This window comes from Nycticebus coucang, chromosome 10 (genome assembly GCF_027406575.1).
Source record: "Nycticebus coucang isolate mNycCou1 chromosome 10, mNycCou1.pri, whole genome shotgun sequence".
Lineage (NCBI taxonomy): Eukaryota > Metazoa > Chordata > Mammalia > Primates > Lorisidae > Nycticebus > Nycticebus coucang.
In genome coordinates, this window is record NC_069789.1 from 29,184,644 (window position 1) to 29,328,822 (window position 144,179).

General features: G+C 44.7%; 1 protein-coding gene, 1 long non-coding RNA gene and 3 pseudogenes across 2 annotated transcripts; 2 read left to right on the forward strand and 3 right to left on the reverse strand.

Moving 5' to 3' along the window:
* Positions 1-591: 591 nt before the first annotated feature.
* Positions 592-55,185, reverse strand: LOC128595450 (uncharacterized). The gene is made up of 4 exons (XR_008382936.1): positions 55,112-55,185; positions 30,769-30,929; positions 24,128-24,328; positions 592-1,291 (listed from the first exon to the last, which is right to left on the reverse strand). It is a non-coding gene; the product is annotated as an uncharacterized LOC128595450 (long non-coding RNA).
* Positions 55,186-75,626: 20,441 nt separating this feature from the next.
* Positions 75,627-89,338, forward strand: SRP9 (signal recognition particle 9). Its single transcript, XM_053604065.1, has 3 exons — positions 75,627-75,987; positions 78,929-78,997; positions 88,140-89,338. Exons 1-3 carry the CDS (start codon positions 75,916-75,918, stop codon positions 88,257-88,259), a joined length of 261 nt encoding a protein of 86 aa, XP_053460040.1. The 5' UTR covers positions 75,627-75,915; the 3' UTR covers positions 88,260-89,338.
* Positions 89,339-89,369: 31 nt separating this feature from the next.
* Positions 89,370-90,039, reverse strand: LOC128595438 (securin-like; annotated as a pseudogene).
* A 37,970-nt stretch (positions 90,040-128,009) lies between these two features.
* Positions 128,010-128,488, forward strand: LOC128596369 (coiled-coil-helix-coiled-coil-helix domain-containing protein 2-like; annotated as a pseudogene).
* Positions 128,489-137,360: 8,872 nt separating this feature from the next.
* LOC128595441 (40S ribosomal protein S17-like) lies at positions 137,361-138,174 on the reverse strand (annotated as a pseudogene).
* Positions 138,175-144,179: the final 6,005 nt, after the last annotated feature.

Sequence of the window (144,179 nt, forward strand, 5' to 3'; positions counted from 1 at the left end):
CCCACCACCACACCTGGCTGATTTTTATATTTGTTTGTAGAGTCAGGGATCTCACTATGTTGCTCAAGCTGGTCTCAAACTCCCAGCCTCAAGTGATCCTCACACCTTGGCCTCCCAGAGTGCTAGGATTACAGGTGTGAGCCACCACACATTTTTTCCAAAAAGCACGCCTGGTGGTGATTTTGATCCGCCAGAAGTAAATGACCTTTGAGACAGGTAGAGGCCCACTGGGACCGGGAAGACCCCATGGAGGAGGAGGAGTGGGAAGGAGGGGCAAAGGCCCAGATAAGAGAGAACAAGAGCCACCTAGGAGGGCTGTTTGAAGGAGCTCAGGCCCTTTCAGAACACTCAGCATAGCTGACAGCTTAGAAAGCTACTGGCTAATTCATCTCTGAAAGCCATTTAGCAACCTGTTAGAGGGCACAGGGCCAGCTATGTCATATGCACTGTGGAGCAGGGGGAAGAAGACTCAGACTTCCCTGGGACCCTACAAGGACTTCCATTCCCCTGAAAGTTTGCACTAGTCCAAACTCCAGTGATCTGGTTCAAGAGACCCCCTTGCATCGTTTACCTTTTCTTTTTTTAGTAACGGCTTTATTTAGATCAATTTCACATATCATAAAATTCACCCTTTTGAAGTGTACAATACAATGGCTTTTAGTACATTCAAGTGACATAGTGCCACCATCACCACATTTCATTGCTCCAGAAAGAAATCCACACCCATCCGGACTGACTTCCCATTTTCCTCACCTCTACCCCTGTCCCATAACAAACACCAATCTACTTTCTATTCCTATACATTTGTTTATTCTGGGCATCTTATGTATAATTACAAAGTAATACAAAATGTAGCCTTTGTGTCTGTCTTCTTTCCCTCAGCATGCTTTCCACATCACCCACATTGTCGTCTATATTAATACTTCATTCCTTTTGCTGGCTTAATAATATTCCATTGTGTGGATTGTATTTATACATTTTGTTTATCTAGTCATCAGTTGATGGAAATTTGGATTATTCCACCTTTTGGCTATTAGAAATAATGTTGTTATGGGCGACGCCTGTGGCTCAGTGAGTAGGGCACGGGCCCCATATGCCGGGGGTGGTGGGTTCAAACCCAGCCCCGGCCAAACTGCAACAAAAAAATGGCTGGGCGTTGTGGCGGGTGCCTATAGTCCCAGCTGCTTGGGAGGCTGAGGCAAGAGAATTGCGTAAGCCCAAGAGTTGGAGGTTGCTGTGATCTGTGACGCCATGGCACTCTACTGGAGGGTGGTACAGTAAGACTCTGTCTCTATGAAAAAAAAAAAAGAAGAAGAGAAATAATGTTGTTATAAAACATTGTTTAAAAATAAAGCATTATTTTTTAAAAAACGTTTTTGTGTAGGGCCTCGAGCAGTGGCTTATGCCTGTAATCCTAACACTCTGAGAGGCTGAGGTGGGTGGATTGCCTGAGCTCATGAGTTCAAGACCAGCCCATGCAAAAGTGAGACACCATCTCTAAAAATGATAGCTGGGTATTGTGGCAGGTGCCTGTAGTCCCAGCTACTTGAGGGGGGCTGAAGCTAGAGAATTGCTTCAGCTCAAGAGGCTAAGGTTGCTGTGAGCTATGATGCCATAGCACTCTACTGAGGGTGACAAAATGAAACTCTGTCTCAAAAAAAAAAAATGTTTTTGTGTTAACACAGGTTTTCAGTTCTCTTGGCTACATGTGTGTGTTTATGTGTGAAATTTCTGGGTCAAATGGCCACGTGTTTAACTTTTTGAAGAATTGCCAAATTATTTCTCCAAAGCAGTTGCTCTATTTTATGTTCCCACCAACAATGTAGGAGGGTTCTAATTTCTCCACATCCTCAACAGCACTTGCTTTTTTTTTTTTTGTCGAGACAGAGTTCTACCCTATGCCCTGAGCAGAAGGCAATGGCATCGTAGCTCACTGCAACCTCAGACTCGGGCTGAGGGCATCCTGCTGCCTCAGCCTCCGAAGCCGCTGGGGTTACAGGCGCTCGCAGCGGCGCCCAGCTGGGTTTTTCCATTTTTTTCCATGAGTTGGGGTCTCACTCTCGCTCAGACAAGCCTCGAACTCCTGAGTTCAAGCAATCCTCCCTCCTCAGCCTCCCACAGTGCTGGGATTACAGGCGTGAGCCACCACGCCCGGCTCAGCACTTGATTTTGTTCATTGTTTTTATCGTAGCTGCCTTAGTGGGTATATGGAGTACCTCATTGCAGTTCTGATTTGCATTTCCCTTATGACTAGTGATATTGCCCATCTTGTCATGTGTTATTGGCCATTTATGTATCTTCTTTGGAGAAATACTTATTCAGATCCTTTGCCCTTTTTAAAGCTAGGTTGTTGTCCTTATTGTTGAGCATAAATCCCTAATCAAATATATGATTTACAAATATTTTCTCACAGTCAGTGGGTTGTCTTTTCTCTTTCTTGATGGTGTCCTTTGAAGCACAAACGTTTTAAAAAAAACTTTTTTTAATAGATTTTATTTTATTTATTTATTTATTTATTTTTGCGGTTTTTGGCCAGGGCTGGGTTTGAACCCGCCACCTCCGGCATATGGGACCGGTGCCCTTCCCCTTTGAGCCACAGGCGCCACCTAAAATTTTTTTTTTAAACAGTTCTTGCTCTGTTGCTCAGGCTAGAGTGCAGTGGCATGATCATAATTCATCACAGTCTCAAACTCCTGAGCTCAAGTGATCCTCCTGCCTCAGCCTCCAAATTAGCTGGGAGCACAGGCATGCCCCACTGCATCCAGCCAAAATCTTTTAATTGTAATGAAGCCCAGTTTATCTGTTTTTCCATTTGTCACTTGTGTTTATGAAATCATATTTAAGAAAGTATTGCCTAATCCAAGATCATGAAGATTTATTCCTATGTTTCCTTCTAGGGGTTTGTAGTTTTGCTCTACACTTAGATCTATATCCATTTCTAATTAGTTTGTATATGGCAGGATGTAAGGGGCCCAACTTCATTCTTTTGCATGAGGATGTCCAGCTGTCCCCATCTCATATGTTTTTTGTTTTGTTTTGTTTTTTTGAGATAGAGTCTTACACAGTTGCCCTAGGTAGAGTGCCGTGGCATCATAACTCAAGCAACCTCATACTTCTGGGCTCAAGCAATCCTCTTGCTTCAGCCTCCCCAGTAGCTGGGACTACAGGCATCCACCCCAACACCTGGCTAATTTTTTTTTTTTTTTTTTCGTAGAGACAGAGTCTCACTGTACCGCCCTCGGGTAGAGTGCCATGGCGTCACACGGTTCACAGCAACCTCTAACTCTTGGGCTGACGCGATTCTCTTGCCTCAGTCTCCCGAGCAGCTGGGACTACAGGCGCCCGCCACAACGCCCGGCTATTTTTTGGTTGCAGTTTGGCCGGGGCTGGGTTTGAACCCGCCACTCTCGGCATATGGGGCCGGCGCCCTACTCACTGAGCCACAGGCGCCGCCCAACACCTGGCTAATTTTTAGAGACGGGGTCTCACTCTTGCTTAGGCTGATCTCCAACTCCTGAGCTCAGGCAATCCATCTGCCTCAGCCTCCCAGAGTGCTAGGATTACAGGCTGAGCTACCATACCTAGCCTCCATCTCATATCTTCAAAAGACTATTTTTTCCCATTAAATTGTCTTAGCACCCTTATTGAAAATCAGTTAACCCTAGATGAGGGTGTATTTCTGGACTCTCAATTCTATTCCATTAACCACTATGTCTGTTCTTATTCCAGTACCACACTGTCTGAACCACTGTAGATTTGTAGTAAGTTTTGAAATTAGAAAATATAAATTATCTAACTTTATTCTTCTTTTTCAAGATTATTTTGGCTATTATGGGTCCCTTGTATAGTCACATAAATGTTAGAATCAGTTTGTCAATTTCTGCAAAAAAAGACAGCTGAGATTTTTAAAGGGATTTATTCTTGAAGTAGTTCCAAGAGGTCACTAACAGTTCAGAGTAGGGAATAGCTATTTATTATCTGTTTGACAGCTAGGAAAATTGAGTCCCAAATAGTGCATTTTAAAAATCCCTCAGTCTGGGGCGGCGCCTGTGGCTCAGTGAGTAGGGCGCCAGCCCCATATGCCGAGGGTGGCGGGTTCAAACCCAGCCCCGGCCAAACTGCAACAAAAAAATAGCCGGGCGTTGTGGCGGGCGCCTGTAGTCCCAGCTGCTCGGGAGACTGAGGCAAGAGAATCACCTAAGCCCAAGAGTTAGAGGTTGCTGTGAGCCGTGTGACGCCACGGCACTCTACTGAGGGCGGTACAGTGAGACTCTGTCTCTACAAAAAAAAAAAAAAAAAAAAAAAAAAGAAAAAAAAAAATCCCTCAGTCTAACATTGCTGTTTTCAACAGTAGAACAGATAGATACGATCCAGTCATCTTCTCTGTCTTTTGTTTCAAACAAATATTTACCAAGTGCTTGCTCTGTGCCAGGTGTAGTTCTAGGTGCTCAACCACGTAGAGGTCAAGCTTGAGAAAGGACCATATGAAACTTGCTGTCAAATCAGTTGCTCTCTCTTGTAGAGAGGTGAGGTCCATCAGAAAAAAAATTTTTTTTTTGTAGAGACAGAGTCTCACTTTACCGCCCTCGGTAGAGTGCAGTGGCGTCACACAGCTCACAGTAACCTCCAGCTCTTGGGCTTATGTGATTCTCCTGCCTCAGCCTCCCGAGCAGCTGGGACTACAGGCGCCCGCCACAACGCCCGGCTATTTTTTGTTGCAGTTTGGCCGGGGCTGGGTTTGAACCCACCACCCTCAGCATATGGGCCGGCACCCTACTCGCTGAGCCACAGGCGCCACCCCTCCATCAGAAATTTTTATTCTCTCTACTATCCAACAAATCTCAACCAAATTTTCTTTAAATTTAATAATTTATCGTTTTTCTTTTCCTGATTACAAAGTTAAATGTGCTCCTCACAGAAAATTTAGAAATACAAAAATTTCAAAAGTTTAAAATACGAAAAGTTCAAAAAAGAAAATAAAAATTACCTATAATTCTACAAGTCAAGGACAATCATTATTGATATGTTGGTCTAAGACTCTAAACTCTATAATAATAATAGACAACATGGTGGTGGTTGTGTACCTGGCCTGTTGAAACACTTCATATTTGGGGCGGTGCCTGTGGCTCAAGGAGTAGGGCGCCAGTCCCATATGCCAGGGGTGGCGGGTTCAAACCCAGCCCCTGCCAAAAAAATATATATATAGTAAAATACAAAAAAAAGGAAACACTTCATATTTATGTGCTCAATCTCATCCTCATACTAATCCAATGAGTTGGATACTTATTTCTTCATTTATTCAACAAATTATTTTTTTCAGCCCCTATTGTATGCCAGGTCCTTATCTAGGTTAGGATACATTAGTAAAAGAAAAAAACAAAAATTTCTGTCTTCTCTGATTTTACATTCCAGCAGGGGAAATTGATATTAAATAATAAATGTGAGAAGTAGGTTAATTATATACCATGCTAGAAGATGTTAAGTGCTATGGATAGGAACGGGGGTGGAGAAGAGGTGGCATGTGCTGCCTTATCGAGTGGGCGCAGTACAGTCAGGTCTGTGTTCTGTTATTATCATGGTTGGAGCAGGTGCTCTGATTCTATCTAGGTGCCCCCAGCTGCTGAGAGGGCTGACATCCCTCAGCTGTCAGTCCTCTTTGAGAATTGCCTTGAATAAGGAAAGTCATCTCCCTTAAGATCACACCAGCTCCTGGGGAAGCCCCCATCCGATGATTGCCAACATAGGGGTTAAAGGCCCTGCCCCCTGCCCCAACTGGAGACTATCCTAAAGGGCTACTCAGCTTCAGAGCCTGCCATGGAGTTGGTGGAGGTCTCACTGAGACTGCACTGTGGTCCAAATAACTTCTTCTTGTACACAGTCCTGACTCCTTCCTTTCCCTCCCACAAGGGTTGATATTGAGAGCACTTCCTAAAAGACTTCTGTGTTAGTATCTACCTCACTGTCTGCTTCCCTGAGAACTCAGCCCAAGACCGTTGGTACCAGTAGCGATCCCAGAAAGAAGCTAAGATAGAATTTTGGAATTAGATCACCTACCATGAGACTGGCAGTAAGGACTCAATAGTGGTAGTGGAATACAGGTAGGCCAAGGTAGCGGGAACTTGTTAAAACTTTCTCTGGTGGGTGGTGCCTGTGGCTCAGTGGGTAGGGCACCGGCCCCAGATACTGAGGGTGACAGGTTTGAATCCGGCCCCAGCCAAACTGCAATAAAAAATAGCTGGGCATTGTGGCAGGTGCCTGTAGTCCCACGTACTCGGGAGGCTGAGGCAAGAGAACCACCTAAGCCCAAGAGCTGGAGGTTGCTGTGAGCTGTGTGACGCCACAGCACTCTACCAAGGGCAACAAAGTAAGACTCTGTCTCTAAAAAAAAAAAAAAGAAAAGAAAGTATAAAGGAAATAACCACAAGGACAATGCTATTGTGCTCTTGCTGAGGATAATTAACACTTTGAAAAAAAATATTAAAAAGGATTAATCAGCAATTTAAAACTGACTGTAAAGCCAGAAGACGTCCTTATGAGCTTATAAGGAGAGTGTCATCTCCTGCACCTGAGCGCCAGGTATAGGGCCTAATCATGAGTAGGCATGACCAAAGAAGGTTAAATTTACAAACTTGACAGGTCTTTGATGCCAAAGACAGGACTCTGGCTGGGAAAGAATGAGACCCTGACACCTGGAATGTGAATATCTGAGTGTATGTCCTCCAAGATCTTGAATTCCCAGCTTGCTCTGAGCCTGCAGGAGTGATCTGTCTTCCCCTAAGCACTCCTGTCTGGCTTAAAGATGATGCAGAGGACTCTCCCCTGTGGAACAACATGTACCTTCTGTGGAATCTGCCACCATCTGTCCCCCTGGCCACTAGACAAATAACTAGGGTAAGGTCACAGCATAACCCAGTCAGAGACAAGCTGGGCCTCATGAGGGAAGAATGTGCTTCTAGAGCAGCAGTTCTCAACCTGTGGGTCGCGACCCCTTTGTAACAGTGAAAATACAACCTGCATATCAGATATTTACATTATGATTCATAACAGTAGCAAAATTACAGTTATGAAGTAGCAACAAAAATAATTTTATGGTTGGGGGTTGCCGCAACATGAGGAACTGTATTAAAGGGTCGCAGCATTAAGAAGGTTGAGAACCACTGCTCTAGAGCAAGGGAGCCATGGAACCACCGCCAGATACCAGGGGCAGCGGTGAGGGTATGCCTGGCACCACATTCTGAAGATGTAGGATCACCAAGGACAAAATGTAAAGTGGGAAAAGGGACAAATTATCACTGTGGGAGCAGTTTCTCAGGATATAACGCTCTGGCAAGTTCCAATGACAACATAGGAACATACTGCCAGGATGTTTCTTAGAACGCTGAAGAAAATCACGGCCCACAGCAGGTGAGGTAGAAATGCCAGAATTACCATGGTAGAGGATGGAAGAAAAGAATAGAAGATTCAGAGAAATGGCTGTGCTAGAGTTGATACACTGGGTGCATCAGGAAAGCCTACCAGATGACTACCTTCCATGGAAGACCTGGAGAATATCCCAAAGCAGTAAGAAATATGCTGTTGTGGGTGGCACCTGTGGCTCAGTGGGTAGGGAGCCAGCCCCATATACCCAGGGTGGCAGGTTCAAACCCGGCCCCTACCAAAATAGCTGGGTGTTGTGGAGGGCACCTGTAGTCCCAGCTACTCGGGAGGCTGAGGCAAAAGAATCGCCTAAGCCAGGGGTCCTCAAACTACGGCCCATGGGCCGCATGAGGCGGTGTGATTGTATTTGTTCCCGTTTTGTGTTTTTACTTCAAAAAAAGATATGTGCAGTTTGCATAGGAATTTGTTCATAGTTTTTTTTTTTAACTATAGTCCGACCCCCCAGTAGTCTGAGGGACAGTGAATTGGCCCCCTGTTTAAAAAGTTTGAGGACGCCTGGCCTAAGCCCAGGAGTTGGAGGTTGCTGTGAGCTGTAATGCCAAGGCACTCTACTGAGGGCGACAAAGTGAGACTCTGTCTCTAAAAAAAAAAAAGAAATATGCTGTTGAGAGTGAGATGAGAGGACATCAGTGTCACTAAGAGTCTCTAGGCTGAGCTAATCGTTGGACTTGCAATTATCACAAGCAGAGCACCTGCAGCCAGAGGACTCTGACCCTCAGAGAACTGTGGAGATAGTTACTAGAACATGGCAAAAACAATTGGCCCAAAGGGTTGTACAACAAAAAGAAATCACAAACAGTTGACTAGGAAGCCAAGGACAGCTGCCCAACAAAAAGTCTCATCATTCTCAGCTCAGTTTCCAGAGAGGAACTTGTTTACACACCAAGAGCTACAGACAGAAAGAGAACCAAGAGCCAGTAGCAAGTACCTGGTAATACCATGACGATGTACATGGTGGACATTTCCCGAGTCCTTCCCTAAAAGGAACTATGGCCTTTTACTTGGGTAGCTATACACTGGGAAAAGGGGGTAATCTTTCAAGAGTTTTGGGGCATGAGGTCCTGAGTCCTGAAACATCATTATGAGGCCCCTGTCAAAGCAGATGTGCTGGGGGCCATTTTTTAAACAGAGGCTGGCTCAGAGGTGGCCCGCAGTGTGCTTGCAGGGTCATGGACACACCAGGTCATCATTTCCCCCATCTTGGGTAATAATTAGAATGGATATACCTGGGCTTCTTGGCCTGCCAAATAAGAGCTATCATAGTAGAGAGGCCGAGCAGAAGCCTGTGAAACTGCTCTTCTACCACCACTCCTCTCCCCTGAGCCAAGAGAATAAATCAAAAACAACAGCACATCCCAGGGGAGACAACAGCAATTCATAAAAAATTATGAAGTAAAAAGTAATTGGGAAAGACCTAAGGGATTCAGGTTGGTGGACCCCATCACTTGGCTACTTAATCGCAATCGGAACCCTGCAAGTCATACAGACCCTGGAGCAGGATAGCAGATTACAGCAGTCAAACAAGCAATAGCCCATCTGCAGCTGCTGTACCAGATGTGATATCTTTACAAGAGCGAATTGACATATTCTTAGCCACATAATACACTTTATGGACACCCTGTGTGTGGCTGCTGAGCCAGTGAGTGCTTTCTTTTCCATCTTATCAAAAAAGATCAGAGCAATTGATCCACTTGGAACTGAGGACATATACATTTAGAGACTTGCCCCAGGGCTATGTTAATGCTTCTGCTTTTAGCATAATAGAGTCCTGAGAGACTTGGACTGGCTGGATATTGGTAATGTCATGCTAATTGGGCCAGCTGACCAAGAAGGACAAGTGCATTGGATGCCTCTGGAACACCTGCATTCTGCAGAGGGGGAGCAAAACCCATCTCAGGGAAGGAAACCCAACGCCTGCTAGACTTTAGTTCCAGAGCCAATATGTTCCACATCTAGGAATATCCCTTCAACTATATTCCATGTGACATGAAAGCCTGTCAATGTGAAGTGGGGCCAAGAGAAGGAAAGGGCTTTACAACATGTCCAGGCGACAGTGCAAGCAGCCAGATGATCTGATAGACCCTATGTTACTAGAATGAACATAGGGATGGACACACAGTGTAAGACTGTGGATTGGCGTGTTAATGTCTGTGAGAGGGTACCCAGCACAGAAGAAGTACCAAACAACCACATGGACAAAACTGACTGGGCCAGTGGAGGGTAGCCTAGATAAAGGGCACATGAGTGCAGCAGCCATGGTGGGAAGAATGGAAACTATGCAGGGGCCCAGCAGCACGGGCTCCTGACCACTAGGCTGATCCCAACCTGCCAGCAATAGAGACCAGCACTGAGTCCTTTCTTTGGTCTCATCTCTTGAGACTGACCATCTTACAAGGAGTAGCAATTAATTTAGACCGTCTGGAAATGATGTTGCCTTTCCTCCCTGCAGTGCCTCAACAAGCACCATCATCCAAACACTTAAGAGTTTCAACCCACCAGGATAGGCTCTTCCATAACGTTGCATTAGACCGAGAACAAACCCATGTTACAACCAAGGAGGTGCAAAAGGAGGCCCATGACCATGATGTCATGTATCCTACCACCTAGTCTGAGACAGTGATGAAATAGCTTATTGAAGCATCAACTGGGAGCCATTGCAAGGAAGGCAACAAACATTTTCAACCTGGGAACCAAGAGGTGGAAGCAAAAACAACCCCACATACTATCACTCTCAATCACCAACTGGGGGAATTTGTGTTTCCTATCTCTACAACTCTGGGCCCTGTAGGGTTAGAGGTCCTGGTTCTAAAAGGAGAAACGCTTCCACCAGGGGAGCCAGAATATGTCTCACTCAACTATAAGCTATGGCTACCACTTGGGCACTTGAAGCTATTTGTGCCAAACAGGACCACAAGACAGGAAGAGGAGTCATCCTCTTGGCAGGAGAAATTGACTCTGATCAATAAGAGAAGGTAGCTCTACTGTTACGCTCTGGGAACAGGGAGCAATACATCTGGCACCCAGGGTGAACCACTGGGAGACTCTTGGTACTTTCTTACTCACTTTTAACAGCTGATGGACAAGTATAGCAGCTATGGCCTGAGAAGAGCATGGCGACCAGGGAATGGACCTCTCAGGGGTGAGGGTCTCAGTCCACACCAGGTAAGCCACCAGGTCTAGCAGAGGTGTTAGTTATGGGTGAAGGGAACCTAGAATTGATAATAGGGGAGGGGGAAATGCACATTAATTATAGTCCTGAGACAAGCTGCAGTACCAGGGGTTATCGTCCGCCCCCTTACCTTTCCTCTTTTGAGTTTCTCCTAGGAGAGAAGCTCTCTGGCTTTCTGGAGGACCTTCTACCTGAACTTAGATGGAGGAGTAGACCTGAGCAGCTTGAGTGGTGGATTACAGCTCTGTTGAGACTACCTCATCATCCAATCCTGCTTCCTTCTCATCCATTCTAGAGGAGTTGACCCCTAGAGCACACTCTAATAAAATTCTGCTAATCTCCATCTCAGAGACCGCCTCCTGGGAATGCACGGTGATGTTTGAGCACAGACTTGAAAGATCATTCTAGGCAAAAGGGTAGCTATTCCAAAAGCCCTAAGGTATGTCTATGTGGTCAAGAAATAACAAAAAAAGGTGGAAGGGGGGGGTGGCACCTGTGGCTCAAAGGGGTAAGGCGCCAGCCCCATATGCTGGAGGTTCAAACCCAGCCCCAGCCAAAAACTGCAAAAACAAAAAAAACCCCTGCAAATGGCTATAGTAGAAGGAGGGAATTGGGACAATGGAGGAAGGCGAGATCAGAGTGATAATAAGAAACCAGAACTTTGAGAGCCTGAAGGCCACTGTTGGGATTTGGTTTTTCACTATGTATGGGCATCATTGTGAGGAGTTTTCTTTTGTTATTGTTTGTTTGTTTTTCTGAGACAGAGTCTCACTTTGTCACCCTTGGTAGAGTGTCATGGTGTCACAGCTCACAGCAACCTCAAACTCTTGGGCTTAAGTGATTCTCTTGCCTCAGCCTCCCGAGTAGCTGGGACTATAGGCACCCCCCACAACGCCTGGCTATTTTTCGTTGTAGTTGTCATTGCTGTTTGGCAGGCCCAGGCTGGGTTCGAACCTGCCAGCTCCGGTGTGTGTGGCTGGCACCCTAGCTGCTGAGCTATAGGCGCCGAGCCCATTGTAGGGTTTTGATAGGAAAAATGGCATAATCTAACCTAAAATGTAAAAGAATCATTCTGGGTGTGTCTTGAGAAAAGAGTAGGAGGGCAAGGATAGTCACAGGGATTCCAGTTAGGACTCTCAGAGATTGGGTGTAGGGTGTGATGGAGAAAAAGCAGCCGAGGATGACCTTGAGGTTTTTGTTCTGAATGACCTGAAGAATGGTGTTGAGATGGGAATGTTGTAGATGGAGCAAAGGGTGGAGGGAATAAGGAGTTTAATTTCATTTTGGATGTTAATTTTTAAGATGTCCATTAGACATCCAAATAAAGATGTGTGTCGAGGGTGGCGCCTGTGGCTCAAAGGAGTACAGTGCCGGCCCCATATGCCAGAGGTGGTGGGTTCAAACCCAGCCCTGGCCAAAAACTGCAAAAAAAAAAAAAAATATGTGTGTCGAGTAGTCAGATATACCAGTATGGACTTCAGGGTAGAGGTCTGGAGTGTAGATATAAATTAGGATCATCAGGCTGGGCGCAGTGGCTCACACCTGTAATCCTAGCACTCTGGGAGGCTGAGGCAGGTGGATCACTTGAGCTCAGGAGTTCAAGACTAGCCTGAGCAAGAGTGAGATCCCCCAATCTCTACTAAAAATGAAAAACTGAGGCAAGAGGATCACTTGAGCCCAAGAGTTGGAAGTTGCTGTGAGCTATGACCCCATGGCACCCTACCAAGGGTGACAAAGTGAGACTCTTGTCTCAAAAACAAACAAAAAATAGAATCATCTGCATATAGACATGATCGAAAGTTTTGAGACTGGATGAGACCACCAAGTGAGGGTACATAGTGGGAGAAGAAAAACCCAAGGACTGAGCCCCAGGTGCTTCATCTTTAGGAGAGCAGGGAGAAGGGAAGATCAAGTAAAGGAAATAGAGGAGTGACCAATGCGAGGCAGGAGAAGAATCAAGAGAAGGCAGGGTCCTAGAAGCCAATTTAATGAACAAAGTGTTTTAAAGAGGAAGAATGACCTAGCTGTGTTGAATTATCCCACAGGCCAAGTATGCTGAGAGCTAAGGATTGTTTCTTGAATTTAGTCAACATTGGCAAGATTGACAACATGAGTTTCACTGGAGCAGTGATGACAATCTGGCTGGAGCAGATTTTTTTTCTTTTTTTTTGTAGAGACAGTCTCACTTTATGGCCCTCGGTAGAGTGCCAAGGCATCACACAGCTCACAGCAACCTCCAACTCCCGGGCTTAAGCGATTCTCTTGCCTCAGCCTCCCAAGTAGCTGGGACTACAGGCACCCGCCATAACGCCCAGCTAGTTTTTGGTTGCAGTTCAGCCGGGGCTGGGTTTGAACCCGCCACCCTCGGCATATGGGGCTGGCGCCTTACCGACTGAGCCACAGGCGCCGCCCGGCTGAAGCAGATTTTAAGGGCGTACAAATAGCCTACTCTTTCGAGAAGTTTTATTGCAAAGAGAAGCAGAGAAATGGTTGGTAATGCCAGGGGAGTGGTCAGAAAAAAGTACTGTTATTGCAATACCGATGGGAAAAATGAGACTTGAAGAAACTGAGGAACTGAGGGCAGCATTTGTGGCTCAAGGAGTAGGGTGCCGACCCCATATACCGGGGGTGCTAGTTCAAACCTGGCCAAAACTGCAAAAAAAAAAAAGAAGTTGAGGAATTTGCCAGTGTTCATTCAGCTGGTAAGAGTTTGAGAGCAAATCTGCCCACAGCTAAAAGCTGAGCTCTTACTTAAAAAAAAAATTTTTCCTACTGATGGAAACTTACTTTTCCTTAAAATTTTCTATTACAAAGATGATGAACATTTTCATAGGTAAACACATAGGACCATGTTTCTGATTATTTCCTAAAGATAGATTTTCTGGATGTAATCCTGGGTCAAAAGATATACACGCACACATAGCTTTGTATCCACACTGCCAACAGCCTCAGAAAAGGTACAGCTGTTTACACTTACACATGAGCGGGTCCATTCCCCTACATCCCTGCCAACGGTGGGTCTTATCTTTCTTCTCCTTCAATTGCATAGGTGAGAATAAAACCATTTTATTGGGTAAATGTAGAGTTGCCAGTTATTATCTGGCCATGTCTGTTTCCCAGCAATGCCTTTGCTTCTGCCGATGGTTATCACACTCAGCTCTGATTGCACTCACCTGACCCCTCTCATTATGACTACTTATCTCTTGCTGCAAGAGGTCTAGTTTAGAGGGCAAACTGCACAGAGCTAGACAGAATTTTAAAATAATAATTTCAGCGTAAGAAATGAGATCTTGGGGGCGGCACCTGTGGCTTAGTCGGTAAGGTGCCAGCCCCATATACCGAGCGTGGCGGGTTCAAACCCAGCCCTGGCCAAACTGCAACCAAAAAATAGCCGGGCGTTGTGGCGGGCGCCTGTAGTCCCAGCTGCTCGGGAGGCTGAGGCAAGAGAATCGCTTAAGCCCAGGAGTTGGAGGTTGCTGTGAGCTGTGTGAGGCCACGGCACTCTACAGAGGGCCATAAAGTGAGACTCTGTTTCTACAAAAAAAAAAAAAAAAAAGAAATGAGATCTTGGGTGATTATTCTTTCTGAGAGATGGTGAAAGAGGTAAGATTTTAGGAAAGCTGGGGCTGAGGTAGAAAGGTGTAAAAAAAAGGACCCTCTGGCTCAGCGGCTGGGGTGTCAGCCACACACACCAGGGCTAGTGGGTTCGAATCCAGCCTGGGCTGCCAGACAACAATGGCAACTAAAAAAAAAAAAAAAAAAAATAGCTGGGCGTTGTGGTGGGCGCTTGTAGTCCCAGCTACTTGGGAGACTGAGGCAAGAGAATCTCTTAAGCCCAAGACCCTCTATGTGAGTACATGGGGCTATGACCTGAGAGCATCTAGTTTCAAAATTCCTCCAGAAGGTGTGTGTAAAGAGAAGGAGATCTCTTTGTAAAATACATTTCATGCACCATAATTTCTAATTTAGCCTCTTTGGAGGGCTTTCCTATATATATATATATTTTTTTGAGATAAAGACTCACTTTGTCACTCTTGGTAGAGTGCTGTGGTGTCATAGCTCACAGCAACCTCAAACTACTGGACTTAAGCAATTCTCTTGCCTCAGCCTCCCAAGTAGCTGGACTACAGTCACCCACCACAATGTCCAGCTATTTTTAGCGATGAGGTCTCGCTCTGGCAAAAGCTGGTCTCGAACCTGTGAGCTCAGGCAATCCACCTGCCTCAGCCTCCGAAGTGGTAGGGTTATAGGTGTGAGCCAACACACCTGGCTCGGCTTTCCTGTTCTTTAGCTTCTCAATCTAGTCCTGTCTGGGAGGACAGTTTGCCCTCTAAACTAAACCTGTTGCAGCAACTGATAAACTGGCCCTGGCACATTTGAAAGAATAGATTGTTTTCATTAATACCATTGATACATGATTGTTGTAGAAAGATTAGGAAATAAACACAGTGTAAAGAAAAATAATTAAACTAATAAAAATTCCTTCTACTGTCTTCTCAGATAACTATTATTTATATTTTGCTAATTTTGGTTTCCAGACTTTTCACTAAAAATTTTATGTAATAGAGTTTGCCACAGTGGCTTACATTTTGAGAGACTGAGGTGGGAGGATTGCTTGAGCTCAAGAGTTCCATGACCCACCTGGGAATAGTAAGATCCCATCTCTACAAAAGAAAAAAAAAATTGTGGGGTGTGGTGGTGTTTGCCAGTAATCCCAGTTACTTGGTAAGGTGGGGTAGAAGAATCACTTGAGTCCAGGCGTTGGAGGCTGCAATAAGCTATGATGATGCCACTGCATTCTAGCCTGAGCAACAGAGCAAGACCTCATCTCAAAAATAAATAAAATAAAATACCAGCTGAGAGTATTGGTGCGCACATGTAGTCCTAGCTACTTGGAAGGCTGAGGCAAGAGGATCACTTGAACCCAGGAGTTGAGGTTGTAGTGAGGTCTGATTGTGCTCCTACACTCCAGCCCAGGTGACAGAGTGAGACCCTGTCTCACAAATAAATATTTTATAAAATAAGCCATTACAGTTACCAAGTTCAGTTTGATGATAGAGGATTTCTCAGCTGTTTTAGTGAATGACACAATCATTTATTCATTTATCCTACAAATATTTGAAATTGACAACTATAAATTCACTGTTAAGGGTAATAAAAAAGTAGAAGGCAAAAAATTTTTCACATAATAAATTTACATAGGGCGGCGCCTGTAGCTCAAGGAGTAGGGCGCCAGTCCCATATGCCGGAGGTGGCAGGTTCAAACCCAGCTCCAGCCAAAAAACCCCACAAAAAATAAATAAATAAATAAATAAATTTACATAATCTATTCTTTTTCATTAGTAAATCTAGCTTCCCGTTGTCAATAAGTGTTCATCTACATTGTCTTTTTTTTGAGACAGCCTTAAGCTGTTGCCCTGGGCAGAGTGCTGTGGCATCACAACTCACAGCAACCTCCAACTCCTGGGCTTAAGCAATTCTCCCGCCCCCGCCTCCCAAGTAGCTGGGACTACAGGCACCTGCCACAATGCCCGGCTATTTTTTGATTTCAGCTGTCATTGTTGTTTGGCAGCCTGGGCTGAATTTGAACCCATCAGCTCAGGTGTATGTGGCTGGAGCGTTAGCCGCTTAAGCCACAGGCGCTGAGCCTACATTGTCATTTTTAATACATTTTTATTAAATTCCCTGTATATTTTAAGTGATCTAGTTAATACCTCATTTGTGGACTTTTAATTTATTTCTTAGTTTTTTATTATAATAAGCAAGAGTGACAATATTGTACATATTTGTGTACTTTTCCACTATTTCTTTAGGATAAATTCTAAGATGAGGTGTAATGAGGTCAAAGAACATTTTTAGGGTTTATGAGATGAATTCCTAATGGTCCAAACATTTCTTAAACTACTTTCTCTCCACAACAGAGTTCTAGTTGGTTGGTTTTCACTCAACCAATAAACAATGGGTTTTTTACTCAGTAATCTTCACTTTGAAATGAGTAAAAGGGAGTCACAAGTTCTCTTTGGAAGAATAGTCAATTTCCCCAGCAAGGATATTATTTGAGAAAGACAAACTGAAAACAAGGGATAAATGAGTGAGTGAGTAGCTTAACATCTCAAAAGTGAAGAAGCAGGTCTGCATGCAAGGAGGGGCCTGAGCTTCCAGAAGTTTCCACCTGGCTTGGCATCTGCTTGATGGCAGGAGCAGTCCTAGGCTCTTGTTTACACTCTGTCCATATTTGCACCCTCCTGTATGATAGAAGGGCAAGATTAGAGATAGACATATGCCTAGCACAGACAAATACTTAGTGTGCACTTAAGAAGACCAAACCCGGGCGGCGCCTGTGGCTCAGTGAGTAGGGCGCAGGCCCCATATACCGAGGGTGGCGGGTTCAAACCCGGCCCCGGCCAAACTGCAACAAAAAAACAGCCGGGCGTTGTGGCGGGCGCCTGTAGTCCCAGTTGCTCGGGAGGCTGAGGCCAGAGAATTACTTAAGCCCAGGAGCCGGAGGTTGCTGTGAGCTGTGTGACGCCACGGCACTCTACCGAGGGCGACAAAGTGAAACTCTGTCTCTACAAAAAAAAAAAAAAAAAAAAGAAGACCAAACCCAGGTTTGGTCCCTGTAGCTCAAATGGCTAAGGGGCCAACCACATACACCAGAGCCGGCAGGTGTGAATCCAGCCCAGGCCTGCCAAACAGTAATGACAACCACAACCCCCCCCCCAAAAAAAAATAGCCGGGCATTGTGGCCAGCACCTGTAGTCCCAGCTACTTGCTGAGACAAGAGAATGGCTTGAGCCCAGGAGTTGGAGGTTGCTGTGAGCTGTGATGCCATGGCACTCTACCGAGGGTGACAGCTTGAGGCTCTATCTCAACAACAACAACAAAGGTGAATCCTCTGTGGGAACACCAACAGCCACATTGACTCCACGCCCTGGTCTCTGAAGCCAACAGGCCCCAAACCAAGCTCATTATTCTCTCCCATGGTCCCTAGCTTCTGTAATCCCTATTTTCAATTAATAGGACCACTATTACTTAGCAGCCTACACAAGAAACCACATTTGTCACTTAAAACTTCTTTACTTCCAACGTCAAAGCAGCCAATTATCTGCATCTATCCTACCCTCAAAATATCCTTCCTTTTCATCCCCTTATAGTCTTAGGTGGAACCTCCATTGTCTTTGGCTTGAGAGAAGGCTGCTACCTCTGGAATGCATCTCTCTGTGGAGGTTTGAAAGGCTTCTGACGGCTCCATCTGCAAGGTTATACATCCAATCCCCATTAAGGCATTGGGGGGGGGCTTCCAAAAGCTGGCCTGGCCTTGCTGCTCATTTTCTTTTTTTTTTTTTGTAGAGACAGAGTCTAACTGTACCGCCCTCCGTAGAGTGCTGTGGCGTCGTACGGCTCACAGCAACCTCCAACTCCTGGGCTTAAGCGATTCTCTAGCCTCAGCCTCCAAAGTAGCTGGGACTACAGGCGCCCGCCACAACACCCGGCTATTTTTTGTTGTAGTTGTCATTGTTGTTTGGCAGGTCCAGGCTGGATTCAAACCCACCAGCTCTGGTGTATGTGGCTGGCGCCTTAGCCGTTTGAGCTACAGGGTCCGAACCCGCCACCCTCGGCATATGGGGCCAGCGCCCTACTCACTGAGCCACAGGCGGTAGAGTGCTGTGTCATCATAGTTCACAGCAAGCTCAAACTCTTGAGCCTAAGCAATTCACTTGCCTCACTCAGCCTCCTGATCGCTGGGACTATGCCCACCACAACACCTGGCGTTTTTTTTTTTTACTCTTGCTCAGGCTGGTCTTGTACTCATGAGCTCAAGCACTCCACCTGCCTTGGCCTCCCAGAGTGCTAGGATTACAGGCGTGAACCACTGCTCGCAGCAGCCTTCTCATCCTTAAAGGCCAATGCAAATATTAGCTCTCTGTAGCTTTCTCCAGGCACGGACGATCATCTCTTCTGTGTTCCCACAGCATTTTGCCTCTTGATAGACTGGGAGTTTACTGAGCACATGGAGCATGTCTCAGTCATCCTTAGAGTCGCAGGGCCTGCCTAGTCAAATGCCAGTCATATATTGGTTGAATTGGATTTGGTCAGAAATAGATTCAGATCACCTCTCATCTATTGTTTTTTATATCTCAAAGTGAAGACTTGCATAGCTGAGCGGTCTTTACCATAAGGCAGATTTTACCAGTCTCCCATGGTCCCTGTTCATTTCTGTTACCCATTGAAATTCCATTGGAAATTAATTCTTTTGTGTATGATATTAACTCTATTTAAATTACAAATATTCCAGGCTCAGCGCCTGTAGCTCAGCTGCTAGGGTGCCAGCCACATACACGGGAGCTGGTGGGTTCGAACCCAGCCCCGGGGCCTGCCAAACAACATTGACAACTACAACCCAACCAAAAAGTAGCCAGGCATTGTGGTGTGTGCCTATAGTCTCAGCTACTTGGGAGGCTGAGGCAAAAGAATCACTTAAGCCGAAGAGTTTGAGGTTGCTGTAAGATGTGACGCCACGGCACTCTACCCAGGGTGACATAGTGAGACTCTGTCTCAAAAAAAAAAAAAAAGAAGAAGAGTTTAAGGCAATGGTTCTCAACCTTTCTAATGCCACAACACTTTAATACAGTTCCTGTGGATCTCGACCCACAGGTTGAGAACGGCTGCTTTAAGGTATAATCATCACAATTAACACTACTAAAATTTTTGTGCTGGAAAGAAACTAAGACGTTGTCAGCGCCTTTCTAAAAAAACAACTAATCTATAAGAGCCACCTGCAGAAGGAATTGGCATCATGTAATTATTGAGGGGAAACAGTTCTGGAGAAGGGGCTGAGGAGCTTGATAAGGGCCAGTTCTGTATTAGGTACCAGGAGGGAAGTCCGGGGTAGCATGAAGGCCCTGATGCCCAAGGAGGGGACGAGCTTGGTAGGAGGGAACTGGATGGTGGGGGGCAGAGTGGGGGGAGGGAAAGCAGCAAAAACAAACTCTTCCTACTTCACAATTTGGCCAAATGTCTTCTCTGTGTGGAGTGATCATCCTCAGCTCTGATTTCTAAACACTTCTGATAGATCTCCTTTTTTGCTACAGTGCCAGAAAATTCTCAGGTAATTTTCCAATTTTAATTCACTTTAATCTTAAGAATAAATATCATGCTTCATGGCATTTTTAAGAGGGGTGGGTGTTTGATGAAATCAGATGAGTGACAACAGGGTGTCACAACTCCAGAAAGGTTTCATATCGCTGGTTTAGAGTTTCCCAGTGAGTAGGAGTTTGATGAACTGAAAAATGAAATGGCTTCCAAATCACTCTGCCTTACTATGCTGATTTGAAACACATAACCTGCCTACACTGCTGAAAATATCTCACCCTGGGTGAATGAACACTGCAAAGCTACTACTTGGCATTCTCCCAGCTGTTTGGAAAAAGCAGTGAAGGGAAATGTTACCAGTCAGCTGACAGCAGCAGGACCCTGAGGGAGGTGGAGCCGAGTGGCAGGACCAGCCAAGGCAATTCAGGCACCCCGGTTATAACACCAAAGCCTTCCTGGGAACTCTCAGGACAACGAGAGTGTGGAGCCTGGCTTCACATTTCACTTTAAAAGAGGCCACCACCTAAATGGGGTGAGATGCCCTTTCCTGGCTCTCTGATAGTCAAAGGTTCACACTGTCCCCCAAGAAGAGTGACAGGGGCAAATCAGCCTTATTAGCCTCGGTTTATTTTGGGACTTGGCTCTGAGACAGTTTTGGTGTCCAGCCTGGAAGAGGCAAGAAGACTTCCTATATTTGAAGGTAATTCATGACTTAATTTCACATTTTTTAAAGCTCTGGATTATGTCGGATCCTTGTATGTAATTATTACCTTGGATTAATATTTTGAATTGTGATCTTTCTAAATCCCACAGAAGAAAGCTTGAGGAGACAATTAGCCCAGGTACTTCTTCCTTTCGCAGACCACCAAGGAGATGGTGTTGGAAACGTGCAGACACCTGCACAGGGGCTCAAACAACTTTTGTACCTTTCGTTCATACCTTTCCTTCTCTGATTTTTCCTCTTTTATAACTCTATAGAACCACTAATGGAGAGACTAAGGATAATACAGGTCAGGGCTTTAAAACACTTTAAAAGTAATGGAACCCTCTTTCAAATGAAATCTGTATCCAACCTCAAAACATACAGTAAAAAGGAGTCGAGGTCCTTTGGTCATACCTTGACAGGGGCCTGGAGCCTGACCTCCCACTCCTGGCCCCTATAAAGCAGACCTGTTACAAGTTCCAGAACTCCACCATCATCCCATTCGTTTCTCAATCTTTGAGGGAAGTCTTGTCATCTTGTCTTCAATGGCTCTTTTAAAATGTTACAAAAGATCTGGCCATGTCCCAACAGGAGGGGCCGGCACGTATGTGTAAGCTTGGAAGCCAACGGTGTGATATTAAGGAGCCTAAGTGTAGGCTCGGCGCTTGTAGCTCAGCAACTAGGGCACCAGCCACATACACCAGAGCTGGCAGGTTTGAATCCAGCCCGGGCCTGCCAAACAATGATAACTACAACCAAAACACGGCCGGGCATTGTGGTGGGCACCTGTAGTCCCAGCTGCATGGGAGGCTGAAGCAAGAGAATCACTTAATCCCAGGAGTTGGAGGTTGCTGTGAGCTGTGATGCCACAGCACTCTACCCAGGGTGACGGCTTGAGACACTGTCTCAAAAAAAAAAGGATGTGTTACTTAGTTCAATGTAAGCATTTCACATTACATATTGAAGCAGTACCCTGAACCCCATAAATGCATCAATGTACAAAGTTATGATTTAATAAAAAACAATTAAAATAAAATAAAAAGAGCCTAAGTGGCCTCCACTAGGTCTTCTCTGGGGGCTGCCAGCCTCCCATCCTGCTGGCTGTCTATAGCACTTTCAAGTGCCTGGTTGAGAAAAAGCCTTAGGAAGAACTAGAGAATGCCAGGGAACAGAAAGAGGATGACATATACTTCGCTTAGGTCAGCTGGCCCATCAGCTTTACTTTCCTAGCTAACTAAGGATGCCTCCCAGCAAGATGCCTGCGTGCTGAGGCCTGTCTTGAAAACTGACAGTCTATGGCTGTGGCTACCCAGCAGGGAACAAACACGCAGCAGGTGCAAACACATAACCTCTCAGAATCATCCCAAAGGCTCCAGGTCAGTTTTCCTTGCTGAGTGCCCCTCTGTAGCTGGGCCACACAAGCAGTTTCCATGCTGGGTCAACTAAGTAATCCAAAACAGTTGTTCCTTGGGATTTTTATGGGGAAGGGAGAGAATGGGGCTCTGCCTCATTGAGTAGAGGGGAGCTGCTTCAGTATGAGAAACAAAGAGAACTAGAATCTGGTAAACTCTCTTCCCAGGACAAGGAAGATGTTCAGGCAGGACTGAGCTTTGGGGCTTATTTCAGGTGCCTGCTGGCTCTGGCAACTGAGGAAAAGCCATCAGCCCTGTCTTCTTAATTTTCCTCAGTAATCAAGCTTAGAAGGTTCACCATGTTCTCTGCACAGTGTGAGACAAACTCACTAAATGTTCCATTCTCTTGGCTCGGCGCCTATGACTCAAGCGGCTAAGGGGCCAGCCACATACACCTGAGCTAGCGGGTTCGAATCCAGCCCGGGCCCACCAAACAACAATGACAGCTGCAACCAAAAAATAGCCAGGCATTGTGGCAGGCCCCTGTAGTCCCAGCTACTTGGGAGGCGGAGGCAAGAGAATCGCTTGAGCCCAGGAGCTGGAGATTGCTGTGAGCTGTGATGCCACAGCACTCTACCCAGGTGACAACTTGAGGCTCTGTCTCAAAAACAAAAACAAAAACAAAATAAATGTCCCATTCTCTGAAAACTGACCTATCCAGAAGGAAACACGCCAATAGCATTTCTCCTTCTGCAAGCAGGGACAGGTTGCAATGCTGCCATGATCAAAGGCATGAGTTCCCCAGGTGAGAGGGCAGCCTGCCTGGCCCTGGCCCCAGCAAGGAGCGCTGCAGCTGATCTAGGAGCCAGCCAGGTCTTCTCCATGAGGGCCCCACACTGATCTTGGGGGCCTCAACATGCTCTATACCAGTGGTTCTCAACCTTCCTAATGCCATGGCCCTTTAATACAGTTCCTGTGGGTCACAACCCACAGGTTGAGAACCGTTGCTTTATATTGTCCTAAGAGGTAGCACTAAGGAGAATGGTGGAGATTCTGAAGCTGGGAGCCAGATTGTCTCTGCTCAAATTCCAGCCCCTGTATAAAGGGGAACATACCCACCTCCTGGAGTTACTGCAAAGAAGGAATGAGCTAATACATGTGAAGTCTCAGAGCAGTAGCTGCCTGCACAGAGAAGGTGCGATGTAAGCATTAGCTGACTTTATCTTGACCTTGGATTTGCCTCTGGTCTGTGCCTCAACCTCCCTTTCAGCCCTGTCGCAGGCACCTTCCTCCATAATTTCTTTCAGATGCTGAAAATAGGGCATTTGGCTATCACTGCCCATCCTCCAATCTCCACTGCTTCTAGGTGTCCAGAGCTCTACATTGTGACATATACCCTGGAAGAGTTTCAACATCCCTGCTCTAGGACTTGCGGGCAGCAGACTCACTTTGGATTTGGTTGGAAAGTCACTTTTCACCTCGTGTCCTAAGCCTCTAGGCAAAACAGTCATGTTGCCTAGATTTTTGTGTCTGCATTTTTCTGGGGGTCATGAGTGACTGATCTGAGCAGTAAGTACATGACCTGAGAGGCTCCCACCAGGCTTTCATGGAGCGGATGGCTGCAACTCGCTTAGTTAAGTAATATGCTAGAAATTTGGGGATCATGAACTCTAACTTTTGCTACTTGGCCACATAGGTATGTCTGAGATTGTGTTAAGAAGAAACACTAATGGTAATGCTTGCTAAAATACCTCTCTAAGGAGAACGTACAGTAGGCATAAATGCTGTATGTGATGAAATTCAGTCTTCCTTCCTCCCTCTGCAACCTGAGCCACCAAGTGAATTGAAACCATCAATAATGCTTTTTCAAGTACAGTGTCCCCAGGACAAAATGTGAATCAGTTCCCTGAGTCTGCAGCCCTGGGATGGGGAGTAGCCCCTGCCCCCTGGGGCCTAGTGTCTCTGTCCAGCTGGGCTGGCTTTGCTGCCGTAAGTGCCCATCCCTCCTGGGATCCCAGCCAAGACGCCAGGGTTGCAGATTTCTCTGATTTCAGAGGAAGCTTTGTTTAGAGGATGAGCCTTCATAATGGCCTTTGCCATCTATCTCCAGTCTGTTTTCTCTGGTGTGAACTTAACTACCTTTTATCAGTACCTATTGTTCTCTGGGCACTACGCTAAATGCATTCACCTACATGATCTTGTTTAATCCTCAGTGATGGAGGTGTCATCATCAGTCCTATTTTACCTGAGAAAGTAGACATTTGGGGGAGTTAAACAAGTTTGCCTCTGGTCTGTGCCTCAACAAGGCGCATGCCCAGGCTTCCCACCCAGCGCTCACTAGAATTACCTTAGAATTAGCGCCCCCCACATTACCTTTCGTGTCGTTGTCCTGCATTCAGATGCTTCCAATTTCTCAGTAAATCAAGCTAACGTTTGAGGAAGTGCTAACTAGAGAGTCCAAGGTAGTGAGATCTTCTGCCCTCCTCCCCTCCACGGGGAAGATGCTGTCAACATGGCTGTAGGGGTCCTTCCTCCCTCACTTGGTCCTGGAGACCAGTGCACAGGCCTGCCCACCTGAAAGACAGAGGACGGAGGCTGTCAATTCTATAGCAAGCCCCCTAAGGCACTGTATTATATTCAACACGACTGTCAACACACATTTCAGCTAAGTCCCCCAGCCTTGTCAGAGATGGCACTTGCAGAAGAGCCTTTCTACAGCCTGTTGATGTTGAACTTCTCCTGTGGCGCCCTCATGTAATGAGTGAAGTCACGTGTGCAGACCAACAACAGAGTAAAGAAGAGGACCCTTTTCCTGCTTCTTTTTTTTTTTTTCCTTTCTCTGCTTCTTACCGGTCTCGATATAGAGAACAAAGTATTGACTTCTAGTCCCTGTATCAGTGAGAGCTGAGATGTAGTTCCAAAGAGAGCTGCCTATAGATTTATCAATTTTTTAACTTACTAAATAAGGGGAGGGGGACTTTTAGACAGCTTTGCTTGGGGACTAGGGCAGAGACTGCGGGTTCCTGAATAATATCTGCTTCCCTCTTCTTCCTTAATTATAAAACTCCAAATTTATTTGAAGCAATGTACTCCAAGCTTTCCTAGCCACTGAGATATAACAGGCTATTATATGTATTTTTTTCTTTTTTTTTCAGACAGAGTCTCACTGTCACTCTGGGTAGGAGTGCTCCATAGCTCCTACCCAGTAGGTTGCTCCATAGCTCACAGCAACCTCAAACTCCTGGACTCAAGTGATCTTTCTTGCCTCAGTCTCCCAAGTAGCTAGGGCTATATGAGTGCCCACCACAATGCCTGGCTATTTTTCTATTTTTAGTAGAGACAGGGTCTCCCCTCTTGCTCAGTCTGGTCTTGAACTCCTGAGCTCAGGCAATCCGCCTGCATCAGCCTCCCAGAGTGCTAGGATTATAGGTGCGAGCCACCACACTCAGCCATTTATAAATAAAATTTTCAAGAAGTCTGGGGAGAGGGACATGTGCCAGGTGAACAGGCTGCCCTTTAGTTGCTTGCTTGCCCCTCTCCCTTCATCCTGCCGCTGTGATGGCTGACGTGTTACTGTCTTCTTGGACCATGGGGTAACCTCAGGAAGGGAAGTCAGTGCTAAGGATGGTGCTAGAAAACGCCAGAAGTAGCTTGGGGTTCCTAATAACTTCATGGAGCCCCATTCATGCCTGAGATAGAATTCCTCTGGAATTGTTTTTTTGTTTTTTTTTTTTTGAGACAGAGTCTCACTATGTCGCCCTCAGTAGAGTGCTGTGGCGTCACAGCTCACAGCAACCTCCAACTCTTGGGCTTAAGTGATTCTCTTGCCTCAGCCTCCCAAGTAGCTGGGACTACAGGCACCCACCGCAATGCCTGGCTATTTTTTGGTTGTAGTCGTCATTGTTTGGCAGGCCCAGGCTGGATTCAAATCCTCCAGCTATGGTGTAAGTGTCTGGTGCCCTAACCGCTGAGCTATAGGCACCGAGCCGCCTCTGGAATTGTTTTATATGAGAGAATAAATCTTTACTTTTTGTCATATAATGTCTAACTTAATTCTAACTGATAAAATCTGTTTGATAGAGGGATGTGGAATTTCTAGGTAATCAAGTTCACTTGAGTCCTATCTTCTCTGTCCCGTAAATACACATACCTAAGTCTTCCTTACAGTGTGAGGAAGCACATGTTATATGCCCATCTATGGAAGTTCAGGTATAGAGACATTTTAGAGAGTACTAACTAAAGGCCTGAATTCAGTCTTTCATTTCTTTCTTTCTTTCTTTTTTTTTTATAGAGACAGAGTCTCACTTTACGGCCCTCGGTAGAGTGCCATGACGTCACAGGACTCACAGCAACCTCCAGCTCTTGGGCTTACGTGATTCTCTTGCCTCAGCCTCCCAAGCAGCCGGGACTACAGGCGTCCGCCATAATGCCCAGCTATTTTTTTGTTGCAGTTTGGCTGGGGTTGGGTTTGAACCCGCCACCCTCGGCATATGGGGCCGGCGCCCTACTCATTGAACCACAGGCGCCACCCTCCTTTTTTTTGAGACAGGGTCTCACTATGTCAGCCTCGGTAGGATGCAGTGTTGTCACAGCTCACAGCAACCGCAAACTCCTGGGCCCAAGTAATTCTCTTGCCTCAGCCTCCCAAGCAGCAGGGACTCCACGTGCTCACCATGATGCCTGGCCATTATTCTGTTTTAGTTGTCACTGTTGTTTGGCATACCCAGGCTGAGTTCAAACCTGCCAGCCCCAGTGTATGTGGCCAGCGCCATGGCTGGCACCTTAGCCACTGAGCTACAGTTGCTGAGCCCTAAATTCAGTCTTTCATGGACCAAGTGTATATTGAGCATCTACCATATACCAGACACATGGGCTACTGTCAAGACTCCTACAGGCAATTTAAATAGAGCATAGCCTGAGCAACCAAGAGAGACCTCACCTCTACCAAAAAAACAAAACTTAGCCAGAATGCCTATAGTCCTAACTACTTAGGAGGCTGAGGCAGGAGGGTCCCTTAAGCCCAAGAGTTTGAGGCTGCAGTGAGCTATGATAGTGCCATTGCACAACAATCTTGGTACCAGAATCAGATCATGTCTCTAAAAATATATATAGGGCAGCGTCTGTGGTTCAAAGGAGTGCTGGCTCCATATACTTCAGGTGACGGGTTCAAACCCAACCCCGGCCAAAAACTGCAAAAAAAGAAAAAATAAATATAAATAAAATAAAAAATAAATAGAGTGAGATGTATACTGTAAGGCAATGCTCTGACAGAGAGATATTCTCTAACCTAGCCCTGTGGAAGCCTTCCCAGAAAAAACTGGGGCCTATGGGGCAAGTAGGAGCCAGGCAGGTGTAGAGTAGAGGTAGTCAGATACAGAGCTTTGGTAGATGACATACAAGCCCTTCTAATGGACTAAATTTGTCCTTCCAAACAGGATATGACTAGGCAATGGATTCTTGCTAAGCTTGCAGTGATCTCACAATAATCAATACTGAAACCACTTCATTACTGTACCTCAGTTTAGAAGATAGTTTGTATTTTTCCTTCTTTTGTAGAGACAGAGTCTCACTTTATGGCCCTCGGTAGAGTGCCGTGGCTTCACACGGCTCACGGCAACCTCTAACTCTTGAGCTTACGCGATTCTCTTGCCTCAGCCTCCCGAGCAGCTGGGACTACAGGCGTGCGCCACAACGCCCGGCTATTTTTTGTTGCAGTTTGGCCGGGGCCGGGTTTGAACCCACCACGGTCGGCACATGGGGCCGGCGCCCTACTCACTGAGCCACAGGCACCGCCCTCCTTCTTTTTCTTTTACCACAATCTTTACTCCCTTTTAGAAAAAAAAGTGTGTGGATCAGAAAGTCTGACCCTGTATCAAGAGTAAATTTGGGGAAAGATCAGACTGGTTGTATCCAAATGGATTTGCACATTTAGTATGTGCTCCTCGGCCTGGGCAGAGAGGTGGTGCGGGGAGTGTCCCCAGGGATCACTGATCTCTCGGATTCCAATTTGACTTTATCACAGTCAGACCTGATCACAGGCAGCTCTAGGTCTGCTGCTTCTGCCCTGAAAATCTAAGTTTCATTTATATTCAAGATGAGACTGTATTTGGTTTTAAGTAACAGAAACCAACTCAAGCCGGCTTAGCTTGAGCACAAAAGAATAAATCACAGGGGCTGGGTTAAAGGTTTTCTTTCTACACCCAAAGCAGGAAAGCGGCTATTTGTGAGGAAGATACAGGACCAGAAGATACTTGGAGTCCCAAGTTCACATGAAAATAAATAAATATTACAAATTTAAAAGAATTTGAAAGGTCATGCCTTAGCTCCTGGTTTCTAACATGTTCTGGAGATGAGCCCACAGCAAATCTCTTAGTCTCAATCCCAGGTCCTCTGGCAAAGATACTTTGAGAAGCCCATCCTAGGATGAAAAACCAGGCCAAAGCACAGAGACAGAGCTGCTGAGCCCATGCCTGCAACCACGGGACAGGAATGAACACTGTAGATGAGGAAGGGTCAGTGCTTGCCCCCAGCTACCCAACAGCCCAGAGCCGAGAAGTCCCAGAATGTTTATCTCCCTGCAACTCAGTCCTCCCTGCTCTGTGTGCATGGACTAACAAGTTGCAGCCAGAGCTGATCTCTCATACAATGCCTGTATCCTGGCTGAAATGTGATTCTAATCTGTTTTGATCACTCCAGTGTCTAGGACAGTGTTTTTCAACTCTTTTAATCTCATGGTACACTTGAACGAATAGTTAAACTTTGATGACACACTTAAATTATGTCGATCAAAAGAAACAGTAAAAAAAAAAAAAAAATAGACTTACTTTGTTTTTTTTTTTTTTTTGTAGACACAGAGTCTCACTGTACCGCCCTCAGTACAGTGCCATGGTGTCACACGGTTCACAGCAACCTCTAACTCTTGGGCTTATGCAATTCTCTTGCCTCAGCCTCCTGAGTAGCTGGGACTACAGGCGCCCGCCACAACGCCCGGCTATGTTTGTTTGTTTTCATTGAGACAAGAGTTTCACTTTGTTGCCCTCAGTAGAGTACTGTGGAATCATAGCTCACAGCAACCCTCAACTCTTGGGCTCAAGCGATTCTCTTGCCTCATCTTCCCAAGTAGCTGGAACTATAGGTGCCCGCTATTTGTCTGTTTCTTTAGCAGTCCCGGGCCAGGTCGAACCCACCAGCCCCGGTGCATGTCTGGCACCCTAACCATTGAGCTACGGGTACCCCCAATAAACTTACTTTGATTTTCTTTCTTTCTTTCTTTTTTTGAGACAGAGTCTCACTTTGTCACCCTCAGTAGAGTGCTGCGTCATCATAGCTTATAGCAACCTCAAACTCTTGGGCTTAAGCAATTCTCTTGCCTCAGCCTCCCAAGTAGCTGGGACTACAGGGGCTCGCCACCCGGCTATTTTTAGAGACGGGGGTCTCACTCTTGCTCAGGCTGGTCTCAAACCTGTAAGCTCAGAGCAATCCACCCACCTCATACCAGAGTGCTAGGATTACAGGCTTGAGCCACTGTGCCTGGCTGCTTTGAATTTCTTTTGAAAATAATTTAGTTAATGATCTTTAAAAGTTTCTAAGGCTAGGGCGGCGCCTGTGGCTCAAGGAGTAGGGCGCCGGTCCCATATGCCGGAGGTGGTGGGTTCAAACCCAGCCCCGGCCAAAAAGAAAAAAAAAAAGAGAAAAGTTTCTGAGGCTGGCTTGGCACCTGTGACTCAAGTGGCTAAGGCTCCAGCCACATACACCTGAGCTGGCGGGTTTGAATCCAGCCTGGGCCTGCCAAACAACAATGATGGCTGCAACCAAAAAATAGCCAGGCGTACTGACAGGTGCCTATAGTCCCAGCTACTTGGGAGGCGGAGGCAGTAGACTCGCTTGAGCCCAGGAGTTGGAGGTTGCTGTGAGCTGTGATGCCACAGCACTCTACCCAGGGTGACAGCTTGAGGCTCTGTCTCAAAAAAAAAAAAAAATTCTGAGGCACACTGGTTGAAAATCACTGGTCTAGAACAATGCTTGGCACCATGACAGACACTCAAATACTTGGTATATCAAATAACCAAATTAACTGCTCTATTCTGTGCCTTCTTGGAAAGGGAAGGGATGTGGGATGACAGCTGGGGAGGGGAGAGCACAGGACAGAGGATAAAAATAGGATTTTAGAAAACATCCCTGAGGCACTTCGTAGGCCCCGACTTACCCAGTTGTAGGCCCTGGAGTTATGGTGTACGGGGGCAGTAGCCAAGCCCTGATCTTGGAGCCTGGCAGACACGTTCACTCCTTCAGCAAGGATTTATGGAGCTGTACCTACAGGCCAACTCCTGTTGTACTCTCCATCTCCACAGGCCGGGGCTTTGTCCCTTTCTGATCATGCTATCCCTGCCTAGGCCTCTCCAAGTCTCTGCTCATGGGCACATAGATCACAGGGTTATTGAGAAGACCAAATGATAAAATGTATAAATTTTTCCTCCACCGTAGTAACTGTTCTATAAATGTTTTTGACTATTACAAAACACGCTGTTGGGTTTTCTGTTGTTTTGTAAAAGGTCGGGAGGTGGGGTTTAGGGTAGAATTGTAACTATGTAATTTATAACAGGTCTCTGTTCTCAGAGGGGATGGAATTGATTAATTTAATTATCATGCCTCACTGTAAAAATCATCCTGCCTTCACCTGACTCCTTTGGTGTAAAGTGCTCTTCTTTCCCTATGAAGGCAAAGCTTCTGGACCATCAGCAGGAAGCCATGTACATAGCATGGGTTATTTGGGGGCACAGTGGGGTTTCTACTGCACCATACATACCTTCCCACCCACGTGGGCTGCCAGGTTAGGAGTCCCCAGTGGTCAAAGGGCAGGCTGAAGCTAGTAGGCTGCCTCCTTCACTCTGCCCCACCCCTGCTGCTTCTGGTCCCAGGTGTGTCCAGCACAGTTCAGCCTCTGAATGAATCTCCCCTCAGAGCCATCTCATGTGTTCCCGTTGTTCCCTGTTCCCCATTCTCCCGGGGCTCACCCCCTTCCAGGCCACACTGTGATGTGATAGAGACGGTCTCCCAGGCCTCCTGTCCCTCAGGCTCTCCCCTTCCCTCTCTTTCTCCCATTTGTGTTTGAGGGTCACCTCTCTCCTCTGGATGTCCCAATATCCACCTTCAGCGTTAGGAACACAGCAACGATCTAAACCAAATGGAGAAAGCAGGAGAAATTTTGAGAAGAAAAAAAAAAAGAACAGATAATTTCAAAAGGACATTAAGCTCTATTCAGGGACACAATCTCTAATCAGCAAAATGAAAGGCAAGCAAGCATTTGCCCCACAGGGACTGGCTGAAAGGCAGCCCTGCGGTGAGAGTGTTCTGGATCAGTCTTCTCACACAGGGGAGGGGCTCCTCCCCCCTTCCTTCCCCGCCCCCTCCCAGGCAACGACTCCCTCCCCAGCAACAAGCCCCACCCCTGGGGATCAAGTCTGGATCCCACCCTAAGCCACAGGGCTTTGGGCCTCCCAGCCATGGACTTCCTCCCTGAACAACTTACAAAGGCTCATGCAGGGGTAACAGCAGGACCCTGCTTGGCTGACAGAATTCTTTGGCAGAAAAACACTGTCTGAGTCAGCCCTGAGAAATAATTAACCCTCACGATGTTTCCTGGAGAACAGAGTGCTGGAGACGCAGGGAATGCAGGAAGCCTTGGGCTTCTGAAGGAGAGACAGCACCTGGGTGGTCAGGCCTGGCCCCCACCTGAGACGCAGGGGCCCCTGCTAGCTCACACCTGACCACTGGGCCTCAAGAGTGTTCTGGGGGACTGAGAGATGGCCCTTGTATTTTAGACACTCTTCTTGGAGGCCTGTTTGCACTCAGAGCCTTTTCCTAACATGTAAGCCAGGCGGTAAATGGGCAGGAAGACCTGCTCGTTGTGTGCTGACTGAGCATGGTACCAGATTGTGAGACCCATACCAGGCCTCAAGGAATTTGCCAATTGGGTAGAAATAGGAGACATGAAAACACATTAGCTAGCCTCTGTTGGGTCACACAGTCATACATCTCGTGTGAAAGGGGAAGAGACATTTCTTTCTTTTTTTTTTTTTAAGAGAGACAGAGTCTCACTTTAACGCCCTCAGTAAAATGCTGTGGCATCACAGCTCACAGCAACCTCCAACTCCTGAGCTTAGGTGATTCTCTTGCCTCAGCCTCCCAAATAGCTGGAACCACAGGCGACCGCCACAACACCCGGCTATTTTTTTGTTGCAGTTTGGCTGGGGCCAGGTTCAAACCTGCTACCCTCGGCATATGGGGCCAGCGCCCTACCCACTGAGCCACAGGCGCTGCCTGAGAAGAGACATTTCTTTGAGCCTAAACAGTTAACCTTACACATTTAGGCCAAGCACTCAGGGACTTGCTAAGAATAATGTTGCCTGTGATTAATCATTGGCTTTTTCTGCTAGGAAGGCTCCCCAGTTCCTGAGTGTTGTCAGATTCCCCTCTTTCATTTCCTTCGATTCTGAGGCCAAGATTTCTCATTCTCATTCCATAGTCGGGAAAGTCAAGGCACAGGCCACAAGCTGGCCTGCCAGGTTTGTATCTAATCAAACAAAGGTGCAGCCAAAGATTTAAAAATCTCCACTGGCACCTCCAGCTTCATGCACAGAATGAATTCATTGAGCTTTTAATTGTTCAGAACACTCTTGGAAGAGGCAGAGTCCAAAGAGGCCTGGAGAATGGCAGCCGTGGTGCTGGGGCCAACTGTGGAAGAAGGGCAATACTGGTGTGATGTAGAGCATGCTGTGGTGATAGCTCAGCACACTTTTTTTCTATAAGGGGCCAGATAGAAAGTAGTAAATATTTAAAGGCTTTATGGGCCAAATGCGGCCACTGTCACACTTTCTTTTCTGTGTTTTTTTTGAGACAGAGTCTTACTCTGTGTCTTGGGTAGAGTGCGATGGCATCATAGCTCTCAGCAACTCCTAACTCTTGGGCTTAAATGATATTCTTGCCTCAGCCTCCCAAGTAGTTAGGACTATAAGCACCTGCCACAATGCTTGGCTAGGTTTTCTATTTTTAGTAGAGATGGGGGTCTTGCTCTTGCTCAGGCTGGTCTTGAACTCCTGAATTCAAGCAATCCACCTGCCTCAGCCTCCCACACAGTGCTAGGATTACAGGTGTGAGCCACCATGCCCTGCCTGGTTTTTTTTTTTTTTTTTTGCTAGAGACAGAGTCTCACTGTACCTCCCGAGTGCCATGGCGTCACACGGCTCACAGCAACCTCTAACTCTTGGGCTTACGCGATTCTCTTGCCTCAGCCTCCCGAGTAGCTGGGACTACAGGTGCCCGCCACAACGCCCGGCTATTTTTTTGTTCCAGTTTGGCCGGGGCTGGGTTTGAACCTGCCCCCCTCGGCATATGGGGCTGGCGCCCTACTCACTGAGCCACAGGCGCCGCCGCCCTGCCTGGTTTTTAACTGGTAAAAGACATATAACGTAAAATTTACTGTCTACACCATTTTAAAAAGTACAATTCTGGGTGGCTCCTGTGACTCAGTGAGTAGGGCGCCGGTCCCATATACGGAGGGTGGTGGGTTCAAACCCGGCCCTGGCCAAACTGCAATAAAAGCTCCTGGAGTTCCAGCTACTCAGGAGGCTGAGGCAAGAGAATCTTCTAAGCCCAAGAGTTGGAGGTTGCTGTGAGCTGTGATGCCACAACACTCTACCAAGGGCAACAGAGTGAGACTCTCTCTCTTAAAAAAAAAAAAAAAAGTTGAAAAGTACAATTCAGGCCAGGCACAGTGGCTCATGCCTATAATCCTAGCACTCTGGGAGACTGAGGAGGGTGAATTGCCTGAGCTCATGAGTTTAAGACCAGCCAGAGCAAGATCAAGACCCTGGCGCCTATGGCTCAGTGAGTAGGGCGCCAGCCCCATATACCGAGGGTGGCGGGTTCAAACCCAGCCCCGGCTGAAGTGCAACCAAAAAATAGTCGGGCGTTGTGGCAGGTGCCTGTAATCCCAGCTGCTTGGGAGGCTGAGACAGGAGAATCGCGGACGCCCAAGAGCTAGAGGTTGCTGTGAGTCCTGTGACATCATGGCACCCTACTGAAGGCGGTAAGGTGAGACTCTGTCTCTACAAAAAAAAATAAAATAAAAATAGCCAGGTGTTGTGGTGGACGCCTATAGTCCCAGCTACTCAGGAGGCTAAAAGTTTGAAGTTGCTGTGAGCTATGTTACCCTAGCACTCTACGGAGGGTAACAAAGTGATACTCTGTCTCAAAAAAAAGATACATGTGTGTTAGTGTGTGTGTGTGTATGTGTGTGTGTGTATATATATATATAGTACAATTCATTTGGGTTTTTTTTTTTTTTTGTAGAGACAGAGTCTCACTGTACCGCCCTCTGGTAGAGTGCCGTGGCATCACACTGCTCACAGCAACCTCTAACTCTTGGGCTGACGCGATTCTCTTGCCTCAGCCTCCCGAGCAGCTGGGACCACAGGCGCCCGCCACAACACCCGGCTATTTTTTTGTTGCAGTTTGGCCGGGGCTGGGTTTGAACCCGTCACCCTCGGCATATGGGGCCGGCGCCCTACTCACTGAGCCACAGGCGCCGCCCTAGGCTTTTTTTTTTTTTTAAACAACCTTTTAAAATGTAAAGCATTTCTAATGTACAGACCTTACAAAAACAGGCCATGGTGAGATTTAGCCCATGGGCATAGTTTGTGATGATCTCTGCTCTAAATGAATAAACACACGATACGGATTTGGTAAAACATAAATGCTCTAATCCGGGACAAAGCAAAATCATCATGCCCATGTTAGGTTCCCAGCTTTGTCACATCCCAGCTGTATAATCCGAGACAAGTTACTTAACCTCTCTAGTCTTCAGTTAGCTTCTCAGTGAAACTGGGTTGATAACAGAACCTCTCTCGTAGAGTTGTGAGGATTAAAGGAGATAATGCACAGATAGTTCTCTGTATAGTGTCAGGCACACAGGAAGATCACAATAAATGTTTAGCCTCTATACGTGTAAGGAATAAAAGAATTCTGAGGAAGACATCATCAAAGTTGTAGCTGCTGAAACTCCAAGATGAGGTAATGTTCAAACATGTTTCCTCAGCCTGGAAAGCCTCCAGAAGCACATGGGCTACAAGAGCCGATTGCACTGTTGCCTGGTCTCTTTGCCCTGGAGCTCCTAGGTGAGTGGCCAGCAGCTCCTGCTGACAGCTAACTGTCTGAACACTGCCACGTGGCCCACTGCTTCTGCTATCCCTGGGCCTGAAGGTTTGTTGTAGGGGAGTGACTGTTGCCCTCTAGACAGCATTTCTCCTTCCAGAGGGTGACCAAGTCGTCAGAAGGGGGCAGGAGACAATGGAAGCCACAAGAAAGAGCGCCTGTGGCTGTCTGGCTGGGGCTCAAGCTGGGCCCCAAAGCCTCCAGGCACCTGCTGTCCGCACACATCCTTTGACGGAAGCTCTTCTTTTCCCCAATGGGTGCAACAGCTGGCAACATGACTAGGAACACTTTGACCTCTGTGCCTACCCTGGCTCCTTAGCATTGGAGAAATTAAGGATAGAGATGAGTATTCTTTTTTTTTGAGACTGAGTCTCACTTTATTGCCCTCATAGAGTGCTCTGGCATCACAGCTCACAGCAACCTCAATGTCTTGAGCTCAACAGATTCTCTTGCCTCAGCCTCCCGAGTAGCTGGCACTACAGGCACCCACCACAACGCCCAGCTATTTTTAGAGGTGGGGTCTCCCTCTTGCCCAGGCTGGTCCTGAACCTATGAGCTCATGCAGTCCACCCACCTCGGCCTCCCAGAGTACAGGCCCAGATGAGGATTCTGACGCTCCCTTGTCAACACTGGAAATGAAAAGGAGCCTTGTAGGTCCCAACTCATCCCACCCTATGCAAAGCCTGTAAGAGTGAGGGGAGATGTTAAACTAGAACTTGAAGACTGGCTCCACGTGGCCACGAAGGGCTCATGTTGATCCAAACTGCCAGGGCTGGTCCCTACGGGCCTCCTAAGCAGAGGACTGAGCTAGATGTGCTCCCTCTGCTCTACCTCTGGCCGCAACTCCTCACAGGGTCACTAGGCCCTGACTTAAAAGGCACCAGAAGGCTGGTAGTGGGTTGGAATCCATTTGGTTTAGAGAAAAACAACCACAGATCTCATTTCAAGGCTTTGAGTTTCACCACCCCCTCCTTCCAGTCTTGCTTAATAGCTGCATTAACTGGAACCTCAGAGAGGAGAGGTGGGGAACAGACACACAGCAGAGCTCTGCAGGCATTGCCCTGGGCCCCACACCCAGCGCCTGCTGTCTGTGCATGGGGCAGCCATGACTTCCCTCTGTGGCAGAGAGGCAGTGGAGTGTGTAGGAGGCTCCAGGCCCACTGAGGACCAAGCCTGGGTGGTTCTGATACCAGGAACAAAACGCCTTCAAGATCCACACTGGGAACTCAACCAAGAAGGAAAAAAAGAACAAACAAGATCAATTTTTCCCCAACAGAAGCCAGAATTTGCCTAAACCGAAGCTATGAATGTTCAGAGACATCTTTATCCTATGTTAGGACCCTCCCTTCTCTTCTTTTCCCCTTCCTCCTAAAAAAAGGGAGGTGAAGTCCTGCCCATTCTCATCTAACCTCCTCTGAAGTGGAAGCTATAACTGGTGTATGAATTACTTTTCCCAGGGTAGGTTAGTTTCAAAGCTGGGGATAGGTTAGGGAGTTGGGGTGAGAGGAATCTTTAAGAATGACAGGCCCGGGCGGCACCTGTGGCTCAGTTGGTAAGGCGCCGGCCCCATATGCCGAGGGTGGCGGGTTCAAACCCGGCCACGGCCAAACTGCAACCAAAAAATAGCCGGGCGTTGTGGTGGGCGCCTGTAGTCCCAGCTACTCGGGAGGCTGAGGCAAGAGAATCGCTTAAGCCCAGGAGTTGGAGGTTGCTGTGAGCTGTGTGAGGCCACGGCACTCTACCGAGGGCCATAAAGTGAGACTCTGTCTCTACAAAAAAAAAAAAAAGAATGACAGGCCCGGGTGGCGCCTGTGGCTCAAGGAGTAGGGCGCTGGCTCCATATGCCAGAGGTGGCAGGTTCAAACCCAACCCTGGCCAAAAACTGCAAAAAAAAAAAAAAAAAAAGAATGACAGGCCTGGGTAGCGCCTGTAGGTCAAGCGGCTAAAGCGCCAGCAACATATACCAGAGCTGGCAGGTTCGAATCCGGCCCGGGTCTGCCAAACAATGACAATTACAACCAAAAAATAGTGGGTTTTGTGGTGGGTGCCTGTAGTCACAGCTCCTCGGTAGGCTGAAGCAAGAGAATCGCTTAAGCCCAGCAGTTTCAGGTTGCTGTGAGCAGTGAAGCCATGGCACTCTACCCAGGGCAATAGCTTGAGGCTCTGTCTCAAAAAAAAAAAAAAAAAAGGAATGACAGGCCCAAGGTGGGCATAGTAACTCATGCCTATAATCCTGGCACTATGGGAAGCCAAGGTAGTGGACTGCCTGAGCTCATAGGTTCAAGACCAGCCTGAGCCAGAGCAAGACCTTATCTTTAAAAATAGCTGGGCATTGATAGCCCGGCATTGTGGCAGGCACCTCTAGTCCCAGCTACTTGGGAGGCTGAGGCAAGAGAATATGAGCTGTGACACCACAGCAATCTACTGAGGGCAACAAAGTGTGACTCTGTCTCAAAAAAAAAAATAGCTGGGCATTGTGGCAGGTGCCTGTAGTCCTACCTACTTGGGAGTCTGAGGCAAGAGAATCGCTTAAGGGCGGCACCCATAGCTCAGTGGCACCAGCCATGTATGCTGGGTGGGTTCAAACCCAGCCCAGGCCAGCTAAAACAACAACAACTCCAACAAAAAAATAGCCAGGCATTGTGGCGAGCGCCTGTAGTCCCAGCTACTTGGGAGGCTGAGGCAAGAATATTGCTTAAGCCCAAGAGTTGGCGGTTGCTGTGGGCTGTGGGCTGTGACACCACAGCACTCTACTGAGGGCTACAAAGTGAGATTCTGTCTTGAAAATTAAAAAAAAAGAATGACGGGTGGCACCTGTGGCTCAAGGAGTAGGGTGCCAGCCCCATATACCGGAGGTGGTGGATTCAAGCCCAGCCCTGGCCAAAATTGCAAAAAATAAATAAATAAATAAAAGAATGATAGGCCTTTAAAGTCTCAGTGTCACAAACCTCTCAAATGGTGCCCTCTCCAACCCTGAGCACTGGGTCTGATGAGCAGGGCAAGGAGGTGTATTTGAACAGGGGCTGCACTTGAGACCATCTTCTGACACGAAGCCAAAAATGTCACTTGCACTTTTTATTTCAATCTCCCACCACATTTGGGGCTAATTGCTTCCTAAGTAGTGGAGTCACAAGAGTCATTGCAGTTGGCATCTGCGGTCATGCTGACCTAGAAGTACTTTTTCTTTATCAAATTCTCTGTCCAGGCATCAAATCTCTGACAGCCAGACCTACCTCAGGCACCACCAGTTCAGCAGAAAGCAGCCTAAGCTAATAACAGAAGATGTATTTTATTTTATTTATTTATTTATTTTTTTGGCCAGGGCTGGGTTTGAACCTGCCACCTCCAGCATATGGGGCCGGTGCCCTACCCACTTGATCACAGGTGCCGCCCAGAAGATGTATTTTAGAGGTCATGCCCAAAGCCAGCTACTTCCAACTCCAGAGACAGCTCCAACAAAGATGAAGACAAAAATTAACATGATTTTGCATTTTAAACAACTTACTACTAGTCTTTCAAAGGGTACTGATTGGTGAATAGCAAGTTGAAAATTACCAATAATTACTATCATTTCAAGTGTAGGTTTTTTCCTTTCATTTTTTTCCCCTCTGAAAAATATTTATTCACCTTCTTTTAGTCAAGATGTGAGGTGGGAGCCATGGGGGATAATAGGACACACCAGCCAAGTATTTGCATTTGAAATATTCATAGCCTGGCTGAGATAGTAACATGGGACACACAGGAGAAAAAATAACCAAATGTTGGGTGGTGCCTGTGGTTCAGTGGGTAGGGTGCTGGCCCCATATACCAAGGGTGGTGGGTTCAAACCCAACCCTGGCCAAACTGCAACCAAAAAATAGCCGGGCGTTGTGGCGGGCGCCTGTAGTCCCAGCTGCTCGGGACTACAGGCTGAGGCAGGAGAATCGCTTAAGCCCAGGAGTTGGAAGTTGCTGTGAGCTGTGTGAAGCCACGGCACTCTACCCAGGGTGATAAAGTGAGACTCTGTCTCAAAAAATAAATAAATAAATAAATAAAAAATAAATGTCAAAAGACTGATAGGTGATAAATGCTACTCTATAAAGTAGTAGTGAAAGTTTCATAGGCTGTCCGGGGGCTTGATTTTAAGTTGCTTGAGGGTTGTAAACTACTATTTTCAATGAGGTGCTTTCCTCTACATCAGTGATACCCAAACATGGAAGTCTATAAAATACTAATGCTAGTACAACCAGAAAACTGTTCTATGGCCCAAAACGTTTGGAAAATATGCAGATTTTTCATTGCTGAAGATCACTGGGAATTCAAGAGCCAAGGTGCACTGTGAATCAGCACAAGATTGATTGTCTCATATTTAACCATGAAATACTCCCTCATCCATACTCTTTTTCTCACAACCAATACCAATCAACTTCTTTCCAGAACTGTAATCCCAGACAGTCTAAATGTTCTAACTGCCTTGAAAGCAAAAAACAAGGGTATTCAAGCCTCGCTCTTTCCACCAAGTTTTCCCCAAAAGTCTAGTGCATATTTCTGTCTCTTTTCTCAGATTTCCAAAAAGACTTTGTGTTACCAATATACCACCCAACCCTCATCTGTCTCCTGTTTATACAGTTTTTTTTGTTTGTTTTTGTTTTTTGAGACAGAGCCTCAAGCTGTTGCCCTGGTAGAGTGCTGTGGCATCACAGCTCACAGCAACCTCCAACTCCTGGGCTCAAGCGATTCTCCTGCCTCCACCTCCCAAGTAGCTGGGACTACAGGTGCCCACCACAACACCCGGCTATTTTTTTTGGTTGCAGCTGTCATTGTTGTTTGGCGGGCCCAGGCTGGATTCGAACCTGCCAGCTCAGGTGTATGTGGCTGGTGCCTTAGCCGCTTGAGCCACAGGTGCCGAGCCCTGTTCATACAATTTTATATTGCTTACACCACCTGGTGTGGTGAAGAATGTATATAGCAAGTCCTTACTAATGATGAATCATGAGGCTATTAAATATGGTTCAATGTGTGGATAAGAGCAGACCCTGGACTCAGGAGGCCAGAGTTCATATACTGGCTCTGGCTTATTAACTGTGCAATTTTGGGAAAGTTATTTAACTTCTCTGTGTTCTCAATTGTGCCTCATAATGATGCTGAGAGAAAACATTTAATAGATGTTAGCTGTATTTATCACTAATCCTAAAGGTGTTCTATACCTGGTCACCAAGCAAAAGACAGAGCCTGCCCATGCACAGAGCCAGACATGAAGGGCAGACCATAACACTCTCACAAAACATGGGGGTATTGTTTGTTTATCCCTTCCAAGATCTCAAAGTACTTTAAAATCTCAATGTATGGTTTTCACAGAAGTTCTCTGACACAGGTTGGAATTCAATATAATCACCCTAGGGAGGGGTTAATGACCTGCTCAAGGTTACTTGCCAGAGTCAACCACAGGCTAGGAATAGAATTGAGTCCACAATCACCACTTTGTCTCAGTAGCTTCCTCCCTGTGTGGTATTGGCAAATATAAAACACCCAGGAGCTATCCAGCAATGGGAGTGAAGGTCAAAGAGCAGTGTCAGGGTTTAGCACAGCCTTAATAGTGCCTTTTTGAGTGTGCGCCGCGGGTGCTGGGGGCTCGAGAATCCAGCGGAGCTGGTTGAGCCTTCAAAGTCCTAAAACGTGCGGCCGTGGGTTCGGGGTTTATTGATTGAATTCCGCCGGCGCAGGAGCCTCTGCAGAGAGAGAGTGCGAGAGATGGAGATGGACAAACGGATTCATTTAGAGCTGCGGAACAGGACGCCCTCTGATTGATAACTCAGAAAAATCAACTTCCCATGTGCCTTGCCCATGCCTCTCTGTGCCACGGTTTTAAGAATTGCCTCTTTGGCAAGATGGCAGCCGAGTAACAGCTTCCTTGCATCTGGGCACCGTGAGTCTGGGGATATAGGACTCCAGGCATCTCTGGCTGGTGGGATCTGCCTATCATCACCCCTGAGAGGATACAGGGAGTCAGCGAGAGACTTCTGGACCCCAAGAGGAGGACTAAAACAGTGGAAAACCGGCAAGTGGTCACGTGTGTTCAATCCGTCTACACCCGCCCGCAACTTCCACAGGCACGAGAACTTAAAGAGCAAGAGGAAGTGAAAGGAAAATTAGGGCAAGGAAACAGATAAAAGAAATCACCCATAAGGAAGAATCAGCAGAAAACTCCAGGCAACATGAAGAACCAGTCCAGAACAACCCCGCCAAGGGACCATGAGGTAGCTACTGCAGAGGATTCCACCTATACAGAAATGTTAGGAATGACAGAAAGGGAATTTAGAATACACATGTTGAAAACAATGAAAGAAATGATGGAAACAATGAAGGAAACTGCTAATAAAGTGGAAAATAACCAAAAGGAAATCCAAAAACAGAATCAAATCAGAGATGAACGATATGAAGAATATAAAAAGGATATAGCAGAGCTGAAGGAAATGAAACAATCAGGGAACTTAAAGATGCAATAGAAAGTATCAGCAACAGGTTAGACCATGCGGAAGAAAGAATTTCAGAGGTAGAAGACAAAGTTTTTGAGATAACTCAGATAGTAAAAGAGGCAGAAAAGAAGAGAGAGAAAGCAGAACGTTCACTGTCAGAATTATGGGACTTTATGAAGCGTTCCAACATACGAGTTATAGGAATTCCAGAAGGGGAAGAAGAATGCCCCAGAAGAATGGAAGCCATCCTAGAGAATATTATAAAAGAAAATTTCCCAAATATCACCAAAGATTCTGACACACTGCTTTCAGAGGGCTATCGGACCCCAGGTCGCCTCAACTCTAACCGAGCTTCTCCAAGACACATTGTGATGAACCTGTCCAAAGTCAAGACAAAAGAAAAGATTCTGCAAGCTGCCAGGAGTAAGCGCCAGTTGACCTACAGGGGCAAATCCATCAGAGTGACCGCAGACTTCTCTAATGAAACTTTCCAAGCAAGAAGACAATGGTCATCTACCTTTAATCTACTTAAACAGAACAATTTCCAGCCCAGAATTCTGCACCCTGCTAAGCTAAGCTTCAAAATTGATGGAGAAATCAAATCATTTACGGATATACAAACATTGAGGAAATTCGCCACAACAAGACCAGCTCTACAGGAAATACTTCAACCTGTTCTGCACACTGACCACCACAATGGATCAGCAGCAAAGTAAGAACTCAGAAATTAAAGGACAGAACCAAACCTCCACACTCATGCTAAAGATAAAACTAGGGCGGCGCCTGTGGCTCAGAGGGTAGGGCGCCGGTCCCATATGCCGGAGGTGGCAGGTTCAAACCCAGCCCCGGCCAAATTAAAAAAAAAAAAAAAAAGATAAAACTAAACAATGGACTCTCACAAAATAAGACGAATAGAATACTACCACACTTATCAATTATCTCAATAAATGTTAATGGCTTGAATTCCCCACTGAAGAGACATAGATTGGTTGACTGGATTAAAAAACACAAGCCATCCATTTGCTGTCTGCAAGAAACACACTTGGCTTCAAAAGACAAATTAAAGCTCCGAGTCAAGGGTTGGAAGACAATTTTTTAGGCAAATGGAATTCAGAAGAAAAGAGGAGTAGCAATCTTATTTTCAGATACATGTGGATTTAAAGCAACTAAAGTCAAAAAAGACAAAGATGGTCACTTTATATTGGTCAAGGGAAAAATACAACAAGAAGACATTTCAATTCTAAATATTTATGCACCCAATTTAAATGCTCCCAGATTCTTGAAACAGACCTTACTCAGTCTGAGCAAAATGATATCTGATAATACCATCATAACAGGGGACCTTAACACTCCTCTTACAGAGCTGGACAGATCCTCTAAACAGAAATTAAACAAGGATATAAGAGACTTAAATGAGACCCTAGAACAACTGTGCTTGATAGACGCATATAGAACACTCCATCCCAAAGATAAAGAATATACATTCTTCTCATCCCCCCATGGAACATTCTCCAAAATTGATCATATCTTGGGACACAAAACAAATATCAACAGAATCAAAAGAATTGAAATTTTACCTTGTATCTTCTCAGACCATAAGGCACTAAAGGTGGAACTCAACTCTAACAAAAATGCTCGACCCCACCCAAAGGCATGGAAATTAAACAATCTTCTGTTGAATAACAGATGGGTGAAGGAAGAAATAAAACAGGAAATCATGAACTTCCTTGAGCATAACAACAATGAAGACACAAGCTACCAAAACCTGTGGGATACTGCAAAAGCAGTTTTGAGAGGAAAATTCATCGCTTTAGATGCCTATATTCGAAAAACAGAAAGAGAGCACATCAACAATCTCACAAGAGATCTTATGGAATTGGAAAAAGAAGAACAATCTAAGCCTAAACTCAGTAGAAGAAAAGAAATATCCAAAATCAAATCAGAGATCAATGAAATTGAAAACAAAAGAATCATTCAGAAAATTAATGAATCGAGGAGTTGGTTTTTTGAAAAAATAAATAAAATAGATAAACCATTGGCCAGTCTAACGAGGAATAGAAAAGTAAAATCTCTAGTAAGCTCAATCAGAAATGATAAAGGGGGAATAACAACTGATCCCACAGAGATACAAGAGATCATATCTGAATACTACCAGAAACTCTATGCCCAGAAATTTGACAAAGTGAAAGAAATGGATCAATATTTGGAATCACACCCTCTGCCTAGACTCAGCCAGGAAGAAATAGAGCTCCTGAACAGACCAATTTCAAGCACTGAGATCAAAGAAACAATAAAAAATCTTCCAACCAAAAAATGCCCTGGTCCAGATGGCTTCACTCCAGAATTCTATCAAACCTTCAAGGAAGAGCTTATTCCTGTACTGCAGAAATTATTCCAAAAAATTGAGGAAGAAGGAATCTTCCCCAACACATTCTATGAAGCAAACATCACCCTGATACCAAAACCAGGAAAAGACCCAAACAAAAAGGATTATTTCAGACCAATCTCACTCATGAACATAGACGCAAAAATTCTCAACAAAATCCTAGCCAATAGATTACAGCTTATCATCAAAAAAGTCATTCATCATGATCAAGTAGGCTTCATCCCAGGGATGCAAGGCTGGTTTAACATACGCAAGTCTATAAACGTTATCCACCATATTAACAGAGGCAAAAATAAAGATCACATGATCCTCTCAATAGATGCAAAAAAAGCATTTGATAAAATCCAGCATCCTTTTCTAATTAGAACACTGAAGAGTATAGGCATAGGTGGCACATTTCTAAAACTGATTGAAGCTATCTATGACAAACCCACAGCCAATATTTTACTGAATGGAGTAAAACTCAAAGCTTTTCCTCTTAGAACTGGAACCAGACAAGGTTGTCCTCTGTCACCTTTACTATTCAATGTAGTGCTGGAAGTTCTAGCCAATACAATTAGGCAAGACAGGGAAATAAAGGGAATCCAAACGGGAGCAGAGGAGGTCAAACTCTCCCTCTTTGCTGATGACATGATCTTATACTTAGAGAACCCCAAAGACTCAACCACAAGACTCCTAGAAGTCATCAAAAAATACAGTAATGTTTCAGGATATAAAATCAATGTCCACAAGTCAGTAGCCTTTGTGTACACCAATAACAGTCAAGATGAGAAGCTAATTAAGGACACAACTCCCTTCACCATAGTTTCAAAGAAAATGAAATACCTAGGAATATACCTAATGAAGGAGGTGAAGGACCTCTATAAAGAAAACTATGAAATCCTCAGAAAGGAAATAGCAGAGGATATTAACAAATGGAAGAACATACCATGCTCATGGATGGGAAGAATCAACATTGTTAAAATGTCTATACTTCCTAAAGCAATCTACCTATTCAATGCCATTCCTATCAAAATACCAACATCGTACTTTCAAGATTTGGAAAAAATGATTCTGCGTTTTGTATGGAACCGGAAAAAACCCCGTATAGCTAAGGCAGTTCTCTGTAACAAAAATAAAGCTGGGGGCATCAGAATACCAGATTTTAGTCTGTACTACAAAGCCATAGTGCTCAAGACAGCATGGTACTGGCACAAAAACAGAGACATAGACACTTAGAATCGAATTGAAAACCAAGAAATGAAACTAACATTTTACAACCACCTAATCTTTGATAAACCAAACAAGAACATACCTTGGAGGAAAGACTCCCTATTCAATAAATGGTGTTGAGAGAACTGGATGTCTACATGTAAAAGACTGAAACTGGACCCACACCTTTCCCCACTCACAAAAATTGATTCAAGATGGATAAAGGACTTAAATTTAAGGCATGAAACAATAAAAATCCTCCAAGAAAGCATAGGAAAAATACTGGAAGATATTGGCCTGGGGAAAGACTTCATGAAGAAGACTGCCATGGCAATTGCAACAACAACAAAAATAAACAAATGGGACTTCATTAAACTGAAAAGCTTCTGTACAGCTAAGGAGACAATAACCAAAGCAAAGAGACAACCTACACAATGGGAAAGGATATTTGCATATTTTCAATCAGACAAAAGCTTGATAACTAGGATCTATAGAGAACTCAAATTAATCCACATGAAAAAAGCCAACAATCCCTTATATCAATGGGCAAGAGACATGAATAGAACTTTCTCTAAAGACGACAGACGAATGGCTAACAAACACATGAAAAAATGTTCATCATCTCTATATATTAGAGAAATGCAAATCAAAACAACCCTGAGATATCATCTAACCCCAGTGAGAATGGCCCACATCACAAAATCTCAAAACTGCAGATGCTGGCGTGGATGTGGAGAGAAGGGAACACTTTTACACTGCTGGTGCGACTGCAAACTTGTACAACCTTTCTGGAAGGAAGTATGGAGAAACCTCAAAGCACTCAAGCTAGACCTCCCATTTGATCCTGCAATCCCATTACTGGGCATCTACCCAGAAGGAAAGAAATCCTTTTATCATAAGGACACTTGTACTAGACTGTTTATTGCAGCTCAATTTACAATCGCCAAAATGTGGAAACAGCCTAAATGCCCACCAACCAGGAACGGATTAACAAGCTGTGGTATATGTATACCATGGAATACTATTCAGCCATTAAAAAAAATGGAGACTTTACATCCTTCGTATTAACCTGGATGGACGTGGAAGACATTATTCTTAGTAAAGCATCACAAGAATGGAGAAGCATGAATCCTATGTACTCAATTTTGATATGAGGACAATTAATGACAATTATGGTTATGGGGGGGAAACAGAAAGAGGGAAGGAGGGAGGTGGGTGGGGCCTTGGTGTGTGTCACACTTTATGGGGGCAAGACATGATTGCAAGAGGGACTTTACCTAACAATTGCAATCAGTGTAACCTGGCTTATTGTACCCTCAATGAATCCCCAACAATAAAATAAATAAATAAATAAATAGTGCCTTTTTTCCTTCCTCCTCCCACAAACAGGCTGTATATCCAGCAGCCTCCCATGCCTCTCTGAGCACCTCAAAATAGTATGACTTGACCTCCTTCACCCAAGAGAAGCCAAGGAGAAGGAAGGCAGACGCATTTGAGATACCACAGAAAGGTTTTTGCACACAGTGATTCCCTGCCCTTGGGCATTTTTGCACCCTCACATACTTCTCATTGCTGTGTTCCCATCACTGCAGTCATACCAGATCTTTGGCTCAGTCTTGGATGGAACCCACAATGCCCTTTCTGCCTCCATAGCAGGAGAAAGTTCTCTGCAGCCAGCCCTCTGCCCAAGCAACTAGGGACCAAGATGGCAAAAGCCTAATTGATGGCTGCAAAAGCAGTCAAGTACAGAAAAATGCAGAACAGAAAACCATGTAACAAAGTCACCAAGAAAGCCCATCCTGGTTTGTGCATACATGTGTGTTTTCAAAGGCCTCCCCGCCCTCCCTCTCTGGTTACTTTACTCAGAGCACCTTACGTTTACAATTATAACAGTAAATTATTTATAAAGGACCATACTGCATTCAGTGTCTGTCATGATCCTGCAGATTGTTACCACCCTGGGGAGTTTGCTGCCTAAGTCATTCAGACAGAATGGGCAAGCGAGGCATGAAGTTGGCCAGTAAGAGACAGTGACATAGTTGGGGCTTCCAGCTTACCCAGTGGTTACCTTACCTTATGCCAAGGTAACACAGGACAGTGGAAGAGTATGGTCTCCCTAAATCCCCAGTGGTAGTGATAGGGAAGCAGGAGGGAAGAATATAAGGAAAATATAACAGAAACAAGCTGTCAGACAACCTGTGTTGTCACAACACAGCTCTCAAGGTAAGAAGCTTTCAGCTCTCAAGGTAAGAAGCTTGTGTAAGGAGATAAGAGCCTAGCAGTACAGCCTGGGGCTGGGCCCCGAGCAGAGGGAGTTCTGTTTTTGATCATGCACTTAGTATCTGCAGCACCATTGCCCAGTTACTTCTTTATTTGTTTTTTGTTTTTTTTTCCTTTGAGACAGAGTCTTACTACTGCATTACCCTTGGTAGAGTGCCGTCGTGTCTCAGCTCACAGCAACCTCAAACTCTGGGGCTTAAGCAATTTTCTTGCCTCAGCCTCCTGAGTAGCTGAGACTACAGGCACCCCCCACAATGCCCAGCTATTTTTTTGTTGCAGTTTGGCTGGGGCCAGGTTTAAACCCGCCACCCATGGTATATGGTGCTGGCGCCCTATCCACTGAGCCACAGGTGCCGCCCAGGAATCTTATTTTCATCAGATTCTTTCCATAAGTCAGAGGATAACATCCTACATCTCTCCAAGTCTGATGAGAGGCCAGCCTCATTTATAGTTAATACCAACGAAAGATTATGTTAGCTGATTCTTTCCTTCCTTTTTTTTTTTTTTTAGAGACAGAGTCTTACTTTATTGCCCTTGGTAGAGTGCCGTGGCGTCACACGGCTCACAGCAACCTCCAACTCCTGGGCTTAGGCGATTCTCTTGCCTCAGCCTCCCAAGTAGCTGGGACTACAGGTGCCTGCCACAACGCCCGGGTATTTTTTGTGGCAGTTTGGCCAGGGCCAGGTTTGAACCCGCCACCCTCAGTATATGGGGCCCTTGCCCTACTCACTGAGCCACAGGCGCCCCCCAAAACTAACCCTTACTGGGTGTGCTATTGACAGGAACAGAAAATTAAAAGAAAGCTGTTTTGAGACAGCTAGGGAATAGCTAGCTCATAATGGTGGTAGAGACAATTGATCTAGGTGGTGAATTTGACAAAGTAGAAGTAGTCATTAAGTGGGTGGAGATACATCAATGACACTGGAGAGAGGAAGGAAAGAGAATCAGATCTGCCAATGATTTTCTTTTTTTTATTGAGACAGAGTCTCACTTTGTCACCCTTGGTAGAGTGCCGTGGCGTCACAGCTCATAGCAACCTCAAACTCTTGGGCTCAAGAGATTCTCTTGTCTCAGTCTCCCTAGTAGCTGGGACTACAGGGGCTCACCACAACACCTGGCTAATTTTTTTTCTATTTGTTTGTTTAGCAGGCTCGGGCCGGGTTTGAACTCACCAGCCCTAGAGCTTATGGCCGGCATCCTGACCAGTGAGCTACAAGTGCCCAGCCTTCTTTTCTTTTTTCTTAGTGATCCAGTCTTACTCTGCTGCTCAGGCTCAGGCTGGTCTCAAATTTCTGGTCTCTGGTGATCCTTCCACCTTGGCCTCCCAAACTGCTGGGATTTCAGGCATAAGCCACCTTGCCAATGGAAATCATTTTCACAGAAGTAGAGTCAAAGGTGTTCTTGTTGTTTTTTTTTTTTTTGACACAGAGTCTCACTATGTTGTCCTCAGTAGAGTGCTGTGACATCACAGCTCACAGCAACCTCAAATTCTTGGGCTTAAGTGATTCTTTTGCCTCAGCCTCCCAAGTAGCTGGGACTACAGGCGCCCACCACAATGCCTCGCTACTTTTTTGTTGCAGTTGGCATTGTTGTTTAGCTGGCCCGGGCTGGGTTTGAATCCCCCAGCCTTGTTGCATGTGGCCAGCATTGTAACCACTGTGCTACAGGTGCCAAACCAGAGTCAAAAGGTTTTGAAATCATTAGAAAAGATGAAATGTAGGCTTGGCGCCCATAGCACAGTGGTTATGGCGCCGGCCACATGCACTGAGGCTGGTGGGTTCCAGCCTAGCCTGGGTCAGCTAAACAACGACAACTGCAACCAAAAAAATAGCTGGGTGTTGTGGCAGGCCCCTGTAGTCCCAGCTACTTGGGAGGCTGAGGCAAGGGAATCACTTAAGCCCAAGAGTTTGAGATTGCTGTGAGTTGTGATGCCACATCACTCTACCAAAGGCAACATAGTGACTCCTATAGCTATAGCTCAGCGGCTAGGGCATGGGCCACATACACCAGGGCTGGCAGGTTGAATCCGACCTGGGGCTGCCAAACAACGACAACTACAACAAAAAAAATACCCGGGCGTTGTGGTGGGCACCTGTAGTCCCAGCTACTTGGGAGGCTGAGCAAGAGAATCGCTTAAGCCCAGGCATTGGAGGTTGCTGTGAGCTGTGATTTCATCGCACTCTACCAAGGGCGACATAGTAAGACTCTGTGTCAAAAGAAACGAAAAGATTAAATGTAGCCAGGTGCAGAGGCACAGCCTATAGTCTCAGCTATTCAGGAGGCTGAGGCAAGAGGATCATTTGATCCCAGGAGTTTGAGGCTATAGTGCACCATGATTGTTTCTGTGATTAGCCACCACACTCCAGGCTGGCCAACATAGTGAAACTCCTTCTCTCAAACAAAAACAAACAAACAGATGAGATTTAAGAAGTCAATTAAAAAACTTTTTAGGGGCACCCATAATTCAGTGGTTCAGGTGCTGGCCACATGCTCCAGGGCTGGTGGGTTTGAGCCTGGCCGGGGCCTACTAAACAAACAAACGAAAAGAAATAGCTGGGTGTTGTGGTGGGTGCCTACGGTCCCAGCTACTAGGGAGGCTGAACGAAGAGAATTGCTTGAGTCCAAGGGTTTGGGGTTGCTGTGAGCTGTGATGTCACAGCACTCTACTGAGGGTGACAAAATGAGACTCTGTCTCAATATTAAAAAAAAAAGAAAAGAAAGTGTTTTTTTTTTTTTTTTTCTAGAGACAGAGTCTCATTTTGTTGCTACAGCTCACAGCAACCTCCAGCTTTTGGGCTTAGGCAATTCTCTTGCCTCAGCCTCCTGTGTAGCTGGGACTACAGGCACCTGCCACAACGCCTGGCTATTTTTTTGCTTGAGTTGTCATTGTTGTTTAGCAGGCCAGGGCTGGGCTTGAACCCACCACCCTCAGTATATGGGGCCAGCACCCTACTCACTGAGCTACAGGTGCCACCCAAGAAATCTTTTTTTTTTTTTTTTTTTTTAGAGGCAGAGTCTCACTTTATGGCCCTCAGTAGAGTGCCGTGGCCTCACACAGCTCACAGCAACCTCCAACTCCTGGGCTTAAGCGATTCTCCTGCCTCAGCCTCCCGAGTAGCTGGGACTACAGGCGCCCGCCACAACGCCCGGCTATTTTTTGGTTGCAGTTTGGCCGGGGCCGGGTTTGAACCCGCCACCCTCGGTATATGGGGCCGGCGTCCTACCGACTGAGCCACAGGCGCCACCCCACCCAAGAAATCTTTTAAAAATTATAAAATATTTTAAATGTGCAGACTAGTACAGAGAATAATAATATAATAAACACTCTATGACTACCACCCAGATATGCAAATGTTACTTTTGTTGTTGTTGTTGCAGTTTGGCTCAGGCCGGGTTTGAAACCACCCTCAGTATATGGGGCTGGCACCCTACTCACAGGCGCCTCCCAACAAATGTTACTCTTTTGATATATTTGCTTCAAATTATTTTTAGCAATTTTTTCCTAGAGAAAAAAACAAATATTACAGATATAGTTGATGTCATCCCTGTTCTCTTCTCTTCTTCCCTAGAGATAAGTGCTATTCTCCTATTACTCTGTGGCCCTTCTAATTATTTTTAGACTCTTATAGACAGCCAAAAATATTATGTTAGGTATTCTAAATTTACGTAAATAGCACAATAACATACATATCCTTTTGCAGCTTTATTTCATTCAATATTCATATCATGTTCCAGAAACTCATCCATAATCATACATGTGTATATAATTTCTCCATTTTTTCCCAGTTGTAGCTATTATAAACAATGTGGCAATGGATAGCCAAGTGCTTGTTCCAAGTATATTTGTACGCTTGCCCAAAGTTTCTGAGGGGTATGGAATCCTGGGTTTCCAATAGAGATTGCCAAATTGCTTTCTAAGTGTATGTATTAAACTCTACATCTCAACCAATACTTGTATTGCCAGACTTCCAAATATTTACTAATTCAATGGACATAAATTACGGTCTTATCTTTTAATTTGCATTTTCTTGATCATCAGTGAGTGTAGACATTTCCGTGTAGGTTTCTTCTTCTGGGAGTGGAATTGCTTGTTCTCATTTTTGCCCTTAATTTCTGTGGGGTTGGCGGTCTTTTTTCTTTTTCTTTTTTTGTTTTGTAGAGACAGAGTCTCACTTTACCACCCTCGGTAGAGTGCTATGATGTCACAGGACTCACAGCAACCTCCAGTTCCTGGGGTTCCGCGATTCACCAGCCTCAGCCTCCCGAGCAGCCGGTACTACAGGCGCCTGCCACAACGCCAGGCCACTTTTTTTGTTGTTGTTGCAGTTCGACGGGGGCTGGGTTTGAACCTGCCACCCTTGGCATATGGGACCGGCACCCTACTCACTGAACCACAGGTGCCACCCAGGTCTTTTTTCTTATATAGATCTGTAGGAGTTCTCTATATATTTAACATAGGAATCATTATCAGTTACATATATTCCAAATACCTTCTCCTCTGAGGCTTTTTTTTTTTTGCAGTTTTTGGCCGCGGCTGGGTTTGAACCCGCCACCTCAGGCTTTTGGGGCTGGTGCCCTACTCCTTTGAGCCACAGGCGCCTCCCTGAAGCTTGTCTTTTAACACTATAGTGTCTTTAATTATTTTTTTAATTAGGAAAATGTTCAATTGTCCACAAGCATTGAGAGAACAGTATATTGAAACCATGTTGTTCATTACCCAGACTTAACAATTAACAAGGCTTTGCCAAACTTGCCTTGTCTATATCTTTTTTCTTTCTTATATTTATGGTAACGCATATTAAAGCAAATCCCAATTGCATGTTATTTCTCTCCTACATACAAGCATAGATACAACCACAGATATTTTCTTATGTAGTCATCACATCTTGACTCCTATCAAAATTAACAATTATTTTTTCCTGTCAACAAACAGATGGTGATTTTGTTATCACTTTTTTTTTTTTTTGGCCAGGGCTGGGTTTGAACCCACCACCTCCAGTATATGGGGCTGGTACCCTACTCCCTGAGCCACAGGCAACGCCCTCAAATGGTGATTTTGAATACGAGAGGTTTTTAATGGGGGCTCAATTTTTCTACTGCTTTACACCTGCAGTCCTTCTTATGCAAGGATGACTTGAAAGTGAGGATCAGCTTGTCCTTCTTTTTTTTTTTGTAGAGACACATCTCACTTTATCACCCTCTGTAGAGTGCCATGGCATCACACAGCTCACAGCAACTTCCAACTCCTGGGCTTAGGCGATTCTCTTGCCTCAGCCTCTCGAGTAGCTGGGACTACGGGCACCCACCACAACCCCCGGCCATTTTTTTGTTGTTGTTGCAGTTTGTCCGGGGCTGGGTTTGAACCCACCATCCTCAGTATATGGGGCCGGAACCCTACTCACTGAGCCACAGGCACCGCCCTCAGCATGTCCTTCTTAAGGAAAGTCCTTCTAGGCCAAGTGCAGTGGCTTATGCCCGTAATCCTAGCAGTCTGGGAAGCCAAGGCGGGTGGATTGCCTGAACTCATGAGTTCGAACCCAGCCTGAGCCAGAGCGAGACCCCATCTCTATAAATAACCGGGTGTTGTGGCAGGCACCTATAGTCCCAGCTACTAGGGAGATTGAGACACAGGATCACTTGAGCCCAAGAATTTGAGGTTGCTGTGAGCTATGATGCAATGGCACTCTGCCGAAGGCAACAAAGTGAGACTCTGTCTCAAAAAATAAATAAATAAATAGGGCGGCATCTGTAGCTCAGTGGAAAGGGCACAGGCCCCATATACCAAGGGTGGCAGGTTCAAACCCGGCCCCAGCCAAACTGCACCAAAAAAAATAGCCGGGCGTTGTGGTGGGCGCCTGTAGTCCCAGCTACTTGGGAGGCTGAGGCAAGAGAATCGCCTAAGCCTAGGAGTTGGAGGTTGCTGTGAGCTGTGTGACGCCATAGCACTCTACAGAGGGCGACAAAGTGAGACTCTGTCTCTACCAAAAATTAAATAAATAAAATAAATAAATAAATAAATAAAATAAGGAACGTCTTTCTGCACCTGGGACAGACGTGAGATTTCTGCTTCAGTTTGTACCTCTGGCAACTGCTTACAAAGCATATGACCACTTAAGTCATTATCTTCTTGACACTTCTGTTGGAAAATAGCCACTGACCTCAGAGAACGTGGTATGTCTGCTGCTCCTCTTTCCCAGTGACTACACCAGTCTTTCCCGTGAGGCCTGAGAATTCACACATAAAGCTCTTCATAACAGAGAAACCCAGTTAAATCTAGTCAGGATGGGTGGGGGGATGGTGGGCTGGAGTTAATCCCTCTGCTGTGTTCTCAAAATGAAGAAAACATGTTTACTGGGGGGAGGAACAGGCTTGAATACAAATAATAGATGAGCACTTTTCAAATCTGTGTGTTCTGGGACTCCCTAACCGTCTATGGATCTCTCCATGTATTGCTTAACAAAGCAAAAGACCCTGAGCCGCTAGAATTAATGGGAAGACTAGAGCGGCTCTGGATAAGATACCAGTGAGGTAATGTCTGGTTTTTGTTAAATATCCCAAATAGATTACTCACTCGTGCTAGATAAAAGGTAAAGACATTGTCATGTTATAAACACAAATCCTGGTGAAAAGAGGGCCCCACAGCTCCCCAGACTGGTGGGCTTTCATGCTGTTCAGAAGACCAGGAGGCCGTAGAATCACAGAAAACATCGTCCAGAGAAGAAAACCAGTTAGCTCTGTGATCTTTTCAAACTACTTTTTGTTAGGAACCAGAACACCAATGACAGCCTGTGATGCTCATATTAGACAAAGCCAGAAAGAAGGTCCACACAGAACATCCCTGTCTTCAGAAGAGCTCACTTAGCATAGCCAGGCCCAGAACTCCACTCAGCTCCCCTTCCCTCACAGGCCTTCGATTCTGTGCCTGGAGCTATTCTTTCCATTTAAAGCACTTTACAGTTTCCAAAGAATTTCCACATGCCTTGTTTTAACTGATCCTCCCAAGATCCTCAAACTGAAGGCACAATGGTTCATGCTGTAGCCCTAGCACTCTGGGAGGCTAAAGCAAGTGGATTGCTTGAGTTTGGGAGTTCAAGACCAGCCTGAGCAAAAGCGGCACTCTGTCTCTACTAAAAATGAACAACTGAGGCAAGAGGATTGCTTGACCCCAGGAGTTTGAGGTTGCTGTGAGCTATGATGCCACGGCCCTCTACCCAAGGTGACAGATTGAGACTCTAGCTAAAAAAAGAGCCTCAGACTGAGACAATAGAGGCTCAGACTGGTGAAGTCAACAGGCAGGACCTCTGACCTAACTCATAGCCATTTTCCTTTATCCATTGAAAGGGTTGATAAAGGTCTCCCAGGTAGTTCCTTTCTTGACCTTAGAACTCTGGGATAGGCTAAGAAGAGAGCCAGGTCATTAGCAGAGCTCCTGTTTTGCAGAGACAAATGGAGTACCAGAGAAATGGACCTATTGCTTGAGGGTTCTTGCCGCCAGCCCAGTCGTCCCATATACTCTCTGACACTGTGATAGGGTCCTTGAAATTTCACAACTTCCTGGCAGATATCAGGGCAGCGGATGGTAATTCCAATAGCATTGGCCAGTCTCCCACACAGGCCCGAATCCAGCCTGCTCATTCTGCTGCAGACTTCCTACTCCTCCACACTGTTGCCCTGCCAGCCGACCCTGAATCTTAGTAGCAAGCTTTGCAACCTTGCCAAGAAGTCTCCCAGACATGTGAAAGCAGCTTCTGATAATGAGCAAACTTTGAGGCTGGCATCACACCTCCACCCCCCACCCCCGCCTCACCCCCATCCCACCCCTACCCTGCTCACCTCCATTTATAAGTGTGTGCAAGTCCTGCCGTTCAGAAGCCCAGAAATACAAACTCAGAGGAGCTGGGAGCTCAGTACCCCTAGGACCTGGAAGGACCTGAGTCTGCACTGGGGAATATTTGTGCTTATCGCATCTGATGGCGTCATCAATGAAATTTACCACTGAGAAGCTCAGCACATCTCACTGTGATTTTTGCTGCTCCCACTTCTTCCTTCTAAGGAAATTGCCAGCCTCCTTATGGGTCACAGGGCTTTAATAATCAGGAATTAAATAACGTGGAAAGCACCAATAATTACATGGAGGTGAAACAGTATCACAGCAGTACTACCTATTTATTAATATAATTTTTTTAAGTGTACATCATACATTTATTACCAGCAACCCTCTCAACTCCAAAATTGGGCCCAGGGATTAAAAAATAAAAATTCATTGCACTACTTAGTAAAGCATTACTAGTAACTTTCATAAAAAATGTACAAACTTTATTAAAAATTTATCAAGCCTAGGGTGGCGCCTGTGGCTCAGTGAGTAGGGTGCCGGCCCCATATACCGAGGGTGGTGGGTTCAAACCCAGCCCTGGCTGAACTGCAACCAAAAAATAGCCAGGCATTGTGGCGGGCGCCTGTAGTCCCAGCTGCTCGAAAGGCTGAGGCAGGAGAATCGCAAAAGCCCAAGAGCTGGAGGTTGCTGTGAGTCCTGTGATGTTGCAGCACTCTACCGAGGGTGGTAAAGTGAGACTCTGTCTCTACAAAAAAAAAAAAAAAAAAAATTTATCAAGCCTTCAAATTATTTGGTTACTATTAATATAATTATTATTATTTTGGAACAGGGTCTCACTCTGTTGCCCTGGGTAGAGTTCTGTGGTGTCATAGCTCACAGCAACCTTAAATTCTTGGGCTTGAGTGGCCCTCTTGCCTCAGCCTCCCAAATAGCTCAGACTACGGGCATGCACTACCATGCCCAGCTAATTTTTCTATTTTTAGTAAAGATAGGGTCTCACTCTTACTCAGGCTGGTTTTGAACACCTGAGCTCAAGCAATCCACCCACCTTGGCCCCCCAGAGTGCTGGGATTACAGGTGTGAGCCATCACGCCTGGTCTATTTATTAATATTATTAAAGTCAGACCAAAGTGCCTGCCTTTTCCATCATCTCTCAGTTATTCACACGATCAACCCAGTGGATGGGGAAAATAGAAAATCACAATTACCTAGTGTGTTCACAGTTTACAATGCATTTCTTAAATTTGAAAATATTTTATTTCTCTCAATCTTAAGAATAAAACTGTTTCTGGTATGCAGTAGCACAAATGTTGGTTTCTCTTCCTTCTGGAGTTTGGAAGGGAAGAATTACTTATCTCCACTTTACAAAGGAACAAATCAAGATAATAATTATTCAAAAGCAAATGAAATATTGTAGTGTACCTTAGATTCAAATTTGGCTTTTCTGGCCACAAATGTCTAGACTCCCAGCATCCTGGGATATATATATATGGCCCCCTTTTTTCCTCATGCAATTAGTCTTGTGATGCAACAGCTTTTTTTTTTTTTTTTTTAGACAGAATCTCACTATGTCGCCCTGGGTAGAGTGTCATGGCATCACAGCTCACAGCAACCTCAAACTCTTGGGCTTAAGCAACTCTCTTGCCTCAGCCTCCCAAGTAACTGAGTCTACATGAGCCTGCCACAATGCCTGGTTAGTTCCTTGTTGCAATTGTCATTGTTTAGCTGGCCCAGGCTGGTTTGAACCCATCAGCCTTGGTGCATGTGGTTGGTGCCATAACCACTGTGCTATGGGTGCCAAGCCAATGCCATAGCTTTTAAAATTGCCCAACTGTGGGCTGGGTGAGGTGGCTCACGCCTATAATTCCAGCACTCTGGGAAGCCGAGGTGGGTAGATTGCTTGAGCTCACAACTTCAAGACCAGCCTGAGTAAGAGCAAGACCCTGTCTCAAAAAAATAAATAAAATAGGGCTAGACATAGTGTTTCACGCCTGTAATCCCAGCACTCTGGGAGGCTGAGGTGAGTGGATTGCCTGAGCTCACAGGTTCGAGACCAGCCTGAGCAAGAACAAGACTCAGTCACTAAAAATAGCTGGGTGTTGTGGCAGGCGCTTGTGGTCCCAACTACTTGGGAGGCTGAGGCAAGAGGATCGCTTTAGCCCAAGAGTTTGAGGTTGCTGTGAGCTGTGACACCATGGCATTTTACCGAGGGCAACGAAGTGAGACTCTGTCTAAATAAATGAATAAAATAAAACAAAATGTCTCAAATGTGTACCATCCTCACTACTCCCAGGCACAGTTCTAAGTACTTTAAATCTATTAACTAATTTAATCCTCATAAAACACTGAAGTAGGTGTCTGCATTATATTATTCCCTTCATACAAAGAAACTGAGGCATATAGTGGTTAGGTGATTTACCTAAAGGTTCACCGCTTATAAGTGGTAGAGCAGGAGTCTGAACCCAGGCAGCCTGGCTCCTGAGTCTGGGTCCCTGATGCTGGCTGCATCACCAGCTTTCACTTCCTAGGTTGTAAGCGCCTGCCTAGCTCAGACATCAGTCAGTAAGTCACTTGAAGGCAAGAACTGTACTTTCATCTTTATTGCTGATTCCTGGGCATTATGTTTGGCACGTAGTATTATACAGGGTGTCCCAAATGTCACCATACATACATAGAGAAAATGGAAAATTATAGCTAAATGTACCTTTATTTACAAAATATTCATTACGAAATTTTACAAAATATTTACAAAGTATTTCTCTACATGTTGGTATATAAATATAAAATATAATGTAATATAAAGTATAACATGAGGTTGTTATTGATGATTTTCCTATGGATGGCGACCTTTATTGGACACCCTGTATATACTATGCTCAATGACCATCTACTGAATAAATGCACAATTGGTCAGCAGGGAGGCCGGAGGGAAGGTTGTCCTGTTTAAAAGTAAATTCCAGAGCTCAAACTTGTCATCAGTTCTTTCTTCTGCTTTTATCCAAGATAATAAACAGTCACAACCTCCCCCCTACAGATTTTTGATTCCATTCTAGCCCCTCCTTTGATGAATTTTGAGTAACCAGCTCTCCCAAAGGCAGGGCTAGCTCACGAGGACTCAGGGCAGAGCTGTTGGGGACCCCTGCCTGAGGTCCGCTGTCAGGCTCCCAGGGCTGTACTTTTGTATTGGGGTTCAGATCAATAGGCTCCCACAGAAACTAGAAATCAGATCCACAGCTTCTGTGATGAGGTGGAATCAAATGGTGAGGCTTCCCAGAATGTCCGAGTGCATCAGCTGCTCAGGCTGGGAAAAATACAGAACACATGCCCATAAGGGTGGCAAGTTGTAAATTGAGATCTAATAGGAGCCATCTGGTCTGGCAAAGTGGCCAACTGGAGGGATGGGAGCCTGGAAACTGCCCAAGAGCAAACTTATCTTGGGGAAATGATGAGTCAGCACTGTCCAAAAACAAAACCTCTAATGAAGTTCTTTGTAGCAGGCCCCCCAGAATCTTCCTGGTGTAACTAGAGTTGCATAATTCCATCTAAAGGTTACCTTGGGACTGGGTGTGGTGGCTCACACCTTTAATCCTAGCACTGGGGGGAGGAAGAGGGGACCGAGGCGGGTAGATTGCCCTGAACTCAGGAGTTTGAGACCAGATTGAGCCACAGAGAGACCTCGTCTCTACCAAAAAAACAAAAAACAAAAAACCCAGGCATTATGGCAGGTGTCTGTAGTCCCAGCTACTGGGGAGGTCATGTGAGGCAAGAGAATCGCTTGAGCCCAAGAGTTTGAGGTTGCTGTGAGCTATGACGCCACAGTACTCTACCAAAGGCCACAAAGTGAGACTCTATCTCAATAAAAATAAATAAAATTAAAAAAAAAAAAAAAGAAAATTAAAGGTTACCTTTGGATTAAAGTTTTTAAATGCCTGATCTCAGCTTAGGTATAACGTGTGAATATGATAAGGTAAACCTACATTGGGGGCAGCCAGAGAGACCCACCAGGCAAGATGTAACAGGGAGGGATGGGGGCAGCTCTGCCCCCTAGAACTGGGACAGTTTAGCCTTGGTCCTGGAGGACAGCTTTCCTAGCCTTCCTGTATCTTCTTCTCCCAGCCACAGTCACTAAAAAGCAACCAATTACCAAGTCTAATTATCTTCCTTCAGCCTCTTTCCTGACAGACTGCCAAGGCTCTTGCCAAAGCTCTGCTTCACCAACACCCTGATCCAAAAAGCCCCAAGTCAACAAGGAAAAGGCTCTGTGGGCCCAGAGCAGCTGTAAAGCTTCCCAACACCAAAACAGGGCATAAGAGGTCAATGCCAGGGTGCTTCAAAGCAACTCCCCCTCCCACCCCCCCTCAGCATCAGCATTTGGACAGATGGAGGAGAGGTGGTGGCATTGGCCACCTGGAACTGCACCAGAAAATTCACAACAGCAATCAACACAACGGCTCTTAACCACCCCGGAAATCAGGAGGCTTTTTAAAGGCCTTTTTGCACTTATAGTGGAAAGTATAGTGGAAGCTCCAAGGTCAGGGATTGCTTAGAGCTGAGTCTGGCCGCACAGCTGAGTGTAGCTGGAAGATAGGCCAGGGGCTCTCAGGAAACGGTACTGCTGTTGATCCACACTGCTTCACACTGCCAAAATAGTTTTCCTGCTTCTGCCCAGGAGTGAGCCTGAGACCTGATTAGCCTCTTCTTCCCTGGAACAAGACGTAGCTCCCTCCTGAAGGACCGTCCCAAGCTGCAGAAGCTCTCTCCGACTTGTACAAGAGTGAGTCAGTCTCCAAAACCCCAGCAGCCTCAGGGGCCTGGACTTGTAGGAGCAGGGAGTAGGGGAAACCAGGCAGCCATTTCCTCAGCCTCCAACATTGCAGCCCTGGGGAAAGAAGGGCCAGGTGCACAGTGCAGGGCAGTTATGAAACCTGAGAAAACGCTGGAGTGACATTGGCTGGTTCTTTGAGAACAGGCAGGTATTGTTTAATTGGGTGCAGTGGGGGTAATAGAATACCCATCAATTCCTGCACGAACACCATCCTAGGCTTATGTGGGGCGGGGGCCTTTCAGGAGCCTGGGTGGTTTCAAACTGAAATGTGAGAAGAAAGGTTACGCCCCTTTGAGGGTGTTGGTGACCCACACCCAGAAGAAAGGAGGTCCAGAAACCAGGTTGGACATTTCCCAACCCTCACCCCTGCACATAGTTCAACAGATCTCAACACATGCCTAAGACAACATCTCCAAGGATACAGAAACTCCACTGGTCAGTAATTAAAGAAGAATGCTTTCCTTAAAACCTTAGTGGAGGATTGTTTCTCCATATGTCATTATCCTGGTCACCAGCAAATGTTTACCGAGAAGGTTCTGTCTGAAACATTGGGTTACAAAGGTCAGTGCCTGCCCAGCCCTTGCATCCTGAAGACATTCTAAAAGATGTAACAAAGTTTAGAAAATTGAGGCTCATTGCCCATAGTTCAGTGGTTAGGGTGCCGGCCACCTACACCGGGCCTGGCGGGTCCGAACCTGGCCCAGGCCTGCTAAACAACAATGACAACTATACCAAAAAAATAGCCGGGCGTTGTGGCGGGCGCCTGTAGTCCCAGCTACTGGGGAGGCTGAGGCAAGAGAATTGCTTAAGCCCAAGAGTTAAAGGTTCCTGTGAGCTGTGACGCCACAGCACTCTATGGAATGGTGACAAAGTGACTCTGTCTCAAAAAAAAAATAAATTTAGAAAATTGAGCAACCCGACATGCCACACATTAGGCTTGCTGCTGATCAAACACAAGAGATACAGAATACTTCACCTTTGTGCAGAAGACAGAAGCTTTTTGCATGTTTGACTTTTCTCTTTCACATTGGTTAGAAGGCTAGATAAAGTAAGAAGGGAATAAAAGCAAAGGAGAGGATTGTGGAGAAAGTGATAATAGAGAGAGGCTGGGAAGCCAGAGGACAAGGCCCCCAGGTCTGAGTGGGGGGAGAGAGGCCAGGCACCTAAAGGTCATTATTTCACCCTTCTCCATTGCCACCGTCCCCCTCCTCCCCCCCCAGTCCTCCTGTGCTCTGAGCCCTGGTAGGTTCTATAGACCTTTCCTTCCTTTACCTACAGCAGGAGAGCTGGAGTGACCAGTGTGCTGGTTCTCGTAGCCCCATGTGCCATGCTGAGCTCCTAGTCTACTTTTTAACCCTGTGGCCTCTAAAAACTAGAGAGAGTGGGTGGAAGAGTTTAATACCATGTTTAATACCATGTTTTCTGCCCCCTCTAGTACTTTCTTTCCCAACAGGACATTCTATGCATCTCTGTCACCAATGTCCCCCTGGAGAAGGGCTGCACCTGCCCCTAGAAGCTCGTCTTCTGTGCCTTTGCCTACACCCTCCTTTGTATCTGAAAGACTGGCCATTCTGTCCATTATTATTTGACCCTTATTTTAAAAATGCAGCTCCTCTATGTGGCTTTTCCTGATTCCCACCCTTAATTAAACTGTCCCAATTAACCTGAACAGAGGCTCAGCAGAATTACAGGACTTCATTGCAAACACTGCTTATTATACATAGTAGCTAGTAGAACATACAGACTTTGCCTTATTCATTCTATGTCCTCCCCTCATCCCCCAGAAAACCCAAGTGAACCTTGCATCAGGTATTCCTTGCCCAAGAAGTGGTGACTGACTTGTTGGACTGAATGACTATGTGACAGCTGTAATCAATCAAGATTCCACAATTACGGCTCAGCACCTGTAGCTCAAGTGGCTAAGGCGCCAGCCACATACCCCAGAGCTGGAGGGTTCAAAACCAGCCTGGGCCTGCCAAACAACGACAAATGCAACAAAAAAATAGCCGAGCATTGTGGCAGGCACCTGTAGTCCTAGCTACTTGGGAGGCTGAGGCAAGAGAATTGCTTAAGCCCAAGAGTTAAAGGTTGCTGTGAGCTGTAACGCCACAGCACTCTATCCAGGGCGATGGCTTGAGACTCTGTCAAAAAAAAAAAAAAAAAAAGATTCCACAATTACCATTCACCAGGCAATACAGAGTGTTTCCATGCCAGAGCCTTCTGCTGAGTGGAGATGTCACCTAATTTATTAATTAATGCAAACACTGTTCATCCAAATGCTCCAGGGCATGGTTAAAAAAAACCTCAGTACATTTAAAAAATGATAAAAATAGTATTTGGCAGCATAGAAAAAAAAACCCCAAAGTTTTATTCCTAGCCCTTTCATCTCTGTAGCAATCATATCCTCCCCAACCTATCTCCCCACCCCCTACCCAGTTCACAGTCCCCCTTCCCACCTTCCCTACTGTGCTTCTTTGTCAATTAACAGATTCCTGCCAGTGTTTGCTAATTGGGTTAATGCAGTGGTTGTGTGATTGTTCTTCCTGCAGTCCAACCCACTGCACTGGCTGCTTTCTGACTACCTGCCTCTCATCTGTTCCAGGATCACTAATTTGCAACAACAACTTCCATTGTCATCTACCTCTCAGACTTTGGGGTTTTAAGTGAACAGGAGATGCTGCTATTTGGGTTTGTCTGGTCTACAATGGGGCCATTCTGCAGGGTTTCTGGGCAGTTCAGGGCTGCCCGGGTGAAGGGGAAATTGGAGCCATGATGGGACCCAGCTGGAGAGCTGTGTTGAGGACCTGGGAAGGAGGGAGGGGAGCAGGCAGGGGAGGAGATGGTGGGGTAAGATCCTGACCTTTTCTTCCCAGCCACTGGGGTGTGCATTTCATTTTAATCAGTTTCAGATGAAACTGACAAGCTGAGAGCCTCAGGAATCTCAGGGCCCTACCTTTGGCCTCTGGTTTCCAGAACAGAAAGCAACAGAGGTTGGGCAGTGTGTGACCTGGTCTGACCCTGCTTCCAAGAGAAGGCAGTGCTGAGGGCAGCCTTTCTGATCCCCAAAGTTCAGTCACAGCCTGTTCTCTCTCAACATCCTTAGTGGAAAAAAAAAGGCTGTAGCCCCAGGTTGTTTTTTTTTTGTTTGTTTTTGGTTGTTGTTTGTTTTTTGAGACAGAGTCTCAAGCTGCCACCCTGGGTAAAATGCTGTGGTGTCACAGCTCACAGCAACCTCAAACTCTTGGGCTTAAGCAACTCTCTTGCCTCAGCCTCCCAAGTAGCTGGGACTACAGGCACCCACCACAATGCCCGGCTATTTTTGTTGTTGCAGTTGTCATTGTTGTTTTAGCTGGCCCGGACTGGGTTCGAACCTGCCAGCCTCGGTGCATGTGGCTGGTGCCCTACCCACTGAGCTATAGGCACTGCCCTGTGTAGCCCGTTATTTTTTAAGGTGTCCATTCTGCTTGATATGTTGAGATCGTTACCTGCCAAAAGTAAGGAAATGTTAGCATTCTTGGAGTGCAGTGCAACTGGGACAGTGAGAGCCAGCTTCCAGGAATTCTGAGGTGCCCCTGGGGGAATGCCTTTGTTGGTGGGGTTGGTATGAGGTTGCTAGTACAGTCTTTGGTCTGGTATTCCTTCATCCTGGGTCCCCTGAAAGGCTATGCTTCTTTCTTTCTTTTTTTTTTTTTTTTTGCAGTTTTTTGGCTGGGGCTGGGTTTGAACCCACCACCACTTGGCATATGGGGCCGGCACCCTACTCCTTGAGCCACAGTGCCACCCAAGGTTATGCTTCTTACATTGACTTCTATATATATATATTTTTTAATTTTAATTTTTTTTTATTTTTGAGACAGAACCTTGGGCAGCGCCTGTGTCTCAAGGAGTAGGGCTCCAGTCCCATATGCCGGAGGTGGGGGGTTCAAATCTAGCCCCGGCCAAAAACCAAAAAAAAAAAAAAGAATCAGAGACAGAGCCTTAAGCTGTCACCCTGGGTAAAGTGCTGTAGCATCATAGCTCACAGCAACCTCCAACTCCTGGGCCCAAGCGATTCTCTTGCTTCAGCCTCCCAAGTAGCTGGGACTACAGGCACCTGCCACAACGCCTGACTATTTTTTGGATGCAGCTGTCGTTGTTTGGCGGCCCCAGGCTGGATTCAAATCCTCCAGCTCAGGTGTATGTGGCTGGTACCTTAGCCACTTGAGCCACAGGCGCCAAGCCATCTTACATTGACTTCTATCTCTGTCTTTGCCCTTTCTTCCCTGGCCCATCACCTCATAGGCAGTGTAAGGACACCAGGTAGGCAGCTTCAGGGCTTCTAATCAGAACCCAAGGGAGTGCTGAATGGGAGGTGAAGGCAGCTCTGGGCTCCTCTACAGACACACAAGGGAGAACTTTTTTGGCACTTCATATAGTAACACTTTATATTGTTCTATCTTGTAATTAATTTACTTCCTGACAGCCCCAAACACTTGGGGGCGGGGGCAGGAAATACTTAGCTCTCTGAAACCCTAGTGTGTACTGGGCCATGTTATGGTAGGTGCCCCGTCAGTGCTTATTTCTGCCTTCAGTCTTTTTTGTTTGTTTTTTTTGAGAGTCTCACTTTGTTGCCCTCAATACAGTGCCATGGCATCATAGCTCACAGCAACCTCAGACTCTTGGGCTCAATTGATTCTCTTGCTTTAGCCTCCCAAGTAGCTGGGACTATAGGGGCCCACCACAATGCCCAGCTATTTTTTTTTTTTTTTGTAGAGACAGAGTTTCACTGTACCGCCCTCGGTAGAGTGCCGTGGCGTGACACAGCTCACAGCAACCTCTAACTCTTGGGCTTACGCGATTCTCTTGCCTCAGCCTCCCAAGCAGCTGGGACTACAGGCGCCTGCCACAACACCCGGCTATTTTTGGTTGCAGTTTGGCCGGGGCTGGGCTTGAACCCGCCACCCTCGGCATATGGGGCCGGCGCCCTACTCACTGAGCCACAGGCGCTGCCCTGCCCAGCTATTTTTAAAGACAGGGGTCTCGGGCGGCGCCTATGGCTCAAAGGAGTAGGGCACTGGCCCCATATGCTGGAAGTGGAGAGTTCGAACCCAGACCCAGCCAAAAACTGCCAAAAAAAAAAAAAAAAGACGGAAGGGGGTCTTGCTCTAGCTCAGGCTGGTCTCAAACTCCAGCAATCCACCTGCCTCAGCCTCCCAGAGTGCTGGGACTATAGGCGTGAGCTTCCTCCCCTGGCTCTGCCTTCAGTTTTGATTATTTGTAAACTTGTCTGACCTCGGTTCTCTCTGCTTTCATTAGCTTGTAAGCTTCTAAGAAGTCCACATCTTTGTAATCACTGTGGCACCTGCAGTGGAGTGACAGACCTGAAATACATGCTCAATAAGTAATAAATGAATTACACTGGATTGAAAATTCCTGGCAATCAAATAAAAAGCAAGGGTCTCTCATGAAAGGAAGTGTTGAGATTGAGCAAAAGATAAACAAATACACCAACACACCAACACTGCTATGTTTCCTTTGGAAAGGCTGCAGTTCTCCCTTGGGACGCCTATCTCTGTGTGACTGTCTATGCACCACTGCCCTCCGCTGGACGTGGAGTCGAATGAAGCTGCCCCAGCCCCACACGGCGCTTCAGGACTCCCTTAGGTTTCCTTCCCTCCCTATTTGGGACAAGCCTCCTGGGCAAACCGGTTTCGTAGTTGGCTTCTCTTACCAGGTTTTTGTTTTGTTTTGTGTACCCTGATTGCCTTGCATTGAATCCATGAAACCTGGGAAGTACAAGAGGAACAACATCTTCTTTGACTTCTTTGGGTTCAATAAATGTTTAATGATATGAAAATAAACATAATGACACACATTCCTGGCATGCCAGCAATCACTTTGGACTATTATTATGATTATTAATATAAGAATCCATTATAGGAACATACACCTGTTGTTAGTCTAAAACATGTACAGTGGTGTTTTTTGAAAGACAACTGAAGAGGGCAGCGCCTGTGGCTCAAAGGAGCAGGACGCTGGCCCCATATACCACAGGTGGCAGGTTCAAATCTGGCCCTGGCCAAAAACTGCAAAAAAAAACAAAAAGACAGAAAACTAAAGAAAATAAGGACAAAAAGCTTCAAGTAGAAGAAAAGAATTCAAAAGCAATCAATCATTCCTATTTTATCTTTTTTTTTTTTGTAGAGACAGAGTTTCACTTTATTGCCCTCGGTAGAGTGCCATGGCGTCACACAGCTCACAGCAACCTGCAACTCCTGGGCTTAGGCGATTCTCCTGCCTCAGCCTCCCGAGTAGCTGGGACTACAGGCGCCCGCCACAATGCCCAGCTTTTTTTTTGTTGCAGTTTGGCCGGGGCTGGGTTTGAACCCGCCACCCTCGGCATATGGGGCCGGCGCCCTGCTCACTGAGCCATAGGCGCCGCTCTCATTCGTATTTTATCTTAAAAACCACCACCACCAAACCTTCCGTCTCTCATGCCTCTGCAGCCCTTTGAGAAAAGAAATGGAAATGGGAGTCAATAAAGATAAGGGAAGAAGAACACAGGTGCTGCCAGACCTTAAGGCTGAGACGGCTCTATCGCTGTGACATGCTATCTTTAGCCATAAGTGTTTGTGAACTTGCCTTATTTCTGCTCCTGATCTAGCTTGTAAATTACTTTGCCCAGCACAAAATAATTTACTGACCTGTAAAAGGTTTACAATGCACAATTATTACTTTTATTTTTTATTTTATTATTTTTTGTTTTGCAGTTTTTGGCCGGGGCTGGGTTTGAACCCGCCACCTCCGGCATATGGGGCCAGTGCCCTACTCTTTTGAGCCACAGGTGCCACCCGATTATTATTATTATTTTTTTGCGACAGAGCCTTAAGCTGTCCCCCTGGGTAGAGGGCCATGGCATCACAGCAACCTCCAACTCCTGGACTTAAGCGATTCTCTTGCCTCAGCCTCCCAAGTAGCTGAGACTACAGGCACCCACCACAACGCCCAGCTATTTTTTGGTTGTAGTTGTTATTGTTGTTTGGCAGGCCCGGGCTGGATTGGAACCTGCCAGCTTTGGTGTATGTGGCTGGTGCCTTTGCCACTTAAGCTACAGGTGCCAAACCAATTATTAAATTCCAGTGGTCAAATATAGTATGTAAATGGCTAATAAATCGCCAATGATAATAAATACTTTTTTTTTTTGTAGAGACAGAGTCTCACCTGATCGCCCTCGGTAGAGTGCCGTGGCCTCACACAGCTCACAGCAACCTCCAACTCCTGGGCTTAAGCGATTCTCTTGCCTCAGCCTCCCGAGTAGCTGGGACTACAGGCACCCGCCACAACGCCCGGTTATTTTTTGGTTGCAGTTTGGCCGGGGCCGAGTTTGAACCCGTCACCCTCGGTATATGGGGCCGTCGCCTTACAGACTGAGTCACAGGTGCCACCCCCTTTTTTTTTTTTTTAAGAGACAGAGTTCTAGCAGCCCATATAGCCTATGGCTAGGAGGGTTGAGAGTTATAAGAAATACCTGTACAGCTCAATGGAACACCTTGAGAAAAGGACATGGAGAGGGATTTAGCTCTCCTAACAAGCATGAGAGCTCGCGAGATGAGAGCAGTGGTGAATTGGCAGTCTCTACACCTGTGGTGTTGAGAGGCACTAGATCAGTCTTTTATTAAGCTGGAGGAGCAGGCAGTCAGGAGCATGCGCATTCTATCACTTACTCTGACTGTCTCCTCTCTGGCCTGCAGAACGCCAGCACAGCATCTCTCTGCTGAAGATTACCAAGTTCTACTAAAGACTAAGATCTATCTATTCTAAGACTGCCTTACTCTAAGACTCTCTCTCTCCTGCGGAAGTAGATAGCCCTCAGGCACCTAAGAGAAATTGTTCCTGAGTGAGGTAGCTTAGCGGTCCGTGTCTGGAACCTAGTTAAGCCGGCCCGAGACCTGGCCAGTCCCGGGCCCTGACACAGAGTCTCACTTTGTCACCCTTGGTAGAGTGCTGTGGCATCACAGCTCACAGCAACTTCCAACTCCTGGGCTTAGCCGATTCTTGTGCCTCAGCCTCCCGAGTAGCTGGGACTACAAGCACCTGCCACAATGCCCAGCTTTTGTTGCAGTTTACCTGGGGCCAAGTTTGAACCCAACACTCTCAGTACACGGGGCCAGTGCCCTACCCACTGAGCCACAGGCACCACCCCCATAAGATACACTTTTTAAAAAGAGAGGCAGCACACTTCTTACTCAGAAATTGTTTTGATTTGCTGAGAAATTATTTTCATCTTCCAAAATTCAAATCTGGGTTTAGCCCAGCACCTGGCAAGCATTTGGATATACTAATCTGAAGCTCAGGGAAGAAGTCTAGACTAAGTAGAAATCCAGGAGTCACACAGTATGTAGATGATAGTTAAAACCCAAGGATATTGTCCAGGGAGATCCAGAGAGGGTGAAAACCAAAGCCTGGTACCTTGGAATCCCAATGCTGAAGAACCAGTAGAGGAGGTAGAGGAGGCCAGGACAAAGCCAGAGAGATAGGAAGAAGAACAAGAATGAGGTTAAAAAAAAAAAAAAGACTTTGAGAAGTTTTAGGAATGAGAGAGTGGCCTCAATGCAGCTGTATAATCTTATCAAGAATGGATTGGGGGGTGCTGTGGCTCAAGGAGTAGGGCACCAGCCCCATATACTGAGGGTGGCAGGTTCAAACCCAGCCCCGGCCAAAACTGCAACTAAAAAAAAAAAAAAAAAGACTGGATTGAGGGATGTCTGCTGGAACGGGCAATATGAAGGTCAGCTGACGACCCCATGGGAACAGCCTCATGAGGTTAGGAGATATGTACTGTGTGAAACAGACCTTGATGGGATGGGATTGAATTGGGAGGCAAAGACTTGAAAACAATCAGAGGAGGCAATGAACGTAAGGGAAAATACAAGGACTTCTGGTTTTGACACTGCACCCAGGATCTATTCTACCAAGACCAGCTTTCTTACTGGCACTTGTTACATTTCCAAAAATTGAAACTAATCATTCTACTCCCTCACAATTAACATCTGCTTGGCTTGTCATTTGCTGGACAATTAGGAACAAAGTCCAGTGCTAATTTGTTTAGTATAACTTACTTTTAGGCTTGGTTTCTTCATCACCTGTAAAAAAAGAGTTGCCCTCATTGCCGGAGGTGGCAGGTTCAAACCCAGCCCTGGCCAGAAACTGCAAAAAAAAAAACCAAGTTGCCCTCATCCAAAATCCTTGAGGCCATGTGTCTCAGAATTCAGAGCATGTTAGATTCTAGAAAGGTGAATGCAATGTATTCTATATATCTAGAAAGGGTACATGCAATATATTGCATAATACTTCCTGCAAAGTCTGAGCCCCACTCTGAAATCAAACACATCAAGTAGGACAAATAAAGATTGAACAAACTTAGCTGGGCGTTGTGGCGAGCGCCTGTAGTCCCAGCTGCTCGGGAGGCTGAGGCAGGAGAATTGTGGAAGCCCAAGAGCTAGAGGTTGCTGTGAGTCCTGTGATGTTATGGCACTCTACCGAAGGCGGTAAAGGGAGACTCTGTCTCCACAAAAAAAAAAAAAAGATTGAACAAACTTACTTGAGGTCAGGTCAAGTTTTCCACTAAAGGGGTTACCAAGATACACTAGTTTTCCAGAGATTTTCGGATTTTTGGAATTGGGATAAGGCTCATGGACCATTCTGGCAGAGCTGTCTGAAAGATCAAATGAGTTATGTGTGTGAAAATGAAGCAGAAAGGATAACCACAAAGGCTCTTCCTGACTGGGAATGAAAGGAATTTTCTTTTTCTGATATTGTGCATATGTGAGCAATTTATAAAGGACACTCTCAGATAGCCTTTTGGAAGCCATGTCTCCACAGCTGGAAAAGAATAACCTAGTTTAAGGAATTCATCCGAGTGTAGCTGAGGACAGTCAAATGATCTAGGGCAGTGCCCCTACCTTCTTTCTCATCTTGCCTTCTCTCCCTCTGTGGGGGCTGGCAGGGGTAAGTGAGGAGATGCTGGAACTCACAGTCATGGGACCCTCAGAACAGCTTTACTGTCATCCTCCCGGCTCAGCTGTGAGCTCTGAGGCAGAGATTGAGTCTGTCTTGTTCACTGTTGGATCTCCAATGCCTAGCACAGCTCCTGGTATTTGCCCAGAATGGGCACTTGATATATTTTTTCCAGTATTTATTTATTATTTTTATTGAGCCAGAGTCAGTTTGTCACCGCAGTGATAGCTCACAGCAACCTCTAACTCTTGGACTCAAGAGATACTCTTGCCTCAACCTCCCTAGTAGCTGGGACTTCAGGTGCTCACCACAATGCCCGGCTATTTTTTTGTTGTTGTTTAGCAGTCCCGATCCGGGTTTGAACCCACCAGTCCTGGAGCATGTGGCTGGTGCCCTAACCACTGACCTACAAGTGTCCAGCCTTTTTCCTGTATTAAATTGAAACCAATCTCTTTTTTTTTTTTTGGAGAAAGAGTCTCAAGCTGTCTCCCTGGGTAGAGTGCTATAGCATCTCAGCTCATAGCAACCTCAAACTCCTGGGCTCAAGCAATCCTCTTGCCTCAGCCTCCAGAGTAGTTGGGACTACAGGCACCTGCCACAATGCTCAGCTATTTTTTGGTTGTAGTTGTCATTGTTGTTTGGTGGGCCTGGGCTAGATTCAAACCCGCCAGCTCCAGTGTATGTGGCTGGCACCCTAGCTGCTTGAGCTATAGTCGCTGAGCCTAAAACCAATCTCTTGTGCTCTTTCTTGTGACAGAAGGCAAAGTTGGCATTGTCTTAACTTTCTTTTTTTTTTTTTTGTAGAGACAGTGTCTCATTGTACCGCCCTCGGGTAGAGTGCTGTGGCGTCACACGGCTCACAGCAACCTCTAACTCTTGGGCTTCTGCGATTCTCTTGCCTCAGCCTCCCGAGCAGCTGGGACTACAGGCGCCCGCCACAATGCCCGGCTATTTTTTTGTTGCAGTTTGGCCGGGGCTGGGTTTGAACCCGCCACCCTCGGCATATGGGGCCGGCACCCTACTCACTAAGCCACAGGCACCACCCTTAACTTTCATTGTTTTCATCACCAGGCAAAAACCCCCTTCTCCCAAGGGGTCATCCTGCCTAACTTTGCCCTCTCTGTCTCTGCTCAGTTCTTTCTGGATTCCTCCAAAACACAAACACACTACACCCCATTCTTGTTTACTGAGGATCTGAGGCCATGGCTTTAAGCCTTCTTCTTTATCTTATCCTCTTTTTTTTTTTTTTTTGACACAGAGCCTCAAGCTGTTGCCCTAGGTAGAGTGCCGTGGCATCACAGCTCATAGCAACCTCCAACTCCTGGGCTCAAGTCTCCTGCCTCAGCCTCCCAAGTAGCTGGGACTACAGGTGCCCGCCCAACGCCCAGCTATTTTTTAGTTGCAGCCGTCATTGGTGTTTGGCGGGCCCGGGCTGGATTCAAACCTGCCAGCTCAGGTGTATGTGGCTGGAGCCTTAGCCACTTGAGCCACAGGCACTGAGCCTTATCCTCTTTCTCAATCATAAGTGTCTTTAATATTTGCATGGACAACCCAACTATCAATGCAACCTCACCAGGAACTATTCTCTGAAATTTTAAATTCCAATATCCATCCAATTTAGTTTCTCTGTCCAGTCATACTGACTTCAGATTTCCTTGAGATCTCTCTCTTTTGATCTAATTAATTACTATCTAGCATGGATTCCATAATTCATCACTTCAATCACTCTCTTGCCAGTATCTTCAACATTCTTTACTGTTTTTCTTCTTCCTCATGTGCCCTACAAATCCCTAACATCTGTGTTTTCCATTTCAAGACATGGGCTTCTGGGTGGAGCTCAGCAGACCCCAACTGCCACTATTCCCAGAGTATGAGCTCCAGTTTCAGCTCAGCTTTCAACTCTAATATACAGTTTTTGAGTTTCTTGTTGGCTTCGTTATTTCTTACAATGGGTTTTCCAAATCTTCTCCACAACCCTCCAAACCCACTCTTACCCTCCTATTTTAGAAGATGGTCTTGTCTCTCAGGTGACAAAGAAAATTTACCATCTCGCCCTTGTATCTACATTACCTTCACCCAACTTTTCCTCCTTCCCCATCACCTCAAAGGCGATGGTGAACCTTGTTTTTTCTCTCATCTGGGCCTTTGGTCTTCCCCTTCATGTTTTCTCTGAGATCTTGCTTTCCTGTCCTTTCTCTCCCTTCCTCGCTTTTTCCCTCCCTGCTCTGTCCCTTCTTTACTTCCTTCCGTCCCTCCATCTCACTCTGTAGCCCTGGCTAGAGTGCAGTGGCATCATCATGTACTCACTGCAACTTCCAACTCCTAGGCTAACGTGATCCTCTTGCCTCAGCCTCTTCAGTAGCTGGGACTGCAGGCATCAGCCACGATGCCCAGCTAATTTTTCTGTTTTTAGTAGAGATGGTAACTCTTTTTTTTTTTTTTTGTAGAGACAGAGTCTCACTGTACTGCCCTCGGGTAGAGTGCCGTGGCGTCAGAGTTTTACTTTATTGCCCTCGGTAGAGTGCCGTGGCGTCACACAGCTCACAGCAACCTCCAACTCCTGGCCTTAGGTGATTCTCCTGCCTCAGCCTCCCGAGCAGCTGGGACTACAGGCGCCCACCACGACGCCCGGCTATTTTTTTGTTGCAGTTTGGCCGGGGCTGGGTTTGAACCCGCCACCCTCGGTATATAGGGCCGGCGCCCTGCTCACTGAGCCACAGGCGCCACCCGAGATACTAACTCTTTAGTAGAGATTGGTCTCACTCTTGCTGAGGCTGATCTTGAACTCCTGAGCTCAAGAGATCCTTTCACCTCAGCCTCCCAGAGTGCCTGGCCTCTGTTGTATTTTCAGTGTCTACATATTTTTTTTTTTTTTGGCGGGGGCTGGGTTTGAACCTGCCACCTCCGGCATATGGGACCGGCGCCCTACCCACTTGACCACAGGTGCCGCCCTCAGCCTCTACATCTTATATGAGTCTTTCGATAAAAGTTACAAATATGCACAAAATATTTTCATTTTGGTATTCCCTTAGGGCCATCTCTTCTGTTCATGACTGAGCTTTTGTAAAGGACTGTATAAGAGAGGCCCTACTTTTCTACTTCTTCAGCCCCTTGAACTGTAGACAGTTTCTCCCTGAACCCCAGCCCAACTGAGGTACCACTGGCCCAGGTCACCAATGAACTCCCTGTGACTATGGTCAATCAACTCATTTCAGTTCTCACTGTACTTTCACCCTAGCTGCCATCTGACATAACAGACTGTGTCCTCCTGGAAACTGTCTTTTCCCCTCACTTCCCAGATATTCCCAGTCTCCTTTTATCTTCCTGATAATTTCTCCTCTGCCTCCTTTGTGGACTCTAATTCCTCTCTCTAATCCTTTGTTCATGTGGCTGTTGCCCAGTGTTTGTCCTTTGTCTTCTTATGTTATGTCCTCTCCCTGAGAAGGTTCAACTATGACCTATCTGCTGACACCTTGGCTACCAGACATCTCCACCTGGAAGTTCCAAAGGTACTTCATGCTCCTCAAGTCCAGAACTGCATTCTTTTGTCTTCCCCAGTATCTCCCAAACCTGTTCTTCTTCCTTTTCCTCTGTATCAATCACTGGTACCTGCACTTCCACTGTCCTGGGAGTCATCTTCTATTCTTTCCTCTCCTGTATACCCAACATCCAATCATTTATCAAGTAAATCTCAAATCTGTATCTTCGTCATTCCTAAGCTAGTGCCCTAACTCAAATCCATGGCCTCTTCTGACTGTATTACTGCAGTCTCCCTGTCTCCAGATTTGCACCACTTCAACTCAGTCTCAGTTTGCAGATGAAGCCCTATAAAATGCAAATATATGCGGCGGCACCTGTGGCTCAGTGAGCAGGGTGCCGGCTTCATATGCCGAGGGTGGCGGGTTCAAACCCAGCCCCGGCCAAATTGCAACAAAAAAAAATAGCTGGGCATTGTGGCGGGCGCCTGTAGTCCCAGCTGCTTGGGAGGCTGAGGCAAGAGAATTGCGTAAGCCCAAGAGTTAGAGGTTACTGTGAGCCGTGTGATGCCACGGCACTCTACCCAAGGGCGGTACAGTGAGACTCTGTCTCTACAATAAATAAATAAATAAATAAATAAAATGCAAATATACTTAAAGTCCTTCAATCAAAGGCAAAACTAATCTATTGTAGCAAAAGCAAATCAGTGGTTTGGATAAGTGTAGGGGTGAAAGAACTGAACACAAAGAAGGATGGGGGAATTTTCTGGAGATAAAGAAATGTTCTATATGATTGAGGTATTGGGTACATGGGGATGTATATATTTAACAAAATACATCAAGCTGTATGCTTAAATTTGGTGTTTTGCAGACAGTAGCACTATTAGCACTTGCCCATAGTCCTGGCTACTCAGGAGAGTGAGATGGGAGAATTACTTGACCCCAGGAGTTTGGGACCAGCCTGTGCAATATAACAAGACCCTGTCTATTAAAAAAAAAAAAGATTAATAATAATAATAACCAGTGGTTTGGTCAGACATAGTGACTCATGTCCATAATCCCAGCACTTTGGAAGAACAAGGCAGGAGGAGAACTTGAGCCCAGGAGTCCAAGAACAGCCTGAATAACACAGTGAGACCCTGTCTCTACAAAAAAAGAGAAAAAAAGAAAAAAGAAAAGAAAAATTAGCCAGGTGTGGTAGCACCCACCTGTAGTCTCAGCTAGTGGGGAGGCTGAGGCAGAAGGATCACTTCAGCCCAGTAGTTTGACATTGAAGTGAGCTATGACACCACTGTATTCTAGCCCAGGTGACATAGGAGATCTCAAAAAAAAAAAGATAGAAAGAAAGAAAGAAAAAGAAAAAGGTCAGTATTTTATGTACATAAAATACAACTCAATCACCTCAATCAGCTTGAGCTAAGACAGATACTTGATAGTGTCAAATAGAATCGACCTGCCCAGGAAGAAATGAATGCATAAATGTCCCACCCAAGAAAGAGTGACTGCATATATGTCCCACCCAAGAAAGAGTGACTGTGCCAATCCCGACCCCCACTCCGACCTTTTAAATTCCCATCCACCTTAACCCACGTGCTGACTTCCTTCTGGAACTCAGCTCGCCCACACCCCCGTGGAAATAAAGGCCCACTATTGCCCACACAGAACCTGGACCCCGTTTCCTTTCCTTCAGATTTCTGAATAATCTTTTATTCTCGGTCTTTGACCTCTCAATACTCATCTATATTGCCCACTGCCTGGAGAAAAAAAGTTCGAATTTCTTATCCTGGCATAAATGATAACGTGCCTCTTTCCTTTGCTTTTTTCTTTCCACTTTCCCTAAACACCAGTCATAGTAAATATACTGCAGATCTAAAATGGGCTAGGTGCCCAGCCCCTCCTGGCCACCAGTTCGAATGCGTCCTTTCTATGAGCCTCCTCCGGACCCAAAAGTTATCATCCTTCCTTTGTGCTCCACTAACCTGACATAAATGTTCATCACATCAAGTCTTAGGTTGTTCCATCACCAGGCTGCAAGCGTGACAGCCAGACCCTGTCGCCTCCATTCTCCAGCACCTATCACAGAGCCGCTCAATCTTTGTGGAAGAGGGCAGTGGGATAGACGCCACTCCTCTTTTCTTTTTTAATTTCAGATTAATATGAGGGTACAAACGACAGGTTACTTTGTTAGGGAAAGTCCCCGTTGTAGTTGCGCGCTCCTCCACGTCCATAAGCGGCGCTGTGGCGGCCGCCATCCTGTGGGTCGCAGGCTCCTCCCGCGGCCGCTCCCGGATCACAGGCGCGGGGCTCCGCCCCTCCCTGACAACAGCCCTCCCGCCCATTGGGCCGGCGTCGCCACGGCCGTCCAATGGAGTGAGGCGTTGGTTCGAGGCGGCGCCACCATCTTGGGGGGCTGGGACGCCTGTGTCCATCCGCGGGCGCGGGAGGTGGATACCGGGTGGGCCTAGTTTCGAGGTCTTTCCCCTCTCCTGTTGCACCCCGAGCCGAGATGCCGCAGTACCAGACCTGGGAGGAGTTCAGCCGCGCGGCCGAGAAGCTCTATCTCGCCGACCCCATGAAGGTAAATTCCTGGCGGCGCCGCTGCCTCGACCACCAGCCCTAGGTCGGGATTTCTTCCCTGCTGTCCCTGCGGCCTACGGAGCTTCCCTAGCGCTTTCAAGAGGTGCTGGGGGTGAACAGAGACCGACTCTGCCAAGTCTAATTGTTGGTACTATCTCCTCCCCTCCGTCCCGGTCCAGCAGCTCGGGCGGGTCAGCCCTGCGCAGTTCTGCAGTCGGCCTGTCGCCGCCCGCAGCGCCCTGCGCTTCCTTTGTGGTTTGGAGTGGTTAATGGGTCTATAATGCCAGGGTTCCTCCCCCTGTAACTTAAGCTTCTCGTCCCTTAGTTGACGGGTTCTCTTCTGTACCGCCAAGGCGTAAGAGTACCATATATATGTATGTATGTGTGTGTGTATGTATATGTATATATGATAATGTTTTTCTGTCTCCGTGCAGACATTCTAGAAAGATCCGTATTAGGAAGCATCTGCACCCCGCAGAATAGAGGTTCTTAATCTTTTTTTTTTTTTTTTTTGTAGAGACAGTCTCACTTTATTACCCTCGGTAGAGTGCTGTGGCGCCACAGCTCACAGCAACTTCCAACTCCTGGGCTTAAGCGATTCTCCTGCCTCAGCCTCCCAAGTACCTGGGATTACAGGCACCCGCCACAACACCCGGGTATTTTTGTTGCAGTTTGGCTGGGGCCGGGTTTGAACCCGCCACCCTAGGTATATGGGGCCGGCACCCCCCTCACTGAGCCATGGGCGCGGCCCTGAGGTTCTTAAACTTGTGTGAATCATTGGCTTTTTGAGAACCTGACAGTGCTTTCACCCTTTCCTCAGAAAAACTCATCTATACATAAATGTTTGCAAACATTCAGGGGACTTATGGGGTACTGAAATACATTCGTGGCCCTGGGAAAAAAAATCACTGGAAAGGGACGCTGGAAATTAGCTCATTATTAAAAAGCAAAGAAGTCAAATTGATGGGAATTTACCATTTAGGTCTTGATGTTTCTTTCTCTCTTGAGTTTTTGCTTCTTTTATTGTCATGTGTAGAAGTTATTTGAAGTACCTGCTTGTTAATTAAAAGTCTTCTTTTAGGGCGGCACTTGTGGCTCAGTGAGTAGGGCGCCGGTCCCATATGCCGGAGGTGGCAGGTTCAAACCCAGCCCTGGCCAAAAACCACAAAAAAAAAAAAAAAAGTCTTCTTTTAATTAATTAATTTGTTTGTTTTTAAGACAGAGTCTCAAACTGTCACCCAGGGTAGAGTGCCGGCATCGGTCATAGCTCAGAGCAACCTCATAGTCTTGGGTTTAAGCAGTCTTCTTGACTCAGTCTCTCAGTAGCTGGGACTATAGGAACTCCCAAAAATTCTGGGCTAGTTTTTCTTGTGGGTTTTTTTTTTTTTGGCCGGGGCTGGGTTTGAACCCGCCATGTCTGGCATATGGAACCGGCACCCTACTCCTTGAGCCACAGGCGCCGCCCTGGGCTAGTTTTTCTGTTTTTAGTAGGGACTGGGTCTCACTCTTACTCAGCCTGGTGTCGAACTTCTCAGCTCAAGCAATTCACCTGCTTTGGCCTCTCAGAGTGCTAGGATTACCGGCACAAGCCACTGAGCCAGGCCCTAAATGCCCACTTTTTTAGAATTAAGCGTTTCTTGAAGGGATTTTGTAACTAGGCCTGGTAATGTATGATGTCCTCCTCCTGTTTTTCTGTTTGTTGTAACTCAGTTATCTTCTCCTTTGTGCTCCAGTCATTCCCCCACTCCTGTGTGACTGAACCCCAAGTCGAATTAGGTTCTGTGGGAGATACAAAGATGATTATGGAGGGGCGGCACCTGGGCCCTGTGGGTAGGGCACCTGCCTCATATACCGAGGGTGGCACGTTCAAGCCTGGCCCCAGCCAAACTGCAACAAAAAATAGCCGGGTGTTGTGGCGGATGCCTGTTGTTCCAGCTGCTGGGGAGGCTGAGGCAAGAGAATCGCCTAAGCCCAGGAGTTGGAGGTTGCTACGACGCCACGGCACTACTGAGGGCGATGGGATAAGACTCTGTCTCTTAAAAAAAAAACAAAACTCGCTAAACCCCCTTAAACTCTCCCAGGTATTCCCTGAATATGGATGTGTTTAGGGAATTTTCAGTACAACTCTTCAAATTGGCTGTGAATAGAATGCCCAATTTATTTTTAAGTCTTTGAAAAAATAAATTATAGCGATAGGAATAACTAAAATGAATTTTTAAAACTTCATTTCAATTCATAAGTGTATATAGTAAAGGATGCCTTAAGATACTTGGGGTATTTACTCTAAAAGGATCCTTTTTTTTTTTTTTTTTGAGACAGAGCCTCAAGCTGTCACCCTGGGTAGAATGCATGGCATCACAGCTCACAGCAGTCTCCAACTCCTGGGCTCAAGCTATTCTCTTGCCTCTGCCTCCCAAGTAGCTGAGACTACAGGCGCCCACCACAATGCCCGGCTATTTTTTGGTTGCAGCAGTCATTGTTGTTTGGTGGGCCCGGGCTGGATTCGAACTCGCCATCTCAGGTGTATGTGGCTGGCGCCTTAGCCGCTTGAGCCACAGGCGCCGAGCCTCTAAAAGGATCCTTTTCAACCCACTTGGAGACTAAATTATTTATGAGAAATATTATCTGTCTTCATCGTTTTTAAATAATGTATTTTTATGGCTCGGCCCTTGTGGCTCTAGCGGCTAAGGCGCCAGCCACATACACCTGAGCTGGCAGGTTCGAATCTAGCCTGGGCCCACCAAACAACAATGACGGCTGCAACAAAAAATAGCCAGGCGTTGTGGCGGGCACCTATAATCCCAGCTATTTGAGAGGCAGGAGACTTGAGCCCAGAAGTTGGAGGTTGCGAGCTGTGATGCTACGGCACTCTACCCAGGGTGACAGCTTGAGGCTCTGTCTCAAAAAAATAATTATTATTATTATTATTATTTTTATTTCAGGCACGTGTGGTACTCAAATACAGGCATTCGGATGGGAGTTTGTGTATGAAAGTGACAGATGATTTAGTTGTAAGTATACATCTTTATTTGTTGAATACTCTAGAAACTCATTCTAGAAGTTATTTTTATAGACCTTCAGGAAATATTTAGCCTGTTTCATTAATGTAGTATATCAAGTGTAGTTTGCACTTGATCTCAGCCAAAAGGCCGAGAAGCTATTTGAGTATAGTTTAATACAATTCTCTTATCAGAACTTAAGCAAGGGCAATATAGAGACCAAAACTGGATATAGGCAAATGAAGATTTCCTTTTTGGTATATGAGAAGTAAATGTCTCAGCACTGTGGGAGGCTGAGGAGGGAGAATCGCTTGAGCTCAGGAGTTCGAGAGTCGCCTGAGCAACGGTGAGACCCCGATTTATGAAAAAAGAAAAAAAATGGAAAAACCCAGCCGGGCGCCACAGCAAGCGCCTGTAATCCCAGCGGCTTCCAGAGGCTGAGGCAGCGGGGTGCCCGCAGCCTGAGTCTGAGGTTGTGGTGATCTACCACGCTCACTGCACTCTGCTCAGGAGCATAGGGTGGGACCCTGTCTCAACAAAAAAAAAAAAGTAAATGATGGTATTCAAACATCAGGTATTGTTATGTCTCTCTCCTGCCTTTAATCTGCTCACAATTGTTACTTTCTCATGTCCTATTCATTCCCTAATACCACAGGTAGTATTCCACTGAAATTGCTCTTTTTTTTTTTGCAGTTTTTGGCCAGGGCTGGGTTTGAACCCGCCAACCTCCTGTATATGGGCCCAAGGCCAAGGCCACCCTGAAATTGCTCTTTGTGTAACTGTAACTGCATCAGCAGCCCCTTTTTTTGTTTTGTTGTTGAATTCTTTTGAGACAAAGGCTTGCTCTGTCACCCTGTGTAGAGTGCAGTGGTGGCATCATAGCTCATTGGAACCTGAAACTTATGGGCTTAAGCAATCCTGCCTCAACCTCCCATGTAGCTGGGAATATAGGCTCACACCATGAGGCCTGGCTATTTTTTCTGTCTTTACTCCTGAGCTCAAATGGTCCTCCCACTTCTACCTCCCAAAGTGCTAGGATTATAGGCAAGAGCCACTGTGCCTGGCCCATAGCCCCTTTATTTTCTTTCTCTCTCTCTCTCTTTCTCTCTTTCTTTCTTTTTTTGTAGAGACAGAGTCTTACTTTATCACCCTTGGTAGAGTGCTGTGGCATTACACACCTCATAGCAACCTCCAGCTCTTGGGCTTAGGCGATTCTCTTGCCTCAGTCTCCCGAGTAGCTGGGACTACAGGTGCCCGCCACAACGCCCGGCTTTTTTTTGTTGCAGTTTGGCCGGGGCCGGGTTTGAACCTGCCACCCTCGGTATATGGGGCTGGTGCCTTACTCATTGAGCCACAGGCACCACCCTCTTTTTCTTTTTTTTTTGGAGATAGAGTCTCAAGTTGTTGCCCTGGGTAGAGTGCTGTGGTGTCACAGCTCACAGCAACCTCCAGCTCTTGGGCTTAAGTAATTTTCTTGCCTCAGCCTCCCGAGTAGCTGGGACTACAGGTGCCTGCTACAACGCCCGGCTATTTTTTTTTTTGCAGTTTTTGGCTGGGGCTGGGTTTGAACTTGCCACCTCTGGCATATGGGGCTGGCACCTTACTCCGTTGAGCCACAGGTGCCGCCCAACGCCCGGCTATTTTTTGGTTGTAGTTGCTATTGTTATTTGGCAGGCCTGGGCTGGATTTGATCCCCCCAGCCAGCTCTGGTTTGTGTGTGGCTGGCACTTTGAGCTACAGGCGCCGAGCCAAGCCCCTTTATTTTCAAACCCAGTGGTCTCATGGGTTCATATCTTAACTTCTTTAATGCTTTTGATGCCAACTCTGCTTTTTCATGGCGATATATTCTGGCGCTTGTATCTCCATTTTATCTTGGCTTTCTTGCTCTTAAACATTTTTGTTGTTGCTTTCTTCTTTGCTAGTTATTTCTGTGATGTGTCCCTGTAAATGTTTGTTTCCCCAGGGTTGGTTGTCTTTCATGCAGCTTCTTCAGGAGCAAGCTGTTTAGTCAAGTCTAATACTGCCTGTGTCTATGTCTACTTTCAGATTTGTGTGTTTAGCTCATATTTTTCTTGATTTCATGATGAGCTGTACCTTGAGCATCCTTACCTCATATACTCCTCAAAGTTAGCCTGTGCAGAAGTGAAGTTTGCCATCTCTTGACAAACTGGTTCCTTCTGTTCCTACAATTAGTTGTAGGATACAATTTAATTTCACCTGTTTAGAAATGGAATTGTGTTTGGTCCCTTCCTTTCCTTTATTCTCATGTTCACTATTCCTGCATTTGTTTAAAAAACGTGAATTGAGGGCAGCGCCTGTGGCTCGATGGAGTAGGGCGCTGGCCCCATATGCCGGAGGTGGCGGGTTCAAACCCAGCCCCGGCCAAAAACTGCAAAAAAAACCTTGAATTGATCCTCTGTAATACCACATATATGCTTTGCTAGGCATTTGGAATTTTCGATTCAGGCACCTTCATCTTGTTTCATGTTGTGAACACTCCATCTTCACTGTTATTCTCTTAAGTTTAGGATCTTATGATTTGTCTAGACTGTTAAAACCGTCTCCAAGTTTCCACCTGTATCCTTGCTTTGAATTCAGCCTATACTGCTGCCAGAATGATTTTCTTTTATTTTTTGGAGGCATAGTCTCAAAGTCTCAAGCTGTCGCCCTGGGTGGAGTGCAGTGGTGTCATAGCTCACAGCAACCTCTAACTCTTGGGCTCAAGTGATCCTCTCGCCGAAGTTTCTTTTCTTGTTTTTTTTTTTGAGACAGAGTCTTACTATGTTACCCTCAGTAAAATGCCATGGCATAACACCAACCTCAAACTCTTGGGCTTAAGCAGTTCTCTTACCTCAGCCTCCCAAGTAGCTGGGATGACGGGCCCGCCACAACACCCTGCTATTTTTCTGTTGCAGTTGTTTAGCTGGCCCAGGCCCAGCACAAACCTGCCAGCCTCGGTGCATGTGGCTGGCGCTATAACCACTGTGCACGGGTGCTGAGCCACGCCTTAGTTTCCCTATTTTTAGTAGATACAGGGTCTTGCTTTTTGCTGAGGCTGGTCTCGAACCCTTGAGCTTAAGCTATCCTCAGTCTCCCAGAGTGCTAGGATTAGAGGCATGAGCCACTACACCCAGCCCAGAATGATTCACAAAAGTGAGAATTTGATTGTTACTCCCTTTCTTAAAAGACTTTAAACTCGGGTGGTGCCTGTGGCTCAAGGAGTAGGGAGCCGGTCCCATATGCCAGAGGTGGCGGGTTCAAACCCAGCCCTGGCCAAAAAAAAAAAAAAAAAAAAAAAAAAAGACTTTAAACTCCACCTGTCCACACATCCCCTTTAATGTCTGTCTTTTCCTTTAGTATGCTGTGTGATCTTTGGCCTCTGTGCTTTTGAACATTCTGTTTCTTCCTTTGCAATATTGAATACTTCCTTCACCCCCATGTTACAAGATTAGTGTTTATCTTTCAAAATTCAACTCTAGAGGATTGCTTCATTTCTTTTCTTTTTGGTTCTTTTTGTGCTATCTCACAGTTCTTTCATCACATTTATATTTTTAATAGACTCTGAGCTTTAAGACAATACAGATAGATAGTAATATTCTTAACCTGTACTTCCGGTGCCTAGTATGATGTCTTGACCCAGAGGGTACTCAGCAAACATTTGACAAAAAGCTTAGTTCTGTTTTTTTGATTCTTTTGAGACAGAGACTTATTTTGTCACCCTCAGTAGAGCGTGTTGGCATCATAGCTGACAGAACCTCGAACTCTTGGGCTCAAGTGTTCTCTTGTCTCAGCCTGCCAATAGCTGGAACTATAGGCGCCCACCACAATGCCTGGCTATTTTTAGAGATGAGGTCTCACTCTGGCTCAGCCTGGTCTTCAACCCACGAGCTCAGGCAATCCACTTGCCTCAGCTTCCCAGTTGCTAGGATTGTAGGCGTGAGCCACTGTGCCAGGCTCTAATTGATTAGTTCTTTTTTTTTAGACATTCACACCATGTCACCCTCTGTAGAGTGCTGTTTTATCACAGCTCACAGCAACCTCCAACTCTTGGGCTTAGACAATTGTCTTGCCTCAGCCTCCCAAGTAGCCAAGTAGCTGGGACTACTGGCACCCACCACGATGCCTGGCTATTTTTTTGTTGCAGTTATTGTGGTTTAGGTGGCCCAGACCCCTGGTGCATGTGGCCAGCACCAAGCCTAGATTTAGTTCTTTTAAAAATTTTATAGTGTGTTGGACAGCGCCTGTGGCTCAAAAGGGTAGGGCACTGGCCCCATATGCCAGAGGTGGCTGGGTTCAAACCCAGCCCCGGCCAAAAAAAAATTTATAGTGTGGTTTCAAAAATCACTTTGCCTTTGGTCAGATATAATACGATATTTGTGTTCAGAGTTCTCTTATAAAGTAAGACCTTTTAATGTCCTTCTAACCAGTTGAAGCTAGTAAAGTAACTGAGGAAAAGGAAGAGTGAATTGAGATATAGTGTGCTATTCAAGAGACCCAACCTAGCCATTTACTAGCATTTTGGCCTTGAAAATGTTTAGGCTAAAAGTTGGGCCTCTTGGGTCTCGTTTTCCTCATCTGTAAAGTATCAGTGATAGTCGACGTATCTAACAGGGTTGTTGTGGAAAGTCAACAAAATATGTGACAGCTAGCATTAGTGCTTGCCATAGGTAAATTCAATAGATTAATTCTTGGATCTTTTGTTTGTTTATTTATTTTTCGAGACCACACTGGGCCTGTTTTAAAAATAGAGAATAGGGGCTTGGCGCCTATGGCTCAAGCCGCTAAGATGCCGCCACATACACCTAAGCTGGCAGGTTAGAATTCAGCCCTGGCCGCCAAACAAACTACAATGATGGCTGCAACCAAAAAATAGCCAGGTGTTGTGGCGGGTGCCTGTAGTCCCAGCTACTTGGGAGTCTGAGGCAGGAATTGGAGGTTGCTGTGATCTGTGATACCACCGCACCCTACCCAGAGATAACAGCTTGAGGCTCTGTCTCAAAAAAAAAAAAAATAGAGAGGCAGTGCCTGTGGCTCAAAGGGGTAGGGCGCCAGTCCCATATGCCAGAGGTGGCTGGTTTAAACCCAACCCTAGCCAAACACACACACACACACACACACACACACAAAATAGAGAATAGGCTCAGTGCCTGTAGCCCAGTGATTATGGTGTCAGCCACATACACCAAGGCTGGTGGGTTTGAACCTGGCTTGGGCCTGCTAAATAACAATGGTAACTGCAACAAAAAAATGGCTGGGCGTTGTGGCAGGCACCTGTAGTCCCAGCTACTTGGGAGGCTGAGGCAAGAGAATCGCTTAAGTCCAAAAGTCTGAGGTTGCTGTGAGCTGTGACACCATGGCACTCTACTGAGGGCAACATAGACTCTGTCTCAAAAAAAAGAAAAAAAAAAAAAAAGAGAATGCAAGGGCTGGGCGCAGTGGCTCACACCTGTAATCCTAGCACTCTGGTAGGCCAAGACGGATGGATTGCTTGAGCGCAGGAGTTTGAGACCAGCCTGAGCAAGAGCATGACCCTGTCTCAAAATAAGCTGGGCATTGTGGCAGGTGTCTATAATCTCATCTACATGGGAGGCTGAGGTGAGAGGATCCCTTGAGCCCAGGAGTTTGAGGTTGCTGTGAGCTCTGATGCTACGGCACTCTAGCCAGGGTGACAAAGTGAGACACTGTCTCAAAAAGAACAAAAAGAAAATCTATTTTCTAATGGCTTTTTTAAAGGTAAGTGACTTCATTCATTATTATCATCATATAATTTTGACTTTTTTTTTTTTTTTTGTAGAGACAGAGTCTCACTGTACCGCCCTCCGGTAGAGAGCCGTGGCGTCACACGGCTCACAGCAACCTCTAACTCTTGGGCTTATGTGATTCTCTTGCCTCAGCCTCCCAAGCAGCTGGGACTACAGGCGCCCGCCACAACGCCCGACAATTTTTTTTTTTTTGTTGCAGTCTGGCCGGGGCTGGGTTTGAACCCGCCACCCTCGGCATATGGGGCCGGCGCCCTACTCACTGAGCCACAGGCGCCGCCCTAATTTTGACTTTTTATAATCCCTTAATTTTTCTTTTTTTTTTTGGTAGAGACAGAGTCTCACTGTACCGCCCTCGAGTAGAGTGCCGTGGCGTCACAGGGCTCACAGCAACCTCTAACTCTTGGGCTTACGCGATTCTCTTGCCTCAGCCTCCCGAGCAGCTGGGACTACAGGCGCCCACCACAATGCCCGGCTATTTTTTTGTTGCAGTTTGGCCGGGGCTGGGTTTGAACCCGCCACCCTCGGTATATGGGGCCAGCGCCCTACTCGACTGAGCCACAGGCGCGGCCCCAATCCCTTAATTTTTCTAATCTCATCACTAATTTATAGTATTGTCTTCTATGAACCTAAAATCTTTTTCTGTCAGAAACTATAGTGAGGGCAGTGCCTGTGGCTCAAAGGAGCAGGGCACTGGCCCCATATACCAGAGGTGGTGGGTTCAAACCGAGCCCTGGCCAAAAAAAAAAAAAAACTATAGTGAGACTTAAATGTATTTTCTCATAACACATATATTAAAACTTAGAGGATGAAGATTGCCATGTAAATTACGCACGTAAACATTTTCTTTTCTTTTTTTTTTTTTTTTTTGAGAGAGAAAGAGTATCACTATGTCACCCTCAGTATAGTGCTGTGGTGTTACAGCTCACAGCAACCTCAAACTCTTGGGCTCAAGTGATTGTCTTGCCTCAACCTCCTGAGTAGCTGGGATTACAGGCGCCTGCCACACACCCGGCTATTTTTAGAGACTGGGTCTTGCTTTGGCTCAGGCTGGTCTCGAATCTGTGAGCTCAGGCAATCTGCTCGCCTGGGCCTCCCAGAGTGCTAACATTACAGGTGTGAGCCATTATGCCCGGCCAGGTGGCTCATGCCTGTAATCCTAGTACTCTTGAGAGGCTGAGGCTTTCAAGAGTTTGATAGCAAGCCTGAGCAAGAGTGAGACTGAGGCAAGAAAATCACTTGAGCCCAAGAGTCTGAGGTTGCTGTGAGCTGTAATGCCACAGCAGTCTACCAAGGGGGACAAAGTAAGATTCTGTCTCCACAAACAAAAATAAATAAAACATAAAGGAAAATGTACCTGTATTACAAATGAAAAGGCTGCCAGCTTAAAGATGGTATTTTTGAAGATTCTAGAACAAATGGTTTTATGACCAACCATAAGCTAATCTTTTTATTGTATTTTTAAATTTTTTTTAAATTTTTTGTTTTTTATAGACTCAAGCTTTGCCCTGGGCAGAGTGCTGTGGTGTCACAGCTCACAGCAACCTCAAACTCTTGAGCTCAAGCCATCCTCTTGCCTCAGCTTTTCTATTTTTAGTAGAGATGTGGTCTTGCTTTTGCTCAGGCTGGTCTCGAACTCATAAGCTCAAGCTATCCACCTGCCTTGGTCTTCCAGAGTGCTAGGATTGCGGGCATGAGCCACCGCACCTGTCCAGCTATTTTTTAATTTTTATTATTTTGTGGAGACAAGTTTTTGCTCTGCCTCCCAGGCTAAAGTGCAGTCAGACCTCACTGTACACTGCAATTCCTAGTGTCAAGTGATTCTCCTGCCTCAACCTTCCAAGTAGCTAGGGCTATAGGCATGTACCAGCACACTTGGCTAAGTTTTAAAATTATTTTTGTATAGATGGGATCTGACTATATTGCCTAGGCTGGTCTTGAATTCTGGCTTCAAGCAGTCTTCCCACCCTGGCCTCCCAGAATGTTGGGATTATAGGTATAAGGGGCATGTGCCTAGCCACAAAAAGCAAATCTTTTTTTTTTTTTTCTTTTTTTTTTTTTGTAGAGACAGAGTCTCACTTTATGGCCCTCGGTAGAGTGCCGTGGCCTCACACAGCTCACAGCAACCTCCAACTCCTCGGCTTAAGCGATTCTCTTGCCTCAGCCTCCCGAGTAGCTGGGACTACAGGCGCCCGCCACAACACCCGGCTATCAAAAAGCAAATCTTAGAGTTCTCTCTAGTGAAGAATTTAGTTTGGTTTAAAAATTATAATAAATACCTTCTGAAGTCAAGAATGAACACATTTGTCTGATTTAATTTAGATGTTGACTAGCTATAAGCAGAGAATTTAAAAAAAAGTTATTTAACATCCTATTTCACTAGTATAAAGAGAGATCCTAAGATTTTTAAACTTTTTTCTGACATAACTACTTTTGGCCAGATCTTAAGGAGAAAATATCTAACTCTAAGCCTGGAATTCTTCCCATCAGACCATGGCAAGATTTTATGCATTACTTAACTATCTTTTTTTTTTTCTTTTAAATTGTTGAGGATTCATTGAGGGTACAAGAAGCCAGGTTACACTGATTGCATTTTTTAGGTAAAGTCCCTCTTTGCAATCGTGTCTTGCCCCAGAAGGTGTGGCACACACCAAGGCCCCACCCCACTCCCTCCTTCCCTCTCTCTGCTCTTCTTTTCCCCACCCTCCCTGTGACCTTAATTGTCATTAATTGTTAACTAGTCTTTTTTTTTTTTTTTTTGTAGAGACAGAGTCTCACTTTATGGCCCTCGGTAGAGTGCCGTGGCCTCACACAGCTCACAGCAACCTCCAACTCCTGGGCTTAGGCGATTCTATTGCCTCAGCCTCCCAAGTAGCTGGGACTACAGGTGCCCGCCACAATGCCCGGCTATTTTTTTGGTTGCAGTTTGGCCGGGGCCTGGTTTAAACCCGTCACCCTCGGTATATGGGGCCGGCACCTTACCGACTGAGCCACAGGCGCCGCCCGTTAACTAGTCATTTTTGAGAAGCTTCTGATAGACTTCAGTTAGTTTTTACTCTATACCAGTAACATTTAAAATACTGTACTATATAGGGTGGTGCCTGTGGCTCAGAGGAGTAGGGTGCCAGCGCCATATGCCAGAGGTGGTGAATTCAAACCCGGCCCTGGCCAAAAACTGCAAAAGAAAAAAAAGAAGGCAAAATAAAATACTGCACTATATGGAATGCAATTGCTGGAGGCTTAGAAACTTGAGTACAGTTTCCTTAGTATGCCCCCCGAAGAGAATAGGCCAAACAGTGGTAAGAAGACTTTGAAGTTTTTAGGCAATTATATCTTTTCTATATTGCCCTACGTAGTTTTACATTGTAAATGTGTACTTTTAAAATCTCTCATAGTGTTTGATGTATAGAACAGACCAAGCTCAAGATGTTAAGAAGATTGAGAAATTCCACAGTCAGCTAATGCGACTTATGGTAGCCAAGGAATCCCGGAATGTTACCATGGAAACAGAATGACTGGTTTGAAAGGAAGATTCTGTTTGTCGTGTTCTTAGGAAGTAAATATCTTTTGAATTTGAGAAAATGTCAGAACAGAAAATACTGTGTGTAACGAAGTGGACTATTCAAAAACCAAGAGATCATTTTTTGTATTTTCTTGTTAATGTTTACTTTAGAGAGCTAGAAATGTAAATGCTTTCAATTAGAAAGCCTTTATTTTTGGAAATTGAACAAGAATTATATCTATCTTGGAAATGTGGATTTGATGGGTAAAATATATAATTATTTGATAAATTTGTATCAGTAATTTGAAAATGAGATATCAAGAAAAACCAGTTCTTACATCAATTTACTTGATCAGTCTTTGGAGAATAAAATTTGTGCTGTTGATGACCAATAAATATAAAATATGGTAACTAGAATTAACTGTGCACCATAATATGCCTGACCGTGTATAGCAGTGTAGTCCTTATACCCGAAAAAGTAATTATGAATAACAAGTATGCTTTTCTTTAACCTTTCCAGCTTTAAGCTGTAATTTGTAGTGTAAGGGATTTATAGTATCATCAGCTTGTTGAGCAGTAACAAACTTAGCAAAATCTGGCTTTCAGTACTTAAAAACAACAGCAGTTATTTGAATGCTTGAAAGGAATGATGATCACTGTAATGTACTGAAACCACCACATTACACAAGTATTTACTACATATTTCTCATTATAGTTTCTCAGAAGGGCTAAAGATTATTTGAACCATAAAATCTTCCCATACCTCTATGACACCCTCTGCTCCTTTTTTCTCTCTACTTAACCTAGGTGTTAAACGACTGTCACCAACTGTTCGTTATACATGTATTTTCTGGTAAACTAGAAGTGTGATGTGTATTATTTGATATTTTTCTTATATTTGTAAGCTGACTTTTAGCACCTAAATGTAATGGTCACATGTTGATTCTTCACTATTAAAATGAATAACTTTAATCTTAGACTAACTTGTGAAGAAATTTGTTACGTTCAGCAACATGTTAGCATAGTAAGTTCTATTAACTATGAATTTTGGCATGTTTCAGAGAAGTCAACAAATAAAACATTACATAAATACATACTGTTTCTTTTTTTTTTTTTTTTAACGTGTTAAAGAAATGCTTTATTAATACAAATACACACTAGCTATAAAGCACTAAGAAATTCAAGTATCTATGTCATAGCAAACAGGTGGCAACTCAACATCCAAGGTCGACAGAATGCTTGAAGGAGACTGCAACGGATCAGATTCCCATGGTGGAGAGAGCATCTTCACAGGTGAAGGGGGACCCAGCTTTAACAGCTTTTCAAAATTTCTCTCCTCATCAAGAATCATGAGAGGCACTCCATTCAAGGGGAGGTCTGCAATCTGGTGCTCTTCGGGCAGGTCAAAACTCTCAAAATCTAGAGGATTGAAAGGAAAGAATTTTTCTATTTCTGGATAGGTGTCATCTGCGGCAGGAACAGAGCTTTTTGCTTCAGTGGTCTTCTCAATCACCTTTTTTGCAGGGAAGTTTAGCTGTTTTTGTTTGAGGGGTCCATTAGTCTTTACTGACTTTTCTGTAGTTCTGTTGACAGTTCCCAAAGCCTTTCTGGCAGCTTTAGGTAAGGCTGACGGAGCAGCAAACATTTTGCCAACAAGTGGTGTTGAAACCTGAGATCTCCCATCTAAAGCTTTGACTGAATGTCTAGACTTCAACTTCAGCCCATCTTTAGGAGCCACACGTGTGGCTGGTTCTCCATTTTCCTTATCGACAAAAATCAGAGTAGCCATTCTGGATTATTTTAAGAGCACAGCACAGCCAATACATACTGTTTCTGTTTTGTTTTGTTTTTTCTTTAAGAGACAGAGTCTTACTTTGTCACCCTTGGTAGAGTGCCGTGCATCATGCTCACAGCAACGTCCAGCTCTTGGGCTTAGGCAATTCTCTTGCCTCAGACTCCTGAGTAGGTGGGAGTACAGGCGCCCCCCACAACACCCAGCTATTTTTTTGTTGCAGTTTGGCCAGGGTCGGATTTGAACCAGACACCCTCAGTATATGGGGCTGGCGCCCTACTCATTGAGCCACAGGCGCCACCCTCTGTTGATGTTTTTAACTTCTTAAGAATTACTGATTTCGGGCGGTGCCTGTGGCTCAGCTGGTAGGGCGCTGGCCCCATATGCCAAGGATGGCGGGTTCAAACCTGGCCCCTGCCAAACTGCAATAACAAAAAAAAAAAAAATAGCCAGGCATTGTGGTGGGCGCCTATAGTCCCAGCTACTTGGGAGGGTGAGGAGAGAATCGCTTAAGCCCAGGAGTTGGAGGTTGCTGTGAGCTGTGTGACACCATGGCACTCTACCAGGGTAATAAAGTGAGACTCTGTCTCTACCAAAAAAAAGAATTACTGATTTCTTGGGTGGCACCTGTGGCTCAGTGAGTACAGCACTAGCCCCATATACCAGAGGTGGTGGGTTCAAACCCAGCCCGGGCCAAAAACTGCAAAACAAAAACACTGATTTCTTTCTTTTCTTTTTTTTTTTTTTTATTGTTAAATCATAGGTGTGTACATTAGTGCAATCAAGGGGTACAATGTGCTGGTTTCATATACAATCTGAAATATTCTCATCAAACTGTTCAACGTAGCCTTCATGGCGTGTTCTTAGTTATTGTATGTAGACGTTCGTATTCTGCATTTAGTAAGTTTCGCCTGTACCCATTCTAGAATGCACAGTAGGTGTGGCCCCACCCATTACCCTCCCTCCACCATAACCTCCCACCTCCCTTCCCCTTCCTTGGCCCTTTCCCCATAGTCTTGAGCTATAGTTGGGTTATAGCCTTCATGTGAAAGCTATAATTTAGCTTCATAGTAGGGCTGAGTACATTGGATACTTTTTCTTCCATTCCTGAGATACTTTGCTAAGAAGAGTATGTTCCAGCTCCATCCATGTAAACATGAAAGAGGTAAAGTCTCCATCTTTCTTTAAGGCTGCATAATATTCCATGGTATACATGTACCACAATTTGCTAGTCCATTTGTGGGTGGATGGGCACTTGGGCTTCTTCCATGACTTAGTAATTATGAATTGGGCTGCAATAAACATTCTGGTACAGATGTCTTTGTTATATTGTGATTTTTGGTCTTCTGGGCATAAACCTAGTAAAGGAATTATAGGATCGAATGGCAGGTATATTTTTAGGTCTCTAAGTATTCTCCAAACATCCTTCCAGAAGGAACATATTAGTGTGCATTCCCACCAGCAGTGTAGAATTGTGCCCTTTTCTCCACATCCACGCCAACATCTCTGGTTTTGGGATTTTGTTATGTGGTCTACTCTTACTGGGGTTAGGTGATATCTCAAAGTTGTTTTGATTTGCTTTTCTCTGATGATTAAGGATGATGAGCTTTTTTTTCATGTGTTTTTCATGTAGATCATGCGTCTGTCTTCTTTAGAGAAGTTTCTCTTCAAGTCCCTTGCCCACCCTGAGATGGGATCACATGTTCTTTTCTTGCTAATACATTCGAGTTCTCTGTGGATTCTGGTTATTAGACCTTTATTGGAGGTATAACCTGCAAATATTTTCTCCCATTCTGAGGGCTGTCTGCTTGCACTATGTTCTTGGCTGTGCAGAAGCTTTTTAGTTTGATCAGGTCCCAATAGTGTATTTTTGATACTGCTTCAATTGCCTGGGGAGTCCTCTTCATAAAATATTCACCCAGGCCGATTTCCTTCAAGAGTTTTCCCTGCACTTTCTTCAAGTATTTTTATAGTTTCATGTCTTAAGTTTAAATCTTTTTATTCGATAAGAGTCTATCTTAGTTAATGGTGAAAGGTGTGGGTCCAGTTTCAGTCTTTTACAGATCGCCAGCCAGTTTACCGAGCACCGTTTGTTAAATAGGGAGTCTTTTCCCCACTGAATGTTTTTAATTGGCTTGTCAAAGATCAAATAACGGTAAGTAGCTGGATTCATCTCTTGGTTCTCTATTCTGTTCCAGACATCTACTTCTCTGTTTTTGTGCCAGTACCATGCTGTTTTGATCACTATTGATTTATAGTACAGTCTCAGGTCTGGTAGTGTGATTCCTCTTGCTTTGTTTTTATTGCTGAGTAATGTTTTGGCTATTTAAGTTTTTTTCTGATTCCATATAAAACAAAGTTATTATTTTTTCAACATCTGTAAAATATGACAATGGAGCTTTAATAGGAATTGCATTAATATTATATATTGCTTTGGGTAGTATAGACCTTTTAACAATGTTGATTCTTCCCAGCCATGAGCATGGTATGTTTTTCCATTTGTTAACATCTTCAGCTATTTCTTTTCTTTTTTTTTTTTTTTTCTGTAGAGACAGAGTCTCAGTGTACCGCCCTCGGTAGAGTGCCGTGGCGTCACATGGCTCACAGCAACCTCTAGCTCTTGGGCTTACGCGATTCTCTTGCCTCAGCCTCTGGAGCTGCTGGGACTACAGGCGCCCGCCACAACGCCCCGCTATTTTTTTGTTGCAGTTTGGCCGGGGCTGGGTTTGAACCCGCCACCCTTGGCATATGGGGCCGGCGCCCTACTCACTGAGCCACAGGTGCTGCCCGCTATTTCTTTTCTTAAAGTTTCATAGTTCTCTTTGTAGAGATCTTTCACGTCCTTTGTTAGGTATACTCCCAAATATTTCACCTTCTTTGGCACTACTGTGAAAGGAATAGAGTCCTTGATTGTTTTTTTGGCTCGGTTATTGTTGGTGTATATAAAGGCTACAGATTTATGGGTGTTGATTTTGTAGCCTGAGACATTGCTGTATTCCTTGATCACTTCTGAAAGTTTTGTAGTAGGGCGGCGCCTGTGGCTCAGTGAGTAGGGCGCCGGCCCCATATGCCGAGGGTGGCAGGTTCAAACCCAGCCCCGCCAAACTGCAACAAAAAAATAGCCGGGCGTTGTGGTGGGCGCCTGTGGTCCCAGCTACTAGGGAGGCTGAGGCAGGAGAATCGCCTAAGCCCAGGAGTTGGAGGTTGCTATGAGCTGTGTGACGCCACGCACTCTACCCAGGGCCATAAAGTGAGACTCTGTCTCTACAAAAAAAAAGAAAACAAATAAAAGTTTTGTAGTAGAATTCCTAGTGTTTTCCAGATATACGATCATATTATCTGCGAAGAGTGAAAGTTTGATCTCTTCTGACCCTGTGTGGATACCCTTGATCGCCTTTTCTTCCCTAATTGCAATGGCTAAAACTTCCATTACAATGTTAAAGAGCAATGGAGACAATGGGCAACCTTGTCTGGTTCCTGATCTAAGTGGAAATGATTTCAATTTAACTCCATTCAATACGATATTGGCTGTGGGTTTGCTATAGATGGCCTCTATCAGTTTAAGAAATGTCCCTTCTATACCAATTTTCTTTTTTTTTTTTTTTTTGTAGAGACAGTCTCACTTTACTGCCCTCGGTAGAGTGCCGTGGCGTCTCACGGCTCACAGCAACCTCCAGCTCTTGGGCTTATGTGATTCTCTTGCCTCAGCCTCCCGAGCAGCTGGGACTACAGGCGCCCACCACAACGCCCGGCTATTTTTTTGTTGTTGCAGTTTGGCCGGGGCTGGGTTTGAACCCACCACCCCCGGCATACCGGGCCTGCTCCCTACTCACTGAGCCACAGGCGCCGCCCTATACCAATTTTCTTAAGTGTTCTGTTCATGAAGGGATGCTGGATATTATCAAAAGCTTTTTCTGCATCAGTTGAAAGAATCATATGGTCCTTATTTTTTAGTTTGTTTATGTGCTGAATTACGTTTATGGATTTACATATATCGAACCAGCTTTGAGACCCTGGGATAAATCCCACTTGGTCGTGATGTATAATTTTTTTGATGTGTTACTAGATTCTGTTTGTTAGGATGTTATTGAGTATTTTAGCATCAATATTCATTAGTGATATTGGTCTATAATTTTCTTTTCTTGTTGGGTCTTTCCCTGGTTTGGGGATGGAGGTGATGTTTGCTTCGTAGAATGTGTTGGGTAATATTCCTTCTTTTTCTATATTTTGGAAGAGGTTTAGTAATATAGGTACTAGTTCTTTAATGGTTTGGTAGAATTCTGATGTAAAGCCATCTGGTACTGGGCTTTTCTTTTTAGCGAGATTTTGTATAGTCGATGCTATTTCAGAATTGATATAGACCTGTTCAACATTTCTGCTTCATTCTGGCTAAGTCTTGGTAGGTGGCATATTTCCAGTTCCATATTGGTCGATTTCTTTCAGATTTTCATAATTTCTGAGAGTAGAGTTTCTTTTTTTTTTCTTTTTTTCAGTTTTTGGCCAGGGCTGCGTTTGAACCCACCACCTCTGGCATCTGGGGCCGGTACCCTACTCCTTTGAGCCATAGGCACCACCCGAGAGTAGAGTTTCTTGTAGTATTCGTTAAGGATTTTTTTTTTTTTTGGCCGGAGCTGAGTTAGAACCCACAACCTCCGGCATATGGGGCCAGTGCCCTACTCCTTTGAGCCATAGGCGCTGCCCCTCGTTAAGGATTTTTTGAATTTCTGAGGGGTCTGTTCTTATTTCATCGTTACCATTTCTGATTGATGAAATTAGAGATTTTACTCTTTTTTTCCTGGTTAGGTTGGCCAAAGGTTTATCTATTTTATTGATTTTTTTTTTTTTTTTTTCAGTTTCTCGCTGGGGCTGGGTTTGAACCCACCACCTCCAGTATATGGGGCCAGTGTCCTACTCCTTGAGCCACAGGCACCACTCTTTATTGATCATTTTAAAAAATCAACTTTTGGATTTATTTATCTGTTGTATAATTCTTTTATTTTCAATTTCATTTAATTCTGCTCTGATTTTGGTTATTTCTTTTCTTCTGCTGGGTTTGGGGTTGGACTGTTCTTCCTTCTCCAATTGCTTGAGATGTCCCATTAAGTTATTAACTTCCTCTCTTTCTGTTTTCTTGAGGAAGGCTTGCAGTGTTATAAATTTCCCTCTTAGGACTGCCTTTGCAGTATCCCAGAGGTTCTGGTAATTCATGTCTTGATTGTTGTTTTGTTCCAAAAATTTGGTGATTTCCTTCTTAATCTCGTCTATAACCCATCTATCCTTCAGCATAAGGTTGTTTAGCTTCCATGTTTTTGTATGGGTATGCAGGTTCCTGTTGTTATTGAGTTCAACTTTTATTCCATGATGGTCTGAGAAGATGCAAGGAATGATTTCTATTTTTTTTTTTTTTTTGTAGAGACAGAGTTTCACTTTATTGCCCTCGGTAGAGTGCTGTGTGGCGTCACACAGCTCACAGCAACCTCCAACTCCTGGACTTAGGCGATTCTCCTGCCTCAGCCTCCCTAGTAGCTGGGACTACAGGCGCCCACCACAACGCCCGGCTATTTTTTTGTTGCAGTTTGGCCGGGACTGGGTTTGAACCCGCCACCCTCGGTATATGGTGCCGGCGCCCTGCTCACTGAGCCACAGGCGCCGCCCTAATTTCTATTTTTTTAAATTTGCTGAGGTTAGATTGATTTCTTGATGAGAGACATTATATTCGTTTAGTCTAAAGTAAGCCTAGTAATACTGAAAGTAAGTTTTAGCTTGTTATTTTTGTTAGTACTTTTTATCTTTTTTTTTTTGGTTGCAGTTCAGCCGGGGCCGGGCTTGAACCCGCCACCCTCGGTATATGGGGCCGGCGCCCTACCGACTGAGCCACAGGCGCCGCCCTGTTAGTACTTTTTATCATATGACTTTTTCTGAGCTGTATTTTTTGGGGGGGCTGGGGAGAATCATTGAAGGTACAATGAGCAGCCAGATTATACTGCTTGTATTTGCTGGGTGAAGTCCTCTATTTATAATGTCCCACCCCCAAGAGGTATGTCACACTCTGTGCCCCCCCCCCATTCCCTTTCTCCCTCCCAGGTACTAGCATCAATTGTCCTCCTATCAGAATTGAATATGTTAGATTATTCTCCATTCTTGTGATGCTTTATTGAAAAGAATGTATTTCAACTCCATCCAAATCAATACAAAAGATGTAAAGTCACCATCCTTTTTAGTAGCTATATACTATTCCATGGTATACATATATCACAGCTTGTTAATCCATTCTTGGATTGGTGAGCATTTAGCTTGTTTCTACAATTTGGCAATTGTAAATTGAGCTGCAATAAACAGTCTTGCAAATATCCTTATGGTAAAATGATTTTTTTTCTTCTGGGTGGATGCCCAGTAATGGGATTGCAGGATCAAATGAAGGTCTAGTTCTTCTTTGAGGGTTCTCTATACTTCCTTCCAAAAGGGTTGTATCAGGTGCAATCCCTCCAGCAGTGCAAAAGTGTTCCTTCCCTTCTCTCCACAACTATGCCAGCATCTACAGCTTTGAGTCTTTGTGATGTGGGCCATTTCACTGGAGTTAGGTTATAGGGTGGTTTTGATTTGCATTTCTCTGATAATTAGCGACCATGAGCATTTTTTTTTTTTTTTAAAGAGAGCCTTGCTTTATTTAAAGATTTAGGGTAACATTTAAATAAGAACATTTAACTCTACATCTCAGCTTTGGGGTATGCTAGTGGTTCCCAAACTTTGTTGCATATTGGAATCACTATGGGGATATGTTTTTAAGAAACTATTGCTGCCTGGCTCCCTCTCCCAGACACGTTAATTAGTATGGAGTACAAGTCAGGCATCAGGACTTTTAAACACTCCCTTGGTGGTGTGAGTGTGCAACCATATTTGGGAACCGCTAAGCTACATAGTAGGGAAGAGGGCAGCTTGGGGGGGAAGCAGGCCACACGTTCCTATCCCTTTAAAAGCTGTGGGGACTTGGCATGGATGTACCTGTAAACCATGAGCATTTTTTCATGTTTCTTAGCTTTCTGAGTTGTATGTTGATGCAGGGTTGTTTTCTTGAATTAGGAACCAGGTCTTATATTTTCTCATAATTTATTATTTTTTTTATTTTTTGGAGATAGAGTCCTACCCTATACCCTGAGCAGACTACAATGGCATCATAGCTCACTGCAACCTCAGACTTGAGCTGTGGGCATCCTGCTGCCTCAGCTTCCAGAAGCTTCTGGGATTACCGGTGCTCTCTTTGACACCAAGCTGGGTTTTTCATTTCTTTTATAAGTCAAGGTCTCACTCAGACAAGTCTTGAACTCCTGAGCTCAAGCAATTCTCCAGCCTCAGCCTCCTGCAGTGCTGGGATTACAGGAGTGAGCCACTGTGCCCAACAACTCATAATTTTAAAGTAGTGATTATTTACAGGTTATGCCTGCCTTTTCTGCTAAGCTGTACCCATTTTTTTTTTTTTTTTTTTTTTGTGGTTTTTGGCCGGGGCTGGGTTTGAACCCGCCACCTCCGGCATATGGGACCGGTGCCCTACTCACTGAGCCACAGGCGCCGCCCCCAAAGCTGTGCCCATTATTAAATGCTATTTTTTGTAGTTAGGAAACAAACTTGCCTCCATGGAGAATATACTTTTTGTGTTTATATAAAATCCTTAAATTTAAAATTTCTGTTTTTGCTTCTACAAAATAAAATTGTTTTTGTTTGTTTTGACACAGAATCTCAAACTGTTGCCCTAGGTAGAGTGCTGTAGTGTCATAGCTCACAGCAACCTCAAACTCTTGGGCTTAAGCTATTCTCTTGCCTCAGCCTCCCAAGTAGCTGGGACTACAGGTGCCCACCACAATGCCTGGCTATTTTTTTTTGTTGTTGTTGCAGTTGTTTAGCTGGCCTGGGCCAGGTTTGAACCCACCACCCTCAGTGTATGTGGCTGGCACTGTAACCACTGTGCTATGGGCATTGAGCCTACAGGCTAATTTTTATATTTTTAGTAGAGGCAGGGGTTTCACTCTTGCTCAGGTTTGTCTTAAACTCTTTTGAGCTCAACTCATCCTGCCTTGACCTCCCAGAGTGCTAGGATTAACGGTGTGGGCCACCATACCTAACCCTTCTTTCTTATGTTAAAAATACTACAGGTCGGCTCATGCCCGTGGCTCAAGCAGCTGAGGTGCCAGCCACATACACCTGAGCCAGTGGGTTTGAATCCAGCCCAGGCCCGCCAAACAATAATGACGGCTGCAACCAAAAAATAGCAGGGCATTGTGGCAGGTGCCTGTAGTCCCAGCTACTTGGGAGGCGGAGGCAGGAGAATCACTTGAGCCCAGGAGTTGGAGGTTGCTGTGAGCTGTGGTGCCACAGCACTCTACCCAGGGTGACAGCTTGAGGCTCTGTCTCAAAAAAATACTAAGATAAATACTACAGATTGAGTCTGGTGCGGTGGCTTGTAGGATAATATTTAGAAATAAACATATCCTACATAAAGCACACAAAGTGAACTCAGTGCTGCTGTTCGTTCGTGTCTCCAGTCACGCAACATGGCTCATGCCTGTAATCCCAGAATTTGGGATGCCAAGGCGGGTGCATTGCCTTAGCTCACAAGTTCAAGACTAGCCTGAGCAAAAGCGATTCCCATCTCAAAAAAATAGCCAGGTGTTGTGGTGGATGCCTATAGTTCCAGCTACCTGGGAGGCTGAGGCAAGAGAATCGCTTGAGCCCAGGAATTTGAGATTGCTGTGAGTTATGACACAATGGCACTCAACCGAGGGTGACAAAGTGAGGCTTTGTCTCAAAAAAAAAAAAAAAGTACTACAGGTTGTTGCGTGACCAGAGACATGAACAAACAGCAGCTTTGCTGTGGGTGTAAACTCGCTCCTGTAATTATTAAGTCAAGAAACAGACTACACACAGTTAGATGAGATGAAATGGCATGTAGCGAAAATCTTTATTACAAATTTTGGTTTTATGCTCTTCCAGTCACGTACACACTTATCTAGTATCTATTAGCTGAAATTTAACTTGAAAGGAAATATTTATCATATCAATGCAATCACCTGTGTAGTAAATCTCTTCTTCTAAACAGTGACTAATTTCCCAGCAGGTCACAAAGACGAAAATAGCCACAGGGGAACAGAGTTAATAGAAGAATATCTTGAAGCATTCACTCAGTTTACTCAGTATGAAGTAATGACTGTGACCTTCCTTCAGAGCAGAGCACCTATAGACCTCTGACAATATGTTGTTAACATATGTCAACCTTCTGGCCTGTATCTCTGAGGAAGGGCGGCATGCCCTTGGATCTCAGGCTTCACGGGGTGTACAGCTTCAGAGAAAAGGCCTAAGGAATTTTACAACTCCAAAAAAGCCTAACTCGGGTGGCGCCTGTGGCTCAGTCAGTAAGGCGCCGGCCCCATATACCGAGGGTGGCGGGTTCAAACCCAGCCCCAGCCAAACTGCAACCAAAAAATAGCCGGGCGTTGTGGCGGGCGCCTGTAGTCCCAGCTGCTCGGGAAGCTGAGGCAAGAGAATCGCTTAAGCCCAGGAGTTGGAGGTTGCTGTGAGCTGTGTGAGGCCACGGCACTCTACCGAGGGCCATAAAGTGAGACTCTGTCTCTACAAAAAAAAAAAAAAAAAGCCTAACTCTGTGAGTAACCCAGGGGGGTCCAGATCTCTTAAGCCTCTGGAAGAAAAGTAAGTCATTTTAAACGCACACTGAATTTACTTTGTGTGCTTGATGTAGGATATGTTTATTTCTAAATATTATCCTATATTTCCCCCTTTTGTTTTTTGACGGATATTATTCATATCTGTCATCATTAAAGCAAACACTTGCGCATAACATTCATTTTCACTTTGAGCATGCTTCATTCTTTTACAAATCAAATATAAAATGAATCCAATAATTAAAAACAATGCTAATGGGCGGCACCTGTGGCTCAAGGAGTAGGGCGCCAATCCCATATGCCGGAGGTGGCGGGTTCAAACCTAGCCCTGGCCAAAAAAAAAAAAAAACAATGCTAATGATCCTACGGAACTTCCTATAAGTCCTTGTATTTTTGGAATAGGATTCATTTGTTCAATTCCATCAGCTATGTCTTGTAAAATCTGATCTCCATCTATTTTTTATAACTTATTTTCAAAAGTGGAATATACCTCATGTTTTAAATTTACAATTTCGTTAGTCAAATTATCATGGTTTAACAAATGCTTTTTAACATTCTCCCAAGGAAATTTACTCTCATTATATTTAACAGGAGTTATACAAAAAGTAGTTATATTCCAATCACATTTCAACTTCAGTTGTTTCTTTAAGCTAACTAATTCATCCCCTAACATAACAGCAGCTTGTTCTAAGTCAGCAATTTCATTATATAACTCCATGTCAATTTGTTTTTGAGCAGTCCATAATTGTTCAGAGTCTTTATGCCAATTAGCCACAAAATTATGTGTTTTAATCCCTTGAGTTAAAGCCACACCAGAGACAGCAGCAGAAGCTGTCACAGCAATAATTTCTAGAATAATAGCAAATAAAAATCCAATAAATCTCTTCATTCTTCTCAACACTCGATCAGCCAGAAGTTGAAGAACTGTCAGGGCAGGAGATTCTTGCCACGGTCCGGTCAAATTCACTGGCATCCACACACCTGTCCTGGCTCTCAACAAATACAGCTGTTCCTTTTGAGGATTAAAACTTAAAGAACTATTTTTTTTTCTTTTTTTTTGTAGAGACAGAGTCTCACTGTACCGCCCTTGGGTAGAATGCCATGGCATCACACGGCTCACAGCAACCTCTAACTCTTGGGCTTACGCGATTCTCTTGCCTCAGCCTCCTGAGCAGCTGGGACTACAGGCACCCGCCACAACGCCCGGCTATGTTTTTTTTTTGTTGTTGCAGTTTGGCCAGGGCTAGGTTTGAACCCACCACCCTTGGCATATGGGGCTGGTGCTCTACTCACTGAGCCACAAGCGCCGCCCAACTTAAAGAACTATTAATACAAGTAAGCAGTTGACACACAGGACAAAATAATTCTCCTATTTTTTCATTCCACTTTATGTTGCCCTTAAGCCACACAAAGGGTAATTGAACACAAGCTTGAATGTATCTTTCATCATGAACAGTAAATTCCATACCATAAGTATGAGATGTGGTGGTTTGATGATAAAACAATCCACCAGTCCAACCTTTCATAGATTTTAGGGCTGCTGCTACTTTCCACAAATGATTTTGTTTAGGAAAGCCATAAATTCCAGGTGTGGGGAGTGCAAACCCAACATTTGTCCAACTCATAGGTGTTGTCATATTAATATTAATTTTATTTTTATTTATAGGATAGGTAAACTCGTCTCTTGGCAACTCAATGTTAATAGATCTTTTATTACTGTCAAATAAAGTTGCCTTTGGACTCCAGTCCTTATAGGACCGTTAGAAGTATTAGTTAAGAAAAAAGTTTGATGGGCAGCGCCTGTGGCTCAGTCGGTAAGGTGCCAGCCCCATATACCGAGGGTGGCGGGTTCAAACCCGGCCCCGACCAAACTGCAACCAAAAAATAGCCGGGCGTTGTGGCGGGCGCCTGTAGTCCCGGCTACTCAGGAGGCTGAGGCAAGAGAATCGCTTAGGCCCAGGAGTTGGAGGTTGCTGTGAGCTGTGTGAGGCCATGGCACTCTACCGAGGGCCATAAAATGAGACTCTGTCTCTACAAAAAAAAAAAAAAAGTTTGATTTCCTTTACATCGAGTCCAATACATCCATTCCCTTTGCAATATAAAACTGTGCTCCTTGCAAGGAGGAGCTTCCATATCTATAGGAGTAAAACCTGGGATAAAACGAGAGATGGAATTAGCACTTAGCATAAACATCTCACGTTTGACATCATTCCCAGAGGCTGGCCAGTCATAATGACTTAGCCAGTACTGTACAGACATATTTAAACACTGATATTGTTGACCAAAGCAAATAGGAGGGCCGGTGACCCCAGAAGTATAATTAATAAACTTCATTTAAATGCTGGAGTTTCATTTTCATCATTCAAATTTAAAAAATTTAAAGTAAATAGAGCTGAAGATAATCTATTTTTTGGAGAGGTATACTGTTCTCCACCTTTCTGTTTTAAAATTATAATTTTTAATGTTTTATTTTGTCTTACCAAATTCTGGAAATTGAGTTACATCCATTTGTCATAGTTGATTAGATTTCAATCCTCTAGGATTAATTCCCTTGGGTAAAGGAGGTGTTACTAAAGGTTGGCAAGTGAGGCAAGATCGGACTGTGGCTCTGGCAGAGTGCCAAGTGATGCCATGTCTCTGTTCTAATGATCTTCCATTAGAATAATGAATATTATGTTCTTGTTGGGTAGTAAGTACTGATCCTATTAATTGATTTACTGTATGATTAACTTCTGATAAAGGTCCAGGCAATTCTGTATGGGCTCTAATATGTGTAATATAAATACCTTTTACTCGGGCTCTTATTAACTTTTGTAGTTTGTGAAACAACAAATTTAATTTTGAATTATTTTTAGTTAAAGTAACAGTCTCAATGTTTTGTACTATAATTGTACAAAAGATTGAGTCATTAATAATATTTATCTCTCGATCTGGATAATCACTTAATAGCATTACTATAGCAAATAATTTAGTTTTCTGAACAGATTGATAAGGAGACTGTTCGACCTTTTGTATTTTTTTCTCCTATATATTCTGAAATTCTTTTCTTGTTAGCATCAGTATAAAAAGTGAGAGCATCGTCTAAAGGATGTTCTTTAATAATTTTTGGCAATACCTAATTAGTTCTTTTAAGAAATTGAATTCTGGGCGGTGCCTGTGGCTCAATGAGTAGGGTGCTGGCCCCATATGCTGAGGGTGGCAGGTTCAAACCCAGCCCCGGCCAAACTGCAACAACAACAACAACAAAATAGCCGGGTGTTGTGGCAGGCGCCTATAGTCCCAGCTGCTCGGAAGGCTGAGGCAAGAGAATCGCATAAGCCCAAGAGTTAGAGGTTGCTGTGAGCTGTGTGACGCCACGGTACTCTACCCGAGGGTGGTATAGTGAGACTGTCTCTACCAAAAAAAAAAAAAAAAAGAAATTGAATTCTTTTATCCTTAGTATAATGATTATTTATAATTCCTAGGTAATTTGAAAGAGCGATTTGTTATTTAATGTTGAAGATAAATAAATTATTAATTTGAGAATTAGTAAGAGGTACAAATATTTTTTTCTGGGTCTTAATTAATTGTCTAAATTTTTGATATCTTTTTAAAATTATTGTGGCTATTAAATATATGTGTTTTCATTTTCTTAATTGTCTTATTAGGTAGAAAACATCATTCTATAAAATTATTTTCTTGTGTTAACAGTTCAGTAGGAGAATGATTGGAAGGAAACATATATAAGTAAAAATGATCAACTTCATCAATTCTATCTATTTGAGATTGCTGGATATGCTGTTCTATCGACTATAATTCTTTTTCTGCTCCGGCAGTTAATACTCTAGGGCTTTTTAAATTAGCTGGTTCTTCTAAAGTTGCAAATAAAATTTTTAGAGCCTATGTGGGAATTCCTAAACTAGTTCTAATCCAATTTATATCTCCTAATAGTTTTTGAAAATCATTCAGAGTTTTTAAAGTATCTCTTCTAATAGTTACTTTTTGTGTAATTATTTTTTGTCTAGTTATTTTATATCCTAAATACTCCCATGGATCTGTATACTGTATTTTGTCTTTCGAAATTATAAGTCCAAACTGTTGGTAATTTTCCTTTACAGCTTCAAACATATGTTGTAACTTTTCCTTATCAGGGTGTGTTATTCAGATATCATCCATATAATGTAAGCACATACCCTCCGGGAAAAGTGTCCTTACTCTCTCTCTAAAGGCTGATTTACAAAAAGTTGACATAAGGTGGGGCTATTCAACATGCCTTGAGGAAGGACCTTCCAATGGAAGCATCTTGCAGGTTTTTCTGAGTTCAAGACAGGAATAGTAAAAGCAAATCTTTCAGCATCTTCAGGATGAAGAGGAATGGTAAAGAAACAGTCTTTTAAATCAATTATGATGATAGAATAAGTTTTAGGAATTAGATATGGCTTAGGTATTCCAGATTGGGAGTTTCCCGTCGGAGAAATAATTGCATTGATTCGTCTTAAATCAGGCATCATTCTCCATTTTCTAGATTTCTTTTTCACTAGAAATACTGGGCTATCGGGCAGCGCCTGTGGCTCAAGGAGTAGGGCACTGGTCCCATATGCCAGAGGTAGCGGGTTCAAACCCAGCCCTGGCCAAAAACCAAAAAAAAAAAAAAAAGAAATACTGGGCTATTTCATTGACTGGTACTGGGCATTATATGGCCTGCTTTTAACTGGTCTTGAACTATATTATGAAGCGCTTCTAATTTTTTATAAGGGAGCGGCCACTGTTCAACCCATATCTGTTTGTCTGTTAACCATTTTAATGGCAGGGCGAAGCGCTGAACAGGAGCCTCTATATAAAACCCTCATGAAGAGTGGGCAAGCCTAGTTCAGTTTTGTCACTTCCCATTCTTACAATTTCAGGTTTTAAAGTAGGAGTAGGGTTAATGGGATTATAACCCATATTCATCATTATAGTCTTGGCTGGTTTGGAAATAGTTGGAATAGTAATCATAGCTCCCCACTGTTGTAAAAGATCTCTGCTCCATATAGATAATGCAATAGGAGCCACATAAGGGCATAGTTGAGCTTTCTCACCCTCAGGGCCAAAGTAGTCTAAAGTATTTGTACTTTTTTCAGTATTAGTTAAAGTTCCCAGACCAACAAATGTAGCCTCAATTTTCTTTTTTGGCCAACCCTTAGGCCACATGTAAGAAGCAATTATCGAAACATCAGCTCTTGAATCTACTAGTCCAGTAATTGTTATTTTATCAGCAAAAGTTACTGTACACTGAGGTCTAGAGTCATTAAGGAAAGTATGCCAGAAAACCTGTTTTCGTGTGCTGCCAAAGCGACCTTCCCGCTTTACAGGCCTGTCCTTTATGATAGGGCAGTATTAAAATTTGTGTAATTCTTTGACCAGTTTTTAATTTTATATTCTGAGTAGAAGAAGCCATAAGCATAATTTCCCCTATATTCCAGTCTGAGGTTTTCTAGGTCTTTGTCCAGCTAAGATTTCTTCTTCAGATAGTATCAGTATGTCTAAAGTTGTACTTCCTTGAGTTGCATGAAAGAGATCCTGAACATATAATTTCACAGGCTCTATTTCAATTAGTTGTTCTGATTCGCCTGTGCATGTGTTACCCCATTGTCCCCTGGAAATGGACCTTGATTGCTCGAATTTATTTTCAGGCCTCGAGCTGGGCCTGATATCTCGTTTTTTGATTCCTGAGCTGGAATAAATTCTACTTTGGGTGGCAGGAGTTTGCCGTCTTTATCCCTAACAGATCTGCATTCATTAGTCTAATGTTTACCCTTTCCACAGCGGCGGCATAGGCCAGGTGCTTGCAGCTTAATATCCTGAGCTACCGCAGCTGAAGTACTCTCAATTTTAGCCTTGCGACATTCAGAATGCAGATGCCCTATTTTTCCACAATTAAAACATTCTGTCTTCTTTTTAGTCCCATTAAGTGCCTCTGCCAAGGTGGCAGCATTAAGCTTTGCCTGAAATGCTCCAGAACCAATATCCCTGCAAGTGCGGAAATATTGTTCAATGGAAACATTGTCCTGATTCTTGACAGGGTTCAGGGCTAACTTACAATCTGAATTGGCATTCTCAAATGATAATTGTAATAGAAGCATCTGTCTGGCCTGTTCTCCAGGAACAGACTTTTCTATTGTTGTCTGAAGTCTAGCTACAAATTGAGAATATGGTTCATTGTTTGTTTGCATGATTTTTGTAAAAAATTGTTTAACCCCATCTTTTTCCTCTAGTCTTTGCCAAGCTCTAATATAAGCATCCTTAACCTGTATTAATAAATCTTGTGCTAATTGCAGCTGTTGGTGAATGTCAGCCGCAGGACCAGTACTCATTAAAGAGTTAACTTGAGTTCCCCGAGCTCAGTTTTGCAAAGTTGTCTCTTCCAGCCACCGAGCCTTGAATTGTAAAAATTGACCAGGCTCAAGGTAGTACGAGCTAAAGTTTCCCAGTCAGCAGGAATAAAAATCTGATTTGTGCAATATGAATTTAAAATGCCAATTACAAAAGGTGAGGTGGGTCCATAGGCGTAAACAGCATCTTTCATTGTTATTAAAATTTTTACTTCTATAGGAGCATGTTGAGCAGCTCCTGATTGACCATGTTCTCGAATTTCCCTGAAGAGAGGATATGCTTGTATAACAGGCTCTTTATTATTACCCAATTCTGAAATTTGAACTGAGTTTTCATTAGATATAGCCAATTTAGAAATATCTAAAGGAGGCGGCACCTGTGGCTCAGTGAGTAGGGCGCTGGCCCCATATGCTGAGGGTGGCAGGTTCAAACCCAGCCCCGGCCAAATTGCAACAAAAAAATAGCCGGGAGTTATGGCGGGCGCCTGTAGTCCCAGCTGCTCCGGAGGCTGAGGCAAGAGAATCGCGTAAGCCCAAGAGTTAGAGGTTGCTGTGAGCCGTGTGACACCACAGCACTCTACCCGAGGGCGGTACAGTGAGACTCTGTCTGTACAGAAAAAAAAAAAAAAGAAAGAAATATCTAAAGGAAAGTGATACCGTGCTGTGAAGTGAGTATCTGGAGGATTAGGCCACACAGGATAGATTCCTGGTGGAGCATTATGATGTAAGGGGCCTTCCCTGAAGACTATAGGACCTGTTGGTGCAGAAGGAGTTAGAGGCTTGTAAGGTGGAAGCACATCTTTACAAGAACCTGCTTTAGAACTTGCTCTAGAGGAGAGTATTTCAGCTCCCTTCTTTTCTAAGAAGGCAATTCTTTGATTCATTGTTTGAAAATTTTCAGCCATAACCTTTTTGAGGTGTTCAAATTTAGACTCTTTTTTGAGCTGATTCATCAGCCATTTCCACTAATTCTGGACAGCTCTCTGCGTCACTTTCAAGACTTTTTAAGTCACCCACATATTTCTTTTGAGGCTTATTAGATTGGGATTTAGAATGGGAATGTGGCATATCATATACATGTTCCTATTCTGAGATATTCCGCAACCTGTTCTGGCTGGTCTAACTGACCCAGCTTGGACAAAGGAGGCAGGGGTGGCCACTCGTCAGCGCCAATATCCTCAGTCTCAGAATCTTGCTCAGAATGTGTCTGAAACAGCTGATATATTACCCATATTACCCTACTTATAAAATTGCCTTTTTGGTGGGCACGATGCAGAGCCTGACCCACTTTCTTCCAGACTTTTAAATTAAGCTGGACTTTCCGGTTAGGTGTAAACCAGCGGCAATGCTTAACAACCACATGGAAAAGTTCCCTCAGGTTACTGGTTTTTACCGGAATTTTAGTGGTAGAAATCAGAGGGGTTTTTTTGTTTGTTTGTTTGTTTGTTTTTGTAGAGACAGAGTTTCACTTTATGGCCCTCGGTAGAGTGCCATGGCATCACACAGCTCACAGCAACCTCCAACTCCTGGGCTTAAGCGATTCTCTTGCCTCAGCCTCCTGAGTAGCTGGGACTATAGGCGCCCCCACAATACCCAGCTAGAAATCAGAGTTTTTAAAATGGCAATATACTGGTCCTCCAAAGAGGAAGAGAGCTGAAGACTCATATTATCCCTCCCATGTTTCTTGTTATGCTGGAGACGTCCCACGTACTCTGCATGGCAATTGCACTGTCCCAGTTACAGGGTTCTCAAGCTTACCTCAAACGGCTTCAGCAAAGATCTCTGAGGCGTCCTGGTGGCGGCGTCCTCCAGCCTGGTGTCCAGAAAGTCTTTCTGCTCCTTCGCGTTCCCCTGATCCTGCCGACTATGCCAATATGTTGCATGACTGGAGACGCAAACGAACACCAGCTTTGCCGTGGGTGTAAACTCGCTCCTGTAATTATTAAGTCAAGAAACAGACTACATGCAGTTAGATGAGATGAAATGGCATGTAGCGAAAATCTTTATTCCAAATTTTTGTTTTATACTCTTCCAGTCACGTACACACTTAATCTAGTATCTATTAGCTGAAATTTAACTTGAAAGGAAATATTTATCATATCAATGCAATCACCTGTGTAGTAAATCTCTTCTTCTAAACAATGACTAGTTTCTGAGCAGGTCACAAAAATGAAAGTAGCCATAGGGGAACAGAGTTAATAGAAGAATATCTTGAAGCATTCACTCAGTTTACTCAGTATGAAGTAATGACTGTGACCTTCCTTCAGGGCAGAGCACCTATAGACCTCTGACAATATCTTGTTAACATATGTCAACCCTCTGGCCCCTATCTCTGAGGAAGGGCGGCATGCCCTTGGATCTCAGGCTTCACGGGGTGTACAGCTTCAGAGAAAAGGCCTAAGGAATTTTACAACTCCAAAAGAGCCTAACTCTGTGAGTAACCCAGGGGGGTCCAGATCTCTTAAGCCTCTGGAAGAAAAGCAAGTCATTTTAAACTCACACTGAATTCACTTTGTGTGCTTGATGTAGGATATGTTTATTTCTAAATATTATCCTACACAGGTTGAGTATGTCTAATCCAAAATCTGAAACTTTGGAGAACTGACATGATCCTCAAAGGAAATAAGGAACGTTTCAGATTTTTAGATAAGGATGCTTAACCAGTAACTATAATGAAAATATTCCCAAAGCCAAAACACTTTTCCACCTCAAGCCTTTCAGATAAGATGGAGTAAGCAGGTTCCACGGTGGCTTTCCCACTTTGAATATATGCAACAGCTATTCAAAGACTCAGAAAAGAAAATAGTAGCAGGTGGACTGGGGAAGATCTGTAGAATCTGAAGTACTATTGAACCAGTAATGAGTTTACTGTTTTTCCCTCTCTGCTTTCCCTCAAGCCAGAACTGTGAATCTGAAGGTGAGTTCTGGGGTACAGAAGACCTGGCTTAAGGGGTAGAAAGGGAAATTCTCATATTTAGAGAGAGAGTACAAAGGCCCTTTTTTTTGGTTTTCCTTTTTTGTGTTCTCTTACATCCTACCCTCCCAGTAATCCCACAGTGGTAGCAGTGTCAGCGACTGCAGTGGGACCCTGCAAACTTGGGGGAGAGGACCCTTTCTCCCTCTCTGCAATAGACAGCAGAGCCAGTCCTCATTGCTTTTTATCTCTTACCTGTGTCCCTGGACATAGGCACAATGGCAAAGTACACAAAGTGCCACTAGCTAATTTTTCTTTTTTTTTGAGACAGTCTCACTTTGCCCTCCTCAGTAGAGTGCCATGGTGTCATAGCTCACAGGAACCTCAAACTCTTGAGCTCAAACGACTCTCTTGCCTCAGCTTCCCAGGTAGCTGGGACTACAGGCATCCACCACAACGCCCAGCTATTTTTAGAGATAGGGTCTCACTCTGGCTCAGGCTGGTCTTGAACCCGTGAGCTCAGGCAATCCACCCACCTCAGCTTCCCAGAGTGCTAAGATTACAGGTGTGAGCCACAGTGCTTGCCTGCAATATTTTAATCTCACAGGACTGCTATCATATAGTTTGTCATTGACCAAAACTTTGTTTTTGTTTGTTTTTGAGACAGAGTCTCAGCTGTCATCCTGGGTAGAGTGCTGTGACATCATAGCTCACAGCAACCTCAAACTCGGGCTCCAGTGATCCTCTTCCCTCAGCCTGCCTAGTAGCTGGGACTACAAGTGCCCACCACAATGCCCCATCTATTGTTTGTTTGTTTAGCGGCCCTGGGCTGGGTTCAAACCCACCAGCCCCAGAGCATGTGGCCAGTGCCCTAACCACTGAGCTACAGTTCCCAGCCTGAAAAGTGGTTTTTTGAGAGTAAGAAAAATTAGACAGAAAGGAAAATGGCATTGTGTAAGAAAAGGATCTTGTGTGGTAAATTTTGCCCTGAAACAGAATTGTTATTAAAGAAAGTGATAGGCAGGGTAATCCAGAGGTTTAAAATGTTTGTAAATCCTGTAGTCCCAGCTACTCGGGAGGCTGAGGCAAGAGAATCGCTCTGAGCCCAAGAGTTAGAGGTTGCTGTGAGCCGTGTGACGCCATGGCACTCTACCAAGGGTGGTACAGTGAGACTCTGTCTCTACAAAAAAAAAAGTTTGTAAATTATCTGTGCAGGTTGAATCAGGCTCATAGGAGGAAATTTGTGAAGGAATTTGCATGTGATCCAGTTAACTATGTATTGCCTTTAGAATCTTTTGGCTTGTAATTCTGTTTGAACAAATGTTTTATGCCTTTGATATTTAACAAGCCATCTAAAATTAAAACTCCAAATTTGGTCTTTTTGAAATATTAAGACCACTGAAAGTCTGAGAAAGACATATAGGCTTATTTGGTATTTAAAAATGTATAGGAAACGGGCGGCACCTGTGGCTCAGTCGGTAAGGCGCCAGCCCCATATACCAAGGGTGGCGGGTTCAAACCCAGCCCCGGCAGAACTGCAACATAAAAATAGCCGGGTGTAATAGCCGGGTGTTGTAGCGGGCGCCTGTAGTCCCAGCTACTCGGGAGGCTGAGGCAGGAGAATCACCTAAGCCCAGGAGTTGGAGGTTGCTGTGAGCTGTGTGACACCACAGCACTCTACCGAGGGCAATAAAGTGAAACTCTGTCTCTACAAAAAAAAAAAAAAAAAAAAGAGCCAGGTGTTGTGGTGGGTGTCTGTAGTCCCAGCTACTTGGGAGGCTGAGGCAAGAGAATTGCTTAAGCCCAGGAGTTGAAGGTTGCTGTGAGCTGTGTGATACCGTGGCACTCTACTGAGGGCCATAAAGTGAAACTCTGTCTCTACAAAAAAAAAAAAATGTATAGGAAACATTGTCAAATACGAAATGGTGATTAATTTTGTGTGGATTCTGTTTATATGTATGTTCTAATATTATAAAATATTGGTCTGTCTTAGTGTATATTGTCAGTAATAATTTTAATTCATCTCAGAAAGTGTTTTTTGTAACTAACTGAGTCCAAAGTTTGTCATTCAAATTTCTGATGTCTTTGGAAATTAAATACCATTGGGCTAAAAGCAAACTTCTAGGACTTTAATTAGAAAGCTAACATGTCCATGAGTATTGCTCACCTAACTTCAAACAGAACAGAAATCAGTTACATGGAACTAGGCTGGTTTGATATGGCTTTCTGTTTGAAACATTGGTGATTCTTTCTGTTTTCTGTTTTCCAGAAGTCAAGAATAAGTTCAATAAGAATCTGTTTTGTTCTGGGCCAGGCGAGGTGGCTCACATCTCTAATCATAGCACTCTGGGACACTGAGGCTAGTGGATTGCCTAAACTCACAGCCTGAGCCAGATCATCTCTAAAAAAAATAGCCAGGTGTTGTGGTGGGTGCCTGTAGTCCCAGCTACTGGAGAGGCTGAGGCAAGAAGATCACTTGAACCCAAGTTGGAGGTTGTTGTGAGCTATGATGCCACAGCACTCTACCAAGGGCAACAAAGTGAGACTGTATAAAAAAAAAGAATCTGTTTTATTCTATAGGACATAATGAAGTCTGAAGGCACTGGTTATTTTACCAAGGCTTTGACTAGAATAGCATTTTGAGAGGTGTCCAGACTGCATTAAGGAACTAAGGTTGACTTTATAAGGCCGATAAAAAAGCCCATTGGAAAAACTAGCCAGATACCCATCAATAATGTTTCTTGGGCATGGCGTGTGGCTCAAGGAGTAGGGCGCCAGCCCCATATACCGGGGGTGGCAGGTTCAAGCCTGGCCCCAGCCAAAACTGCAAAAATTGGCTGGGTGTGGTGGCTCACGCCTATAGTCCCAGTGCTGTGGGAGGCCGAGGCGGGTGGATTGCCTGAGCTCAGAAGTTTGAGACCAGTATGAGCAGTAGTGAGCCAGAGTAAGACCCTGTCTCTACTAACATCATAAACAGCAGGACAGAGCATCACCAGAGGAAGAAGACAATGAACAACAACAACAAAAAAAAGAGTACTTCAAACGGGGGCAGCGCCTGTGGCTCAAGGGCACTGCCCCATATACCCGAGGTGGCAAGTTCAAACCCGGCCCTGACCAAAAACTGCAAAAAAAAAAAAAAAGAGTACTTCAAACAAAGAAGAATGCACAAGCAAGCTGAAATTTAAAAAAAATAAATTAAAAAAAAAGTATTAAAAAAAAAAACTGGGCGGCGCCTGTGGCTCAGTCGGTAAGGCGCCGGCCCCATATACCGAGGGTGGCGGGTTCAAGCCCGGCCCCAGCCAAACTGCAACCAAAAAATAGCCGGGCGTTGTGGCGGGCGCCTGTAGTCCCAGCTACTCGGGAGGCTGAGGCAAGAGAATTGCTTAAGCCCAGGAGTTGGAGGTTGCTGTGAGCTGTGTGAGGCCACGGCACTCTACCGAGGGCCATAAAGTGAGACTCTGTCTCTACAAAAAAAAAAAACTGCAAAAAATAAAAAAATAATGTTTCCTGATCTGTGGTAAGTAAAGAATGTCACTTGCTGACAGGTCCAGGAACCATAATTTGCTTGGGGACCTAAAAAAAAAGGGAATTTACCCAATGCATATAGGTATCTAATGACACAAATGAAACCTGGGCTCATGGAAGACTTTTAAGTCTAACCTGAGATTCCTTATAAAAGGTTCCAGCAGGGCGGTGCCTGTGGCTGAGTGGGTAGGGTGCTGGCCCCAAATACTGATGGTGGTGGGTTCAAACCACCACCTAAAACAGTAGTGGACAATTGCAACAAAAAATAGCTGGGTGTTGTGGCGGGCACCTGTAGTCCCAGCTACTTGGGAGGCTGAGGCAAGACAATTGCCTAAGCCCAAGAGATGGAGGTTGCACTCTCCTGAGGGTGACAAAGTGAGATTCCATCTCTAAATAAATAAATAAATAAATAGAAATAAAAGGTTCCAGCAAAGCCAAATTTAAAGGAAAACCTAGATGGTTAATAATTATTCTTGCTGCACTTTATGCAAATAATCAGACCCGGTATACTGAAAGTACAGTTTATTTTGGCAATTGAATTAGTTCTGCTGTAATTTGTTTTTAGTAAAGAGAGAAATTAGAGAAAGAAAAATAGTTCAAAAGGGGGAAAAAATACTGTGGCCCACCTATATTAGATTCCAACCCTGTCTGCAAAACCAGCTCATAAAATGAGACATATCTGTTTTACTAATTCCCATCTGATCTGTTAAATGGAACTAAGAGACTGGCCAAAAAATATAGGCAGTTATATTTGCTCTGAAGCCTTAAGGCTCAACAAAGGTCACCTGTTGGCTACACTGGAAAAATTTATTAAAAAGTATTAAATGTTATTTGCTGTGTTTATACAGATACCTCAGAAAAAAATTGGAGTAAATGGTATAACTGTAACTGATGTTCAGGAATATTCACTTGAATCGTCCAGAACATTGGATCAGTTTTGAAGGGACTCCTAAGACTATGTATTATCTTAAGAACTGTGCTAAGTCTGTAAATAAGAATACTAATGTTTTCATTGTATGAACCTTAGCCTTAAAATGCAGAACTTGCAGACATTTGTAAGTGATTACTAAATGGTTTCATTCTCTTATGCTGAACCCAACCTTGACTTCATCCCTGTCAGGGTAAGGGAGACAGAACGCCAGAAAAATATGCAAAGTGGCTAAGGTGATGCAGAAGCCAGATGAAAGCCCTGAGAATTTCTGTGAAAGGCTGTGTGAAACATACAGACTACCAAACCATTGTATGAAGTTACAAAGGGGGGAGAGAATGAGCAAGTTGAGTAGAAATCAGGCCAACCAAACTCTTCAAGAGGCTAAAGGAATAACTGTGTCAGGCCCTGGTGCTAGGCCTCCCTGATCTGGCCAAGCTTTTTGAATTGTATGTATCAGGAAAAAGTAGAACAGCTGGGGGACTGCTCACCTAGAATGTAGCATCCTGGGCAAGACCAGTTATTTATCTCTCTAAGCAACTTGATGAGGTCAACAAAGGATGGCCCCCAAGCTAGGAACACTTGTATCCCCTGCCATGCTGGTGCAAGAGGCTAATATGTTGACTTAGGGACAAAACTTAAGAGTCTGGGTAACATATGCAGTGGTCACTCTTGTGAACATTAAGAGGTATCATTGGTTGCCCAATGCATGCCTCACTGAATATCAAAGCTTACTGTGTAAAATCTGAGGTTGGTTATAGAGGATGTATGCATGAGGCCATGCACGTAGGACAGAGGCAAAAGAAAATTAAGAAGATTCTGGGAAGATACTTTTACATTTCCCTGTTGGCCACCCTTGCCAAGAACGTCAGCCAGCATTGTGTGGCAGGCAACCAATACAATGCTAGACAGGGACCATCCCTGCTGCCTGAAATTCAGTCCTACAGTGAAGTCCCTTTTTAAGATGTGCAAATGGACTATACTCATTTGTCCAGATATGAAGGAAATTGGTTCTTACTAATTTTGGTCTGCACATACTCAGAATGGGTGGAAGCCTTTCCCCATCAGGCCTGAAGTAGTAAAAATACTGCCCAGAGAAATCATCCCATGGTTTTAAGTTGCCACTCTAGTTTAAATATTTGACAATGGGCTAGCCTTAATAACAAAAATAGTACAAATAATAGCTAAAGCTTTGAGTATGGCCTGGAAACTATATATGTCATACAGGCCTCAAAGCTTGGGCAGGGTAGAATGCATGAACAGGGCCATAAGAACAAGAATCAGTAAACTCGGGCGGTGCCTGTGTCTCAGTTGGTAAGGCGCCAGCCCCATATACCGAGGGTGGTGGGTTCAAACCCGGTCCCGGCCAACCTGCAACCAAAAATTAGCCGGGCGTTGTGGCGTGCGCCTGTAGTCCCAGCTACTCGGGAGGTTGAGGCAAGAGAATCGCTTAAGACCAGGAGTTGGAGGTTGCTGTGAGCTGTGTGAGGCCACGGCACTCTACCGAGGGCCATAAAGTGAGACTTTGTCTCTTAAAAAAAAAAAAGAATCAGTAAACTCCGTCAGGAAGCAAAGCTTAATTGGATATAGGCCTTGTCACTGGTCTTGTTCAAATAAGCCTCCATCAATCCTCTGCAATTTAACAGGGGTTCATAAAAGAACTGGGAGATAACTGAATTGAACAGGCAGTTAGAAGCTCTAGGAAGAGTAGCAAGAAAGACCTCCACTTGGGTAATTAGCCGTGTTCTGTTTAGTCTTTTGTGTCTGCACATGCTTGCTCTCTGAGGGGTCAAGGGAACCAAGTCTAGGTCAAGGATCAGAACTCGGTCCCCCTCAAACCAAGATAAAAGGGACTCTACACCATCATCCTGACCACACACATGGCAGCGAAGGTGGAAGGGATCCTCGCCTGGATTTGTCACTGAAGAGAGCTTCACTGCCCTGTGGGAAGCAAAGGTAACTTTTAAGATGGTCAACATGCCCTGCTCCATCCACATACCTGGAGCTGGCTGGTCAACACAGCTGAAGCCTGAGGAAACTCCTCTCGGGACTTGTCTCAATTGGACTTTGGGAATAAAGGGAGGAGGGATGTGATCTGTGCACCCACACCACTAAGATAGGACAAAGAGTGACTCCTTTATAGCATTTATGAATGCAAAGGCACCCAGAAGAGAGCTTGCACTCATAATCAGACACAGTACTCAATATATGACACGGGGAAGGTCAGGCGCGAATGCTGCAGCAGAAGGAACTGGGAAAGAAACTATAGGACAGATCGGAAATATCACTATGCCTTAGATTTTGTAGAAAAGGGTGTAAAGTCAAATGTGAAAAGTACTGGCACCTGCAGAAGCAAGCTGATATTGAGACCCCAAATTAAAATAAATGTGGAGTCGCAAAAGTGGGGAACAAGAGAGGATACCTGGAAAGGGTCAGTTCTAGGAGAAGTCTTCTCTTTTTTTTTTTTGTCACTTTGTCACCCTTAGCACAGTGCCTTGGTGTCATAGTTCACAGCAACCTCCAGCTCTTGGGCTTAGGCGATTCACTTGCCTCAGCTGGGACTATAGGCGCCCACCACAATGCCTGACTGTTTTGTTGTTATTGTTGCAGTTGGGCTGGGGCTGGGTTTGAACCCGCCACCCACAGTATATGGGGCCGGCGCCCTACCCACTGAGCCACAGGCATCACCCCAAGAAGTCTTCTCAAGGAGATCCCAAGGATACACCTGCAGGATCCTCTCCTTTTTCCTCTTAAATGCGGTCTTTGGGTGCCTCTTTCTCTCCATTGGGCCTCATCTTCCTGAAACAGTACCAGCTACTCAGGAGGCTGAGGCAAGAGATTTGCTCAAGCCTAAGAGTTTGAGGTTGCTGTGAGCTCTCATGCCACAGCATTGTCTACCCAGGGTGACAGAGTGAGACTCTGTCTCAAGAAAAAAAAGTGGCAAATTTTGACATAAGTCATTTAGATTCTATTCTAGTCCCTTCATATATATATTTATATTTTATAAAATATAAAACATTTTATATTTATATTAGTACCTGCTCATATATTTATATTTTATAAAATATAAAATATATTTTATATTTTTATTAGTCCATAATATACATATATGTGTCTATATATATTATTATTATTATTATTTTCCTTTATGAGACAGAACTCACAGTAACCTCTAACTCTTGGGCTTAGGCAATTCTCTTGCCTCTGCCTCCCAAGTAGCTGGGACTACAGGTGCCCGCCACTACGCCTGGCTATTTTTTAGGTTGCAGCCATCGTTGTTTGGCGGGCCTGGGCTGGATTTGAACCTGCCAGCTCAGGTGTATGTGGCTGGCACCTTAGCTGCTTGAGCCACGGGTGCTGAGCCAAAAAATGAAGTTGTTATACCTTTTTCAGTTGAGGGGGGAGGGAGGTAGGTGAGATCTTTGCAAGGTTAGATTTACAGGGTTGGGGGTTGCTTATTACCAGGGGAACCAAGGGTCTGCTGCAACCCTGGGCTAATCCCCTGTCTCCCCTGCATATATTTGTTTAATAGCCCATTTCTTCAAGGCCTATGTGAGGAAGAGGTTGCTGAAGGGGAGGAGGAAAGAAAGTGCAAATTGGGGCCGTTCATCCTTTAATTTTTCTCACTCATCTCATGTCCAGTCATTGACTGATCTTGTGCAGGAATGTGGCTGTATTGAGGTCTTATTATGAGTTTTACTGTGGCTTATCTGTCATTCAATGAAATTTATTATCTGCTTGAGGATATATGGTCCTCTAAGAAGTTCTAACAGGAGGAAAGTAACTGGTCCCGTCAGGCTAGAGACTAAAGTAGTCAAACAGGGGGGTTTTAATTAAATAAGCTTTGGAACTAGGACTGGGAATTTTCTCCCGCTTTTCTGCTGCACTACCTTTGCATGGCACTGCAGGTATCAAATTTCAGAGTCACCTGGCTGGGTTTTCCTATTTTCCTGGTTTGGACCAGTATTTAGATTTAGGGACTGTGACTTTTCTAGGGTTCTCTATTCAGGGCTTAATTGTACCGTTAGGGGGAAGGGAGCTCAATATACATATGGTTTTTATTTTTTCCTGCGTTAACCTGTTGGCTACTGTATCTGATTATGAGTGCGAACTTCCTTCTGAGTGTCTTTGCATTTATAAGAGCTATAAAGGAGTCACCCTTTGTCCTATTTCAGTGGTGTGGATCTACAAATTATATTTCTCCTCCCCTTTTCCCAAAGTTCAAAGTCCAATTAAGACAAGTCGCATGAGGAGTTTCCTCAGGCGTCAGCTCCCAGTATGTGGCTGGAGCAGGGCATGTTGACTATCTTAAAAGTTACCTTTGGCAGCTCAGCGCCTATGGCTCAAGCGGCTAAGGCACCAGTCACATACACCTGAGCTGGTGGGTTCGAATCCAGCCTGGGCCTGCCAAACAACAATGTATGGCTGCAACCAAAAAATAGCTGGGCATTGTGGCAGGTGCCTGTAGCCCCAGCTACTTGGGAGGCAGAGACAGGAGAATCACTTGAGCCTAGGACTTGGAGGTTGCTGTGAGCTGTGATACCACAGCACTCTACCCAGGGTGACAGCTTGAGGCTCTGTTTCAAAAAAAAGAAAGTTATCTTTGGTTTTGGCACCTATAACTCAGTGGCTAGGGCACTAGCCACATACACCGAGGCTGGCAGGTTTGAACCCAGCCCTAGCCTGCCAAACAACAATGACAACTACAACAATAAAATACTCAGGCATTGTGGCAGGCACCTGTAGACCCAGGTAATTGAGAGGCTGAGGTAAGAGAATCGCTTAAGCCCAAGAGTTTGAGGTTGCTGTGAGCTGTGACACCATGGGACTCTACCAAGGGTGACATAGTGGGACTCTGTCTCAAAAAAAAAGAAAAGTCACCTTTGCTTCCCACAGAGCAGTGAAGCTTTCTTCAGCTGTGACAAATCCAGGCAAAGATTCCTTTTACCTTAGCTGTCATGCGGGTGGTCAGGAGTCTCTGATTCTTCACTTAGACTTCATTCCCTTGATCCCCCAGACAGAAAGGATGTACAGACACAAAAGACTAAATAGGACATGGTTAATTACCTAAGTGGAGATCTTCCTTGCTATTCTTTTTAAAGTTTCTAACAGCTTGTTTAATTCAGTCTCTCCCAGTTCTTCTAGGGGCATCTGTTAAATTGCAAAGGATTGATGGAGGCCTGTTTGAATAAGACCAGTGTAAGGTCTGTATTTAATTAAGCTTTGTTTCCTGGCAGAGTTTACCAATTCCTGCTTTTATGGCCCTGTTTATGCACTTTATTCTGCCCAAGCTTTGAGGTTTATATGTTATATATGGTTTTTAGGTGACTTTATTTTTTCCAGGTTGGTACAAAACTTTAATTTGTATAAAGCACAAAATCTGCAAAGTACAATAAAACAAGGTATACCTATACATAATATATGTTTCGCTGTTATTATTATTAATGCTGTTTCCCTGTCCTCATAATTCATTCAACCAGTATTGACAAGTTATAAATTAAAATTTGTATTCTGAAGTATTCACATGCAATTGTAAGAAATAATATAGAGATCCCATAGACACTTTACCCAGTTTCCCTCAGTTATAACATCTTTAAAAAACATACTACAATATCACAACCAGGATATTGACATTGATACAGTCAAGATACAAAACATTTTCACCACTGTAAGCATCCCTGAGGTTGCCCTTCTGTAAATACAAATACTTCCTCCCACTCCTAAACCCTTCTTTTTTTTTATTGTTGGGGATTCATTGAGGGTACAATAAGCCAGGTTACACTGATTGCAATTGTTAGGCAAAGTCCCCCTTGCAATCATGTCTTGCCCCCATAAAGTGTGACACACACCAAGGCCCCACCCCCCTCCCTCCATCCCTCTTTCTGCTTTTCCTCCCCTCCCCATAACCTTAATTGTCATTAATTGTCCTCATATCAAAATTGAGTACATAGGATTCATGCTTCTCCATTCTTGTGATGCTTTACTAAGAATAATGTCTTCCACTTCCATCCAGGTTAATACAAAGGATGTAAAGTCTCCATTTTTTTTTAATAGCTGAATAGTATTCCATGGTATACATATACCACAGCTTGTTAATCCATTCCTGGGTTGGCAGGCATTTAGGCTGTTTCCACATTTTGGCAATTGTAAATTGAGCTGCAATAAACAGTCTAGTACAAGTGTCCTTATGATAAAAGGAATTTTTTCCTTCTGGGTAGATGCCCAGTAATGGGATTGCAGGATCAAATGGGAGGTCTAGCTTGAGTGCTTTGAGGTTTCTCCATACTTCCTTCCAGAAAGGTTGTACTAGTTTGCAGTCCCACCAGCAGTGTAAAAGTGTTCCCTTCTCTCCACATCCACGCCAGCATCTGCAGTTTTGAGATTTTGTGATGTGGGCCATTCTCACTGGGGTCAGATGATATATCAGGGTTGTTTTGATTTGCATTTCTCTAATATATAGAGATGATGAACATTTTTTCATATGTTTGTTAGCCGTTCACTGTCATCTTTAGAGAAGGTTCTATTCATGTCTCTTGCCCATTGATATATGGGATTGTTGGCTTTTTTCATGTGGATTAATTTGAGTTCTCTATAGATCCTAGTTATCGAGCTTTTGTCTGATTGAAAATATGCAAATATCCTTTCCCATTATGTAGGTTGTCTCTTTGCTTTGGTTATTGTCTCCTTAGCTGTACAGAAGCTTTTCAGTTTAATGAAGTCCCATTTGTTTATTTTTGTTGTTGTTGCAATTGCCATGGCAGTCTTCTTCATGAAGTTTTTCCCCAGGCCAATATCTTCCAGTGTTTTTCCTATGCTTTCTTGGAGGATTTTTGTTTCATGCCTTAAATCTAAGTCCTTTATCCATCTTGAATCAATTTTTGTGAGTGGGGAAAGGTGTGGGTCCAGTTTCAGTCTTTTACATGTAGACATCCAGTTCTCCCAACACCATTTATTGAATAGGGAGTCTTTCCCCCAAGGTATGTTCTTGTTTGGTTTATCAAAGATTAGGTGGTTGTAAGATGTTAGTTTCATTTCTTGGTTTTCAATTCGATTCCAAGTGTCTATGTCTCTATTTTTGTGCCAGTACCATGCTGTCTTGACCACTATGGCTTTGTAGGACAGACTAAAATCTGGTATGCTGATGCCCCCAGCTTTATTTTTATTACTAAGAACTGCTTTAGCTATACGCGGGTTTTTCCGGTTCCATACAAAACGCAGAATCATTTTTTCCAAATCTTGAAAGTACGATGTTGGTATTTTGATAGGAATGGCATTGAATAGGTAGATTGCTTTGGGACGTATAGACATTTTAACAATGTTGATTCTTCCCATCCATGAGCATGGTATGTTCTTCCATTTGTTAATGTCCTCTGCTATTTCCTTTCTGAGGATTTCATAATTTTCTTTATAGAGGTCCTTCACCTCCTTCGTTAGGTATATTCCTAGGTATTTCATTTTCTTTGAAACTATGGTGAAGGGAGTTGTGTCCTTAATTAGCTTCTCATCTTGACTGTTATTGGTGTATACAAAGGCTACTGACTTGTGGACATTGATTTTATTTCCTGAAACGTTACTGTATTTTTTGATGACTTCTAGGAGTCTTTGGGGTTCTCTAAGTATAAGATCATGTCGTCAGCAAAGAGAGAGAGTTTGACCTCCTCTGCTCCCATTTGGATTCCCTTTATTTCCTTGTCTTGCCTAATTGTATTGGCTAGAACTTCTAGCACTATGTTGAATAGTAAAGGTGACAGAGGACAACCTTGTCTGGTTCCAGTTCTAAGAGGACAAGCTTTCAGTTTTACTCCATTCAGTAAAATATTAGCTGTGGGTTTGTCATAGATAGCTTCAATCAGTTTTAGAAATGTGCCACCTATGCCTATACTCTTCAGTGTTCTAATTAGAAAAGGATGCTGGATTTTATCAAATGCTTTTTCTGCATCTATTGAGAGGATCATGTGATCTTTATTTTTGCCTCTGTTAATATGGTGGATAACATTTATGGACTTGTGTATGTTAAACCATCCTTGCATCCCTGGGATGAAGCCTACTTGATCATGATGAATGACTTTTTTGATAATAAGCTGTAATCTATTGGCTAGGATTTTGTTAAGAATTTTTGCATCTAGCCGGGCGTTGTGGCGGGCGCCTGTAGTCCCAGCTGCTCGGGGGGCTGAGGCAAGAGAATCACGTAAGCCCAAGAGTTAGAGGTTGCTGTGAGCCGTGTGACACCACGGTACTCTACCTGAGGGCGGTACAGTGAGACTCTGTCTCTACAAAAAAAAAAGAATTTTTGCATCTATATTCATGAGTGAGATTGATCTGAAATTCTCCTTTTTGGTTGGGTCTTTTCCTGGTTTTGATATCAGGGTGATGTTTGCTTCATAGAATGTGTTGGGGAAGATTCCTTCTTCCTCAATTTTTTTGGAATAATTTCTGCAGTACAGGAATAATCTCTTCCTTGAAGGTTTGATAGAATTCTGGTGTGAAGCCATCTGGACCAGGGCATTTTTTGATTGGAAGATTTTTTATCGTTTCTTTAATCTCAGTGCTTGAAATTAGTCTGTTCAGGAGGTCTATTTCTTCCTGGCTACGTCTAGGGAGAGGGTGTGATTCCAAATATTGATCCATTTCCTTCACATTGTCAAATTTCTGGGCATAGAGTTTCTGGTAGTATTCAGAGATGATCTCTTGTATCTCTGTGGGATCAGTTATTTCCCCTTTATCATTTCTGATTGAGGTTACTAGAGATTTTACTTTTCTATTCCTCATTAGTCTGGCCAATGGTTTATCTATTTTATTTATTTTTTCAAAAAACCAACTCCTTGATTCATTAATTTTCTGAATGATTCTTTTGTTTTCAATTTCATTGATCTCTGATTTGATTTTGGATATTTATTTTCTTCTACTGAGTTTAGGCTTAGATTGTTCTTCTTTTTCCAATTCCATAAGACAGCTTGTGAGATTGTTGATGTGCTCTCTTTCTGTTTTTCGAATGTAGGCATCTAAAGTGATAAAATTTCCTCTCAAAACTGCTTTTGCAGTATCCCACAGGTTTTGGTAGCTTGTATCTTCATTGTTGTTATGCTCAAGGAAGTTGATGATTTCCTGTTTTATTTCTTCCTGCACCCATCTGTTATTCAACAGAAGATTGTTTAATTTCCATGCCTTTGTGTGGGGTCGAGCGTTTTTGTTAGAGTTGAGTTCCACCTTTAGTGCCTTATGGTCTGAGAAGATACAAGGTAAAATTTCAATTCTTTTGATTCTGTTGATATTTGTTTTGTGTCCCAGGATATGATCAATTTTGGAGAATGTTCCATGGGGTGATGAGAAGAATGTATATTCTTTATCTTTGGGGTGGAGTGTTCTATATGCGTCTATCAAGCACAGTTGTTCTAGAGTCTCTTTTAAATCTCTTATATCCTTGTTTAATTTCTGTTTAGAGGATCTGTCCAGCTCTGTAAGAGGAGTGTTAAGGTCCCCTGTTATTATGGTATTATCAGATATCATATTGCTCAGACTGAGTAAGGTCTGTTTCAAGAATCTGGGAGCATTTAAATTGGGTGCATAAATATTTAGAATTGAAATGTCTTCTTGTTGTATTTTTCCCTTGACCAATATAAAGTGACCATCTTTGTCTTTTTTGACTTTAGTTGCTTTAAATCCACATATATCTGAAAATAAGATTGCAACTCCTCTTTTTCTTCTGAATTCCATTTGCCTGAAAAATTGTCTTCCAACCCTTGACTCAGAGTTTTAATTTGTCTTTTGAAGCCAGGTGTGTTTCTTGCAGACAGAAGATGGATGGCTTGTGTTTTTTAATCCAGTCAGCCAATCTATGTCTCTTCAGTGGGGAATTCAAGCCATTAACATTTATTGAGATAATTGATAAGTGTGGTAGTGTTCTATTCGTCTTATTTTGTGAGAGTCCATTGCTTAGTTTTGTCTTTTGCATCAGTGTGGAGGTTAGGTTCTGTCCTTTAATATCTGAGTTCTTACTTTGCTGCTGATCCATTGTGATGGTCAGAGTGTAGAACAGGTTGAAGTATTTCCTGTAGAGCTGGTCTTGTTGTGGCGAATTTCCTCAGTGTTTATATATCCGTAAATGATTTGATTTCTCCATCAATTTTAAAGCTTAGCTTAGCAGGGTACAGAATTCTGGGCAGGAAATTGTTCTGTTTAAGTAGATTAAAGGTAGATGACCATTTTCTTCTTGCTTGGAAAGTTTCATTAGAGAAGTCTGCAGTCACTCTGATGGATTTGCCCCTGTAGGTCAACTGGCGCTTACTCCTGGCAGCTTGCAGGATCTTTTCTTTTGTCTTGACTTTGGACAGGTTCATCACAATGTGTCTTGGAGAAGCTTGGTTAGAGTTGAGGCGACCTGGGGTCCGATATCCCTCTGAAAGAAGTGTGTCAGAATCTTTGGTGATATTTGGGAAATTTTCTTTTATAATATTCTCTAGTATGGCTTCCATTCCTCTGGGGCATTCTTCTTCCCCTTCTGGGATTCCATAACTCGTATGTTGGAACGCTTCATAAAGTCCCATAATTCTGACAGTGAATGTTCTGCTTTCTCTCTCTTCTGCCTCTTTTACTATCTGAGTTATCTCAAGAACTTTGTCTTCTACCTCTGAAATTCTTTCTTCTGCATGGTCTAACCTGTTGCTGATACTTTCCATTGAATCTTTAATTTCCCTAATTGACTGTTTCAGTTCCTTCATCTCTGCTATATCCTTTCTATATTCTTCATATCGTTCATCTCTTATTTGATTCTGTTTATGGATTTCCTTTTGGTTGTTTTCCACTTTATTAGTAGTTTCCTTTATTGTTTCCATCATTTCTTTGTTTGTTTTCATCATGTGTATTCTAAATTCCCTTTCTGTCATTCCTAACATTTCTTTATAGGTGGAATCCTCTGCAGTAGCTACCTCATGGCCCCTTGGCAGGGTTGTTCTCGACTGGCTCTTCATGTTGCCTGGAGTTTTCTGCTGATTCTTCCTCATGAGAGATTTCTTTTATCTGTTTCCTTGCCCTAATTTTCCTTTCACTTCCTCTTGCTCTTTAAGTTCTCGTGCCTGTGGACTAAGGTTTCGATGAGTACTTTTTGTATAGGACCAGAAGGATGAGAAGGTTGAAGAGTAAGAAAGGGATGGAAGAAAGGAGGAATGAGCAAAAAGAAAAAAAAATAATAGAGAAAGGAGAGGGGGTGGGTAAAAGGAATATTGACAGAAAGAAGAGAGGCACAGAAAGAGGGAGACAGAGCAATATAGGTGTACAGTAGGGTACTTTGACACAACCATAAAAAACCCCCAGCTGGGCAGCGCCTGTGGCTCAGTGAGTAGGGCGCCGGCCCCATATACCGAGGGTGGCGGGTTCAAGCCCAGCCCCGGCCAAACTGCAACCAAAAATAGCCGGGCGTTGTGGCGGGCGCCTGTAGTCCCAGCTGCTTGGGAGGCTGAGGCAAGAGAATCGCGTAATCCCAAGAGTTCGAGGTTGCTGTGAGCTGTGTCATGCCACGGCACTCTACCGAGGGCGGTACAGTGAAACTCTGTCTCTACAAAAAAAAAAAAAAGAAGAAGCATTTGATGCTTTAAAAAAAAAAAAAAACCCACGTTCTGGGGGTGCCCCATTGGGTGGTTCCTTTGAGGTCAGCAGCTCTTTGCTAACCTGGTCAGACAGAGTACCCCACCTCCACCAAGTAGAGAGGAAAGACAAAAATGCTATAAATCAAACCAAAACAAGCAAACAGAAAACTTTATGGGATAAAATTGGGTGAAAAACCAAATAATAGCAGTAGAAACACTAGCAAAAATTAAGTTCTAGTTATTGAAAAAGGCAGCAATGGGAAATTATAATTACACAAGAAAAATTGAGAAAGGAAAAAATCTGTACGGAAAAGGTTGAAATTAAAAAATAAAACAACATCAACAACATCAAAATAAACAGAAAAACAACCAAACCAAAAAAACAGAAAAAGAAAAACACACCCAGAAACAAAGCAATATGTATATGTTGTTGAATACTGTCTGGGCAACACGTGGTCTTCTGGGGTATGAGCGTTAATCACAGTGCTGATATGACTGGAGGCTGAAGATTTCTCCAACCCCAGCAGGTAGACACCCTAAATCTCTCTTCAGCCCTCTTAAAAGGCACTTTGAACTTGTAAACTTGCTGAGTAGAAGGTTTCCCAGGAAAGTGCTTGTTGCTGGAATCACTGCTGAAGTGGCTATCCACTTACCCAGTGTGCCAAAACTGGTCTCACTCTGCCCCTGAGGGTTAGGGCTGTAAGGTGGCTCAGACCCTGCCCTTAGGCTACTCAGTCACTGGGTTACCAGCTCCCGCCGGATTCTTGCTCTGCGACCCTGAGGGCGGAGCTTGCCGGGGCAGATCACTCACAATGGCTCCCTGTGGCCCACAGCCAAACACTATTAGCTCTATCTGGCTCAGCGGCTCAGACAGGGGCCCTAGACAAAGGCCAAAGTTCTCTGCACTCCCACTCAGGCTCTCCCCAAGGCAGTTCAACTGAGTGCCAAGTCCAAAGACACCAAAACAGTTCACAGGTAAGGCCTTTCTGGTTTGCAGTCTCGCTGCTACTGAACTTACTTACAGTTACTGGCGGGTTTAGACTGATTGAACACACGCGACCACTTGCCGGTTTTCCACTGTTTTAGTCATCCTCTTGGGGTCCAGAAGTCTCTCGCTGACTCCCTGTATCCTCACAAGGATGATTATAGGCAGATCCCACCAGCCAGAGATGCCTGGAGTCCTATATCCCCAGACTCACGGTGCCCAGATGCAAGGAAGCTGTTACTCGGCTGCCATCTTGCTCCCTAGGTGACATTTAAAGCTGTAACTATCATTTGTACTATTTTATTATGAAGGCTAGTCCATTGTCAAATTTATTTAAACCAGAGTGGCGACTTAAACCATGGGGTGATTTCTCTGGGCAGTATTTTCATTACTTCAGGAGTCTTATTTATCCTGGTGAGGAAGGCTTTTACCTATTCTAAGTACATGTAGACCAGAACTAGCAAGTACCAGTTTCCTCTATATCTGGCCAACTCAGTATAGTTCATTTATATGTTTTTCAAAGGGGCTTCCCTGTAGGACTGAATTTCAGGTGGCAGGGATGGGCCCTGTCTAGCATTGTGTTGGTTGCATGTTGCACAATGCTGGCTGATGTTCTTGGCAAGGGTGGCCAACAGGGGAATGTAAAAGTATCTCCCCCAAAGTCTCTTAATTTCCTTTTGCCTCTGTCCTAAGTGTATGGCTTCATGCATACAACCTCTGTAACTAACCTTGGATTTTATTTTGTTTGTTTGTTTTCTTTTATTTTCTATTTATTTATTTTTTCCCTTAGTAACTTTATACAATGGTTTGGCCAGTCTTTCATAGAAATTTTCGGGGCTTTTATCTGGCTTCTGCATGACCTTAGCTACTTTGTGGCTTCCTTACACTGACAGGGATGAAGTCAAGGTTTGGTTCAGCATAAGAGAATGAAACCATTTAGCAATTACTTACAAATATTTGTAAGTTCTGCATTTCAAGGCTAAGGTTTATACAATAAGAACATTAGTATTCCTATTTACAGACTAAGCACAGTTTTTAAGATGATACCTAGCTTTAAGCATCCTTACAGAACTGATTCAAAGTTCTGGACAATTCAAGCAAATTGAGATTTATGGACCTGTCAGGAGTGACCTTCATTACTTACCACAGATTAGGAGCTATTATTGATGGATATATAGCCAGGGCTTTCTTTTTTTTTTTTTTTTCAGTTTTTGGCCAGGGCTGGGTTTGAACTCGCCACCTCTGGCATATGGGACCGGCATCCTACCCCTTTGAGCCACAGATGCTGTCCATTAACCTTAATTTCTTAACACAGCCTGGACACCTCTGAAAATGCTATATAATCAAAGCATTGGTAAAATACCAGCACCTTTATCATGTCCTATAGAACAAAACAGATACTTATTGAATAAGTATAACTATAATGTCAGAAATTAAGAATACTTAACAAATGGCTTTCAAATTCCAGAGAAATCAAGGAAAGAGAAAAAATAAATGTTTCAAATTCTGCCCATAAGTATATACATTGCTAAAAGCTACAAAAAGATCGAAAGACAGAAAGTGGTTTTCTTGAATTCTGGAAAACAGAACAAAAAGTCACCAACGTTTCAAACAAAAAGCCATATCAAAACAGCCTAGTTCCATGTAACTGATTTCTATTCTGTTTGAAGTTAGGTGAGCAATACTCATGGATATGTTAGCTTTTTAATTAAAGTCCTAGACGTTTGCTTTTAGCCCAATGGTATTTAATTTCCAAAGACATCAAAAATTTGAATTCTGGAGTGGCACCCATGGCTCCAAAGAGTAGGGTGCTGGCCCTATATGCTGGAGATGGTGGGTTCAAACCCAGCCCTGGCCAAAAACTGCAAAAAAATAAAAATAAATTTGAATTCAAGAAAATTTGCCAGCCTTTTCTAATATTTTCCTGGAAGGACAAACTTTGGACTCAGTCAGTTACAAAAAACATTTTCTGGCAGATTTTCTCAGTTCTAGACGCCTACCCTCTGCACACTTGCAATGCTGTGTGGCAGCTGAAGTCACACCTCCCACCTGCCACCTCCGGCCAGCCAGGCACCTCAGATGAGAGCTGCACCCAGGCCAGCACCAGCAGCTCAGCCACCAGCAGCAGCCCACCGTGTGCAGTTGGCTCACCTGCTGCTGCACCCCAGCAGCCTGGTCTGATGGCCTAAATGGCAACTACTGCAGCTGGTGTGGCTGTGGGCTCTGCAATTGGGCACACTGTGGGTCATGCCATCACTGGGGGCTTCGGTGGGGGACGTTATGCTGAGCCCTCAAACCCTGACATCACTTACCAGGAGCCTCTCAGAAGCCAGCTGGCACAGCAGCAGCAGGTTGACCCTTGCTTCTATGAGATGAAACCATTTTTGGAATGTGCCCAGAACCAGACTGACATAAAGCTCTGTGTGAGATTCAATGAGGTGCTGAAACAATGCAAACTTGCAAATGGATTATCCAAATCAAGAAGTACAAATTGAGAAAAGGAAAATCGCATCTCAAGACCAAGTTAATTTAGCATGAAAATGTAATTGATAATGAAAGTATAAAGGGTAACACCATCAGTTAAACCTCTCCTGTTATTACTAGCTTCCTTTCTTTAGCATTGGAGAGGAAGAGGGTGTTCTTAGTGTGTAGAAGTTCACTGAGATGGTAAAGGCCTGGGGGCAGATGTTGGTGCGGCCTCATTAAACCAGCTGTTGTGATATTATTTGTGAAGTAATTAGAATAAAGTGGTTTTCTTCCAAAAGAAAAGGGAAACATTTTCTGAGATGAATTAAAATTATTATTGATAATATATATTAAGACAGACCAATGTTTTATAACATTGGAATATATATAAATATAATTCATACAAAATTAATCACTATTTCATATTTGACAATATTTCCTATACTTTTTTTTTTGCAGTTTTTGGCCGAAGCCAGGTTCAAACCCACCTCTTCCAGTATATGGGGCCGGCACCCTACTCCTTGAGCCACAGGTGCTGCTCTCTATACATTTTTAATATATCAAATAAACCTAATATATCTTTCTCAGACTTTCAGTGGCCTTAATATTTCAAAAAGACCAAATTTAGAGTTTGATTTTGGAAGGTTTGTCAAATATCAAAGGTTTAAAACATTTGTTTAAATATGATTCAAGCCAAAGGATTCTAAAGGAAATACATAGTTAACTGGATTACATGTAAATTCCTTCACAAATTTCCTTTTATGAATCTTATTCAATCCTGCACAATCTATAAACATTCTAAACCTTCTGGATTGTCCTGCTTATCACTTTCTTAAATAACCATTCTGTTCTGGGACAAAATTTACCACACAAGATCCTTTTCTTACACAGTGACATTTTTCTTTCTGTTTAATTTCTCTTACTCTCAAAAAAAAAAAAACCTTTTTACACAATAGGATCACAGGCTCAGCACCTATAGCTCAGCAGCTAGGGCGCCAGCCATATACACTGGAGCTGGTGGGTTCGAATCCAGCCTGGGCCTGCTAAACAACAGTGACAACTACAGTCAAAAAAATAGCTGGGGGCAAGAAAATTGCTTAAGCCCAAGAGTTGGAAGTTGTGAGCTGTGATGCTGCAGCAATCCACCTAGGGCAACAGTTTGAGACTCTGTCTCAAAAAAAAAAAAAAAAAAGACTTGGCACCTGTGGCTCAAGTGGCTAAGGTGCCAGCCATATACACCTGAGCTGGCAGGTTCGAATCCAGCCCAGACCCGCCAAACAACAATGATGGCTGCAACCAAAAAAAAGCCAGGCATTGTGGCAGGCACCTGTGGTCCCAGCTACTTGGGAAGCAGAGGCAGGAGAATTGCTTGAGCCCACAGGGTTGAGTTTGCTGTGAGCTGTGATGCCACAGCACTCTATCCAGGGCGACAGCTTGAGACTCTGTCTCAAAAAAAAAAAAAAAGCAGGATCACAGTTTACTATGAAGTTAATTATTCACTTGGCTAAACTGATAATTAGGTTTAAAAGGCAAGAATCTTCTTCTTTGACAAAGACTCAGTTTCCCAAACAATTAAATAACCAAATTATTACATTTTACAAATGAGAGACATTTTATGTAATATAACACTAATACAGGATTTTCCCATTCAAGGCTGAACGGGGATGCCCTTCCCCCCTATCCCCACCCCCATTTTTCAGGCTCAGATGAGCTCAGAAAATCAGACTCCCAAGCAGCGCCTGTGGCTCAAGGAGTAGGGCACTGGCCCCATATGCCAAGGGTGGTGGATTCAAAACCTAGCCCCAGCCAAAAAAAAATCAGACTCCCATTTCTAGGCACAAACAGGCTGCACCCTGCAATTCACACCCTTTGAACTCCAGCAAGGCCAGGAACCAAGCAGCCTGAACAGGGAGCGCACACCCTAATCCCCTTCCTATGACAAAAACCTAATAACCTGGCCCCACAGGAGGGACTGCATTCATTTATTTGTTAAAACACTCCGTTTGTAAAGGTGTTGTTTCATCTACCAAGTCCTGGCCAAAATTTTTCTTAGGGCCAATATTAATTCCAGACAAAGGACCCATGCAAGAGACCTCTGAATTTGGCCTCCTCCCCCCTGCCAGAAGGAAGCTCGGATAACAAAACCATAACATGGGCATTCTTTCTGATGTCTTTTTGTTGTTCCCTTAAGTCTCACATGGCTTCACGGCAAATATGGCCACCATGGACAGGACCTGCAACCAAGACAGAAAGTAGAAAAACTGGAACATCCAGTTTCTCTTAGAATAGCCAGTGGGCAAAGTTGGAGCAGGGAAGAAAGGGGCCATGTGAGCTAGAAAGGGGCCATGTGAGCTAGACCATGCCCTGAAGTTGCTGGCCTAAGTAGAGGAGGGTGCATTTAAGTCTCATACAATTCAGAGGTTTAAAATCAAGAATACACACTCACAGGCAGTGCCTGTGGCTCAAGGAGTAGGGTGCCACCCCATATGCTAGAGGTGGTGGGTTCAAACCCAGCCCCAGCCAAAAACTACAAAAAAAAAAAGAATACACGCTCACAGTCAATTCAGTAAACTAGAAATATTACAGAGGTGACAGTTCCACAATCCCCAAACATTTCAACTTTAATAACAGGTTTAAAACCAATTTTATCTTAAAGGATGCCATAATTACCCAAACATCAGGACATTTAAGCTATTTTTGTTTTAAAGTTCTCAATCTTCTCAGAGACATGGTTGCAGCAGTCACCTATAAGCCCTTTTTCAAAATGCTTAAGGACAGTATTTTTTGTTTGTTTGTTTGTTTTTGAGAAAGAGTCTCACTATGTTGCCCTCAGTAGAGTGCTGTGACATCACAGCTCACAGCAACCTCAAACTCTTGAGCTTAAGCAATTTGCCTGCCTCAGCCTCCAAGTAGCCGGGATTACAGGCACCTGCCATAACGCCTGGCTGGTTTTTGGTTGTAGTTGTCATTGTTGTTTGGCAGACCTGGGCTGAATTTGAACCCACAGCTCCTTTGTATGTGGCTGGCACCCTAGCTTCTGAGCTACTGGTGCCGAGCCTTCAGCAGAGTTCTTCACGGGGCACCCCTGTGTGCTTCTCATCTCCTTCCCTCAGACAAATTACAAACCCTTTACAGACAGGGGCCAGTCTTACAGTTGTTTTGCCCTGTGACAAGGGGTGTGTGTGAAACCCTGCCTATTATTACCTGTCTCAGTCATTTTCCAAGCACTTAAATGCACACAATTCTAACTCATTTCTTAATGGGGCAGCCTCGATTTCTCATTTGAACTGCCACTTAGCCATAGGAGGAGGACCAACACTCCCTAGGTCCTATAAGGAGAAGCGGGAACCTTACCCTTGGTGTCCAGTCTCAGTGCCACCACACCCACATTCTCTCCTACAATTCTCACTAGTGCTGCCAGCAATCTCACACCCAGGGGTTGATTAGACCCCTGCTTCCTCTCCAATAGTGGGAACCCCAGATTGATTCTACCGTGCCTTAGACATCTCCCAGTGCAGGAGTCAGTTCCTGCATACCAGTTGGCAGGTACCAGGTACATCTGAGCATGTTCTCTCCTTGGGTAGTCTTGCTTTGTTGTACCCTCTGCACATGCTTGAAGCCAGGGAGAGGGGATATGGACTAAAATCAACCACTGATAAATGTAGGGGAACTTGTCCAGATGACCTGGCTTCCCAGTGACCAGATGACCTGGCTTCCCAGTGACTCCTTGATGGACCACAGTCACAAGAGCTGGGTCAAAGGAGCTGGTGGAAGTCCACCCTACATTAAAGCTGTACCATTCAACTTCACAGAGGACTTGGAGGTGGTTCTTAGAAAACCAAACTTCATAGTCATCAGAGAAGCTAGCAGTGAAGTTCTTTAAAATGCACTGGAGGGGTGAGAGGGGTTTACTTTATTGAGTTCCTACAATTGTTAACCCAATTAAAAAGAATAGAAATTATATTGGGACAGATAATAAGAATAACAGGCTTATTATGCTGATGACAACAATGAGGAACAAACGCATGAACAAAGAAGAAATCAAATGCCACTCCCCACTGGCACTGGTGTTTCTAGGAGCCTGGAACAGGCCCACCCAGCACCAGGTAGCCCTTGGGAGCCCCTATTTCTCCTTCCTGTCATCTTCCCGTGTGCTAACCTGATTCCCCAGGGCACTGACTAGTGTCCTGGTGACACTGGTATCCCAGTGACTATTTTGTGGCCTGTTCCTGGGACACAAACAAACTACAATTAGAAAAAGAACACTCCCTCTTGAGAGGGAGTTTTGAACCCAAAATTTTGGTGGAGTCGATTGGAGTTCCTCCGGAGCCCTCCAGGTGAATTCAGGAAATTATGGGCCCTGGAATGTCTCAGGGGTCACCTCCCCTACAATTTCCGCACTCTCCTGGGGACCATGCAGGGAGGCTGACCCTTCAGCTGGTGAGATCTCACTGGGGCCTCCAAATGTTGTACCAAACATGAGTGAAATTATAGAGAAAATGCCAGCACACTGTTTGAATTGAGTATGGGGTCTTTTATTGGCCAGCAGACTGACAAAAGTTCACACCTGAAAAATTCTTGTCCCTGAATTACAAAAGAATGGAGTTGTTGTTGTTGTTGTTGTTGTTGTTGTTGTTTCAGTTTTTGGCTGGGGCCGGGTTTGAACCCACCACCTCCAGTATATAGGGCCAGCACCCTACTCCTTTGAGCCGCAGGCGCTACCCAAGAATGGAGTTGTTGTTTTTTTTTGTAGAGACAGAGTCTCACTTTACCGCCCTCAGTAGAGTGCCATGGTGTCACACAGTTCACAGCAACCTCCAGCTCTTGGGCTTACGTGATTCTCTTGCCTCAGCCTCCCGAGTAGCTGGGACTACAGGCGCCTGCCACAACGCCCGGCTATTTTTTTGTTGCAGTTTGGCCAGGGCTGGGTTTGAACTCACCACCCTTGGTATATGGGGCTGGCGCCCTACTCACTGAGCCACAGGCACCGCCAAGAATGGAGTTTTTATACCTTTTTCAGTTGAGGGGATGGGGAGAGGGAGGTGAGATCTCTGCAAAGTTAGATTTACAGGGTTGGGGTTGGTTAGTTACCAGAAGACCCAAGGATAGGAATGCGATTTTATAAGGCTCCACTGTAACTCTGGGCTAATCCCCTATCTCTGCAAGATCTATGTGCTGAAGGGGAAAGGGGAAGAAAGTGCAAACTGGGGTCCATTTGACCTTTCAGGGATACAAAGAAAATCTGCTAAGTCCCAAAAGAAAAAAAAAACAAAAATCAGAAATCAGAAGGGCTTTGGATTTCTTTTTTTTTTTTTTTTTTTTTGTGGTTTTTGGCCGGGGCTAGTTTTGAACCCCCACCTCTGGCATATGGGACCAGCACCCTACTCCTTGAGCCACAAGCACCGCCAGGGCTTTGGATTTCTCAATGTAGTGGTGGAATTGAGGTGATTGTGGAGCAGGGCCTTCAAAATTCTGAAGGAAATTGTTATCATCCTGGAATTTTATATACAGCCAAGCTATTAATTAATGAGAAGCATTGAATAAAACCATTTATAGTCATTTAGATTTAAGTTTTCCTGAGGTAATAACCCCCCTAACCTTAGTAACTTGAAAAAAAGTCTATTTTTTGTCCAAAGTGTTGCAGGAAGACAGGGTCCAATGGAGAGAACAAACACCCAAACGCTGTATTTAAAAGGAAAAAAGCTTTATTCAGCCAGCGGAGATACAGCAAATCTAAAAATCTCAAAATGGCCAAGCTCCTAGACTAACTCATCTTCTCCTTTTTATCCCCAGTCACAAAGTTGCAACTGCTGGGTGCAGTGGCTCACATTTGTAATCCTAGCACTCTGGGAGCCTGAGGCGTGTTGCCTGAGCTCATGGGTTGGGTTCAAGACCAGCCTAAGCAACAGTGAGACACTGTCTCTAAAAAAAAAAAAAAATAGTCGGGTGTTGTGACAGAAGCTCAGGAGTTCAAGACCAGCCTGAGCAAGAGTGAGACCCTGTCACTACTAAAAAATAGAAAAACTGAGGCAAGAGGAACACTTGAGCTCAAGAGCTGAAAGTTACTGTGAGGTATGATGAAGTCATGGCACTCTACCCAGGGCAACAGCTACTTGGGAGGCTGAGGTAAAAAAATCGCTTAAGCCCAAGAGTTTGAGGTTGCTGTCAGCTGGAATGCCACGGCACTCTACTGAGGGGACATAGTGAGACTCTGTCTCAAAATAAATAAATAAATAAAAAGAAGTTTAAATACAGTCCTACTCCTCCACAGAAAAAGAATAGGAACAAAAAGCTCTTGACTTGAGGGCTCACTCTCGAGGGCCTTTATTGTGGCAAATTGCCAGTTTGCAATTGTGTTGACATACAGACTAGCTTTACTTTCTTTTGCTGACCTCTGATCTTCCTGCTATTATGTTGTTGACAATTGCTCTTGAAAAAAAAATTTTTTTTGAGACAGAGTCTCACACTGTTGCCCTGGGTAGAGTGCCATGGCATCATCCTACCTCACAGTAGCTTTCAGCTCTTGAACTCAAGTGATCCTCTTGCCTCAGTTTTTCTATTTTTTTTTTCCTTAGAGACAGAGTCTCACTTTGTCACCTTTGGTAGAGTGCCGTGGTGTCACACAGCTCATAGCAACCTCCAGCTCTTGGGCTTAAGCAATTCTCTTGCCTCAGCCTCCAAAGGAGCTGGGACTACAGGCACCCGCCACAACACCTGGCTCAGTTTTTCTATTTTTTTTTTTTAATTTTTTTTTTTTTTTTGTAGAGACAGAGTTTTGCTTTATTGCCCTCAGTAGAAGGCCGTGGCGTCACACAGCTCACAGAAACCTCCAGCTCCTGGGCTTAGGCGATTCTCCTGCCTCAGCCTCCCTAGTAGCTGGGACTACAGGCACCGGCCACAACGCCCGGCTATTTTTTTGTTGCAGTTTGGCCGGGGCTGGGTTTGAACCCGCCACCCTCGGTATATGGGGCCGGCGCCCTGCTCACTGAGCCACAGGCGCTGCCCCAGTTTTTCTATTTTTTAGTAGTGACAGGGTCTCACTCTTGCTCAGGCTGGTCTTGAACTCCTGAGCTCAAGCGATCCACCTGGTTCGGCTTCCCAGAGTGCTAAGATTACAAGCAAGAGCCATTCTGCCTGGCCAAATTTTGGGGACTATTGTATAATCAAATCTTGAGAACCCAAAAGAAAGTAATTTATGGGGTCAGTGTAAAGTCATTTAAAAGAATTTTCAGGCTGGGCACAAGTTCAAAACCAGCTTGAGGGCGGCGCCTGTGGCTCAAGGAGTAGGGCGCCGGTTCCATATGCTGGAGGTGGCGGGTTCAAATCTAGCCCTGGCCAAAAACCAGCTTGAGCAAAAGTAAGACCCTGTCTCTACTAAAAACAGAATAATTGATGCAACAGGATTGCTTAAGCCCAAGAGTTGGAATTTGCTGTGAGCAATGATGCCATGACACTCTACTCAGGGTGATAGCTTGAGACTCTGTCTCAAAAAGAAAAAAAAGAGGGCAGTGCCTGTGGCTCAGTGAGTATGGCACTGGCCCTATGTACTGAGGGTGGCAGGTTCGAACCTGGCCCCGGCCAAACTGCAACAAAAAATAGCCAGGTGTGGGCAGCACCTTTGGCTCAAGGAGTAGGGTGCCAACATGTATCGGGGGTGGCAGGTTCGAGTCTGGCCCTGGCCAAAACTGAAAAAAAAAAAAAAAAATAGCTGGGTGTTGTGGCGGGCGCCTATAGTCCCAGCTACTAGGGAGGCTGAGGCAAGAGAATAATCACCTAAGCCCTAGAGCTGGAGGTTGCTGTGACCTGTGACGCCACAGCACTCTACCAAAGGTGACAAAGTGAGACTCTGTCTCTAAAAGAAAAAGAAAGGAATTTTCAGGTTCAGTAATAATGAATCCTTCCTCCTTTCTGTGGACACAGGGGAAGGGCTTAAAAACTCAACATTTTGCATCTTTCCTCTTTATTTCTTTCTTTTTAGAAAATATGAAATCCATATAAAACTAAAGTTATTTTCCATTTGTAGTGGTTTAGTACATAAGATATATATTTTTTATTTTATTATTTCTGATTTCTCCCAACAGATATCTACATTAAAAATAAAATCTTGTGGGCAGCTCCTGTGGCTCAGTGGGTAGGGCGCCGGCCCCATATGCCGAGGGTGGCGGGTTCGGACCCAGCCCCGGCCAAACTGCAACAGAAAAATAGCCGGGTGTTGTGGCGGGCGCCTGTAGTCCCAGCTGCTCGGGAGGCTGAGGCAAGAGAATCGCTTAAGCCCAAGAGTTAGAGGTTGCTGTGAGCCGTGTGACGCCACAGCACTCTACCGAGGGCGGTACAGTGAGACTCTGTCTCTACAAAAAAAAAAAATAATTAAAAAAAAAATAAATAAAATCTTGCAAGACATGATTGCAAGAGGGACTTTGCCTAACAATTGCAATCAATGTAACCTGGCTTATTGTACCCTCAGTGAATCCCCAACAATAAAAAATAAATAAATAAATAAAATAAAATCTTGCCATTTTACCTGAATAGATTTCTAGAAACTGGAAATTCTGTTTAACTTATGTTTTCTTTCTGTTTTGTTTTGGGTTTTTTAAGACATAGTCTTACTTTCTTGCCTTGGTAGAGTGCAGTGACATGATAGCTCACAGCAACCTCAAACTCTTGGGCTCAAGCGATCCCCTTGCCTCAGGCTTCCTAGTAGCTGGGACTACAGGCACCTGCCACAACACCTGGCTATTTTTTTTTGTTTGTTTGTTTGTTTTACAGCCGGGTCTTGCTCTTGCTCGGGCTGGTCTTGAACTGGTGAGCTCAAGTGATCCACCCACCTTGGCTGTCCTCAGTGCTGGGATTATAGGCGTGAGCTACCTCATCCAGCCTTACCTTTCATTTTCCTTGATTGGTTGTTGGTTGGTAGTACCATATGCAATCAGGGGATTGGTAACTATACTGTACCTAATAACAGAAATAATGAAAAGACACAGATAAAAGACAATTCTATATAATTGGCATTCTTACAAAATGCTCTCTCTTTAGGACATTTTGTAAAATAACCATTTGGTATTCCCACCCCCAGATTTTTATTTTATTTATTTATTTGTCTGTTTGTTTATTTTTGAGACAGAATCTCACTTTGTTGTCCTTGGGAGAGTGTCATGATGTCATCGCTCACAGCCACCTCAAACTCTTGGGCTCAAGTGATCCTCTTGCCTTGAAAGGCCAGACAGATCCCATTTTGCATTCTCTCTTTTTTTATTTTTTCCGTTGTCCCAGATTTATTAGAATATTACAGCACACAGAAGATAGATTCAAACGGTTCCACGTGGTGTTTTGAAATTCATTCCAACTGTAGGCTGAGTGACCTGGAGGTTGGACAGACTGCCAAAGTCCAAAAGCTTCAGCATTTCCTTAGTGTCAGGATCTACTTCAACGATCTCCTGATCTAGGGCTGAGACCTCAGGGCATAGTTGTCTTTCCTCTCCCTCTCCTCTTCCTGCAGCTTGATGGAGATGCCTCTCACTGTGCCCCTCTGGATCCTTTTCATCAGGTGTGTGACATAGCCGGCTATCTTGTTGCATAGCTTCTTGCTGGGAATGATGGCGATCTCCTCGCACACGCGCTTGTTCATGTGAAAGTTGTTGCCCAGGCGGGTGTAGTACTTCTCCATGATGACCCGGGCCGCCTTCTTCACGGTTTTGGTGCGAACGCGGCCCATGTTCGTGGGTCCTTGGCAAAAGAGCCCCTTTGCATTCTCTTTTCTTCTCCCCTCCTTATCACTCCCTGCTCCTGAGCAGGTAGACCTTGCAGAACCCGGCTATTAAACAAACATCTCCTGCAGAGACGGGATTATCCCAGAAGTTAGAGATCCTAGTAAAACCACATTCCTATCTTTCCCCTTTGCTTCAAGGATACCACCCCTCTCCCTCTCTCCAACTGAAAGAAGGATATAAAAACTTCCTCCCTGGCTCCATGCCTGTAGCTCAGTGAGTAGGGCGCCAGCCAGAGACACTGGCCCGGGCCTGCTAAACAAAAATGACAACTGCAACCAAAAAATAGCCTGGCATTTTGGTAGGTGCCTGTAGTCCCAGCTACTGGGGAAGCTGAGGCAAAAAAATCACTTAAGCTCAAGAGTTTAAGGTTGCTGTGACCTGGGACACCATGGCACTCTACCCAGGGTGACATAGTGAGACTCTGTCAAAAATAAAATAAAATAAAATATAAAATAAAATAAAATAAAATTTTTCCTCCCGTTGTCATACAGGTGCCAAGAATTTTTAGGTATGAACCTTTCTTGGTAGCCTGGCCAATAATGGACCCCACACTTAAGTTGAACTCAGTGTGCTGGCGTTTTCTCTAAGATTCCACTTGAGTTGGGTACAATACAATAGCCTCAGCCTCCTGAGTAGCTGGGACTACAGGCACCTGTCACAACACCTGGCTATTTTTTACAGATGGGGTCTTGCTCTTGCCCAGGGTTAGGAGATTACAGGCATGCGCCACCTTGCCCGGCCTATTATATTTGATTTGATTATTTTTGGAAATAAGGTCTCACTCCATTGGACAGGCTAGAGAACAGTGGTGTCATCATAACTCACTGTAACCTTAAATTCCTGGGCTCAAGCAATTCTCCCACCTCAGCCTCCTGGGTAGCTAAAATCATAGGTGTGCACCATCATACTCAGCTAACTTTTTTTTTTTTGTAGAGACGGAGTTTCATTTTATCACCCTCGGTAGAGTGCCATGGCGTCACACAGCTCATAGCAACCTCCAACTCCTGGGCTGAGGTGATTCTCTTGCCTCAGCCTCACAAGTAGATGGGACTACAGGCGCCTGCCACAACATCTAGCTATTTGTTGTTGTTGTTGCAGTTTGACCCTGGCCGGGTTTGAACCTGCCACCCTCAGTATATGGGGCAGGCACCCTCCCTACTGAGCCACAGGCGCTGCCCATACTCAGCTAACTTTTTGCAGACAGGATCTTGCTATGTTACTGGTCTCAAACCCTTGGCCCACACTGGCCTCCCAAAGTACTAGTGCTATGATTACAGGTGTGAACTGCCATGCCCAGCCACCATCCCCTTAATCTTATAGTGTATTTATAATCTGTTCATCTTTTTTTTTTTTATAATCTCACTTTGTCTCCCCAGGCAGAGTGCCATGGCATCATAGATCACGGCAACATCAAACTCCTGAGCCCAGGTGATCCTCTTACCTCAGCCTCCCAAGTAGCTGGGACTACAGGTACATGCCACCATGCCCAGATCATTTTTCTATTTTTAGTAGAGACCTCATCTCCCTTTTGCTTAGGCTAGTCTCAACTCCTGAGATTAAGAGACTTTCCTCCCTCCGCCTCCCAGAGTGCTAGTATTACAGGTGTGAGCCACTGTGCTTGACCATCACTGTGAGAGGATACCCGAGAAGGGTGAGGTTTAGAAGAACAGGCCTTCTCAAGGAGACCACAAGGACACACCTGCGGGGTCCTCTCCATGGTGACTCAGCTCTTGGGAATTTGTAGATTTAGCTTTCTAGAACTTGGAAATTTCTACTTCTGTGAAATCCTGTAGTTTTTTGGGGGCTGGAACAGCATTTCCCTCTTGATTCAAACTGGCCAATGAAAAAGGTATCCTATGGGTTGTGTTATGGGGTGATATAAGCACCACCAACTCAAATTAGAATTTCAAAAAGGAGTCTTTTATTAACCGCAGGGCCGTCTCAGCAAAGACTAAAGCAGACTAAGTGAGAGAGCATTGAGGGGTCTAAAGTTGGAGTTTTTCTAGTCTAAACATTGGCAAAGGGCCAAACAGGTGGTCTGGAATTTAGCAATTAGAAGCTAAAAGAAAGTTGGCAAAAGAAGCAAAAAGCGAGCACGGGGTCACGATGACCTCTTTTACAGAAGTGAACCTTGCAATTTAGCGGTTTAGTCAATAGGTAACATAAAGGGCAGTTAGAACGATAAGGTAACATAATGCAGATCTAGCAACTAATGGGTAAGTAAAACAATTTGTCACAGCACTTAGCTCGTTAATTCTCATGATGACAGTTCTTGGCCCATCCATCCTTATCTTGTCCTGTTCTGGCCCAATCTGGACCCATCTTAGAGTGATGGTGCCTGTCATCATTTCAGAGTTATGGTGTTTGCAGCTTTTTGTCCTTTCATCTTTTATCCTATACAGCCCCCTGTGCATGTTGGGCATCCATCCTATGGGGGTGATGAGGCTGCTGGCACCCATGAGGCTGCTGGAGCCCATCTCAGTTGGAACTTTTTGACTGGAGATAAAAAGGAAAAGACCAAGCCAGTCAGGGAGTGTGGCCATTTGGAATTCTTCTAAGCCGTAAGCTCCTGGCCAGTGAATAAAGTCCTTCCTCTTATAACCATGGTGTTTGGGTGCTCTTTCTCTCTGTGGGGCCTTGTCTTCCTGCAATAATTGCATTTTTTTTTTTTTTGAGACATAGTCTCACTATGCCCCCCTTGGTAGAGTGCTGTAGCATCACAACTCACAGTAACCTGAAACTCTTGGGTTTAAGCGATTCTCTTGCCTCAGCCTCCCAAGTAGCTCAGCTATTGTTTTTTTTTTTTCCTGAGACAGAGTTTCACTTATTAACCCTCGGTAGAGTGCCATTGCATCACAGCTCACAGCAACCTCCAAATCCTTTGGCTTAGGTGATTCTCTTGCCTTAGCCTCCCAAGTAGTTGGGACTAAAGGCACCACCCACAATGCCCAACTATTTTTTTATTGCTGTTTGGCCAGGGCTGGGTTTGAACCCACCACCCTCTGTATATGGAGCCAGTGCCTTACCCACTGAGCCACAGGTGACAGCTATCTTTTTTTTGTTGCAGTTGTCATTGTTGTTTGGCTGGCCCAGGCTGCCAACTTTGGTGTATGTGGCTGGCATTGTAACCACTGTGCTATGGGCGCTGAGCCAACAATTGCATTTTTTTTTTGAGACAGAGCCTCAAGCTGTTGCCCTGGGTAGAGTGCTGTGGAGTCACAGCTCACAGCAATCTCCAGCTCTTGGGTTTGGGCCATCTTGCCTCAGCCTCCCAAGTAGCTGGGACTACAGGTGCCTGCCACAACACCTGGCTATTTTTTGTTGCAGTTTGGCCAGGGACGGGTTCGAACTCACCACCCTCAGTATATGGGGCCAGTGCCCTACTCACTGAACCACAGGTGCTGCCCCAACAATTGCATTTTTTTTGTAGAGACAGAGTCTCACTCTATTGCCCTCAGCAGAGTGCAGTGGCGCCACACAGCTCATAGCAACCTCCAACTCCCAGGCCTAGGCAATTCTCTTGTCTCAGCCTCCCAAGTAGCTGGGACTACAGGCACCCGCCACAACGCACGGCTATTTTTTGTTGTTGTTGTTGCAGTTTGGCCAGGGCTGGGTTTGAACCTGCCACCCTTGGTACATGGGGCCAGTGCCCTACCCACTGAGCCACAGGCGCCGCTCAACAATTGCATTTTTAAGAGTAACAAATTTGCTTGTAATCCTAGCACTTTGAGAGGCTAGTCTGTACAAATAGCAAAGTTAGCTGCTAAAAAAAAAGAAAAGAAAAATTAGGTGGGTGTGGTGTGTGCCTATAATCCCGGCTACTCTGAAGGCTGAGGCAGTAGGATCATTGGGCCCAGGAGTTTGAGGATGCAGTGAGCTATGACGAGGCCACTGCACTCCAGCCTGGGTGACAGAGAGATGATACAGGGTTCCCCCCATTCAAGGCTGGACAGGGGACCCCAGTTTTCCTAGGCTTGGGCAAGTTCATGAAGGGAACACCCTGACCTTTCGCCCTCAGCTGGAGGGACTGCATTCATTCCTTTGTCAATAACACTCATTAACAATGATTGTTTCTATTTGCCAAATCCTGGCCAGGTGTAAATTCTCAAGACCTAATACCCAGATGCCCACATAGGGACTCCTCGGTTAGTTCTTTTCCCCTGCCAGAAGCTCTGCTTCTTCCTTCCTTCCTTCCTTCCTCCCTCCCTCCCTTCCTTCCTAGCCTCAAGCTGTCGCCCTGGGTAGAGTGCTGTGGCTTCACAGCTCACAGCAGCCTCCAACTTCTGGGCTCAAGCAATTCTCCTGCCTCTGTCTCCCAAGTAGCTGGGACTACAGGCGCCTGCCACAATGCCCGGCTGTTTTTTGGTTGCAGCCGTCATTGTTGTTTGGTGGGCCCGGGCTGGATTCAAACCTGCCAGCTCAAGTGTATGTGGCTGGCGCCTTAGCTGCTTGAGCCACAGGCATCAAGCCTCGTTTCTAATTTCTAAATAAAATCCTGTCTTGCCACTGATCTGTGGTCCGTGGGTTCACTCCTGGAATCCCTGAGACCAAGGACCTACTGAAAAACAAAATTCCAGTAACAGAGAGACCCTCTCTCAAAAAACAAGAACCAAACAACAATAGTGACAAATTCGAGTCTTTTGGTGAAGTGGCCAGAGGCAGAGCTTCTGTAGGAAGGGTATGGGGGGAACTCTCCAACTAGAAGTTTGGGAGGAGTAGAAATGCCAGGTGTGGACAAGGCTTGTGTGGAAGGCGTAAAGTTGCAGGACCGAAGGATTCCATGTCTGCGTGGAGGAGGATACCCGGGCTACTGCGTTCGCAATGGCTTGAAGGCGGAAATGAGTTGTGTGTGTTTGCTGGCCAGAAACAGCCTCTCTTCCTTAAAATCAAGATTTCTTGGGCCAGGACAAGCAGCAAGGTTGGAGGCCAAGGAGAAGTGAGTAGTGGTGAACTTTGTCATGAAGTTCACCCCTTTATCATTGCATGTGGGATGACAGAAGCTTAAATGGGCGCTGCATCCTCCACTGATATCTTGAGGAGTTACCAGAGGAGTACCGGGAAGGTTTTCTGCTTAGCCCTCTTGCAGAAGGCAGAAGAGCCCCAGTAACCGCTGGCCTGGGCCTGAGATGGGCGCCAGCTGCCTCATCACCCCCCCATAAGATGGATACTGCCTGCCACCGATATGCACCAGGGGTCTGTGTAGGATAAAAGATGAAAGGACAAAAAAATGCAAATACTTTAATTCTGAAATGATGACAGGCACCATTACTCTTAGCTCGGTCCAGATAAGGCCAGAGCAAAACAAGATAAGAATGAATAGGCCAAGTACTGTCATGATGAGAGTTAACGAGCTAAGTGCTGTGACAAATTGTTTTACTTACCCATTAGTTGCTAGATCTGCATTATGTTACCTTATTTTTTTTTTTTGTAGAGATAAAGTCTTACTTTATGGCCCTCGGTAGAGTGCCGTGGCATCACACAGCTCACAGCAACCTCCAACTCCTGGGCTTAAGCAATTCTCTTGCCTCAGCCTCCCGAGTAGCTGGGACTACAGGCAACCGCCACAACGCCCAGCTATTGTTTTTGGTTGCAGTTCAGCCGGGCCCAGGTTTGAACCCGCCACCCTCGGTATATGGGGCCGGCGCCTTACCGACTGAGCCACAGGCGCCTCCCTATGTTACCTTATAGTTCTAACTGCCCTTTATGTTACCTATTGACTAAACTGCTAAATTGCAAGGTTCGCTTCTGTAAAAGGGGTCATCGTGACCCCGTGCTCGCTTTTTGCTTCTTTTGCCAACTTTCTTTTAGCTTCTAATTGCTAAATTCCAGACCACCTGTTTGGCCCTTTGCCAATGTTCAGACTAGAAAAACTCCAACTTTAGACCCCTCGATGCTCTCTCACTTAGTCTGCTTTAGATATGGCTGAGACAGCCCTGCTGTTAATAAAAGACTC

What these genes read in the sequence shown, in the direction of transcription:
- SRP9 (XM_053604065.1), top strand. Translation starts at nt 75,916, where the DNA reads ATGCCGCAGTACCAGACCTGGGAGGAGTTCAGCCGCGCGGCCGAGAAG. An exon ending in ATCTCGCCGACCCCATGAAG is followed by an intron (nt 75,988 to 78,928) that starts GTAAATTCCTGG and finishes TTTTTATTTCAG; the next exon opens with GCACGTGTGGTACTCAAATA. An exon ending in AAGTGACAGATGATTTAGTT is followed by an intron (nt 78,998 to 88,139) that starts GTAAGTATACAT and finishes AATCTCTCATAG; the next exon opens with TGTTTGATGTATAGAACAGA.